Below are 116,788 nucleotides of genomic sequence, written 5' to 3'. Positions count from 1 at the left end.
CTCACACAAATTGTGGAGCACACAACATGCTGCCACCACGGGAGGGATGTTGTGCTCGGCCAGGTCCAGACGGGTGAGGAGGCATCGAAAGCGGGCTTTCAGTCGCCCGAAGGCCCCCTCCACCACGATGCAGGCCCTGGTCAGCCTAGCATTGAAGGCCTGGCGGGAGGGATTGAGGTGCCCCGTGTAGTGCTTCATCAGCCACAGCTGCAGTGGGTAGGCGGCATCCCCCACCAGGCACACGGGCATGTCCACGTCCCCGACCCTGATGTGGCGGTCGGGGAAGAAGGTCCCGGCCTGCAGCCGCTGGCACTCGGAGGAGTTGCGGTACACCCGGGCGTCGTGTGCTTTGCCGGACCAGCCCACATTAATGTCCGTGAACTGTCCCCGGTGGTCACACACGGCCTGCAGGATCACGGAGAAGTACCCCTTGCGGTTGACGTACCGGGACGCCTGGTGTTCCGGGGCACGGATGGGGATGTGCGTCCCGTCGATTCCCCCCCCGCAGTTGGGGAAGCCGAGGGCGCCGAAGCCCCGGATGACGGCGTCCGGGTCGGCGAGGCGGACCACCCTGCGGAGCAGCACCCGGTTTATGGCCTTGACCACCTGCGGAGAGAGACACAGCAAAGCGCCAATCAGTGGGGCACCCGGGTGGCTGGGAGCGTTCGTGCCCTGGCAGTGCCCCGCGCCCCACTCCCAGTAGCAACCCCCCTGGCGGCGTGTAGTACGGCCGGGACAGACCGACCCCTCTGGTGCGGAGCGCTTTCGCCTCCTCCCGCCCCCCCTTTGTCCCTGGGGTGGCCCATCCCCTCCTCGCAGCCCCCCTCCCCCCCGGCTCGGTGGCCGACGAGTGCCATACCTGCATGAGCACCGCTCTGACGGTGGATCTCCCCATGCCGAACTGGTTCCCGATGGATCGGTAGCTGTCCGGCGTGGAGAGCTTCCAGAGGGCGATGGCCACCCGCTTCTGGAGGGGGATGGCGGGCCTCATGCAAGTGTCCCTTCTGCGCAGGGCAGGGGCGAGCCACTCGCAGAGCTCCAGGAAGGTGTCCCTCCTCATCCTGAAGTTCTGGGTCCACTGTCGGTCCTCCCAGCACTCCAGGATGATGCGGTCCCACCAGTCGGTGCTGGTGTCCAGACGCCAGACGCGGCGGGTCACGCCGGTGCCGGGGCGCCGACGCGGCTCCTCCACGGCCCCCAGGGCGGCCAGGCGGAGAGGCAGGGGGCTGACGTGCACCAGGTGGTGCCAGGCAGCCTCGAGCCATTGCTAGCAGGCTTGCAGCAGCAAGTCCAGAAAGTGCACCAGAAGGTGCAGGGCGAGCTGTGGCTCCATGTTGCCACCTGCGGCGGCCCCCCCGAAGGGAAACACTAACACAGACGGGCACAGAGACCAACGCTTTGCTGTCCCTCGGCGAGGTTGGCAAGGAAGCAGGAAAAGCTGAGAACCGGCTGTCCGGGGGGGTCCCTTTAAGTTCGAGCCTCAGATAGCCTCAGACAGCAGCCACACAAAGCAACTACTGACCTGATGCCCTGCCAGAACCGGTTTCAGCTGCCCTTAAATGCCCCCCTGCGTCCAATCAGTGTAGACGCGCTAGTTCAAATTAGCAAAACGCTAATTGGAACTAGTTTTTAGTTCTAGATGCACTAGTTCGAATTAGCTTAGTTCGAATTAACTAATTCGAACTAAGTTAGTTCGAATTAGCGCTGTAGTGTAGACATACCCTTAAAGACTAACAGATTTTTTGGGGCATAAGCTTTTGTGGGTAGAACCCATGGACCATGCATCTGACAAATTGATTTTTACACAATGGGATTTCCCATTGTTTTTATAAGAGCAGAGTCTGAAGAAGCCCAGATTCCCAGGGGGTTGAGAGCTGACCTGAACACAAGGCAGGGGGCTTACTCACTGCTAAAAATGAGGTCTTAGGATCTAACCCAAAGCTCACTGAAATCAATGGGAATCTTGTTATCAGTATCAGTGGGCTCAGACCCTTATTACACTGAATGGCTAGAGTTGCCCCAATAGTTTAGGAACATCTGCTGTATAATAGTCTTCTCTCTCTGCTAACAGACCCTCTGTAATTTCCAAGAAACTTTCAAGATTATTTTTCCTGACATGTAGCCAGTTGTGATTCCAGCTGTTCCAGGAAGGGTTATTGCAATCAGTTTCTTCCATCCTACTCTGCGCTAGAACAGGCAGCAGGCTTCCCTGCAATATTATTGTATTTCTGGAATGTTACAAAATAACTCAAAATATAAAACTTTACAAAGTTACAAAATAACCAGGAAAAAAACACTTTTTTCAACCCTGTTCTCCTTTGATAGGATTCCTCGCTTTCCTTCAGACAGTAAACTGGCCTCTTGCCCAGACCATATATCTTGCATGATGGCCTCCTTAAGGGCCAATTCTAAATACAAGCCAAAAGAAATGTTTCACAATGTGACATAAGGGTAACGCTGTGGGCCTGATTCTGACCTCTCAGTGGTTGTGTAGCATTGCAACTCCTCATTTACATTGGTGCAGGAGGAGAAATGGGCCTCATGGCTAAATATATATATATATAATTTTAGACTGCATGTCTGTCTGTCTGTCTGTCTGTCTGAGTCCATTTGTTCAAGTACTCCTCCTAAATGGTAAGAACTGGGGCCATCACATTTGGTATGCAGCTTCCTCTTCTACCTTAAAGCAAGGTCTGGGTCTGGGTGTGCCAGGACACATGGAAGCCCGGGAAAGGGACAGTTTTCCATAACATGCAAAGGGAGGGGCTGCTCTTCACAGGGACATGATATGAGAGCAGCCCTTGGCCACAGAACCGGAAAGTGGAGAATAAAAGGCCCCGGGCTGGGGGGGGGAGAACAGGTCCTTGCCCATCAAGGGGGAGAGAGATAAAGTTCCTGCCAGCTGAGATGGGGGGAACAGGTCCCTGGCATTGGAGGGGTGGCCAGGTGGGTTAGGGGGAGAGAAAAATCTCCTAGTAGCTGGGGAAGAATGTGGGGAGAGAAAAGGCCCATTCCAGATGCCCCCCTCCCAACCCTCACTCTCACAACCCCTGTACCCCTACCCTCCTGTACTGCCCCTCACCCCACATCACCAAAGCCCTGCCCTGACTCCTTCACCTCCACACACACACCACCCCTGGCCCTAAAGGACCCAGGCAACACCAGTTGCTAGTGGTACTTCTAAGTCTGCTAGTAGGTACTGTAATAAAACACATTTTACAAATAAATGAATAAAACCAAAATTGGTTATGCTCACTGCAAATGCTGGTCTATGCCACATTTTAACTAATGCATTTACAGTGTGAAAGTGGTGAACTCTGAAAGCAGCCTCATTACTTCCTTGCCACACCTAGTAAGTCATGTGTCCTAAGGACCTTTATTCTTAGGTAAGGGGTGTTCAATGAGCAGCCTCGAGAGCCCTAAATGTAACCCAGCATTGCCTTCCCCTTGGGACGTATCATTGCTGACCTCCTGTCAGTTTTCACTGATGGGGAAGTCGGACAAGGAGCTGATTCAAAGCCCATCACTGGCCATGGTAAGGCTCCACTGACTTGGTACGGTGGGATTGTTCCTGCCCCCTAGCACAGCTTCCCAGTAGGGAATGTGAAATGTTCCAAAGGGCTTGGGAGAGGCAAAGAGGAGCTGGGATGGTGCTGCAAGGAGAGCCAGGCTGCACCATTCCAAAAGCTGCCAACACTTCCCCACTGCTATGCATGACATGGAGCAGGAGAGAGAACTGGTCAGCACAATTCTGAGCAGCCTTCTACTCAGGGCTCTGTGCCACCCACTGGTCCTTGGCCTAAGACTGAACAGCCAAACTTAGAATTGAAGTTTGATCTGTTCTGATGTAGCAGCCTTGGTTGAGTTGATACAGAAATAATTGGATCATTTTGTTACAAATGGCCCGTATGCTGATGAGATACTACCCCCTACCCACGCACAAACCAGCAACTGACCCTTAGCCTCACAAAGGGCACCTGCCCCTAGCTTAAGGAAAACTTAGGCTTCCCATTGGCTGAGGGAATCCAGCGATGTATGGCCTACATTTTACTGCACATTTTAACAAAGGCACCTGCTAACGCAGTGGTTTTCAAACTATGGGTCTTGAGCCAGTACTAGGTTGTGGAATGTCAGGCACTGGGTCTCACTGCTACAGGGTGACCAGTGGGGATGCTAAGCCAGGTTTCCTGCCTGTCCTGGCATTGCAGACTGTGCTGCACCCCAGAAGCAATCAACAGCAGATCCAGATCCTAGGTAAGGACAGGGACAGAAGAGCGCATAGGGTCCGCACACTGCTTCTACCCTGAGCACCAGTGCCACACTCCCATTGGCTGGGAACCTGCTGCTGGCTGCTTCTGGGTGTAACATGGTCTGCAGTGCCAGGACAGGCAGGAAGCTGCCTTCTCCCCCCTCCCTCCTGCACCGCTGACTAGGAGCCTCTCAAGGTTAGCCCTTCCTATCCCAGCCCTGAGTGAATCCTGACATATTCCCAAACTGAAACTCTCATCCCCAGCCCCACCCCAGAGCCCCCGCTTAGTCAAATTATGTTGGGTCATGGCCATCAACAATTTTCTTCATCTGGGTCATGAGAAAAAAAAGCTTGAAAACCACTGTGCTGAAGTGCTCTTCCTTAGCTGGGCCTCATGACATTGGGCCAGTAAAACCCTTTTGGACCACCCGGTTTCCCACCTCACATAGCCTGAGGTGGCTCTTCTACTCCCAGGTGCTCTTCACAACTGCAGACTTGAGACCTGCACATCCTCACTGTGGCGTGGGGTGGGGGGGTGGAGATTGGTTTCCCTTTCATGCCTGGTCTAAGTGGGCAGTTGGGAGGTGGGTCTGTTTTGATTTGTGAGGCAGGTAAATCTGCCCTCACCTGCTGGGGGAGGGTGGAAATCAGAGGGGGAGATGAGACCACTCAGGCTGACACTGTCCGGGAACCATGGAAACACGGACTAGTGTGTCAGTGAAGTGCCTCTTGTTTCTGTGACCACCAGTATGGCTGCATATTTTAAGTTGAGTGGTATGTGAATGCTCATTATTCTGAGTCTTGTCTGCTTATATAATTTGTCAGATTATTGGACAAAAAAACACCCTTTGCTGATGCACAGGGTATACACATTTTACACATTGCACTAGCCTGACTGCTGAATCCCTGAGGGAAGTACCTCCAGTGGAGGGCAAGCAGAATTTCCATATCCACCCAAAGGTGAAAGTAACCTAAATTTCTTAACGATACTATTGCATTGCAGCCCCGCTCCCGGGGGAGACTCAAGGCAGGGCTGTTGGAGGGCGTGGGGGGCTCAGAGCTGGAGTACGGATGTGAGGGGTGCAGGAGTCAGGGCAGGGACTTGCCCCAGGAGATGCAGGGTAGGGGGTTGGGAGGGTAAGGGGCAGCAGGAGAGGGGTGTGAAAAGGGGCTCAGGGCGAGGGCTGGGTGTGAGTGGAAGAGTGCAGGAGTCAAGGTGGGGGGCTGGGAAGAGGGCTGGGGTGTGAGATGAAGAGTGCAGGGAACAAGGGCTCCCCATTTAGGGAGGGGGCTGAAGACACTCTCCCCAGATTTGCAGTAAGAGGCTACTTGCTCTTGCCCTTTCCACAAGAGCTAGGGGCTACGTCTACATTGGCAGCTTCTTCGCAAGAACTGTTTTGCTCAAGAGTTCTTGCGAAAAAAAAGTCTTCCACAAGAGCGCGTCTACACTGGCATGTGCTTTTGCGCAAGAGCGTCCATGGCAGTGTAGATGCTCTCTTGCGCAATAAAGCTCTGGTTGCCATTTTAACCATAGGGGCTTCTTGCGCAAGAAATTCATGTTGTCTGTCTACACTGGCCTCTTGTGGAAGAGCTCTTGCACAAGAGGGCTTATTCCTCATGGGGAGAGGAATAACTCTTCTGGAAGAAGCCCTGTTTTACAGTGCTAGACTGTACATTTACTTGCACAAGAACGCACGTGCAGTGTAGACAGCAGGTCAGTTTTTGGCAAGAAGGGCTGATCTTGCGCAAGAAGCTGCCAGTGTAGACATAGCCAGGGAGTAAGGCTTGGGTCACTCACTCCTCTGCACCCTGCCCTCATCAGCCAGGAGGGAGAGGAAGTGAGCTTTTCTCTGGCTCCCTGACAGTGACAGGAAGGAGAAAAGTGAGCAATGTCCTCGCACGAATATCAGGGGGAAGCTTCAGTCCCTCTGCCCTCCCTCAATAGCCCCTGGGGGTCTCAGGGAAGCCCTGAACCAGTAAGGGGCATGCCCCTAACCAGTCCCTTTCACCTGCCTGCTGGTTAGCATGGCAGCCTATGGGAGAGCCCCAGGAGCAGGGCTGGGAAGCATGCTTACTCCTTCTGCCGCTGAGTACTCCAGCCAGCTGGATCCTTCTTGCTGGAGCAGCACACCAGGGCACACGGGCTTACTTTCACCTCTGCATCCATCCATGCATCTTCCCAGTTTCTGCCAGCCAGGAACAGCTTTGAGGGGGGGGTGACTATAGGAGCCCCACTGGCTAAGGTATCACTTAACTTGCCATTAATCTTTTCCAGCTGTTGCGCTGCACATTTGGGTCTGGGCTGACTGTGTGTGCTTCCCACCTGACCCTGATGCAGTCAGCTTACACAGCTGTAACCTTCCCACTTTAGACCTTCTGTCACTGGGAATCATTCTCCACAGAACCTGGGTGAATGTAGCTCCCTCAGTCAACAATCTCCATCTGTCTCTTAGCACCAGAGATTCAGCTCTTCCCTACATGTCTCAATAGCTCAGCCATATGCTCTACTGAGCTGAGTGTGTCTAGAATAAGCCACATATCCATTACCAGTTCTATCACGCTTTTCTCAAGCAAAACCCCGTGTAATTCGATTCCTTAATGAAAGCAGGAGAAAGAACATAGGCACTCACATTCTGCATCTGAACACAAAATGGCAGTACCTTACAGCTACCTTTGCTAGAGCATGGAAGTCCCTCTATGTTTAAAAGCGACAAGGAGTCCTGTGGTACCTTATAGACTAACAGGACTCCTCGTCTCTTTTGGAGATTCAGACTAACACAGCTACCCCTCTGATACTTGACTCTATGTTTAAAGGCACAGCTGACAGATAGATTCCTCCTTTCACGTATTGTTCAACTATGTCCCCTTTGTCAGTAAATCCTTCCTCTTCTCCCCCAATTTTCCATGGCTTGAATCTCCGTCTTTTTTTTTTTTTAAAGCAACCCAGCTGGAAGCCCTCTCTTGTGAGGAGAAAGTGTAATTCAAACAGTCCATAAGCACCTGTTTCTTTATCCAGAGGTTTTCCAGCTGCCAACTAAAATGATGCATTGCACTGCATAGGGACTTGAACTGAGTCCAGTGCAGGGTGAGCCTGGGGGAATGTTATGTATATGAGATTACAGAACAGATACCAAGATGACATGGTCGGAAAGACACTAGTCATGGAGCATTGCATTGACTACATCAGCCCACAGAGAATGGCCCAGGATGGAACTGCAGAAGCAATATGGCTTTCACAATGATCAAATAACTGGATTCCTAGACCCAGATGTTCAGAAGACAGAGGAAAAACCAAGATAACCCTTCTGCACCCTAATCTGATTATACTTTCACTGCTCCAAATCATAAGGAGAAACTTGACTAAAGTCAGTGGAGGAATAGCCAGTGTTGTTCCTTTCTTGTTTTTTGTTTGTTTACTTTTGTCAAATTCTCTCTCCTTCCCTATCATTTTTGTGGAAGAAAAAAAAATAGTATAAAAAAAAAAAAAGGAGATCACACAACTTCTTGATGTATACCTTTGCTAGATCTCAGCCTAACTCCCACAGTGATTTCAAAGGAACCTTCTGCTAAAAACTGATGATCTAATGGTAGAATGAACACCTCCTAACTCTAAATTCAGCCCTCGATGTAATCACACCCTGCATAAATTAACCAATGTACACCAATTTGATGCAGAAGAGAAGCTGCATTAAGGGATTAGAACTCACACCGATTTGGTATTTTCTCTAGACAAAATTCGTCCCTCATTGTAAGTCGCTGCATCTCCCATTGAACTTGTTGTGCCAGCTTACAACATGGGGGGAATGTGATTCTTAAGAGTTCTAGTGCATAACAAGTGCTAAGTTAAGACTGTTTCAAGGCCTACTTTGTCTGATGCTTTTGTGTTAGTTACTGTCTGGACTATCCTCTACCTAGTATTGCTAACCCCAAGCATTCAGTGAATCCTCCTCTCTCCAAAAATGCTGAGAGGGGCTTAAAAAGGATGATTTATAAAATAAATTTGGTATTCTTTTTATTGGCCTTTTGGTTTCTCAGCCATAAGTGTGCACTCAGCTCACATTTACAAGCTTTTCTTTGCAAAAATGAAGGCTAGAAACATGCTGTATTTTTAGAATGCAAGTTGAGAATTCCCATAATCACAGGACTGTGGGGCCTAGCACATTTTAAAAACCAAACAAATACTGTGACACTCAGGATAAAAGCTTAGACATTGGCAATGACTTCCACCAGGTCGTTCATCAGCTACATTTTGCATAATCACTTAATACCAAATCAGTGAAAATTACACTGCTTTGCCAGTTATACCCACGTACACATTGTTTGCTAATCAGTTTGTGCCCAATGAGCCTGATTTTCTCCTCATTCAGATGGGTGTAAGACAGGAGAGTCTCAGCTGAAATCAGAAAACTTTCACTAGGGTAAAGCAAGTGTGTAAGACAGGGGTGAGGAACCTTTTTTGGGTGGGTGGCCACTGACGCATAGAAAAATCAGCTGGGGATCGGGGGCTGCGGGGAGATGTGGAGGCTGCAGTGCTAGAGCAGGCTTCCCAATGCTTGGACAGACCCTAAGCTTTGGTGGCCAGATCCAGGCAACCTAGGGGCCACATCTGGCCTCTAAGACTTAAGTTCCTCACTCCTGGGCTGCGTCTAGACTGGCAGGATTTCGCAGAAATACTTTGAACGGAAACGTTTTTCCGTTAAAAGTATTTCCGCAAAAGCGCGTCTAGATTGGCACGGATGCTTTTGCGCAAAAAGTGCTTTTGTGCAAAAGCATCCGTGGCCAGTCTAGACACGATTTTGTGCAATAAAACCCTGATCACCATTTTAGCCATCGGGGCTTTTTTGCGCAAAACATTTCTTCCCTGTCTACACTGGCCCTCTTGCGCAAGTATTCTTGCACAAGAGGGCTTTTTCCCGAGCGGGAGTGTCAAAGTATTTGCACAAAAAGCACTGATTTTGTACATTACAAAGTCAGTGCTCTTGCGCAAATTCAAGCGGCCAGTGTAGACAGCTGGCAAGTTTTTGCACAAAAGTAGCCACTGGTGTAAGGGAAGTCAGGCCCAAAGTTTAGCACCACACCACTTACTGCCACGTGCGCAACAAGCAGCCGCTAACTTCAGGATTCATTTGATTTAATCTCCAGGCACGTGGCACAGCCTAAGTCAAGCTTTTGAGGTTTTGTGAATTGCTAGTTTAATAAAAACAGTGTAAAAAAATCCCTCTGCGAGCCTATGTGATTAGTAATCAGAATGATCAAGCTTCTCAGCATCTCCGAATTGCTGTGGAAGGCACTAGGACTTGCAAAATAACCACTCCACACACTTGGAAGACAGCTGTAGGCTCTTCCTGTTCTGCTGTGTCACTGAACCACTTCATCTCACAGATATGGTTCATTTTGGATTGCAAGTGCTCAGAATAAGCATTCCTTACAGTCACACAGATAAATATAAAGGAGAGTTGCAGTTGTGCTGTTAACCACTTGATTCCCAGTTTAGCTTTACCCAATCACTAGAAAAGCAGAACATTTTAAGCCAGATTCCACTTCACATGGATTTGCAGTTATGCCAGCCTACACTAGCTGAGGCTCTGACCTTAGGGAATAGAAGCTTCAGGCGGTAGCCAAGTTAGTCTGTAGTGTACAGGATAAATTTAAAAAACAACAAATGGTCTAGTAGCACTTTATAGACTAACAAAACATGTAGATGGTATCGTGAGCTTTCGTGGGCACAGCCCACTTCTTCTTCTATCAAAAGAAGTGGGCTGAGCCCACGAAAGTTCGTGATACCATCTACATGTTCTGTTACTCCATAAAGTGCTACCAGACCATTTGTTGTTTTTTAAGTTTATCTTAGGGAATAGATTTTCCTTCTCATCTGTATATTTGTCTGTGGATTTTTATAAGGAACAAAGCCTCGTGATTTACACATCTGTGAGTGAGAGTAAGAAAATCCACTCAGATAATTAGGTCTGAGTCACCAACATTATGCCATTTGTGCGTCCATTTATATCTGACTGCCACATTTTGTACTCACTTTGCACAGGTGAAAATGACTGTGCAAGGTGCAAAGCAGGGGAGAATGAGGATGGATGTACAACCGTGTAAAACTGCTGTGTGAGGAGAACCCTGTGAGATGCTATTTACCGTTGAGACTTTTTTTGTGGTTTTCTTTCCAACATAAATTTTACATCTTAACCATGGTAATAATAAGAGCAATAGTTATCCTTAGGCTGGGATGCTTATTAAATAAGTACCAACTAGAGTTGGAAATGCCGAGAACCACCAGGACTGTGCATACTGTATGGACCAGATCCTTGGCTGGTGGAAATTAATATAGGCTTATTGAAGTCAGCTGGTTTACACCAATTGAGGAGCTGGTCCTATGTGGTTATGAACCAGTTTTTATATCAGAATTTCTTACACCTGGCCTGAGGCTGCCCTTTGTGGACTACGGAAGCCAGAGTATAGTCATGAAACTAATCTAAACTATCCCAGGGGGCAAATTCCACACTTTGTACTTTCAGCATTGGACAACAACCCAGTTTCCCTACTGTTGCTGCACCCAATGGAAACCGAAAGCACCACAGAATGAAACCCAAGCTCTCCTCCGACATGTTCAGGCCTGTATTGCTGTGCTTCTATTCAAAGCCAGGGCCTAGCGTCAGCCGTAGTTATACCACTGTAAGCCTGTTGACTTCTGTAGGGCTGCACCCGTGAAACAGAGAGAAGGACTAGGTTTATATTGCAAGATACCAATGGCCACCTAGCTATCTTAAGATATATCTACACGGCAAAGTTATTTCGGGATACCAGAGGTACCCTGAAATAGCTATCCCGTGTCTTTTGAATGTATCCACTATTTCAAAATATAGCGGACACGCTATTTCACCATCCCTGTCAACCTCATTGTATGAGGAGTAAGGGATGGCTCAAATTAGTGCTGTATTTCGAAATTAAATGATGAAATAAGCTATTTCAAAATAGACTCAAAATAAGCTTTGCAATTTGCGTAGCTGATTTTGAATTTCGAGTGCTGTGTAGACGCACCTTTAATGAGCAAAGCAGATGGTGGCAAATATAGGAGGAGCAGTGTTTTCAGAGGAGCACCAAACACTGCTTCTGTAGCAAGTGCCCCTCATCAGTAAAAGTCAAGTTTATAAGTCCAAGGCCCCACTCGTTATCTGTTGATTAGATCTGGAAATGATAGAAAAAGTTTGATCAGCTTGCGGAAGCAATAAGCAGCGCCTTGGAGAGCCTTCAAGTATCAGAGGGACAGCCATGTTAGTCTGAATCTGCAAAAGCGGTGAGGAGTCCTCACCGATTTGGAGAGCCTTGTAACCTCAGTGCCCTACCTCATTCCCTCATCACCCTTCGTTTTGACAAAGGGTGCTAACGATTCAGAAGACTTTGTGCTAAAGATTCAATAACTACATTTAATTAAAAAACAAACAAACAAAACAAAGCAAGAACTGAAGTAAAGGGCAGCTCTGTCTGGTACCTCATTCCAGCCCAAAATCCCTAACAATGTTAGATGAATCCCTGACCTGAGGGGCTGCTAGAGGGATTTTTGGATTCCTTCCAGAATTTTTTGTCTCCAAACCTATATTGTCTGAATTCAGCTAAAAAGTTGGACCACTCAGGGCAAAAGTTTTTGCAGCATCAAGGACATCCATGTTTCCAGTGTGATGGGATTGCTGATTATCTAGGCTATGTCTACATTACCAGGTTATTTCAAAATAACAATTCCTGAAATAACTATTTCAAAATAAGCTTATTCCTCTTCACAAGGAGGAGTTATTATTTCAAAATAACAAGCCCATTATTTCGAAATCACAGGTTTGGCAGCGTGGATGCTCACCTTGTTATTTCAAAATAAGTGGAGTTATTTCAAAATAATTCCCCAGTGTAGACATGCCCGTAGGGAGCTGCCAGTTGGAAAACATTTGACAAAGCCACTGCTATACTTATGAATATATTTGGGACAGAAAACTTTAAAGCCTGGATTATTCGCTCTTATATTCACAAGCAAAATGGGAGTATGAGCTCCAAATATCAAAGCTGTGTTTGACCTCTGCGTATATGTGAGAGGATAAATAATAACCCTGTAAAGAAGTGAGAGATTGAAGCTCTTTTTCTGAAATGAATACTATGGTCACAGCAAGATACACAGAACATAAAACACTTGGAGGTCTAGTATTATTACAGGTTCAGATGACTCAAGTGTTATGGTTTCCTTCTTGTGTTACCAGACAAAAAAACATTGTTGACCACATAGAGTGCTGCAAGTCTCAGCAGTTTTGGTTCCCAGCTACATGATGGAACAGGCTTTGTGATTACATAGTTTAACAGTTCTGCTTCACAGTGAAGACAGGACAGACCATATCTTCATTGTGTTCTGTCAGGCTGGAGCAGGATTCACAACTTTTGTCTGCCTTTCTAGACTAAACTGTTTCAATATACTGCATCACATGCTTTCCTGGTGAAACTGAACTCAGCACAGGACACTATTTCATAGCATAATTCTCACACAGTGAGAGAATTATATTATTTTAGGCAGAGAGGAAGAGAAGGGATTCAGTTTGTGTCTGCTGAGTTTTCCTTTGTGTGTCAGGCTCAAACAAACCAAAAAGTGTAAAGGGAAATTTAGCTGAAACCACAGAAGGTTGCATGTCTGGCAGTCAGAATCAGGAATCCCTACCAATTACGGGGTGGTTAGAGCAAAACCTGACTCAAGTTCTCCCAAAATGTTCAGAAATCTTATTTTGGAGCTTTGTCTTACCGAATGTGAGGTTTTGTAATGCAGAAGTCACATTGCTCTTGTAACAATAGGGCTTTTCTGTAGCCATGTTGGAAGGCCTGTACCAAAGCCACCTTCTGCAGCCAGACTGAAGAGCAGCAGCCATTAGCTGTAAGGCCTGGAGTCACATACTCACATTCCATTTATTTTGTATTAAAATAGTGTCACACCAAACTGAGAAGGGGACTTTGTCCTGATAGCACCCCCACTGTCACCAGATAAAGAAACAGATCTCAAGATGGGTAAAGAAAACTTAAGTAACACCATTCGGTCTAGCAAGAAACTGCTTATCAGTAGAGAATGTTGTAGAATCCTCATCCTATGATCATTGTCATTACACTTTCCTATTGTTTGACTGTGTGATCTCTGTCTGGTTTGTAACTTTCTGTCTGCTGTATAATTAATTTTGCTATGTGTAAATCAATGAAGGTGGTGGGGTATGATTGGTTAGGTAATTTTATTATGATTGGTTAGTAAAGCAAGACTCAGGTTTCATTATATAAACTGGGGTCCAAGAAGGAGACCAAGAAGAAGAACAGAAGTAACAGAAGCAGAAGAAGAAAAGGCTGGAAGCAGACAAGGAACACCAAGAAGAAGGGGGAAGACCTGGAAAGAAGAACTCACCTCCGAGATACAGCCTAAGACCGGAGAGACTGATATTGCCTGGCCAACCGGGGAAGTCTGCCTGTACCAGGATTGGAGAGCATGACACTGTGTGCTTAGTATGTGTATGCTGCTTGTTTGGGAATTGTCAATAAATAGAGGATAAGGATATTACTGTGTGAGGCTCTCTCAGTGGCTAAAGATCCTGCAAAACCTGCAGGAGGTTGTGCCCTGAGCCCTAGGAATTGGGCAAGGGTGGGTGTGTAAATTAACAGTGTTGCACCTTGAGCCCTAGGAACTGGGTAAAGATGTGTATCCCTACAGTGTGAAAGGGATAGAGAAATTTGTGCGGGTAACACTCTGTTATCACATCATAAACTATGGGCCTACTTCAGGTCTGGGTCCATCAGGAGTAACTCCAGGCAAGTCAATGGCCTTTAACCTGGTGTTAAACCAAGATAAATGAGAGGAGAATCAGGTCTCCACAGATAGCATGGATTCTAACTTCGACAATGAGTAAAAAACAGTCATGGGATGGGGCCTTCTGCAACAAGCTCCTCCCTTTTCAAGGCTCCTCATTCAAGACTGGCATGCTGTGCAGGAGGGGCCAGGCGGGGCTGTCTGAGCCCAAAGCTGCTCTTTAACCCCTCTTTCCTGGTGTGGGGTTTAGACACCTTGTCCCAAGGTACATCTACACTGCAGGGTTTAACTCGAATTATGATACGCAAATTGAGCTACGTTAATTGCATAGCTTATTTCGAAATAGGGAGCATCTACACAGTACTTATTTTGAAACAGAGCACTATTCCCCCGACTTCCATTACTCCTCGTACAATGTGGGTTACAGGAGTCAGAGTAAGAAGTCCTCCAGCTTGACAGTATTGTGACACTATTTCAAAATAACTGCCTGCTGTGTAGACAAGGACTAAGTTATTTTAGAACAGCACTAGTTATTTCAAAATAGTGTTGCAGTGTAGACATACCCCCACTCTGAGATGTTGTCCTTTTCCATATTATCCAATGTGGCTCTTTTTGGCTTACTTTTCTGGAGCTACTATTGCCAGTTCTGTGCATATGACTTGTCATTAACTTTGTGGTTTCTTCTGCTGATTGAATGGCTAGTTCTGAAGCAGCAGAACAGAAAACATGATAGGCCATACACAAACAATGACTAGCGATGATTTATTTGATTTCTCTCCAATATAATGGTGGATTTTTTTTACAAAAAAGCCCCCTACTATTTAGTTGGCTGATGGCATTCTATTCAATATTAAGGCAAGTTACAAGTTCATAACTATGATGTTATGCTTTAGTCAGAAATGATTAGGCTCAATACATGGGTGATGGGGGTGGGAAATTTAATAGCCTGGGTATACAGTTCAGACTAATCAAGCTACTGGTTCCTCTGGGCTGAAATTCTATGAATGTATGAAAAGGCAAATAACATTTGATGCCTGAATATCTCTGCAGTGTCAGGGTTACTCTAAGACAAGTACCTGAGTCCATTTTGCTGTCACATAGGAGCTAAATCTCACAGCCAATCACTTTTCATACAAGTCAAATTTCATGGGAACTATGACCAGGAATAGAATAAACAAATTTAGGGTGAGGAATTAGAATGCTGAGTGACCCTCCCTGTCTGACACCACAATCTCTTTCTCCATCCTGTTTACCCCCAGCCTTTCTTCATGCTTCACATTGTGCCCATTAAATTCTATATGGCCAACAAGACTAAAACATTCTATGAAGCTCTTCATTTCTGTCCTTCAGTTGGCCACAGAGGTCACTGCTGGACAAGGGTAGGGAGAAAGTGATCAGGAATAGTCAAAATGGATTCACCAAGGGTGATGGTCATGTCTGACCAAGCTGACTGCCTTCTATGACAAGGTAACTGGCTCTGTCGATGTGGGGAAGGCGGTGGATGTGATGTACCCTTGACTGTACAAAGCTTTTGATATGGTCTCCCACAGTATTCTTGCCAGCAAGTTAAGGAAGTATGGATTGGATAAATGGACTGTAAGGTGGATAGAAAGCTGGCTAGATTGTTGAGCCCAACGGGTAGTAATCAATGGCTCAATATCTAGTTGGCAGTCATATCAAGCGGAGTGCCCCAAGGGTCAGTTCTAAGGCTGGTTTTGTTCAATAACTTTATTAATTATCTGGATAAGGAGATGGATTGCACCCTCAGCAAGTTTGAGGATGACACTATGCTAGGGGTAGAGTTATCTAGGCCAGAAGGCAAGTGTTGGATTGAAAGTTTTATTCTTTTTTTATATATTTGTATTTTAGGTTTAGTAATGTAGTAATGTAAGGTAATAGATAATCATATTTAATATTATAGCAAGTTAAATCCTTTAGTTAAGTATATATCTCCTATATTTCCTTGTTCTGAAGTGTAGTGAGTAAAAGAAAGAGAGTTTTGATATTGTGTCTGTGTTAATGAGACTAGAGGAATGTTGAAGGCTAAGGCCTTAATTGTTTGATTTACAATGCCTTTTTGCTATGCCCAGTGCAGATATTGATGTTATGCTCTTCCTTGAGAAGTCCTTGTAAAAGATTGTATATGTGTGAAAGAGACATGTATGTGTTGAGATAAAGGTGCAAAAGTTACTGCTCAGAACTAGATGGCTGAAGATGGAGGGGTGAGTGTGGGCGAAAACTAGACAACCGGGCATCAAAAAAGAACCATCTATAACCATCGATGCATACCCCTACTCACAAGACGATTGGACTATTGGCAGATTGACAGCCTTAAAGCAGAACTAGCACCCCTGAAAGACGATTGATTACAGGATAAGCTTTGGAAATGTTTTGGGAACAAGAGATAACACTCTGGTCACAGACTGATACAGTGGAATCCATTGATTTCAACAGAGAAAAGGATTATAAAAGCAGGGTGCTTTGCTAGGGAACTTTGGGTTTGACTTGCCACCAACTCCAGAGGAGCATTGGATCGATCGACCAACAAAGGCCCTTCTCTCCCTCTGTGTTCAATCTCACTGGCCACTAGATTGATACTGAATCTGGGCTGGTAACTATGACGTCATCTGGTGTTTGTGTGTGTGAGTGACTGAAAAGCATATGCAACTGTTGTATTCTCAATAAATGCGGCATACTGCCTTTTCCCCTATAAAAGATCTCATGTGCTTTGTTTAAGCATAACATTTTTGGTGGAGAATGCAGGCATTGATCCCGCTACCTCTGATAGGGTCCAAAGTGACCTAGACAAATTGGAGGATTGGGCCAAAAGAAATCTGATGAGGTTCAACAAGGACAAGTGCAGAGTCCTGCATTTGGGATGGAAGAATCTCAAGCATTGCTGCAGGCTGGGGACTGACTGGCTAAGCAGCAGTTCAACAGAAAAAGACCTGGGGATTACAGTGGATGAGAAGCTGGATCTGAGTCAACAGTGTGCCCTTGTAGCCAAGAAGGCTAATGGCATATTAGGGTGTATTAATAGGAGCACTGTCAGCAGATCTAGGTAAGTGATTTCCCTTTATTTGGCATTGGTAAGTCCACATCTGGAGTATTGCGTCTATTTCTGGGACCCTCATTAAAGAAAGGATGTGGACGCATTGGAGAAAGTCCAGCAGATGGCAACAAACATGATTAAGCGGCTGGAGCACATGACTTACTAGGAGAGGCTGAGGGATTTGGATTTGTTTAGTCTACAGAAGAGAAGAGTGAGGGGAGATTTGACAGCAGCCTTCAACTACCTGAAGGGAGGTTCCAAAGAGGATGGAGAGAGGCTATTTTCAGACATGACAGATGGCAGAACAAGGAACAATGATCTCAAGTTGCAGGGGAGGGGATCTAGGTTGGATATTGGGAAAAACTTTCACTAGGAGGGTGGTAAAGCACTGGAATGGGTTACCGAGGGAGGCATCCCTAGTGGTTTTTAAGTCCTGGCTTCACAAAGCCCTGGCTGGGATGATTGAGTTGGGATTGGTCCTACTTTTAGCAGCAGGTTGTACTCAATGACCTCCTGTCGTCTCTTCCAACCCTATGATTCTAAGGCTAGATACTCTGTCCTCTGCTCATTGACTGAATGTGCCTTGTGGTACACCAAGGACTGAAATGGTTTTCACTAGGCCTTAGTTGATGTCTTTGTTAGAGAGGGACAGGGAAAAGCACAATGCAGCCTCCCAGGCACTGCATTACCAGACCCTTCGGGAGCATACAGCAGAGAATAAACATTCATTCAGGGATGGTGTAGACGGAGCGTGGTCCTGCCTTGAGGGCGGGGGGCTGGACTCGATGACCTCTTGAGGTCCCTTCCAGTCCTATTATTCTATGATTCTATGATTCTATGAAATGACAGTGATTAGCCGTGTTTCAAAAACCCCAGCATTGAAATATCTGAATGACAGTTCTTTAGTACTCTCCTTAGCTTCAACCAGACAAATAAATATACTGGGGATCCTATAAATGAAAAACAGTGAGATTGTATGGTGCCTCCCATGCATTCATTCCACATGGATATAATTTCCACATGGATAATTTCTACAATGAGTAAAAAAAAAGTCATGTGATGGGGCTTTCTGCCCCAGGCATCTCCCTTTACAAGGTTCCTCATCCAAGACTGATACATCCATTTCCCAGATCTGTGCAAGAGACTGCATCAACACACAGAGTGATTCTAACATCACCTAGCTTAGGAGTCAGATTCTATACAGATTCATCCTCTACTTCAGCAGGCCAGCCAAGCTCAATAAGACTGACTGTTAGGGCCAACATTAATTTTCAGATGGAGTTTTTATTTCATTAAACCTAATTTTTGTAGAGTAGTTTCTAGTTTATTTTAGCCATTGCCTTCCTTCTCGGTGCATCTTACCAAGACTCATTCAGGCTACAGTGGATGAAATAGAGCTCTCATCTGCACTGCAAAAACATACATGCGTATAGCATGTCTTGGTCAATCAGGTTATGTATCATTTAATCCCTTGAGCAATGTCATCATTCCTTTAAAAAAAAAAGTTACACATTAAAAAGTAGAAGCGGCAAGGAGTCCTGTGGCACCTTATAGACTAACTGAAGTGTAGGAGCATAAGCTTTCGTGGGCAAAGACCCACTTTGTCAGACGCATGACAAAGTGGGTCTTTGCCCACGAAAGCTTATGCTCCTACACTTCAGTTAGTCTATAAGGTGCCACAGGACTCCTCACCACTTTTGCAGATTCAGACTAACACGGCTACCCCTCTGATAATTAAAAAGTAGGTGTGTTTTCCATTTAGAGATCAGAAAAAACAAATTCTAAGTACATTGTCAAGTCAAGAAAAACACAGGGCTGAATTCAGTTCTGAGACCAACTAGTTTCAGAGGAAAATCTGCCCTGCTGCGGAAGGAGAATGTTTTTACCTGCATTTGTGCGTATACGTGGTCACACCTTACACTAAGGGTTACACTTCATAAATAGTACTTTACAGTGTTGTTAAATGATGTTCTCGGCACGTTACAGCCAGGTGTAGTATGTGTTGCAGGTGGTTCTAGACAATCTGTTGGAAGCTATTATACTTCATAGCTGATTAACCAGCCTTTTTGTTTTGTGTGTGTACAAGGTCTAGCACAATGAGGATTTCCTGGATTTCCAAGGGTGCTACCACAAAATAATACAAAATACCGTTTGTGTCTGGCTGCATATATATGTTGGGAGGGGTGGGGCGAGCATATATACCACACACTAGGAAAATGTAGGTCTAGCTCCCTCTATTGCAGTGGTTCTCAAACTCTGGTCCCAGCCACCTTCCAGGTGGTCTGCAGTTTGAGCTCAGCCCCCCCCCCCCACTTGCACCCACCCTTCCTCACTCCCTCCCTGCACAACAAGGAGCCCTCACTGGTGCTCCAGCCTTGCCTCCACACCCGTGAGGTTGGAGCACCAGCGTCCGTTTCCTTCAGGGAGTGGGGGGAAGCCCCAAGCCTCCCCACCAGATCCAACTCATGGGGAAGAAGCAGAGGCAGAATCGGCTCCATGCGCTGCTGCTCCCCCTCCTCTGGCTGGGGAAACAGCAGCGCATGGACACACTGCCTGGAGGCTTTCCCCCACTGCTCCCATTGGCTGGAATTGCAACCAATGGGAACAGTGGGAGACCATGGCTGGGACACAATGCCTGGGCGAGGCATGGGGCATGAAAGCAAGTAATTGCCCTTCACCCCCTCATGGCCAGACCTGCCCCCCCACTCTGCTCCTGTACCGCCCCCACCAAGATCCCGCACCCCCTGGCCACTCCTGCCTCCTCCCCCCCCACCCAGGCCAGACACCCCAGCCTGCGTTTTCCTTCTGCCCCCTGGTCAGAAACCTTTCCCCCCCAGCCCACTCCTGTCCCCTTCCCCCTGGCCAGAAACCCCATCTTCAGCTTGATCCTGCATCTTCCACATTGATCAGATACCTTCCCCCTGTCCCCCAGCCTTCTCCTGCACCCTACCTCCCATCCAGATCCTGCACTTCCATCCCTGTCTCACTCACAGGCAGTCCTGTCCTGCACACTCAACCCCTCATTTTTGATCCACCCCAAAGCCTAGGGGGCTCCACAAAATCCACTAACCTCAGAACAGTAAATCTAGCACATGGGAAGCCCTGAACCTCAGTCCTCCGTGTTTCTCCCCCTTGCCTGGTGGGACTGGGCTGCCAGAGGAGTGAGGTGTCTTAGTTAAGGGCCATATCAGTGAGGGGTGGGGGTTTTGGAAAGGGTTTTTTTGCTTCTCACTTTGGCTACGTCTACACTACAGAGTTTTTCTGGGCTACTGGAGGTATGCCAGAAAAACTCTATCACATCCAGGGAACGTGTCTGCTCGTACAAAAAAATTTTCAGAAGAGCAGATGTGCTCTTTTGGAAGCCCTGTAAACCTTGTTTCATGAGGAAGAAGGGCTCTTCCGAAAGAGGAGGTTTTTCCGAAATTTGGCCCAGTGTAGATGGGCCAAATTTCAGAAAAGCCTCTTCCAAAAAAAGAATTGGAAAAAGGTACGCAAATTGCAGAGCACAATTTGTGTACCTTTTTCTGAAAAAGAAGTGTAGTGTAGACTTAGCCTTTGTGTGGTCCCCAACTGAATTTTCTGTGGGTCAGTGGCCCCCAGCCCAAAAAAGTTTCCATAAATAAAGAAAACATTGAAGCCTTTTGTGTTGGACATGAATTAATATTTTACTTTATTTAAACTAACATGAGAAAGTTAAATAATTTTCTTACTGGTTAAATTAAACTGTTTTCCCTACGTGCAGCACTAACAAAATGGCTTGGACATAATTAAGTAATTAACGGTGAGTTTCCATTAGCGATTGGTGGTCCACGGAAAGGTTTGCATTGAGTCAGGTGGGCCATGAGCCAAAAAGTTTGAGAACCACTGCTCTATTGGCTAGATGTTTTGAGTGTGCTTCAGGACTTGGTCTTGCAGATCAAGGGATCGAGGCTCATGCTTTTAATGCTGTGGGTCCCAGCCCTACTGTCAGCCCAGATGCAAGTTACACATGCATGTAGAGTGCATACTAAATACCAGTTTGCTGAAACACCATATTTTACATTTTTACAAGTGTCCTAGAGCACCAGTGTGCACAGTTAGGGTTAATTTTTAAAACTTTTGTTTCTTTATCCTTTTGTACTGTGTCCTGATATTGAACTTGATTCAAACAAATGACAGTCCTGCCTTAAAAACAGGTCACAACTCAGTTAAAATCATGTCTATCTTTCTTCGGGACCAAATTTTGATTTGCTAACAGATTAGAGTAGGTCACAGTAGCGCACAATGCATATTACGGAATACTAACATTTAACAGAGTGCATTGAGCTCAGGAGCTGATTAAAACCTCAATGAAACAACAGCAATCCCACTTTTGAAAGGACTCTTAAACCCTCTGTAAGCCATATTTAATTAAAAGAAAATGAAATACACAGAAGCCGAGGCATGAGTCGTGCATTTCTGCATCCCACTCTGTAAATGAATCATTTCCCTGTTTTCCTTTCTGAAACAAAAAGCCTTGCAGTTCATAAAGATTCATCAACTGTAGGGCCAGAACAGACCATTATAATTATCTAGTGTGATCTCTTGCAGAACACAGGAAATGCCCATTATAATCCAGGGCAATTCTGGCATAACTATACAGATAATTTAATATCTTGACAAGATGAGGACATTCCAGAACAGAGAGCTGAGCCCAAAACAAGACAAAATGGCCCAGCGTGCCTAGGAGACAAACACAATCCAAACTATTAAGTTCACAGCATATGTTGTCTAGCTCTACATCCCTAAAATAGGCAGACACATGCATTACCTAGTGAGAGAGAATGAGCTAAGTTTCTCAGCTGGTACAAATCAACATAGCTCCATTGATTTCAAGGATTTAGCCTAGTAATATGAGACTGTCAATAGGTACAAATAGGGCCACATCCCTTACATAATATGTACTCAGGGCCTGATTGTCCTCTCCTATCAGTTTTACTCTGATGTCACTCCACAGACTTTAACAGAGTTATTCCTGATTTACTTAATGTGAGATCGGAGTCAGTCCCTGATTCCTTACTAAGGGAAAACTCATGACAGATGCTGTGCCCTGGGCAACTCCCATTGGGCACCATCCTGCAAAATGCCAAGTAGCCTCAAATTCCACTGACGTCGGGCATCATTGAAGCCAGCCTGAGCCCAGGATGAAGCCTGGTGACTTCTGTGCAAGTTGCAGGAGCAGAGCATCTCTCAAGAGCTGACTTCAACAGGAGTTTTGCCTGAGTGAGGAATTCAGAATTTGGCCACAGTGAAATACCTGATGACATGTGGGGCTACACGGGCTTTAATCAGCCTGAGTTTAGGGAGGCCACATTAATCAGGAGTTGCCAAGCCAAGAATGACTTATGCATGGAACTCCAAACAAATGCTAAACTCAGATTTTTATCTCCTCAGCAACTATATTCTTTATGCCACTGTATAGAAAAAAAAAGACACTAAGTTTTTGAATATTTTGTTGGTTCTGTTATTGAATTTTGTCCTACATGTACAGTTGAGCTGGCAACACACAAATCCACAAACACAAGGGACTTCATGGTTGTCATAATACACAGCAAGGGCACCAAGATCTTCTTGGCAAGAGTGGGACTAAAACTCAGATCTTCCAGTATCAAAAGCATAGCCCCTCATCCCCTGGAGCTAATGGAACGTCTACATTTCCTATAGCAATAAAAGGCCTATGGCATAGCTGAGACACTGATTCCAGTCAGCAGAGCATAGCTTATATATACTCCCATGCAGAAAAATCTTTAGTTAATGTACAGTCACTGGACTGCATATCCCATTACCGCAAATCATTAAAAAACAAAGAAAGACACACTTCTCATTCTTCACCCCACCTACAATCCACCCATTTCTCCTCCTCATTCTTACCTACCTGCTTTCCAATAGCCACAGATTTCCAACCCAATAGGCAGCTTTAACTGTGACCATGTTTATTACCCACGGGCCTGATTCTCAGAAGTATGAGCACTCACAGCTCTAGTTGAAGTCAATGGAACCTACAGGGTCATCTGCAACTCTGAAAACAAAGCCCTGTGTGTTCCAATGACTCACATGTGGTTACTGTGGCTTCCATTGCTGGGCGGTGGAAGGGGAGGCAGAAAGAGAAGGAGGGAGGGAGCATGTAAACGAAGTAAGGTGTTTGGCTGCTTATGGTGGCTTGAGATACACAGCCTGTAATTTTTAGCAAACCTTTTGTGAGGGGATGATTTGTGTTAACTATTGTTCTAAACGTGGTGGGTGTTGATTGAAATCACAGGAAATCTGCAAGGGGCATGCTATTCATGGCTGGCATTAAGGCTGTCCTAGTGCTTGTTGCTCTCCCAGAGTCCATGTCCATACCTTGATGACCTGCCCTACCAGCTCACCAGAGCCCCAATCCAAAACCTACTGGATGCAGGACCGTGTGTAGTCTGCACTAGTGGAGTAGGAACCAAGAAACCTAGGTTTGATTACCAGCTCTGCCATAAACCTAATACATGACTGTGGGCAAACCTCTTTAACTCTCTGTGCTGTTGCTGTTTCTCCATCTGTCCTGTGTAAATGTTAAGCTCTTCAGGCAAAGACTACTCAGTTGTGGCCACTCAGCACGCTGCAATTCAAACAACATCTGTCAAGTGGGAAAGAAACTCACAACATTTGAGCATGAACATAACTGATAGATGTGAGCAGTTGTGTTAACTTGTCTTGGTGAGAACTACTCTGTTAATTCTGTTATTCTGAATTATTCTGTTCATGGGCCAAATCCTCAGCCAGTATAAATCAGGAAAATACCATGAAACTCAATGGAACAATGCTGATTCATATCAGTTGAGAATCTGGGCCTTTAACTTTTAAATAAAGTTTAAAAATTAGTGTGTGTGTGTGTGTGTGTGTGTGTGTGTGTGTGTGTGTGTGTATGTGTGAGTGAGAGCGAGAGAGAGAGAGCAGTAGTGTTTCAAAGAAATTTGAAGGGAAAAGGTGGTATTTCAAAAAGAGATATCAAAAAGAAGATTAAGTGCTTCTTCTGCAAAGTTAGTAAATACCTCGGTAAACAAATTTAATAGAAAACCAACTTCTGCTATGAAGTGCTACTGTGCCAAAAGTAGACACTAGACAATCATGAAAATGTGGAACAGAAGGATTTTAGTCCTGCTTTAACTGTAAATCTCAGTGCAACCTTAATTATGGCATCACAATGTAAATCATACATAGAACCACAGGCCTGTTTATTACAGTTTCCTTCCCAAAAAGGCCCTAATTTTGTCGTTTGTACAGGGCAATACTAAGCACATAAACATGAATGAAATGGGTGAATGAAAAAGTTACAAAATACATTTAAAATACATATGGTTAGAAAATAAGTCACCCAGACAAAGACAATTGCGGGGAACGCTGATTCAATGCGCAGCTCCTAAAATTTGACCCACCTTTAAAGCTCATTCCAAGGTCCATCTGATTCTTTTTCAAAATCCAAAACCCAGTGGATGTAAACACCACTCATCAGCAACATGGCTGTGGACCTGTCTTACCAAACCAGTGCCCAGCTCTGGACTCAGGCCAAGTGTGCAGCTGCAATGCAGATTCCATTCTTCCGAAGTGCTGGGTTAGAATGTGCAGCTAATAAATGGACACTCCTGCTTTTCTCTGAGTTCTGGAAATTGAAGAACTCTTATATATTTCCCTCAACTGCATACCCACAAGGACAGAACAGAACAGCACTGCAGGGCATAGGAGCCCATTATAAGTACACCTTGCATCACATTGACATGCACTCTGGACCTGCCAGTGTTGCTTGTATCCCTTTGAAATGACAGCTAAAGTGGTTAGGACTAGCAGACTTTCCAGTGGATTAATGCAGAGTTTTTCACTAAGGAAACTATGGTTCAGCATTATAAGCATTTTGACAGTTCCTACCAGTAACCAGCAGACAAATGAGCCTGAACAGCCAGTATAATAAACCAATATATAGCCCTGATGGAGTGAAAGGGAGAATAAAATTTGCTCTTTAAAGTGGGCCAGAAACTCTGTAGCTAATATCAAATGCAGCTTCTGCTCCCCTGGAAAACAAGTCACTTGACCTTTTGGGGAGATATGTCACTGACTACACAAAAGCAATCTCATTATGGATTTTGTAAATAATTAAAAAGACAGATCTTTTGACCTTTCTGCCCTACCCCCCTGGGCAGCCCACATGACACTATAACAGGGATCAGCAGAATCTGTGGTACAGTGTTAGAGAAGGACCCATTGTAAGTACAAGGGGCAAAATGTATCCCTGGTGCAAGCCCACTGAAATCAGTAGGAAGGAAAATGGCTCCATTGCGCCTTTTATCCATGGAGGAAGGAGAACGGGGAAAATGCGGTGCGGGCGATGTGAGAAAACACCTGTGTTCTTTCGTTGGTTTTCAAAGGCACACACCGAACATCCCCACAGCTGGTATCCACAGGAGTTTACAACAGAACAATGTTCTGAGAGGTTATAGTTGTACAATAGTGGCTTTTTAAAAAAAAAAAAATAAAACAATGGGGCAGATCCAAAGCTCACTGAAGTCAGCAGAAAGATGCCCAATTACTTCAGTGGACCAAGTGTAACATGCCAGTTTAAAGACTGCGTGTGACTATTGTGCTGATTTAGCAGTGTCATTACTGTAAGAACATAAGAATGGCCATAATGGGTCAGACCAAAGGTCCATCTAGACCAGTATTCTGTCTGCCAACAGTGTCCAATGCCAGATGTCCTGGAGGGGGAGTGAACAGAATAGGGAATCATCACGTGATCCCTCTCATCCATTCCCAGCTTCTGTCAAACAGAACCCCATCTGGAAAGCAGCAAAGCAAGCCTATGTGCTCTGCGTATGAATCAAGGTGCAGTCAAGCCATTGCATCAAGCAAAGCCTACTTTGTCTCATGTAATGGGGGTGAAATACCTGCAGCCAACAGCAGCTCTTAAGAATTTATTCCACATTTTGACTGAGCAGAGGGGAAAATAAGACTCCAGTTTGCAATGGGACATTGTTTGTACAAGAATAAGTCAATTAAAAGTAATTGATGACTCTTCTGATGGACTGGATATTTGCACTGTGAGCTTGCCACATGTTAAAGCTGTGGTACTCTCCCCTCTCCACCACGTACATACGGCCACGATAGTTGGGTTCCTCGTACAGCACCCATCTAAAAGAAAGAGCGAATGGATTACTTTGGGAAAGCAATGATACAGTACAGTAGTAAAAACCATCTTTAGTACCTTTGTCAAATGTCACCCTGGAAGTTAAGGAGCACTGCTTTGCTAAGCGCACAAGACTTTTACCTCTGGGTCAAATCCCAGACACTGTATTTGTCCAGTTTCAATCTGGACACAGAATGGAAACTTCTCTCCTCGATGGACTTCGCCTCCTTGATACTGCTGGCTCCTTCTTTTCTACTTCCAGGCTCTCTTTTGACTATTCCACAGCTATCCTTGACCACTCCACCATACGATTTGTTATTTGTGTAACAACAGCATCTAGAGGTCCCAACTGAGATCAGAATCCCTCCTGCGAAGTGCTGTAAGCACACACTACAAGATGCGGTTCTTTCAAAAACGGGGTGCTTTTTTGAAAGATCCTGTAAACCTCAAAAAATGAAAAAGCACCGTTTTCGAAAGAACCACGTCTAGACTGCAGTTTCAATTTCGAAATAGCGCTTTTTCAAAAGCGTGCCATGATGTGATTATGCAAATGAAGCACGGGATATTTAAATATTTGCACTTTCAAAGTGCTTCATTTACATCCCTCTGCCAACAGACGGATGTAGTCTAGATGTAGCCACACTTTGCCCGGGGGCCTGCCAAGGCTGTGGGCACCCTGACTCTAGCAATTTATGTCAGTATAATTAAGTTACTCCAGGATGTGGAAAATGCACCCCCCCCCGAGCGACGCAGTCACACTAACTTAACCTCCCAGTGCAGATGGTGCTGTAGACTGGAGGGCTTCTCCTGTCAACATTGCTGCCTTCTCTTGAGGAGGCGGAGTGCCTATGGTGTGGGAAGAGCTTCCCCATGGGCGTAGCTAGGGTCTTCACTGAAGTGCTATAGCAGTGCAGCTGCCTTCGAAGTGTGGGCAAACCCTAAGGAGCTGGACTCACATGCATTCTTTGTCACCCATCCAGCCATTCAGGGGTCAGTGACTCATAATCAGCTATCTGTGTTGTTGACTGAAAAGAACAACCTTTGGTCACAGTCCAGATTGCCAGCTACGTGCATGATCAACTACACAACTTTCACCCTCTTGTCCCAGGATCGCCCCGATGAAATTCTTTCTAGTCCCCCGATAAGAAAGGTGTCTCAAATGCAGTGTGGGGAGGCTGGGACTCATCTGTTTTGGTGGCTCCAGCATGCCACGTGCCAATGCATGACTGACACAATGTGACAGGCCATGCTACCGAATCACCCTCACACTGCTGTGACCTCGTCTCCTGAGACTCCACACCTGGCAAGATAGCCCCCTGCATTACTCACTGGGGGCAATACTCCTGCTCATTTGCTGGCTTGGGGGAAGCTTCAGGGTGCAGAATTTCTGTTAAAGATTGTTGCTTGGCCCTTAATAAGCTCTCCCCCAGCTGTGCCGCCGTGTTCAGGATCAGAAGCCAGGAATAGGCTCTCTGAATATTGGATACAAATGATTTTATTGGTTCTTAAATACTAGGCATAAAAATATGAATGTAGCATATAACTGAGAGTGGGATTCTTTGGGGATTGTCCCATTCCACCCCTTATCTCAGCCTTGAAGGCCCCAAGTCAAGACAAGTTGTCCCCCCAGTAGAGGCGGGTTCTAGACAAAGTTCTAGTCCCTGTATCAGGTCAGTCTCTCCTTCCAGCTGCAAAGAGCTCTGGACACAGCTCTGGGCCATGATGCTAGGCAAGCCTGCCCTTCCAGCCAAGAAGAGCTCTGTACCCAACTCTCCGATCCTACCAGCATCACCCTGAGGGTGCAAGATGCAGAGAACAACATGAGGGCTGACGTTAACCATCTTGCATGAACATGCTGTTTCCAGAGCATCTTCCAGCCAAGTTCAGATAAGAAAGTTGACAGATTTTACTGTGTGTGCAACAGCAGCTCACAGCAGATTCTGCCTCTCCACTGCCCTTCTGCATATAGCTGACAGCCCCCAAACTCAATCCTGTACAGCACTACTCCGTGAACAGGCTGGACTTTTGTTATAATATGGTATATACTATAATATATAGCAATTTTCTTCCCGAGCTCTCAAAGTTCTTTATAATGGAGGGTTAGTCACATTATCCCCATTTTACAGATGGTGAAAATGAGGTACATATGTGAAGTGGCCCCACAGCAGTCAAAGGTAGAGCCAGGAAGAGAATGCAGATCTCCTGAACTCCTAATCTAGTGCCCTATCCACTAGGCAAAGCTGTCTCCAATAACAGGCTACTGGGGGGATGTAGAGCTCTATGCACCCCAGAGACCTTTTGATGATGCATCCTACTTGTGGCTTTTGGAAGATTCCTTTACTAATTTCCCAAGCACAATGTCCACTGAGTACAGCAATCTTCACTTCCTGTCCTCAATTCTTATCCGGAGTTGCTGAATAGCTATCACATTCGGTCACAGAGGTGGCATGGCCCAGCCTCCCCCACCCTCTATCAAACCCTCCCATTCTTCATGCCTTGATGCCGCAGGACCACTGCCCCTTATACCTCCTGCTCCCTATCCCATCACTGCCCCCTGGGATTCCCCACCTCCTATCCAACCCCTCCTGCCCCCCGCCTCCTGTTCAATGTCCCTGCTTCCCCACCCCCTGACCATCCCTTTGGGACCCCGTGTGCCCTATTCAACTCTCCCTGCTCCTCTACCCTTGACTGCCCCCTGGGAATCCTCCCCTGCTCCCTGCCCAATGACTGCACCATCTAGAGCACTGGGGCTGGTGGCATTTCAACTGTGTCATCCAGCTGGAATTCCACCCATGTCATGCTTCCCAGAGCATCAGAGCTGGCAGCCAGCACTGTGACCGTGACGCCCAGGCACTGGGAGAGCTGAGGCAGTGGGGGAGAGAGGGCAGAAGGGAAGGGGATGGAGACTAGCCGTCCCTGCTTGCCACGGTACCCAGGAGTTGGGTTGTCTCTGAGTTGGACTGAAGGGTCCAATGGACCAGATGTGGCCTGCGGGCCATACTTTGCCTCCCCCTCTGGTGTACAGAGTGATTCCTATTGTATGTGTAAATGAGTACACTGGACATAATTTCAATGACAAGTCTATCCATCTAATGGTAGCGTTTGGTGTGAGCACAGCATCTATCTGTTGTACCTTTGGTCCATTATAAGGTCTTCTAGGTACAACTTCAATATAAATAGCTAATAGTAAGGCATAATTGCATATGAAATCTGCTGACAAGATTTTGCTTTCATAGCTATTTCTAAGATAGTACTGTCTAGCAGAAAATGTTAGTTTTGGGGTGAAATCCGGCCATTAGAGGTGAATACTTTTTGGAGCCTGCTAACCTGGTATTTTGCTTTCAATAGGTGTGTTGTGTTCTATGTGCACTATGTTGCACACCGTTTCTCTTTCAGTATCACAAATGGCATAATCTGATGTGACATGTGTCTTGTTACTTTGTGAGGTCCAGTGATTGCGAGAGATTGTTTGTTTGGCAAGAACAGCATTCAAGAGCTGGAGGCTTTTGTTAAAAAAATAGGAATGTTGTCCAAAAGGAATTTGTGAAAACTGCGATCACAGTCTTGCAATTAATAATCAAGAATAATTGAGAAGATTTTGTTTAAATTCATATAACCATCACATATCATTATATCATAGACATTACTAAAACTGTAGTGGTGACTATGCTGAAGTATTTGAATTGGTTTTTTTTAATTGTGATACTTCCTGTACTGAGACTAGAAAGCATTTCAAATATCACAGTGAAGTCAAATAAAGGGATCAAATAAATGTGGGGTTTTTTCAACAACAGAGATCACTGTGTGCTGTGTTAATCAAATAGATTTGCATTGAGACTCAGTTTATTCAAACAGTGCTCAAACCGTCTGGTTAAGAAGCTACAGGGCTTTGTTTTGATTACAGTTTCAGTCTTTAGTATTCTTTTAACCTAACCTAGTGTTGTCAACTGTTCGGTCTTTGACTGGAATGTCCAGTTGAAAAGGGACCCTGGCAGCCCTGGTCAGCACAGCTGACTAAAAGTCCGGTTGGCCACAGAAGGACAGGCAGGGCCATGCCCAGTAGCTCTGTGCAGTTCCCTGGAAGCAGTGAAAGATTCCTCTGGCTCCTAGGTGGAGGTGCAGCTGGGGGACAGCTTTGAGCACTGCCCCGCCCACTGGTACCACCCTCTAGCACTGGTTGTGCAGCTCCCATTGGCCGGGAATGGTGTGGTGGATGCCAATGGGAGCTATGGAGCTAGCGCTCAGGGTGGTACCTGCGGGGGAGGGCAGCATGCAGAGCCGCCCCTCAGCCTGGTGCCAGAGGGACATGAAGCCACTTCCTGGGAGTTTTGCAGACTTCCTCCATCCCCAGTAGAGCTGGGACCACCTGAGGTTTGTGCCCTGCCTGGAGCTCATACATGGGCCCCCTCCAACACTCCAACCTCCTAGCCCCAGTCCCGAGCTCTGTCTTGCACTCCGAAACCTCAGCCCTCACCCAGAGCCTCTTCTTAGACCTCCAACCCTTCACCTCTAGTCCCTCCCCAGAGCCCACACTCCCAGCTGGAGCCTTCACCCCTTTCTGAGCCCCAAATCCCTGCCACAGTCCAGATTCCCCTTCTGAACCTCTCATTTCTAGCCCCAGCCAAGAGCCCACACCCCTAGCAGAGAACCCCTTCTGTACCACAACCCCTCTGCCAACAGAGGGACGGAGTGTGAACAGCCCCTGGTGATTTTTGTTTTGTCAACTTTTGGGTGTCGCCATAAGTTTCATCAACAAAACTTGGTGGAGTAGCTGTGGCCTAAGGGTTTGACAAGTCCTAGATAAAGTTCCATTTTCCCAACTTCCAATCCATACTGTAGAGATAGGCTGTGTCTAGACTGGCCAGTTTTTCCGGAAAATCAGCCGCTTTTCCAGAAAAACTTGCCAGCTGTCTACACTGGCCACTTGAATTTCCGCAAAAGCACTGACTTCCTACTGTAATAAATCAGTGCTTCCTGCGGAAATACTATGCTGCTCCCGTTTGGGCAAAAGTCCTTTTGCGCAAAAGGGCCAGTGTAGACAGCTCGGATTTGTTTTCCGCAAAAAAGCCCCGATCGTGAAAATGGCGATAGGGGCTTTTTTGCAGAAAAGAGCGTCTAGATTGGCACGGATGCTTTTCCGCAAAAAGTGCTTTTGCGGAAAAGCGTCTGTGCCAATCTAGATGCTCTTTTCCGAAAATGCTTTTAATGGATTTTCTGTTAAAAGCATTTGCAGAAAATCATGCCAGTCTAGACGTAGCTATACTGTGTAAGTGACAGATCCTATTACCCCTGGAAGCAGTGCTTTGTAGGATGACACACAGTCTTTCTACCTACTGATTTTACATTGTCACTCATCACCACAGGATCCAAGCACTTTCCACATAAAATCAATAGCAGTGACCACAACTTGGTGGACTTTGGCGTTGTTCGCACTTTTTCAGGGTAAAATCTGTGCTTGGACAGGGTTTTTGATATTTTGTAAGTTGTTGCTAATAATGGTATCACCTGATAACAGTGACCATTTACCCACATCCACAGCAGGTCTCGGGGCCAGGTATGTGGAGGGGCTGGCTCTGCACCCCTTGGAAGTGGTAGAGCAGGGATATCCATCCCTCAGCGCTGCCAGGACCACAGGGCATGCCCCTACCTCCCCAGTTCTCAGAGCCACGCAAAGTGGCGGAACAGTGCTCTGGCAGCAATTCAAAGGGGCTGGTGCTCCGGCCGTTTCCATTGCTGCAGTAGCAACAGAGGTGGCCAGGAGCTCCTATGAATCACCTGGTCCTAGGGTAACTGCCCCCTTTGCCCCTCCCTGTGGGCAGGCCTGTGCACACCACCATTCAGTGTGCCTCAGTTTAATTAAACAGACTCCTCTTTGGCACACAGCATTGGAATTTTACAGTATTGGAGTGTTGTGGAATTTCACCTGCTAATCTGCTTTGAAAAAAAGAAAACCAACCACCCAGTGTGCCCAGCAGTGATGGATTGAGCACACGGGCCGACAGGACCCATGCTTAGGGCCTTGCCAATTTGGGGGCCCTACAGGAGCACCGGAATTCTGGCCCTTTCAGCCTGCTCCTCATTTTCCTCCAACACCCTGTCCCTGGACAGGAGGGAAGGTGGAGTTTGTGGTAGTGTGAGCGAGCCAATTCCCCTGCACATGCAGAGCTGCCTGAACCACCCACATGGCACAGAGCTCCCGAGGGCACCTCTTTCCCCCATGTGAAGTGGAGTTGGCCTGAGGGCTTCCCACGCCACCATGTGTCAGGGCTGGCCCTAACTCCTCTCCCCTCTTCCCCATGGATCTGACCTGAGTCCCTTGCCCAAGCCCTCAGGGCAGGGCTGGCCCGAGCTCTGCCACTTGCCTCTGTTCCCCTGAACCCCTTTTTGCCAAAACTGGGCATTCGTCCTGTTGGTTCTGGTCACCAGTCTGTAAGAGCAAAAGGACAAAGGCCCTGGTTTGCCAAAACCAATCAGAACATCTGAGGCCAAAATGGGATGTACGGTCACCATGTGCCGGGATCCCCATACTGCTGTGGTTGTGCCCCCCTTCCCAATCTGGTCTGCGCCTCCCAGGAGTTGAGGCCAGGACCAGGGCAGATGTGGGGGCCGGGAGTGTTGCTGAAGCTGGGAGCAGGGTCAGAGCTGCAAGAGCCGAGCCATAGCTAGGGCTGGGGGCAGGGCAGCTGCGTCCCCAGACAGTCCTTTCTACCCCCTCTAGGGAGCCATGTCCCACACTTTGAGGACCACTGCCCTAGGCTGTGGTAAGAGCCACCTAGGGAGCCCAGGCAACTGTGGGGAGCTCTAGATCCTCCACCTGCCTTGGGCAGGGGCCAGGCTACCCTAGAGCAGCCCCCAGCACATCGCTACACCCAGAGCAGGTGGAGGGTCCAGGGCTCCCCATAGTGACCCAGGCTCCCTTGGCTTCCCTCCAGCTAACCAGGGAGAGGGGTCTTTGGGGAAAGGAGAGGAGCAGGGGGCAGAGCCCCAGGGCAGGAGGGTAAATTGGGGGGGGGGGATATATGTTCTTCATTCCCAGGGCCCAATAAATCTCAATCTGCCTCTGATTTTTAGCTGTGGGTAATTCAGTAATCCAAGTAGTCCCTTTCAACCCAAATCACATGAGGGTCACGAGGCACCTTTGCTCCAAATGCTTTCAATAAGAGCGTCCCCTTTTTTTCACCGATCACCCTCAGAGAAGATGCTCTCTTGGCATGGAGGGATCATGTATAATCACAGACGCAGCTGTGCCTTGCACAAGTCAAACACTTCCTGGCACTGAGAGAATTCTGCAGCTTTCTGCTTCTCCTCCTCCTTCCCCCCTGCACACACACTTCCAACGAAATGTGTTTGTTTGTAAAAGGAAATGTGCTACAATGAAAACAGAAAAGTAACCGCTGATGTAACAAAAACAACAAATGTGTTCCTGATAAAAGGAGATCATTTTTTTTCCCAGAAAACGTTAATTCCCCTGAAACAGTGACAGAAGGCAAACTCTTCACAACCCTCGCTCTGCAAAAGGTTTCAAGGGTGTCTGAAAATAGAGGGGAGACAGATACAGGGCTGATCATACTTGACACTGCTGCAATGAAGGACCCCAAAGCGACAGTGACTGTAGTACAGAGAAGTCTGATTATCATCCCCATTTTAAACACAGGGAAAATGAAGTTCAGAGAGATTATGGACAAAACTGTCCAACTGTAGTGACAGAGGTAGGAAACCTATATTCACCCGGGAGTGAACTGAGCACGGATTTTGTCAAAATGCTAGTGAAGTTGATGAGAGTTGTGGCAGCTGAGTGCCTCTGAAAATCGGGCTTCATTAGGTACCAAACTTTCAGCGCTCCACTTTGAAAACATTCACCTGGGTGACTGGTCTGAGATCAAGCTCAGAACCCAGTTTTCATGATTTCAGCCCTGTGCCACAAGATCACCCTTCCTCTGACGAGGCAGGGCAGCAATCGCAGGTACCCACGGTTTGGGTCTGTAGAGGCCATTCACCTTGCCCCACAAAGAGAGTCTTGACTCTTGGATAGTCAGCACTGAATAAGTAGCTCTGCACTGTACCAACACCGCCCTATGAGCAGTGGCCTCAACCAAAAGTAGGGCCACAAAATGTCAGAAGGGAAGATCAATCTAAGCTCCCTCCTCTGGTCTAGCTATCAGAAAGGGGTGAGAGGCTGGCATTGAGCTCCTCCCTCTCCCTCTAGTCCCAGTGCTAGACAGGGAGACAGGGATGCTCAAGAGATGATCAATTTAGGTGGAGAGTTCCTAGGAGCTGCCTGCTTTGCTTGTTCTTATGTCCTGCTCCAAGTCCATGCCTCTGTCTAAATGGTGGTAAGAACTCGTGATTTACAGTCCTCCAGGCTGGCCAGTTCGGGTGTGTGGAAACAGAGCCTTGACCTGTTCCCTCTTCTGGTCTGTCTGCTCTTGGGCTGGAATCAGACTGAGTGGACTCCCCCAGTTTTCCCCCATATTCACCCCAGTGAAAATGTTTCCCTACATTCTGGTATCTCATTGCTAGAGATGGACCCAACCTGATACGCTGGATCTGAGCACGTGCGCACCTGCACCCGCCCCTCTTCACAATTTGTGCCATCAACATTTAAATTCCGATTCAAATGCTGTAGCTGTGGCCCCTCTCTAGGTACCATAAGGCATGCTGGGAGTCCCACAGGATTTCTAGCAGAGAGTGGGCAAGCTGGAACCATATTCATAAGGAACCTCCTCCCCTGACTACCTAAAATTAGACACTGACATGGTGTCTAGAAGGCTAAACCCACCCGCCCAGCAAGCCACCATGTCCCATTCAAACTTGGCGATGCATTGATTGGTTCCATCACTTTTTGGTACCAGTCACAAGGGAAAGGAACAACTCACTTCCCAGGACCCTGTATTCTTCTAGCAGCAGGAGCAGAGCAGAAAGTCATTTCATGGGCTGACTCCTCTTGGGCAGAAGAGAAGTTTCTATTTGCTCCTCTGCTCCTTAGCAAGGTGCTCACCTGTCTGGGCAGAGTGCTATTTCCACGCAGCTTTGGTAAAGGCAGGGCCTTTGCCTCCTTCACTCATTGGCTACGTCTAGACTGGCATGATTTTCCGCAAATGCTTTTAACGGAAAAGCTTTTCTGTTAAAAGCATTTGCAGAAAAGAGCATCTAGATTGGCACGGATGCTTTTGTGCAAAAGCGTCCGTGGCCAATCTAGACGCGCTTTTGTGCAAAAAAGCCCCGATCGCCATTTTCGCGATCGGGGCTTTTTTGCGCAAAACAAATCCGAGCTGTCTACACTGGCCCTTTTGCGCAAAAGGAGCAGCATAGTATTTCCACAAGAAGCACTGATTTCTTACATGAGATCGTCAGTGTTCTTGCGGAAATTCAAGCGGCCAGTGTAGACAGCTGGCAAGTTTTTCCACAAAAGCAGTTGCTTTTGCGGAAAAACTTGCCAGTCTAGACACAGCCATTGGGTTTCATGCCAATCCATGATATTTTGGTTCTGTTTAGTGAGAGTTGTGTTCTGAAGGGTGTCAGACTAACACACCTGGGGGATGGACATCCTCTCCCTCGCCACAGAACAGGTACAGAGCAAAGCAGCTCTTCCCCCGCAATGCCCCACTGGCCTGGCTCTACCCTGATTTGGAGGACCACCTCTAAGAGGAAGAGGGTGGTCTAGTCTCCTTTCCAGCTCACTTCTTGGCCTTTTTCTTGAGGCTGGCCCAAAGGACTCCAGTTGGAGCCAGCTATGGCTTTGACTTTGTGAGGCAGACACCTGACTACCAGGTACTGGACTGAGGCCGCCCAACAACCAGCACATGTAAACATTGCTAACCTGGGCAGGATTCAAACCAGCAACCTCAGGGTCAAAAGGCTCCATATCCCAGTAGCAAGCCCCTAAAGTGACTAATCCTCCCAGTCTGGGTGTGCTTATTCAACATGCTCAGCTCTCTTGCGAAGTCATATAATAGCAAGCCAGACAACCATTTATTGCTCTCAATCCACTACATTTTAATCGGTGGTTCCCACTGTCTGTCAAAGAAAAAAAAATGTTTTCAAGATAAGGACTTGGATGACTCTTAAACCCTACCAGAAAGAACATCACTTCTTATCTGAAGCATTAGAAGCCTCTTGTTGATGTCAAGATTAGCATAAAAAATAATGGGTTTAGCAGGTGTCTTTAGGCCTCATCCACTTCCCATTGACAACAATAAAAGTTGGACCAGGTGCACAGTATATATAATCCCCCTCCCTTTTCACAGGACACTTCCAAGGGCTCTGTTTCCTTTGATCTTACACACAGTTCAGTACAAGGCTGGCTTATGGAGAGCCAGCTTCATTGTGTTTCAAGACAGAATGATCTAGCAGTTGCTTCCTTTTATGGCCTTGGGTTACTTACGCTCCATCTCCGTACACTTTGATGGCATTGACACAGTTCTTGTTCCAGCCCTGCCCTTGTAGGAAAGAGCAATCTTCAGTGAACTCCATGCAGTGACCACTAAAATGGCTCCCATCAAATATTTCTATTCTGTAATGCGCTCCATGCTGGGAACAAAGGGATTTGTGTAAACTCAAAAGAAAATGCATCACATTGTTTCCCCTTATTGTAAAAGACAAACAAAGCAAGAAGAATACCTCATTATGGAAACATGAGGAGAAGGGACAATAACACTGCATGCCCATAAACACATGTCCACAATAAATACAAATATCCACCCAAACAAACAGTTCTCTCACAAAGAGTTCTTTCACAAAAATGCACACACAAACTCCTCCCCAAAATATACCTCTACAATACTGACATATCTGCATAACCTGCATTCACATACAAACTTATTGCTCACATTGTCCTTACTACATATACCTCTAAGTCTCTTCTCCACCTAACAAATACTTAAACACTGTTCACAAAGACACATACCACACAACAATACTATAAACACAACCATTTCCAGCTCCATACACTTAAAAAAACCCAAAATTGCCACACAGACACAAAACATTAGACATTTGCATGAGCAAAAGTAGTGCAAAAAATTAAATAAGAAATCCAAAACATACAGTGGTATTAGATTATTTCCCCAGCTTGTACTTTTCTTCAGTTCCGAACATATCTGTGGTTATTTACACAAGATGTTGTTCCTTTCTTTAAAAATAAAATATAAACCTTCCCAGAGCCCTAGCTATACAAGCCTTCAGGGGTGAGTTGAGGTAAATGCCTGTGGGGGAATTTTGCTGTCGTTTCCATTGGTATGTGTGATGGAGTTAGTCTAAAGGATTTTATAAGCAGAATTCAGAGAATACCTAATATATTTTTCATATAAATTGCATTATTCATGAAAAAGCTACATTGTAGTGCCAAAAATCCCATAGCATTCTCCAGCAGTGGAATCTTAGATACCATTCCTGACCAAACATATTTCAGTGTAACCATTGCCTGAATTGTTGAAATATTTTAAAACTCACTCGTATAAGAGCAATGGAGCACAGGCTTGAGGGAAAGAAAAGCAGTCATGGCCCACAGAGGTTCAGTCATGGATTTGGAAACAAGGTTCTGTGTGGCACCCTTGACACAAGCTCATATTCATAGAATCATAGAATAATAGGACTGGAAGGGACCTCAAGAGGTCATCGAGTCCAGCCCCCCGCCCTCAAGGCAGGACCAAGCTCCACCTACACCATCCCTGACAGATGTCTATCTAACCTGTTCTTAAATATCTCCAGAGAGGAAGATTCCACCACCTCCCTTGGCAATTTATTCCAATATTTGACCACCCTGACAGTTAGGAATTTTTTCCTAATGTCCAATCTAAACCTCCCTTGCTGCACTTTAAGCCCATTACTCCTTGTCCTGTCCTCAGAAACCAAGAGGAACAAATTTTCTCCTTCCTCCTTGTGACACCCTTTTAGATATTTGAAAACCGCTATCATGTCCCCCCTTAATCTTCTTTTTTCCAAACTAAACAAGCCCAGTTCATGAAGCCTGGCTTCATAGGTCATGTTCTCTAGACCTTTAATCATTCTTGTCGCTCTTCTCTGTACCCTTTCCAATTTCTCCACATCTTTCTTGAAATGTGGCGCCCAGAACTGGACACAGTACTCCAGCTGAGGCCTAACTAGTGCAGAGTAGAGCGGCAGAATGACTTCACGAGTTTTGCTTACAACACACCTGTTGATACAACCTAGAATCATATTTGCTTTTTTGGCAACAGCATCACACTGTTGACTCATATTCAACTTGTGGTCCACTATGACCCCTAGATCCCTTTCCGCCATGCTCCTTCCTAGACAGTCGCTTCCCAACTTGTATGTATGGAACTGATTGTTCCTTCCTAAGTGGAGCACTTTGCATTTCTTTTTATTAAACCTCATCCTGTTTACCTCTGACCATTTCTCTAACTTGCTAAGGTCATTTTGAATTATGTCCCTATCCTCCAAAGAAGTCGCAACCCCACCCAGTTTGGTATCATCCGCAAACTTAATAAGCGTACTGTCTATCCCAATATCTACATCATTGATGAAGATATTGAACAGTACGGGTCCCAAAACAGACCCTTGCGGAACTCCACTTGTTATCCCTTTCCAGCAGGATTTAGAACCGTTAACAACAACTCTCTGAGTTAACAACAACTCTCTGATATTCCCCCTCTCTGATTTTGTATTAAACATTGGGAACCTCCCCCTGCACAATACACTGATAACGGCCACGAGGGGCACTGCACGGGGCATGCCTTAGGAATCTTGTTGAAATGTGAATATAAAGACAATCTTTTCCCTTACTGAATGAAAAGCCAGGTTCCAACAACAGAGTCCACTACCCCACACATCTACTTTTACCTCCCCTCAGGCCAGGCTAACAGAATTATACATCTCATCCTGGCTGATGTGAGGTCACTCACCCAGCAAAGTTAGTAAATGAGTGACTGATTTCAGGGTATGCCAACTAAGAATTAAAAAGCTATAATCACTAATGAGAGGTGTCAGGGGTGAATCAGTGGTACACCAAGCATAGGGCTACAACCAATCTTTGACCTGTACCACACACAGCCTTGAATGGGGTGACACCAGACACCAGTCATTCTTATCGTGTGGTGTTTCAGTGCCTCCTGGCCCCAACCCACACATCCTTGGCAGTCTTCTAACAGACCCTCACACCACATACAGCACCATGGGACAGACAGAAGTATTGGCCTGATACGTCTCCCACTGATATCTTCTCATGGTAGTTTAAATGCAAGAGAAGGTCCTCTTTGGCAGCTTGGCTCATTGGCTGACAAATCCTTATGAGCTAATGAGACACCGGACATTTAATGAATAACAAGGCCCTCCAGAGGACTTAGTCCAAAGAGGCTCCTGTTGATGTACAACCTCATTTTAGTTTGCTGGATACTGATCAATCATCTTTCAGGACTTCCAGAATGAGCTGCTTGCATAGGAATAATGTCCGGATTCCTAAATTTGAGAGGATGGTCTACTCTAAATAAAGTCTAGGAAAGCATGTGCATATTCTGGGTAGTTTTAATCCATTATTTTATGCACACACACACACACTGGATTTAGTGGCTATATTAACCTGTAAGTGACCATACCCAGTAAGTAATTTTCTTTAACCATTCTCCTATCAGAAGCAGGCGAAGTCAAGATCAAATGAAAATATCAGATCAGGTTCAGTCCTCCCCACTCCAAATCCTCTCAAACTTTCTCCTCTGTTTTTGTTTATTTACTTTTTTTGGTGATCTGAGCCATATTTAATATTAGTTAGGGGAGCTCAGACTTTGAAACACAGAAGATAATATGGGTGACTTTTCCAGGAGGCTGAGGGCTGTCCTGCAGCAGCATTCTCCTCTCTGATTTGCCCAGCAGATTGTGACTCCAAAGGCCTGTCTTCTCCATATACACAGATTGCTAGTGGGTGTCAGTAGGAGCTTCGCACACACAGGGAGAGCAGAATATCAGAGTGGACCCTTGCTTTGTACACAGAACCTTGCTATTCATTTGCATGTAAATATAATATTTCATAATATCTGACATTGCATATAAATGCATGTGATGCTGTAGGAGCATGGCCCTCACATATAAAAACCACAGCAAGCTTGTACCCCCATTAAAACTGCTGAGTTGGGAGACAGAATACAGATTTCCCCCTTGTCCTGAAAACATGGGAAATTATGAACAGAATGCATAGGCCATAGAGTATCTTAACAAAGTGTCTAGTTTCCCCAGCATGCTGTTTACTATCTAACTGTATATTGTTTCTATAAAGCTCGTTTTCTTGGATGCCAACTAACATGGAAGATAAAAGCACAAATTCATCCTTCTCAACCACAGGTTCCGGCTACAAAAATAAACTTTTTAGAACCAACTCAAAAGTTGGCACTAACCATTCCGACAGGCTTGCAGGAGCCCAGGTGATCATTATGACCATTCCAACGGTAGAAGTTAGGGTATTCCCCATGCTCCAGAATGTATTGCTGTCCTCGGAAGTCAGGGTGCTCAAAACAGATCCAAGCTCCACTGTGTACACAGATAGAGTTCACTCGGTTCATGAAACCTCTGTCCTGGAAGTTATCACAGTTCCCATAGACCTCCAGCTTCCTGCCTGTGAAGTATTTGCCCTCATAGAATGTGATCTGAAATGAGGAGGGAGAGGATGTTGTATTATGGTGCATGCCAACACAGACTGCCTGCATGAAGCATGCATTGTTATTCTGAGCAGATGGGATTCTCCGGCCGACATAGTGGTTCTACGTCCAAGCACAGGAAAACTAAATTGTCACTAGAACGCTTGTTTTAATGGGTATTGTAACACTGCTCAAGTTTACAACACAGCATGTGGCTTTTATGCCAGCTCTCTCTTGTTCTTTTGTAAATATACATTTTAGAACAGGAAGCACAACTATCAAAATATACCACATTCTAGTTGCTCTTTCCCCCTCCTTAACAACTTTGCTTCCATTTCTCCACTTTCATTGTTAACAGTATCATCACATGTTCTCTTTCTGCCTCATCCTAACCTAGGAAAATTCCTACTCTCTCAGCCTAGCAAGAACTCTGTCTCTTTGGTCTGAACTGAGGACCAAACAGTTGGTTTTTTACTTACTTTTCCCGAACACTGAGACATTTTCTGCTGGATGCAAGCCAAAGCCTAAGCAGAAGCCAAACCAAAAATGTGATCAACAGAAATGTTGGATACCCCACTATATACCAGTGAGGAGAGACGAGGCTGGTATCGCGAGACCTGCTTAACAATACGGCAGGAATAGGAGGCTTTAAAAATTCATGCTTAGTAGGCAGAACTTCCACTATCAGGCCCTGCTGAGTCCAGAGTTTTGATTTAGTGCATATAATTTAACAAAAGATGTGTTTGGCAGGGATTTGACCGATTAGTGTTGCACATTTAAAGTTCCTTTTCGAGGACTTTGTTTTTAGAACCAGCAATAAGGAAATCAGAAAAAGGTGGCTACTCTGAAGCAGGGATTCTTTTATTTGCATTTTTTTTTATCTTCTTTTTAAATGGGCCATTGTTTTTCAGTTAATTCCCATCTGTGGGGGCTGGAAAGCCAAAAGTGAGCGTCCTTGGCAGGTTCCTTAACAATAATGATTTTTATTTCATTCATCAAAGGAACTGCTTCTCATCCATCCTCAAAACCTTTTTAGACAGCCCGAAAGACAAACACCTCACCCTCTCTGGTGCACAGAGTCTATGCTTAAAAACTCACAAAATTATTCATTATTTGTCTTTTTTTGTTAATGTTCTGGTAGCTCAACCCTGATGCACCTAAACACCAAGATATACATAAATAATTTGGGATTCAAATGCTTCCCAAGAATTTTAAGCAAAGGCATGAACAGATTTCACAAATACCAGTAAATATGGCTCCCTTGGCATAAAGCTTCACGTTTTATAATCACAAGTTTCTTAAAGGTGATGAGCAACCAGAAAAAAAAAGATTTATTATTACTTATATTACAACAGTGGCTCAATCACCATCAGGCCTCATTGTACAAACACAGTAAAATAGTCTCTTACCCGAAGAGTGTGCAGCAGGAGCAGGCAATAATTTTTGATGGGGGCCACTCCAAGGTTTTGGCAAGTGATCAAGGGCCATACTTTTCTATGGAGAAGATGTGGCATCTGGGAAGGAGGTTGGGTGCAGAAGGGAGTTTGGGGGAGGGAACTGGGGTGCAGGAGATGGTATGGGGTGTGGGAGGGAGTTTGGGTGAAGAAGGGGGATTGTGAGCTAGGCAGGTAATTGGGAGAGCAGGAGTGGGTATGGGTGCAGGAGAGGATTCCAGCCTAGGGGAGGGATATAGGAGGAGGTGCAGAGGATTTGGGTGATGAGCTGGGGCAGGAGACAGTGGTGACCTGGGGCAGGGAGTTGGGGTGTAGGAGGAGACTGGGGTGCCAGAGGCAGGCTCTGGCCAGGAGGTGCTTACCTAAGTAGCTCTTAGTCAGCAGCCCGGCAGGACCCTAAGGCAGGCTCTCAGTGGCTCTCTGCACTGTGTGCTGAGGATGGGGGAGGCAATGTGTGCATGTAAAATACTGCGGTGGCACATCTGCACCACTGTAGCTGCTCCACTGTGGCACTCCAGCTAAGGCGCTACCTATACCAATGGGAGATTTTCTCCCACTGGCACAGGTACTTAACCTTCTCAAGAGGCACTTTGGTGGGTAAGGATTCTGGATTTTTCATATGCTCGAGCAAAATAGTTATACCAACCTAAATTAAACCTTACTCGGCTAGGTTTAATGCATTTGGAAGCCTGTTGTTTCAATGCAGATGGAATATATGGGCTGGCCTAAAGGTGTTATCATAACCCAGTCACTGTTCAACAATAAACAATGATACACAAGATCCAGGGCTTGGTATACAGAGACTGCAGCCTGCTTAGCACATTAAAATCCTTTACATTTTTTCTTAAAGCCACAGAAAAGAAGGAAGAGTAGTTAAAGTATTTGACATGTAAAATATTAAGTAAGGTTTTTTTTAACAACATCCTTTGTCCCTGCACCCTTTAGCTGTAGACTGTTTTTAGAAGAAATCTCTCTCTCTCTCTCTCTCACACACACACACACACACACACACACACACACACACACACACACACACACACACACATTTTTTTCACAATCTCTTAGCTGATCTTAAAGATGCGAGTAACTGCCTTTTTTGGGGAAAAGTAAAGTTAGCTGAAATGGGCTGGGGTGTCTGCTGATGTTATGGAAGACCTGTATCAGATGGAAAAAACCTTTCTCTGACAGCCTCTCAGATGGTATTAAAGGAGGGAGCTGTCATTCAAGGTGGTGTCTGGAATGCAGCTTGAGCCCCCGGAGGTGGCAATGTCATCTAGGTCATTCTCATTCTGGTCAAGATGCTTCTCGGGGTCAGGATGGTGAAGGCCCAGGGTCCCAGGAAACAGTGGATGAGGCTCATTCCAGTAACTTTTGTCTGTTCTTTCCATCTGTTTTTCTTTCAGGTTTTTTGTACTTTCCTCACAAAAATCTCTCTCGTAAGGACTTTAAAAAAAGGACTGATGGGAGGAATAGCTCATCCCTTCGTTATTTTGTTTACCAATTAGGCTAATAGTCAAGGAACCAATTTTGGCTCATTAACTTTGTCATCAGCTCTCTCTCTTGTTTTTAACAAGCATAATATTAACTCAGTCCATGAATCATGTGAATTTGGACTTTTTGTTTAGACTACGTCAGTTACTCTGTGTCTCTGCTCTTTTCATGCTTTTCCCTATTAATATTTGTTGTTATAGGTTATTACATAGGCACTGATTTCTCAACCTCCCCCATTCATCCTGTGCCCTGCCCCCACTCTACCCTTTTACACCCCCTCCCCCAGGGTGCCCCATATTTAACTGGTGCCTCCCCATAGTGGGGGCATGATGTAAATGGCAGTCCAACCCCAGGGCCATCATGCGCTCCTCTCCCCATGTGACCTGCAGGAAGTGCTTTGTCCTCCTGCTCATAGACTCATAGACTTTAAGGTCAAAAGGGACCATTATGATCATCTAGTCTGACCCCCTGCACAATGCAGGCCACAGAATCTCACCCACCCCCTCCTAGAATAATCCTCTCACCTATATCTCAGATATTGAAGCCTTCAAATAGTTTGAAGACCCCAAGATGCAGAGAATCCTCCAGCTGTGATCTGTACCCCATGCTACAGAGGAAGGAGAAAAACCTCCAGGGCCTCTGCCAATCTACCCTGGAGGAAAATTCCTTCCCGACCCCAAATATGGAGATCAGCCGAACCCTGAGCATGTGGGTAAGACTCACCACCTGTGCTCCCGAGCGCCAAGCCCCAGGACCCTCAAAGGTACAGCCACAGGGTCATGCCTGAATGGTGAGTCAAACCAACACATTCACCACCCCTCTCGGGGGATTCGTCGTCCGCGGCGATTCCCCCGTCCTGGGCTTTTGTCTACGATGGTTAAATGCTGTGGCAGCGGCAGTTGTCCCTCGGTCCTAGCTGAGTCTTCATCCCTAATATCAGGCATCAGGGACCCTGGCGCCCCAGGTCTGGGGCTGCTGATGCCGGGAGGTCATCCACCGGGGTTGTTGCCCCCAGTTCGTTCTCCCACAACCCTTCCCCGGGGTTACCCTCCTAGGCTTCCTTCCCCCGCTTCTCCGGACCAGTCAGGGTAGAGGTCTTTCTCTCCACTGCCCCCTGGCTCTGCTCTCCTTTTCCTCCACGCCTCCCCCTCTTCGGCTGCCCCAGCGCCACATTTAAACTCCCCGCCAGGCCTCTGGAGCATGCAGAGCAGTGTCAGGGTGCGTCGCGTGGTACAGCCGCTGATATCAGCACCCTGGGCGCGGCGGCGGCACCGAAGCGAGGGGACAGGCTCATGCCGTCACAATGACCTATGAAGAAAGACTGAAAATTTGGGTTTGCTTAGTTTGGAAAGGAGAAGACTGAGAGGGGGCATGATAGCACTTTTCAGGTATCTAAAAGGGTGTCACAAGGAGGAGGGAGAAAAATTGTCCCCTTGGCCTCTGAGAATAGGACAAGAAGCAATGGGCTTAAACTGCAGCAAGAGAAGTTTAGGTTGGACATTCGGAAAAACTTCCTAACTGTCAGGGCTTTTGTTTGGGCTTTGTTTCTTTCTTTAACTATCATTTTGCATTCCTTGTTCCTCCACGTAAGTGAATTTTTGATTTTGGGGTACTTCAGTGTATTACAGTCATTGCTACTATTAATCCCTTTGTTAAATTATCATTGAAATTCTCTGTATCATCATACATTGATTATTCACAAATTCAGTCAATTTGCTTGTAAATAGCTCCATTTTTCCATTACCTTCAACCTTACCTTACTTACCACTGAAAAAAAATATGCATAGGGAAATGACCTCTCCCAGTTCTGTTTTAGCTGTATTTACTTGCAATATCTACAGTTATAATTCCCAGGTCTAAGCAGGAAATCTAGTTGCATGCCATCATTTAAAAGAACTAGATTGTTTTCATCAGTGAACTTCTGTAAGCGAGAGCCATTGTATCCGTTGTCTTACTTCCCCACAATTTATTACACCATTAAGATAACAGCATATAGTATAGGGGCTTTCATTATTCTTCACTGTTTCTTGTAACTCCAAACTTTCTAATTTCTCCATGCCTCACAAATATTAGAAATCCTTAAAGAAATATCTTCTGCACTGGGATTTCTATAGCATTTTATCCTATACTTACTTACCTCTTCCTTCTCTACAGTTATGCAGTTTAGTCTTTCTCTTCTGAAAGTACAAATGTCTTTTCCTTTTCCTACTTTTTAATTTCACCTAAAGGCAATATACCCTGGAATTTTAAATATAAACTTTTCAACAACCATGTGTCCTGGATACACGTGACGTCTGGTTTACTTTCATTTCCAGGCTATGTTCTTGTAGTTAATTAGACTTAATTTTTTCCCAGTTTGTGATTTACAATCTATCACTTCTAATATAACTGGAAAAAAACTTTCCTTTTTCATTCTTTGTGCCTCACTGCCTAGTCCTTCCGCAATGTTTATCATATTCCTTACACAATGAAGTTTGGTCTGCAATGCCCCTTTTCTGTGCAGGCTCTTCCTGCTCTACACGATGCTTTGACAGTTTCCTTACAGCTTCTGAAGAAGGTAAGTTAACCATTTTTGTCTTTTGTTTCTCCTTAGCTTGCCTTGCCACAACGCACCCTCCATAGAGCTGACTGTTAGTATCACCTCAGGCACCAACATCTGCTCTGGCCAGGGGATGCTCAACCCCCCCTCCCCCCACATTGCATCCTGCCCCCACTATCTCCTCCCCAAACTTCCACCTTGCCCTGCCTCTTCTTCACCACAACCTGCTCCCACTCCGTCCCTTCCCCCAACCTGTTGTAATTGGCCCACCTCTTCCCCGCCTCTTAACTCCCCTTCCTTCAAGCACACCCCATCCTAGCATCTTCCCTCCCTCCCGGAGGTGCTAGGGCAGGCATGTCCAAAGTCCGGCCCGGGGGCCAATTGCGGCCCGTGTTCCGGTTTAATACGGCCCCCCAGGTAATTTGGCAATATCTATCTTTTATGGCCCCCAACGAATCCATATGTATTGAGATGAATACATTGTAAAATCTCAGTTAATGTCAGTTGGTCTAAATCAGTTATAAATATATTTGGACACAACATGTATACTTGGTGTTATGTTCCTGTTCATATTTTTTGAACTTAAAAGTTGACAGACAACCTTTATTACCAATAATATGTAATGTACTTTACAATGTTCCTGACATATATTTCAGCTTCCTGGATTTTTTTTTCATCTGGCCTTCAGATATGAAAGGCAGAGTGATTTAACACCTGTTTAGATTTGTCATCCATGTGACGAAATGAAAAGTATGCCATTTGCAATAAACTTTGCATAAAATAGTTAATTTGCATTTAATTTTAATGGTTCAAAGAATGTCAGGCAAAATGGTCGGCCCTCATGCATGTTCACTTCATCAAATCTGGCCCTCTTTGAAAAAAGTTTGGACACCCCTGTGCTAGGGGAAAGTAGCAGAGGGGGGGAGCTGCAGGCAGATGCTGATCTACTCTCTGTTCAGACCGTTTGTCTTCATTCTAAGTTCCGTTAATTAAACGTAGTACATGGCTGTGGTTCATGTTACAGAAATTCCCCTGCCTGGGGCAGTACGCTCCCACAGGCACAGATTGCTGACGAGCGCACGAGAAGAGATGGCTGGGTGGTAGTTGTGCTAGTGGCGAGCTGAGAGCCCTCATGCTTCCATGAGGCCAGCTCCTGTCACTGTACAGCTCCAGCCGTGCTGTTAATCCTCGCACAATACAGCCATGGCCAGCTCCACAGATAACATCAAAATGAGCCCATGGATACCCAGGCAGCCCTCCCTCGCCCACTCTGCATTCCTGCACAATGCAATTCTATAGGCAACTTCCAGTAAGTCTGCATAACCCCATACAGCCACCTCCCCCACCCCCGCCCCACTTTCACAGGGCAAGAGCAGTAACACTGCTGACCATGAGAAAAGCCAAGAGGGTCTTTGTTTTTTTTAAACTTTCTAGAACAGAGGTTTTTAAGTGACTGTACAGTGAGAAGCGAATAGCGTTAGGGAGCGTGGGCAGCTGCGGCATTCCCCAGATACAATGTGGACTGCCAAACAGTGTCCTCTTCACTCCAGAGCAGTGGTGGGCAACATGCGGCCCCTCGGGGTTCTAGGTGTGACCCCAGGGACATTTTGTTTGCTGCTGCCCAGGCGCCAGGTTGCCAGATTCTCCTGGTTTTCTTCCACTTCGTTTTTTTCCTACCAGTATTACTAAAGCGACATGCACGTAAAGCACTGCAGTGAGGTGTGCTGTTTACACACAACATTGACTGTAGGGTATATTGTCCACACTACAACACATTCACACTACAACACACTCTACTGCAGTGTGTATTGTTCACACTACAATATACTCACACTACAATACACTCACACTACAGATTTCTCGTGCATCACCCACAGTGGGGACCGGTCAGTGCTCATAGAGCATCTGTGACATGTATTGTATGAGACTCTCACACTGAAATGAATAAACAAGCTGCTTCCCTTGCTAAGCACTTGGTTTTGGGGGCACAGATCTCAAAGCAGGGAAGACTACAAAACAATAATTAGCCATAATGCAGCCTTTTGAGGAGGAGCTCATGGAAGGGCTCACCCAGACCAATTCCCCAGAGTCCTGTGTAACGCCACTGTGCCACAGAACAATGGACGGCGAGGTCCTGGAGACAGCTTAGTGCTTGTCAGAGGAAAGTCTCTTGATTTTGGATTTTTGCGTTCAGATAAAAAGGCAAAGCCCTTTCTTTTCTGACATGGCTCAGGAGACCGAGATGTGCATCCTGGATATGATGCTCCAGGGATGACCTAAATAACTCGATGAGGAATTATGTATTCATTTCATAGGGATGCTTTCCTGTTCTTGGAAGGCACCTCCCAAGTTAGGCACTACTGCAGATAAAAAATAAGTGAGCAGCAGCAAGGAGCTAACCTCATGCTTCTGGGCAGGCCAAACTCACGTTGGCTTCAAGCGGAGTTTTAAAAGCAGACAACAGAAGTTGCCTCCATCTTTCATTTAGTCCCCTGCCCTGATGGCAGAACCAACCACCCCGTAGATAGGGGTGGTGAACCTTTTTTGGGTCAGGAGCCGCTGACCCACAAAAAAATCAGTCAGGAGCCAAGGGGAGGTAGCAGGGAGGCTGTAGTGCCAGTGTGAGCTTCCCAATATTGGGGGAGGTCCCAAACTGGGGAGGACCAGATCCAGGCAAGTCGGGGGCCATATCCTGCCCCAGGAGTGTACTGGCAATCAAAATAGGCCCAGGAAATGGGTTGAGAATGGCCCGCCCCATGACGTCACCCCTGCGTGTCCCTCAAGCCCCGCCCTCTGCGTCATGTCTGGCACGCGGTGCATGCGGCAGGTCGGGCTCTGTGTGCCGCATACAGCACAGATGTGAAGCCACTCGGAGTGAGGGGCAATGGTGTGTGGACACGACGGCCCCCCAGGAAATTCCCAGGATCCCATTGGGCCAGTCCACCCCCCGTTCAGCCCCCAGAGCTTAGGATCCCCAACCCTGAACTAGATCATCCCTGATAGATATCTGTCCAACCTGGTTTTAAATATCTCCATTGTTGGAGATTCCACAACCTCCCTGGGCAACTTATTCCAGCGTTTAACCACCGACAGGAAGTTTTTCCTAAGGTCCAACCTAACCCTCCCTTGCTGCAATTTAAGCCCATTGCTTCTTGTCCTATCCTCAGAGGCCAAGGAGAATAATTTCTCTCCCTCCTCCCTTTCAACATTCTTTTAGGTATTTGAAAGCTGCTATCATTTCCCTTCTCAGTCTTCTCTTTTCCAAACTAAACAAATCCAGTTCTTCCACTCTTTCCTCATAGGTCATGTTCTCTAGACCGTTAATCATTCTTGTTGCTCTTCTCTGGACCTTCTCCAGTTTCTCCACCTCTTTCTTGAAATGTGGTGCCCAGAACTGGACAGAGTAGTGCAGAAGAATTACTTCTCCTGTCTTGCTCCCAACTCTCCTGTCTTGTAAACAGCAGACTTTCCCTAAAATAACATCTCAGGTCATTAGAAATCAAATAATTATACAACCTCATTTCACACTGGATTATTTTGTAGGGTAGGCAAGCAGAGGCTTTATAGCCAGAAGGGAGCTTTCAAATTATTCTAGAGGAGCGATACAGGGGGCAGACTTGAAGACAAGCAAATAAAATCTGGGCTTTCCAAAGGTAGGTATGTAGTAGGCTTCTATGCTATGCCCTGGCTAAGGCAAATTCTAATACTCCTTACAAGACCAGACCTGGACACCTCAAGGCATCATGAGCCAATGGAAGGGATAAAGTGAATTACAGGGAGAGTTATTTAAAAGGATAGTTCTTCATAGTTTTGTCCTGCCCCATCTGCATCCTTTTTGCAGATGAGACTCTGGTGCCCCTCGAAGTGCTGGTTTCAACACGAATGCTGGAGGGATTCTGTTCCTTGTTTGCAAAGGGAAGGGCTGTGCTTGTGCAGAAGCAGCAAAATCACCAGGTAAAAAGTACAGGCTGTCCCTCCCTTAACTGGGACTCTCTGGTCCAATAACATCTGTCATCCAGCAGCACCACGGATGTTCCTGGAGCACACAGCCCAGGTATAAGGAGATTGGTCACAGGGCAGGAGTGGCAGGGAGGGTGAGGAGACTCATCCAGGAGCCAGAGGGCAGGACACTGAGGGGTGGGCAGTACAGCAGGGAGCTCTGGCCCCTACAGCCAGGCAGTAGCAGGGGGTCCAGCAGCAGCACACTGTCCCCGGTGGCAGCTAGGGCGCTCTATCCCTGGCTGCAGAGCTCTGATCCCAGAGGCAGCCACAGGCAGGCAGCAGCGGGGCTAGGCTAGAGTCCTAGCCTGGAGTAGCAAGACAGCATGGGCTATATCGGGAGGGACCCTCCCCTGATCCAGCATAACCCCTTGTTTGGGACTGGACAGGTCCTGAGGGTGCCTGACGATGGAGGGCCAACCTGTAGTGAAATTAACAAGCTGAAATTACTGAATTAAATAGAGAAAGACCAAACAACCCGGTTGAAAGAGCAGCTCCTTAGTCAAAGAGCTAACAGATTAAGTTTGAAAAAACAACAAATAGTCTAGTAGCACTTTATTTTGGTCCTAGACATCCAACACTCAGGTCATCTGAAGAAGCAGGCTGTACCCACGAAACTCATGATACCATCTACATGTTTTGTAAAGTGCTGCCAGACTATTGGTTGTTTTTTCAGTTTACCTGTACAAACTAACTTGGCTACCCCCTGAAGATTAAGTTTGGTAAAGCTCTGAACTGTTTTAGGCCATGAAGCAGAATCTGCATTTCTAACATTGCTATTTATATAACAATCTGTTATAAATTAAGAGCATCCCCCTATCAAGGGTATTACAGGGCCCAGCTATGCTGTGAAGTACCATTTTTCCCCTCTCTTCAATTGGTCAGCTTTACATAGATCCAAGTCGTGTGCTGAAGCAGAGCTAAGGAGAAAACAGGAAATGATGCCTACATCCTGTCTCTAGAGAGCACTACAGGCAGAGGCTGCTGCTGCACCAGTCTACGCGACAGCATGGAGGGAAGGACTGTATGAAAAATGGACACAATTTGTAACTGATGCCCTGCTTTGGAGTTTGTTCTAGAGCCTCAGGGCAGGATGACAGTTGCTGAAATCCTTTGTTTTCATTTTGATGTTAACAGGAAGGACAGTCTCAGGATACCGGGACACCTGAGGAGAGGCAGGGCTAGAAGCCAAGCACGCCTGAATTTCACTTCCACGTCTAACAGACACGCCGTGGCCCTGGGCAGTTCATTAAACCTGTTTGTGTAGAGTTCCTCCATCATCTGTGAAATGAGGAGAGTGCTCATGGCGGGGAGAGGGGGTGGATGGGGGGGAGCAGTCAGCATTTGTGAAATACTTTGAAGTAGGGGAGTGAATGGTAACCGGTTACCTGGTAAGCATTACGAGGTGGTGCACGTGCTGAGGGCTGCCCCAGCCCTGCTGGGCCCCCGCACAGGACTGCAGGCTCCCAGCCACCAAGTCCCAGTGTGAGGGCCAGAAGCAGGAGCCCCATGGGCTAGGGTCCACTCCAGCCAGCCTGGAACACTCCGCTGCCCAGGATCCCACTTAATTAACCAGTTAGGCTAATCCAACATTTAACTGGTTAACTCCTTAATCAGAATTTTACATCCCTACGTTGCATTTGAACACTAGGATTATAAAAATACTCTGATGGCCGGGGCAACTGGTGCCTGCAAGGAGAAGAGGTGCAGGGAGGGTCACCTGGAGCTTCAGGGAGGGGACACGTGGTGCATCCCATTTAGCAATTAAAATTTTGACAGAGGCATAAGGGTGGTAACCTTCCCAAGCGCTACCACGATGATGATATCAATAGTAACACCTGTAGCTTGGCTTGCTCCTCTTCCCTAACTACAGGATATGCACCACATATCAGGCTACAACCTGCCAGCCACACATACAATAAACCAGAATCTCCACTGGAGACATGATCAGGGAGTGCAAGTTTCTGAGCCATCCTCAAGCTACACAGGACCATACCAAGTAGCCTTAGTAAAACCCCAATGGTGCAAACTATTCAGTCACTCCGCAAAATGCAGGCGTATAAGATTTTATTGTTTATCTGAAAATGGATACTTGGCATTTCTGCATCACAGAAGCAGGCTTGAATTAAAAAAATATATATATGCTGCTTGTAATATTTCTCCGAGCTGACACTTGGCAATCTACCTATCTACTGTGTGGAGAAAATGAGGACTACTCTAGGAAAACAAAGCCAACCTCAACAATAGCAGCCTTGTGGCTTTCGCATCTAAATGCTAGTCACTCGTTAGGGGCCAGATGTTTGGATGTGGGAGTTTCATTTAGAGAAAGAATGATTTGAAGAAAGCCCAAAGCCAACAACTGCCCCTCCCCCCTGTCTTAGAACTTGCTGTGCTATCCAGCAGACTTTAGCTCAGGGCTACTCAACTTTGGAAGGCCTGGGAGGCCACAATGATATTTACAGCACATGCCGAGTGCCGCAGCTTAAGCGTGATTGCATAAATATACAAATATATGCAAATAGTTTTCACACTGATGGTCATGAATACAGAGCACTTCCCACACTGTCCCGGCACCTCCTCCCTGGGGGCTAGAAACACCAACCCTCTGTGCCTACCTGTACTAGCCAGTCTGTCTGCTTGCATCTTTCAATCTTCACCCCGCCTGAGAGATGCCTTGCTGTTATGGAGCGTGTTCCCAGTGGAGACCATGTTCAAAGGATCCCACACGCAGGCCACATAAACCCAAACTGCACCACATGCGGCCAGCGTGTTGAGTAGTCCTGCTTCAGCCCATGCTGCTGTCCCCTCTAAACAGGAGCTGCTAGTGGAGCAGTCTAGCTACTGCAGACATTGAGAAGCAGTAAGCTCACTTCTGCAGCTCCTTGCTTGCCCAGAAAATAAGAGATTGGAATCCCCCAGCTCCCAACCTACCAAGCCTGAAAGGAACAAGATTGTTATTGCCGGAGGCATCTCAAAACTATTGGCTTTGCGGTGTCATAACTAGGCATCTTCTACTTTGTAAGTCAGGGCTGCTCTAGCTTTGCAGGGCTTAGTGATGAGTAAGACAAGCTGGCATAGGCCACTCGCGGTGGCAGCCAGGAGGTGCCCTGCCCCCCTGTGCCCTTGCCAAAATTTTGATTGCTGCATGGGGAGATGCATCACTTATCTCCCTAATGCTGTGCAGTTGCAGATCTGCCCACTAAGCTGGGGTGGAAAAGCAGCTCAGCTTCCCAGAGCAAATGGGGGACAGCAGGTGGGGAAAAATGTACTGCCATATCCTTGGATCAGCCATAGGACTGGCACTCCTATGCTGCAAACACCTCATGCTATCAGGACTGGATTAACTCTTCTAGAGGCTCAGGGCTTTTAGATTGTGGGGCCTTATAGGCTCCAAAATGGGGCCAAAACTCAGTTGTTTGTGGGAGGCAACTGTGGGTTGAGGCATAATGGGTGAAGAAGTGGGTGAGGGCTCTGGGACTGAAGCATTTGGGGAACAGGAAGGGGAATCCAGGCTGGGGCCAAGGGATCTAGTGTATGAGGGGACTCATGGCAGAGGTTTGGGTGAGCATGCAGGGTCTGGGAGGGATTTAAGGTGCAGGAGGGGCTCACGGCTGGGGTAGGGGGTTGAGATGGGGAGCTGCTCCATGTAAATTCTCCCATTTGCTGCTGCTGGTGGTAGTAGTAGTAATAGGTAGCTCTGTGCTCACCTGCAGTTGCCACCTCCCCCACCCCAGTCCTGGCCAATGGGAGTTGTGAGGGCTGAGCATCCAAGCAAGGGCAGTGCAGGGATGGAGCTTCCCTTGGCACTCCTAGCAACGTGGCTCCAGCCAAGAGGGGTTGGGTTGTTAGAATATGGTGCCAGGAAGGGCTGTCCTGGAACACTGCCCTGCATGCAATCACAGGTATAAGCCCAGTCTCATTAACAATTGAAGATTGTTAAAGCCTTAGAAGTTTCCATCCTATTTTTAGCCTCACCTTGAAACAGGTCTGACAGTGAAGGAAGTGCATTACAGTTGTCCATTATTCTAAAGATAGGCTGAATTAGAGAAACAAGCCCATGAGACGTCTCCTCAGCTAGGCAGGCTTATCCAGCATGTCTAGCCCAAACGTATTTAAAACTTTGTATCTTCTTTACAGATTTGAAAGTTCTGGTTATGATTTCTGATATGACTATAGTTAAAAGTTTAACTTTCCACAGTTCAGGTCAGTGATTCTGAACCTTTACAAGAATGGAAACATTTAACTTAATTGCTTCCAGCTGCTCTGCAATTTTACTCTCTGAAAAACAGGACAGACATGAAACCATTCTTCATCCATGTCAACCGTGGTCTCAGAATGAAAAATGCATTTGGAAATGCACATGTAATTGCTTGCAAAAGAAACAGTTTGAATTTATAAACCAGAATTGCTTTGTTATTTTATTCTATTTTCAAAATGATGTCCCTAGTCACAAGCCTGCATAAACAGTTTATAACAGAAGTGTCAAAAAACCCTTCATTATGGCTATACATTTGAATGACCTCTATCAGATGAGTCATGTTAAGGAAAGAAGAGTGGTGCTGGAAAATCTATTATTGCATTTGCATCCTTAGCACTTTCTCCATCAAGTTAACACATGACAAAGTGCCTCATCCTTATCAGCTGGCATGCACAGGTTCATCTGAGGTTGTAGTCAGGCACATAGGATTTCTGCTAAAGGGGATGCTTCAGCTCACTGTAGCAGTTTCTGAAAAAGCTGAACTAGACATTGGCTTCAACATTCATCTTTACTAGTCCTGGGGGGCTGGAGGCTGGTCAGTTTGTAGGAAAACTGATTTCAAGTTACATTAACTGAGGTTTTAAAATAAGATAAAAACAGCAACACAATACGGTTTGCAGCTATTTTATTTACAAGTATACATTTAACACAAAGAAACACTGATATCCAAGCCTAGTTAAGAGTAGTGTAACAATATGCATCATTTGATGATTATTCTAACCAACAAACTACACTGAAAAATTAATGCCAGTAAAATTCTTGGTCATAATATTAAGAAATACAATATAAACTGAAAATATGATTGCTTAAAATTTGAAAATGGAAGTGAAGCCATTTACACAAGCGTCAGAGTTTAACATAATCTGAAGGGAAAGGCTCCAACTGTGAATCTTTCAGGTTAACAGAAGAAAAAAGAAGCATATAGTTTATCCTTAAAGATAACAGGCAGTTTGCTTCTTCAGGTAGAATGTATTCCCAGGTTTTGCAGTGGAATTACATTAGTGAGCATGAAGACTTCCCTTGTGAAGATGCCCCATCAATCTTTTCTGCCTCCAAAATTATCCTCCTAAAAACGTCAACAGCAGTCTACAAGAGAGAGAGATTACTATTTTAATAAATACATAAATAAATAATAATAGAAAACAACTGCACATAGTTTTTGGCTCCTTGAATAAACTGCATGCTGACAATGTCAACTAAAGCCTCACCAGAATTGTGCTGCATTTGTTTAAATAGGAAATGTAGGTGAATTAAAATATTTACCACAAACCATTTTTTGGAAAATGGCATAACCCGCCCAATATAAATGATTACATAGAGAATGCAGCATTTAAAAAAAAAAATATTCTTCAGAGAACAAGTTTTAACTGAAGTATCAAAAGCAAACTAATTACAGTAAACTTCCGATAATCCGGCACCTTTAGCACCCAGGGGTGCCGGATTATCAGATATGCTAGACTATCAGAAGGGGGGGGACTATGAGGGGTCTGTAGTGGGGTGGGAGAGGATGTCACCCCAGGCCCCTCATAGCCCCCCCTTACGATAGTCCGACTCTGCCCCAGGCGTCCCTGATTCAGCCACTGCTGGTCAGTTTCAGCAGCAGCTGAATCGGGGATGCCTGCAATAGAGCAGCTGGGGTGCTGCCGGGTTGTTCCCGCAGCGCCGAGGGGCGGCGCTACGGCACCAACCCAGCAGCACTCCAGCTGCTCTTGGGGACGCCTGGGACAGAGCAGCTGGGGTACTGCCCGGTTGGCCCCGTAGCGCCGCCCTTCGGAGCTGTGGGACCAACCCGACAGCACCCCAGCTGCTCTGCTCCAGGGGTCCCCGATTCAGCTGCTGCTGAAACAGATCAGCGGCTGATTCCAGGAAGCCACGGGCAGAGCAGCTCTGCCCCGGGGTTCCTGGAATCAGCCGCTGATCTCTTTCAGCAGCAGCTGAATCGGGGACCCCTGGAGCAGAGCAGCTGGGGTGCTGCCGGGTTGGTCCCGCAGCCCCGAGGGGCAGCGCTACGAGACCAACCCGGCAGCACCCCAGCTGCTCTGCTCCCGGTTCCCCTATTCAGCTGCTGGTCAGTTTCAGCAGCAGCTGAATGGGGAAAGCCTGTCCAGCTGCCCCAGCACTTCCGGGTTCCTGATGGTGCCGGACCATCAGGAGCCCCGGAGCATTGGATGCTGGACTAATGGAGTTTTACTGTAGTACAATTCTGCTTTGTTTTGTAGCCATTGTGAATAGTAAGTGTTCATTGACAGTATGAAGGCTTACATAATCTGCCTTTTCAAAGATAATATACAAGTATAAATAGATTCACATACACCAAGCAGTACCAGTAACATTCAGACTGAAGAGACATTAACTCTGTAAAGTATCAAGTAATTTAACAAAAAATGGACAGTTCCAACTTTAAAAACCCCAATTAGTACAGGTTGAACCTCTTTAGTCCATTCCTCTTGGGACCTGAACAGTGCCAAGCTAGAGAATTAGCTGAACCACAGGAAGTCAACATTGTCTAGCAGCATTGCCACTGCTTATTTGGCTCTAAGATGGCATTTAGGGGTAAATGAGAAGTAAATATAAAAACACTGAGCCAGATAGGTGGCTATAAACAAACTTTATGGGACTGCAGAAACTTGGTCACACCCAGCTAACTAAGATAATGCTGACCACAGACATTGCTGGACCAGAGAGTGCTGGAATAAAGAGGTTCAACCTGTAGGATGACTAGTATTAAGTGTTTTGGGTCCTTTGGTCATGCATAGTGAGTGTTCCTATGTTCCACTACACACATTTACATTTTATTGAAGCAGCTACCATCAGAGAGGAAATGTCCTGTTCAATTCTACCTAGATGGATACCTGCCACCGGAAAAAGCTCTAGAGATAACAAGAAAGTTGAAATCCAAGGGGAAGCATTTCAAACCAAACTGGTATCTGATTTTAACCAATAGCCTTTTGAGGAGATCTAATGCGACCAGATAAACTGTATATACTGTGACAGGATCAGGACTTGTATTAAACACAGGAAACCTCAAAAGTGAGCATTAACATTTATGTTGGTTGCATGATAGCATATGTTACAAGCTTGCCATACACATAGCTTAACAGAGGAGCATTAACGTCCATTTTCTGAACTGTAGTCATCTTTCTGGTCATTGATTCCACTTAGAACTCCTTGTTGGACCCTCATTTGGCTATATTGTACCTAAGCTTGTTCAGTCATCAGATAACTTCAGTCTTCTTAATGCTATTCTCTCAGATCATAGTTAAGAATCCCCTGGATAGTCTCTCCCTTAGCTGTTTTCCTTGTATCCTCTATGCTTTGGGCATACCTTCCAGCTGTAGGGAGAACCCACATTATTATTCTTAACCTAGTAACTTAATGGACAGAATGTGTACGTGCAAGAGCACAAAGGAATGGCACCTTTACTAGAATCAAAACTAAGTACAAGTCTAAGATCTCATCTGTAAATTACAGCCTGCTAGGAAGCTGAACTGAATCAGACACCCTCCTTCAATGTAAACATATGTTGGCTGCAAGATATGGGGCCTAATTACATAAGAATGGCCGTACTGGGTTAGACCAAAGGTCCATCTAGCCCAGTAGCCTGTCTGCCGACAGTGGCCAGCACCAGGTGCCCCAGAGAGGGTGGACTGAAGACAATGATCAAGCGATTTGTCTCCTGCCATCCCTCTCCAGCCTCTGACAAACAGAGGCCGAGGACACCATTTTATTCCCTAGCTAATAGCCTTTTATGGACCTAACCTCCATGAAATTATCTAGCTTCTCTTTAAACTCTATTATAGTCCTAGCCTTCACAGCCTCCTCTGGCAAGGAGTTCCAGAGGTTGACTACACGCTGTGTGAAGAAGAACTTCCTTTTATTAGTTTTAAACCTGCTCCCCATTAATTTCATTTGGTGTCCTCTAGTTCTTCTATTTAGGGAACTAATAAATAACTTTTCTTTATCGGCCCTCTCCACACCACTCATGATTTTATATACTTCTATCATATCCCCCCTCAGTCCCCTCTTTTCTAAACTGAAAAATCCCAGTTGCTTTAACCTCTCCTCATACGGGACCCGTTCCAAACCCCTAATCATTTTAGTTGCCTTTTTCTGAACCCTTTCCAAGGCCAAAGTATCTTTTGAGGTGAGGAGACCACATCTGTACACAGTATTCAAGATGTGGGCGTACCATAGTTTTATACAGGGGCAGTAAGATATTCTGGGTCTTATTTTCTATCCCTTTCATAATAATTCCTAGCATCCTATTTGCCTTTTTGACCGCCGCTGTACGCTGTGTGGAAGTTTTCAGAGAACTGTCCACGATAACTCCAAGATCTCTTTCCTGATTTGTTGTAGCCAAATTAGCCCCCATCATACTGTACGTATAGTTGGGGTTATTTCTTCCGATGTGCGTTACTTTACACTTATCCACATTAAATTTTATTTGCAAAATGGTTGCCCAATCACTCAGTTTGGTGAGAACTTCTTGAAGTCCCTCACAGTCTGCTTCTGTCTTGACTATCCTAAACAGTTTTGTATCATCTGCAAACTTTACTACCTCACTGCTTACCCCTTTCTCCAGATCATTTATGAATAAGTTGAAAAGGACTGATCCTAGGACTGACTCTTGGGGTACACCACTAGTTACCCCTCTCCAATCTGAAAATTTACCATTTATTCCTACCCTTTGTTTCCTGTCTTTTAACCAGTTCTCAATCCAAGAAAGGACCTTCCCTCTTATCCCATGGCCATGTAATTTACACAAGAGCCTTTGGTGAGGGACCTTGTCAAAGGCTTTCTGAAAATCCAAGTATACTGTATCTACTGGATCCCCCTTGTCCGCATGTTTGTTAACCCCTTCAAAGAACTCTAATAGATTAGTAAAACAGGATTTCCCTTTACAGAAACCATGTTGACTTTTGTCCAACAAATTATGTTCTTCTACATGCTTCACAATTTTATTCTTTACTATTGTTTCAACTATTTTGCCCGGTACTGAAGTTAGACTTACCGGTCTGTAATTGCCAGGATCACCTCTACAGCCCTTTTTAAATACTGGCGTTCTTTTAAATGAGGTTTAGGTCAGGACACATTCAGTTTGAAGGATTATTGAACACTAGCCCACACTGAGAAATACCCCTTTACAAAAGTACATATGCTAAGATGGAACATTCCTTGCAGCTCCTAGTGGGAATTCATTTCGCATAATCAGGAATGCAGATTCTGGCTATGTCTAGACTGCAGGTTTCTTTAGAAAGAAGCTTTTCTGGCAGAGATCTTCTGGAAAAAAAAACTTATTCCAAAAGAGCATCCACACTGTCAAAGCGCATCGAAAAAGCAATCTGGTTTTTAAGATAGTGTCCACGCTGAATGGACGCTCTCTCACATTTAAGCTGTGACGACCGGGGCTCGCCAGCTGTGCGGTTCAGCACACTGCACATGCGCAGGCCACACTGCACAGCTGTGCCGGCTTGTAATCAACTTGCCATGGGTGAGTAGATTACACTCATTGTTGAGCCCTGGTGATGACTATGGACAGAGTGGCCACGCACCTGTACGTTTTCCTCTTCTTTCAAAAGAACTCCCTCTTCCCAGGGCGCACACGCCTTTTCCAAAAGAGCTCTTTGGAAAAAGGCTTCTATCTTTCATAGAAAGAGGTGTTTACCCAATGTCAGAAAACCCCCTCTGTTCTTTCGATTTTCTTTCGAAAGAACGCGATTGCAGTGTGGACGTAAGTTAAGTGTTTTTGGGAAAATGGCGGTAATATAGACATAGTTCTGTGGATTACTGTGTATTTACAGCAGAATCCAGTTTAATAAATAGTCTTTTCTACATTACTATCCTAAAGCCAACAGTGATCCAGACAGAAGTCCTCATCTTCATGTTGGGTTTCTGATAAGAGGTTACCAAGTTAGACAGACAGACACTGGTATTCTGACTAAGGGAATCATAGAATACTACAACTGGAAGAGACTTTGAGAGGTCATTGAGTCCAGTCATCTGTCCTCACAGCAGGATCAACCACCATCTAGATTATCCTTGACAGAGGTCTATCAAACCTGATCTTAAATATCTCCAGTGATGGAGATTCCACAACCTCCCCAGGCAACTTATTCCAGTCTTTAACCACCCTGACCATTAGGAAGTTTTTCTTAATGCCCAATCTAAGCCTCCTTTGCTGCAGTTTAAGCCCATTGGTTATTGTCATATCAGAGGCCAAGGAGAACAATTTTTCACCCTCCTCCTTGTGACACCCTTTTAGGAAGTTTGGTCAAAAGCTAGTGTCTGTCACGTTACTGGGTTTTAAAGTGCGCAGGTAGATCACTGTTGTACCCCCGGGTAGTGTTTGCCCCAAATTCTGTACAAAGTAGGCCATATGAGGTGTCAAATGGAAGCTTATGCTCTACTGATTCTATGCATGCTACTCATATTTGCATGATTTTGTATGCGAGGTTATGAATATGGGCTCTGTTCTTGTATTTTAAATGTTCTCTGTCTGGGAAGGAGCAATGGACTGCTTATTGTGAGGAAGGATTGTTCAGTGAATAGCTGTGCTAATTAGCACTGCTCCATGGACAATGGCTCTCGGAGTGGCCAATATATACCTGAGGAATGTGTCTGGATGCCTGCAGACTAGCCAGTGCATAATGGCTACTTGCAAGTGAAACAGAGATAGGTCACTTGATCATGTGACCAGCTCCAGTTTGGGAGACACCAGGAATATAAAAATCCCATGAGGCCATCTCCATCTTGTCTTCAATTTTGCTCCTGATTCCAGACACATCGTTGCTAGGGACAGAGATCAGGGAAGGATTGCCGACCCGTCCTAATACAGGATGTACACCAGAGACTTTTAAGCTAGCAGTTTGTAACACCTCTGCTATAGTCTGCATGAAGACCTTGATGTATGTAATGTATTCTCCTTAATCTTACTTTCAACCTTCCCTCTCATTAATAAACCTTTAGATTCTAAAGGATTGGCCCAGCGTGCTCTTGTGGGTAAGGTCTAAAGTGTAATTGGCCTGGGACTGTGGCTGGTTCTTTGGGACCGTGAGGAGCTGTTCGGAGTTGGTTAGAGATTAGGTTTTATAACCTCTCACCTGTGTGTAAGGTCAAGTGCTGATTGTGGCACAGGGAAAGCGGGGATGTCTGAGGGGCTTTGCTCGAGAGGCTTCCTACTAGCCAGATTGGAAGCTGAAGAGCTCTTTGCGACTGGTTCGTGGCCTATTTGGGAAAGGTCTCCAGTCAAGTAACCCTGGTTTTGAGCAATTCGCCCTGAGCTGACACCCTCAGCTGTGCCCAGCACCAGCCTGGTCCATCACACTCCCTATGTATCAATTTTCATTTAGCTAAATGTCATTGCTTATATATTTAAGAGATATAATTTGTTTAAAAACAACACACACTCAGTGCATGTTGTCTTCTGGCAGTTATTCCTCCAGTAAGGTACAATTTTAAATTGGCTCACAGCTAAATAAATTCCACGACCCTCACAATCTTAAAGTAATTATAGTAAGAGCCTAGCAGGCTAAACTCTATGTATAGTCTCTCAGTATTTAATGCCATGTGCCGTGTATGGTCTCAGGAAACATTAAAATACTATTCATCAATAGTACATAGTTTTCCATGCAATCTAAAGGCAAACTGACATAAGTGGCTCATTAGTCAAATTACACAAATATACTTCCTGTGCAAATTAGATTTTTGCAGAGTCCTGGACAGAATCACAGATATCAACTACTTCCTGCTAATAATTTTTCCTCTGGTGACAACTCAAAGGAAAAATCTAGTATGACCAATAGTACACTTAACTTATGTAAACAGCTGAAATTTTATTTTGGCTTTAGCAGATGAGTATTCTACACATTCCTGACTGGAAACAAGATTTTTTTTTTTTTTTTTTTAAAGAGCCTTTAGTCTGTCAAGTGAGAAGAGAGACTGTCATGTGAGAATATTATTTCTCAGAGACTCTTCATCCAGTCACTCACCAAGACATAGGTGGCCAGTTAATACAATTTCACAAAAAAACTAGAATATTTAAACAGTTTTCGTTAGGTACATACATTCTTTATGGAGCTGCAAAGAAAGATCAAGAATGCATTTTCAGGCTGGTAAATCAGCAAAACAAGGTCATGAGACGACCAAGACTCAGGGCCACTGTTGCGTGAATACAGTCTTCATTGGAAAATAGTTTCTTATCTTGCAGTGGTGTTTAATGCAACTGGCCAGATGTACAACAAAAAACTTTTGTGAGGGTCTGAATCGGGGGTGGGCAATGATTTGTGAAGGGGGGCTGCTTCGCAAATTTGTGAAGTTACCTTGGTTCGCCCCAGAAGGGGTGGGGCCAGAACACTTTCCATGCTCTCCTACCCATAGACCCTGATTGGCCTGGGGGTGGAGGGAGAGTGTGAAGTCTTTGCCCCCCCCCACTCCCTGGAGAACCACTAGCTGTTTTGAATAGCTCGCAGTTCCCTCTACGTGAAGCATGCCCCTAGCAGCAGGAGGAGACTTTGCACGCTCCTGTCCCCAAGTCTTGATTGGGCTGGGGGTGGGAGAGCAGCAAGGCAGCCAGATCAACCAGCTTGGCGGGCTGGATCTGACCTGCGGAGGGTCTCTTGCCCACCCCGGTCTAGATAAGCTGTACTGCCAAGACCACATTCTGGCTAGCATAAGCTGTGTCTATACTGTACTGGTTAAGTGCTCTTTGTGCGCAGATTGACTATTCTTGCAAAGTGTGCCTACTTACAAATTTGGCCTTTGATAGTCTGATGTCAGTGGCTAACAGAATTACTGAACTCAAACATTTGACCATGTCTGTTTAAAAAGAACTTGAGTACTCTAATTTTCCAAATTAAGGGAAGCACATGCAAATGCTAATAGTTAGCATTAAATTCATACTTTGAGTATAATCAAATCTGCATAAAAGGTATTGCTACCTAGCGTTACATAAAGCACTAGAGGCTTTCAGTCTGGTTGCTCTTCCTCTGTTACAAATACACTTGATCAAGCAATTATATGGCCTATTTATAGAAATTGAAAAGCTCCATAAAAGCATGGCTATTTGAACTCATGTTCTGCCTTCAGGTTTGTGGAAAATGTTTTGACTTGGTCCACAGTTTGGATGCTTATGAGCAGGCAGTTGGCATACTACTATTTTTCATATAAATTTTAGTGGACGCTTTTCTAAGCATTTATAATCTATCAATTTAAGTTTTCACTGTTGGGTGAAATTATGGGAAGGCATGTCAAATAATTGCCTTTAAATAAAGTGACAGTAAATACTGTTAGTCAAAGTTAGGGTTTTATAATCATGAAAACCAACTGTCACCACATGCCAAAATAGACCAAGTAAATATCCTTAAATTAAACTGACAAGTTCCCAAGCAGGTTTTTTTTTTTTTTTTTTTTAATCTTTGCATTTGTATGTTTTGATTATTAGTGAAAGGTTTGGGTGGGTACGTATGTGTGGGGAAAGAGATGATTACTGAAATTGGCCAATCTCAATCGAAAACTTATGACCACTAACAAGCTACCACAAAAGAGAGCTCACTAAACACTTCTTTCATGATTCCAGTAAACCAGGGGTAGGGAACCTTTTTTGGGTCAGGGGCTGCTGACCCACTGATTTTTCTGGGGCCACACACAAGTAAGAAGCAAAGACAAAAACACAAAACAAAACAACCCCACACACATGACTGAGGAGAAAGACAGACACCCTACATTCCCCTCCCATACTAGAGAGGGAGGGAGGGAGGGGGAGAGCAGGGAGAAAGGTTAGTAGATGGTGGGGCGATGGCGAGCAGATGATGGGGTGGTAGGCACGCGCGCTAGAGCACCAGTGTGGGCTTCCCAATGCTGGGTGGGGGAAGCCCTGAACCTTGGGGGTCAGATCCAGGCAAGCCAGGGCCACATCCCATCCCCAGGTCTGAGATTTCCCCACCCTTGCATTAAACACACCGATTTGCCTTTTCCTGGCACAGTAAGATCAGGAGATGCACTCAGTGTGCAGGTCTGACCTTTGTGCTACATAATATTCTCAAGTTGTACTGGATGCCACATAGCATGGAGCATGATCTAGATGAGCTGTTTTCAAACTGTGGGTCAGGACCCTAGAGTGGGTCATGACCCTGTTTAATGGGGTCACCGGGGATGATGTTAGACTTGCTGGGGTATGAGGCTGAAACACGCACCCCAGGGCTTAAGCCCTATATTGAGGGGCATAAGTTACAAGACCCCCACATCTGGCTTAAGCCCTTGGGCTATGGCTTTGGCTTTGGCCCCCCATCACCAGTAATGGTGGGGCTCAGGCTTTGGTTTTGGGCCCCCCAGAGTGGCAGGGCTGGGACTGGTGAAGGTTTCAGTTCCCCGTTCTGGAGTGATGTAGTAATGAGTTAGAAGGGAGTCACGGTGCAATGAAGTTTGAGAACTGCTGATCTAGATAGATTAATTTGTGTTTTTGCCTTATAAACTTCTAATGTATTTTGGTAGAAGGGCATTTTACACCTTCCAGAAGAGGAGGAAAAGGAAGGAAAAGAATGTGACATGAAACAAAAAGCTAAGAAAATGTAGCTGGACTTCAGACACAAAGTAAGGTATTTCAAGCTTGGTTCCATGGGCACATTTCTTCGGGCTCTTCTGCAATCACCACCCTAGATTCATGTAACTACAACTGGAGATCTACTTCAGAGTTATGACTGTAGCTCCAAGTAAGTGCAGCGGTCATTTGGAAGTGGGCTCAAGAAGCCACCTCAGAAACCAGTACCTATAGGCAGTCCTAGATGCTGCCTGTACAGGTACAGCAGGGAATTACAGCTTCAGATGCTTTTTCTACCCACTGCCATACCGTACTGGAATCTTAAGTAGACCAGCTGAGATGGACAAAATCTGCAGTTTAATTCTCTGAATAGTGAGTTCTAAAATGTCAAACCTGTCATGGCTGGAGTAATTATCTGGATGGTAATTGCAGCTCCTGGAAATGGCTGGTAGGTCCCTGCAGCCTATGAGAATGGCAGAACAGGGGATCTCCACATGCTGTCCTTGCCTGCAGACACCACTCCTGCAGTTCCCATTGATCAATAATAGGGAACCATGGCCAGTAGAAGCTGTGGGCTCAGTGCCTGTAGATGGGGGACAGCACATGGTGCCATTGGAGCCACTGCTGTACATGCCAACTGCTTTCAGGAGTGGTACAGGGCCAGGGCAGGAGTAAGCCTGCCTTAACCCCACTGCTCCACCACCTGGAAGCCATCTCAAATGGTGCACAGCCAGAGCCTGCATCCTGAACCCCTGTCCCAGCCCTGAACCTCCTCCTCCACCCAACCTCCTGCCCAATACTGCACCCAAATTCCTCCTAGAACTTGTACCCTGAACCCCCACTCCTGGACCCCAATCCTCCACCCTGGGCTAAGCCCAGAGCCCCTCCCACACGCTGAACCCCTTGGCACAAGACCAGAGTCTGCACCCTAAACCTCTACCTCAGCCTGGTGAAAGTGAATGAGGATGGGGGAGGCAGGGAGATGTAGTGAGCAGGATGAGGCCTCGGAGAAGGGGTGGAGCAGCGGCAGGGCCTCAAGAAGGGGCAGGAAGGAAGTGCAGCAAGTGTATTTGGGTTTAAAGTAGATCTTACATTGCACTTAAAGGGATCCTGTGGTTAAAAAGATTGGAGACCACTGCTGTAGCATTTGTGAGCACAAGGATTTTGACAGGACATGATGGAGGATGCTAGCCAGTGACGGGACAGATGTCAAAAACCAGTATACTGTATGGCAACAGGTGGTAAGAAGCAGACCTCAATTAATGGTGACAATGGCCAGGGTCTCTCTCCTGAGGAGAGAGAGGCATCTATCTGCTGGCCTTACATGAAGTCCCAGGAGGTGAGCTACTTGCCTGAAGCCCTCATCAGGGACATTACAGAAAGGTGGGGTAGAGGTATGGGTGAGCCTCATTATGACTCATCCACGTGGGCATTAAATAATACTACATATCACCTAGAGAAGATCAGAAGCGACTATGGGGGTGTGAGAGCAAGGGTGATGGAGTAGGGAGTGCAGGTTGTGATCTTGATCCAACCCTCAACCAGGAGGATGGACCAGATAGGGACAAGCACATCCAGCAGATAAATGTCTGGCTGCACAAGATGTCGTCGATGGGAGAGCTTTGGCTTCCTCAACAATGGAGTGTTTGAAAAGGAGGGCTGTTAGGAAGAGATGGGGTCAGTCTGATCAAGAAGTGCATGAAGATAGTGAGGACCTGAAACTAGGTTCAAAGGAGGCAGGTGACAAACTCATATGTAATAATAAAAACACCATCAAAAAAGGTCTCGATTTTGGGGTAGAGGAGCAGACACAGAAAATTACAATAGGGTCATAGGTGTAACAAGAAAATCAGTGAGACATCTAAATTAAGCAGATTTCCCATGTCCAAATGCAAGGAGTATGAGAAATGAACTGGAAGAATTAGTACATAATTTAGCTTATGACAACTGGCATCAGACTTGGTGAGATAAGCCTGGACTATTGGTATACGGGGTAATGCTAGTTCAGGCAGGAGGAAAAAAGGGAGGTGCTGTTGCATTAACTACCAAGAATATGTACCTTGTTTCTGAGTCCAGAAGGAGGACACACACAGAGGCATTTCTGGTAAAAAAAAAAAAAAGGGGGGGGGGGGGAGAATATAGGGATGACAGTGCAGTATGGGTCTAATGAAACTTCCACATTAGCAAGGGGAGGTGGATGAAGATTTCTGGAACAAGCAACATAAATATCCAAAAAACATGGCCGCCGCGCTGTGCCGACGATCAGCTGATCCAGCACAGGTGGCAGTCTAGATGTGGATCTGTTGGCTGGGGAAGCCTTTGCTGACCGATCCCTTATGCCTCGTGAAACGAGATTTACAGGATCGGTCGGCAAAACTTCCTCAGCTGACACGTCCGCGTCTAGACTACCACGCTGTGCCGGATCAGCTGATCGTCAGCACAGCGTGGCGACCATGTTTATTTTAATGAAGCAGGGATTATTTAAATCCCCACGTCATTGACTATGTCGGGTAGCCTAATCTACATGCCTCTGTCGGCAGAGGCATGTAGTCTAGACATACCCATAGTGAGGTTAGGGCAATGTGGGCCACATAAAAAAATTACAAAGAAGGTGCACAAGTGGCTGAAAGGACACTCTCAGAGTAGTAATCAGTGACTTTTTATCCAACTGAGAGGGCATATCTAGTGGAGGTCACTACAGATTTCCAAAAAACAACTTGAATGGGAAGCAGCTTAAAGTATGGATGACAATATACTGGAAGAGGTTGCAAGCACTCTGAAGGAGAGTATTTGCATTTAAAGCAAGCGTGACAAGTTAGACAATTGGTCTTAAGAGTAAAGACAAGTGAAAAGTAGTACATTTAGGAAGGAAAAAAAATCAAACGCATGACTACAGAATGGGGGCAGAACTGCTGAAAAAGGATCTAGTGATTACAGTGGATAACAATCAGAATCAAAGCAACAGAGCTGCAAAAAGGCTGCTATATTCTGGAGTGTATTAACAGGAGTGTCATATGCAGCATGAGAGGTAACTGTCCCACCGTACTTGGCACTGGTGAGGCCTCAGCTGGAGTACTGAGTCCAAGTATGGGTGCTACCCTTTAAGATGGATGAGAAATTGGGGAGAGCGCAGGAGAATAAGATTAAAGGTTTAGAAAACATGACCTATGAAGAAAGGTTAAGCACCCAGTCTCCCCCCCCCCGCCCCAAGATAAAAGACTAGGGAGGAAGACAGGAAACCTCATAAGTCCTCAAAGTAAGGGTTGTTATAAAGAGATATTGTGCTGGGAATGCAGCGCCCCTCCCCCTTTTCTCCCTCCTACACCCTGTACAGCAAGCAGGAGGTTTCCAGGGGGCAGCTCCAAAGCAGAGGGTAAGAACAGCATGACAATGGGTGGAGTGGCAACTGAAGTACCAGCACTTGACAGCCTCTTGGCCAAACCCATCAGGATCACCTGTCAGAGGCTCCAATATCTAACAGTAGATCCTGAGCTACTGGTTGGTGACCATTGTGTTACAAAGTTGAGCTACCGCCTCCTGCGGCTCATATCTATTTTCTGAGATTCCAACAACACACCTCTCCCACACGGTGATTCCCCCCCGCCTGACTTATTGGGCTGGGAATGCAGCCTGTATATCCCTGCCATCAACATCAGGGCTTGGATGGAAGCTCTTCAGCCTGTCTGGTACAGGCTAAAGAGCTAGTAGTGATCAACTGTCTCCCATGCCCACAGAGTAGGATAAATGATGGGCTTAGTCTGCAACAAAGAAGATGCAAGTTACTGGTTCTCAATCTTTCTTCTGACGTCCTTCCCTAACATGCCAAAAACTCCATGGCTCACCTGCATCCCAACAGCTGTTTTTCTGTATACAAAAGCCAAGGCTGGCAATAGGGGATAGCAATCAGAGCAGTTCCCTGAGGCCCCATAGCAAAGGGGACATCACAAAGATAAGTTGGTCAGGCTTTGGCTTCATTAACATCAACAAGGATTACCATTAGGTTAGAATCAAATTAAATCTACTAATTTCTTTACCATTTACAAACAATGGTAACATTTACATTGTTTCCAGATTATATTTGGTCAGATTATGGCTATCCATCCATTAACACAACCCACATCAGTATAGGAGACCCTCCATAGTATTTATGATTGAGAGGCAAGGAACCCTTACTCCTAGTTCAAACGGAATGGAAGCAAGCTGGCAGAACCTGGAGAAAAAAAACCTAACGTAAGGGCTGGCTAGTGCCTTACCCACAAAGCTATCCTTTCACCCTTTTAGTGGTATGTTTCTGCTAAGAATACAACAAATAATTCCCTGTTTTTGAAGGTAGTGATAAAGATCAAGCTGTTACGACTTTAATTTAGGGTGAGTTTACACTGAATCTAACTCATTCCACTTTAACACACATTTTACACACACACTTAAGTTACACCTTTAGTCCCATATTTCTCATTTCAGCAGCCTTATTTCATCTACAAGTCTCACACAACTATTTGGACAAGTTGCACACGTGGACTTCAGTGCAAGCATTCATTTCACTTTTGACTGCCAATACACAGCTACATAGTATATTGTAGTTCTTCACAGCAATGGAAAGAAAACAAGGAGAGACATTTGAAGAGCCTTTGATACTAAATCCCACTCTTAAAACTGTAGCAAAACGCAGTGTAGTAAAATGCATAATTGGTTACCTGATTTTCTTTAGCAGAGGATTCCAAGAAAGCTGCATTCCAGGATTCTGCTAAAGCTTTCCCTTCTTCATAGCTGATCACCCTGATCAAATTGAAGACAGTATAAATTACTACAGCAAAGAAAAGAATGTTTGATAACTTCTTCACAAGTTAAAGCATTTTCTGTGCAATTACAATTACTTGCCTACATCACTACACACTATGCAATTTAATATACCTCTTGCAGGAAAATGTGTGTCTTGCAATACTTAACACTTTCCATTTGTACTGTATTTTATAATACATAGTGCTTTGAAGTTATTGTCAACACTTATAGGAAGGAAACATCCATTTTATAGAAGAAACAGGTTAAGTGACTTGTCCCAAATCAAGAGTCAGTATTCGAATTCAGTACAGGTTTGTACCTCCAAAAACCAGCACTCTGGTCTGGCAACATCTGTCGTCCGACAAGACCGTGGATGCTCCTGGACCAGAGAGCCCGGGAGCTTAAGGGCAGGAGGACCATTTAGGCTGGGGCAACAGGGTTGGCAGCCCGGTTGGGGGCAGCACAAGATCGGGGCCAGAGCCTCGCTGAAGCCTCCAGCAGCCCATGGCAGTGCAGTGCTGAGCCAGAATCTCCCAGCAGCATGGGTCAGCACTGGGCTGGAGCCCTGCAGCAGGTCGGAGTTTGGGGCTGAGGTTGGAGCCCTATGGCAACGCAAGACCAGAGTCCTACAGCAATTTCTTGGAGAGCAAGGCCAGAACACTGCAGTAGCCCCCCCCCACAATGTGGGGCTAGAATGGAGCCCCATGGTAGCGTGGGGCTGGAGTCCCCCAGCAAACAGCTAGAGTGGAGAGCTGGGGCCCTGCCTTGCAGTAGCCCCTGGATGCACGGGGCGGGAGCCCCGCGGGAGGAGTAGGAGCCTCTGCTGCCCAGGGAGCCAGCAGCAGCTGGCCAAGTTGCCCAGCCAGGTAAGTGGGGAGAGGGAGGGAGAAGGAGGCAAGGCAGGGTGCCTGCTGGGTCAGCCTGCCAACAATAGGCAATGGGCTTGGAAGCCTATGGCAGGAGACTTACCCTAGTCTGGCAAATTCTCTTGATCAGGACTGGTCAGGTCCCAGTGTTGCCAGGCTAAGGAGATCCAACCTGTAGTTCTTGGGTTACAATCCCATACTCAAGTCCACAGAACCTTATGATTAATTTAGCATAAGCTAACAAACTAATTCTAACTTTTTACCTATGGAAAACTATGTACCTATAATTTAGTTCCCACAAAGTAACTATTTTAATTCAATTTTCATATGATGTTGCAACAGAGAACTTACTATATAATAATTTCTGAAAATTAAGATAGTCACATACCGTTCCATATGCAGGTCTTTTTTGTTTCCAACCAGCATAATGGGTATTCTGTGAAAAAAGTGAACCACTTTTAGAATAGCTGTTATAGTATATTGAACAAAGTACTAGTAATATACCTGCAATGAAATGAGATGAAAGTGTTACTACTTACTGGACTTTTCCCACCATATCCAATAACTTGCCATGGATAACTTTAATCACTTCAAAACTGCAAAATAAAGGGATGAAATCACACATGCACTCTGATGTTTAGCCTTAATACCCAATACACAAGCAATTAATTCCACTTGTAGACTGTGTTTAAGATTTATTCTACCTTTAGCTGAGAAACTCCTGAGATGTTGTAAACGTGTTACTGATCACTATACAAAGACAAATTGGGCTAGAACTCCATAAAACACTAGTCCATCTAACAACATTCTTACATAGGCCAAGATGATCCTGTCTAATAATAAAATAATAATAATAATAATAATAATAATAAAAGGAAACCAAGAAAAGGGCATTGCAAGTGTATGAATCAAGATGAGGAGAATCATGCATTAAGCAGTTAAGGGTCTGATGCATCTGCTTGGATTTTAAGTACACATTAGGCATAATGTGTAATAAGACTTAGCTGCATGGATGTAGGAAGTCTGAAGGTCAAATAAGCTTCAAAAAACAAGCAAGCACTGAGAGGGAAGATGCAATAGAATTACAAAGCATGCATTTGCTTTGATGAAATTCATAGTACTTTCCATTTTAAATTGAAATTGAGTATTGTCCCAAAATTAACACAATCCAAGTGATTTCATTCAGAATTGATGCACTTGAAAATGAAAAAGTCAACCTGTGACTGAGTCAAGACAAGCAAAAACTGAACCGTCAGGTGGCATGAGAACCATTGCTTATTCAGATACTACAGTTATGAATGCACAAAGTCTATACCCGAAGACTTGAGTGACTAAGGCCAGAAGCAATATTGGGAGGTGCCAGCAAACCTGAAACTTAATGATTACAGTATTGGTCATTTGTACCATGCAAAAAAGCAAGTCAAACGAACAGTGAAGTGCAATGGCAACTGTTTTATTACATTTGGAGTAACTGAGCTATTAGAGAGCTTGATAGACAATTTTGACCAATTATAGCAGGATACCACATATAAACCTGGACTGGACACAAATACTGTAATTAAAAAAATTATAGGGTAGGTAAGGTAGGTTTTGAAAGTCAAAACTGTCTCAAAAGCAGTGTGCTCCTGTGTGTGACATTTTATTCAGAGCTCAAATTCCAAGGGTCTGATTCTTCAAGTACAGCATTGCACTAAATACAGGTCTCTCTGATGCTTGAATTTCTACCTGTACAAGTCTGGTCTAACCTGCATGAGGAGAATAGCTTGATATCAAACCAGTCGAGAATCAGGGTACACAAAAGTAACCTACAGCCATCTTTGCCTCTTTCCCCAAGAGCTGAATGCAGGAAGACTATAGGTCAACCTGACTGTAAAATCTGGCCACAGTCAAGTATGCATTCACAAGCCTAAATCAGGACTAAAGCCAGCCTTTAAACATTTGAGGGGGGAGAATGAAAGAGCCAATGAGAAAACAAAATATGGAAGTACACTCACAAGGAAATCTAATAATAGTTATCAACCAAACAATTGCCAATACAACCAAAACAAAGTGCAGGGAGGCGGGAGAAGTGTCACTGGACCAGATAGCATTACACTGCCGTTCCACATCACTGTCTTTTCTACATTATGAACTGATTTCCTACACTAGGAAGTGAGATTTTAAATTTGAGAATCTCAAACTTCAAGACAAGGTAACCGTAGGGCCACAATTTATTCTCTACAGACTGATAATAACGGAGATTCGTTAAGGAGGTATACACACTGGATTATAGTGCATATTATTGCTTGTTAAAAGAAAGGCAACCCAAGAAATCAGGGACTGCCAACAAAAGACATACATGATACTTTAGTAATGGAACCTGCTTTGTGATACTAATTAGGAATTTAATTAAGTAAAACAGCACGAGAAATCTTCAATAACCTTGACTGTGAACAAGTTTAAGGCTAGGTTAAAGAAGTAGGGCATTGTTTGCTTCTTCAGAAGTATTTTTATGACTTCCCATTTGACAAACACTGCACTTGAGTCATTCAATATAGAAGAGAATTTTTTAAAGAAACTGATTTTCCACAAGGATCTGCAACAAAAACAGGGAAAAAACAAGCTGATACATTATAGCAGTACAAAAACAAAAAAGCCAAGCCATAAATAAAAGGCCAGTAAAGTAACTAGTAAAGAACATGTGGGCATAGGCCCATGGCAGTCTGAATACATTCTGTAGTTCTCTGCTAAGCTTACACTAGCATTTGACTCTTCCAGTGTGGCATCCCAACAGTTGGCATGAAGAACAAGCTTCCATTTGACTGCTTGGACTTTGCAGCACTACATAAAAAAAGAGGACTGGAACCGGAATTAAATAGATGATTTAATTTTTTATTACCAATCAGGTACAGACCAAATCAATGGAAGCTTCCAGGTCAAACACACCTCAAATCTAGTCGAAAGATAGTAACTCTAGGAACAAAGACTCAGCCTCTGTTGCTATTCTATCCTGGTCCCCGGATGAAACTACAAATAAGGAACTATATTGCATTAGTACACTGACTCAGATGCAGGCAACTGTGAATTGAGATTGAGACCATCAACTCATTTTACTTCAGACCATGGTATTTGCCAAGCCCAGATCTGAACTAGTGAGCAAGAACTGTGGTTCCCAATTGTCAGTCCACACACTGGTGAAGGACTGTGGCATACTGCCAGGCCACTCCCACTCCCAAGCACAGCAGGACTCTGGAGCAAGGCCCAGTATGCTCAGAAACCCCCAATCTCTTCTCCCTGCACTGGCTTCTCTGCATGCTGCTGCCTTGATGTGGGGGATGCTGCCTGAGCCCAGGTGCAGAGGGCACCCGGGGTAGGGGCTGCAGTGCCGCAGGTTGCTCACTAGGACCCAGCACCGGCGAGCAGGGGCACTGAGAGTCAGGGCTGGGCTTGGCCCCTGCAGCAGGAAGCAACTCATAGCCACTGCTCATGCTGATTGTGGGGCCTGGCTCCAGTCTGGATCCTCAAGTCCCGGTGGGGGTTGCTGCTGGACCCTGAAGTACGGGCTTCAGCCAGAAGGGGGAAATCTCCATCAGGGCCACTTCCACTGCTTCCCAGAAGCCTCTCCCAGGGCAGCACCTCCAGCTTGGCCAAACCTTCCCTGCCCCAGGGAGGGCAGCACTTGGGAGCAGGTAAGAGAGACTCCCTCTCCCCAGGAGCAGTGCCCCAGGCTGCAAGAGGGGGGTTATGCCCCAGGCTGCTCCTAGCAGAGCTGGCTGAGATCCCTACCTGGGGTCCAGGGAAACTGACACCAGCTCACAGCATGTGCAGGGTAGGGGGAGGCTGAAGAGGGGAAGGAGCAGATAAGGGAAGAGTGAGGGGGAACAGGGATGTGAGGCAGGGGCAGGAGGGGGGGATGCAGGAGGCACTGAAGGGAAGTTGGGGGATTCAGGGGAGACTTATGGGGCAGAAGAGACCAGGGGTGCAATGGAGGGAAACTGAGGAGGTGTCACAGGGAGGAAAAGGGGGGGGATGTGGGGAGCGGAAGCTGGAGGGAGACTGTGGGAGCAAGAGCAGGCTAGCTGGGGAAGGGAGAGAGACAAGGAGACACAAAAGCAGTGTTATGCTTAAAAGAAGCACACAGGATCTTTTTCAGAGGGATAAGGCAACACGCCTTGTGGCTGGAGATGTTTATCTTAACTCAACCTTTCCCTGTAGCATAAACCTGAGTGCCATAACCTACGCCAAAACAAGCTGTTGTAGACAACCTAAGTTCAAGGCTAAGATAAGAGAACCAATAAGGTTCTTTGTTCACCAGATGATTTCTGACCTAAGTTCAGTGCTGTAACTATTCTTGGTCATGTTTCAATTTATTAATGCCCCTGTACTCAGACAGCACAATGGGGAACACTAGGAATACTTAAGCTTGATCATCTTTTTACACAAACTCATAACCAATACAGTTTAACATGGATTCTATCTTTACTTGCCCCCAAAGACTGTAGTTTTTCAAGTTGCAGAGATACAGTAAAGATTAAATGCTATTGTGAGAAGACTTGTTATTCCCATTTTACTGATGGGAAATGAGATAGAGATTAAAGAACTGTACAAGGGCATACAGGGAGTCTGTGGCAGAGACAGGGATTGAAGCCACACGAGTGTCAGACCAGCAGCTTGCCCACAAGAACATACACAAGAAGAACTATTACCTTTTTATTGATGTGACTGAATAAACAAGAATGTATCCATTAATGTCTATGGAGTATGTCTGAGGAAATATGGAGTATTCATCCTGTGGAAGGAAAATGGTATTTTTAAAAACAATTATTGCTAGAAGAGTCAGAATCTAGTTACAGTAGATAACTAGCAGTTTTAAACACTGACTATATTGCAAGAACACCCTGTCTGCGGCAGGTGGGGAGCTGCTTCAGCCCCCACCAGTTAACCAGAACCAATAAACATCACCCTTAATGCTTACCATTTAAGCTTTCACATCCCTTGTCCCTATGGTCCGACACTCTAGGTTCACTAATGCTCCCTGTGCCTTTGACTGGAAATTTATCATAGCAGTGTCCGTTTGGGCCCACGCATGGCATGTTAGTCAGCATCATGCCCCAATCTATTATATAGCAATGTGCCCTCAGTTCCTTCACTACCACAAAGTCATAGCAGAGAACTCAAACAGAGGGAAAGGACAGGTAGAGGAGCATCCATAAGGGGATCTTAAAGAACCAGTTACTGCACAGGGTGAAAAGGGTGAATAATCATTTCCCCTTGAAGTAGTGTCCCTATGGGTGTGCCACTGCAGGTGACTACTGGAGCACTGCCCTTTAAGGTGAAGGAGTGAATATACACACACACGAATTGTAGGACTGGAAGGGACCCCAAATGGTTCTCAACCTAGTTAGCTCTAGAGCTGCATGTGTGCCCCGTGTGTTACATGGGTCACTGACACATTACATGCAAACCTCACCTGAATGGCTCTAAGGGCATCACCTTGGCAGCAGCTATATGCTGACTGGGCAGCAAGAAAAACAGGTTGAAAACAGGGATGTTAAAAAGCATTTAACATGGTAACCGTGTAGCCACTAAAAGTCTGTGGTTACACATGCTACATGCGCTGCGGTATAAATCGCAGAGCCCACAGCAAAGCCTCCTGCCTGGGAGCAGACACAGTAGCCCTTGCCCGCCTGGCTCCCGGAGAGGTGGTTTTGCTGCCCTGCTGTAGCAAAGTCACCTCCCTGGAAGCAAGAGGAGTTTAACCGGAACCATTAACCAATAAGCGTTAGCTGGCTGAACTCTAAACCAGTGGTTCTCAAGTAGGGCTGTTAGACTATTCCTGATAGGTGTGTGTCATTGGATACTTTTAAAATCAGGTTAGAAAAATTCCATAGCCTCCCTAGGCAATTTATTCCAGTGCTTAATTACCCTGACAGTCAGGAAAAACTTCCTAGCGCCCAACCTAAACTATCCTCATTGCTATTTCAACCCACTGCTTCTTGTCATAAGACCAGCCATACTGGGTCAGACCAACGGTTCATCTAGCCCAATATCCTGTTTGCCAACAGTGGCCAATACCAGATGCCCCCAGAGGAAGGGAACACAACAGGTAATCCTCACATAATCCCTCTCCTGTCACCCATTTCCAGACAAGCAGAGGCTAGGGACAGCATTCCTACCCATCCTGGCTAATAGCCATTGATGGTCCTAACCTCCATTAATTTAGCTCTTTTATTGAAGCCTATTCAAGTCCTAGCCTTCACCACATCCTCTAGCAAGGAGGTCCACAGACTGACTGTGTACTGAGTAAAGAAAAACTTCCTTTTGCTTGTTTTAAACCTGCTGCCTATTAATTTCATTTGTTGACTCCTAGTTCTTATATTAAAGTAAAGTAAATAACTTTTCCTTATTCACTTTTTCCACACCAGTCATGATTTTATAGATCTCTATCATATCCCCCTTAGTCTTCTTTTTTCCAAGCTGAAAAGTCCAAGTATTTTTAATCTCTCTTCATATGGCACAGAGAATGAAAACTACTGAGGATAGGACAAAGCAAGTCATGAAAAGTCAGTCAAGAACAACTTTTCTCCCTCCTCTTTGTAAAAACTTATGTTCTTGAAAACGTGTCACCGCTCGGCCTTTTCTCCAACTTAAACTCAGTTATTTCAAACTTCCCTCATAGGTCATGTGTTTTAGACCTTTCATCATTTCTCTTGCTCTTCTCTGGACTTGCTTCAATTTGTTCACATCTTTCTGGAAAGGGGGCACCCAAAATTGCACACAATATTCCAGTTGAGGCCTAATCAGCACAAAGTAGAATGAAGACTTACTTCTCGTGTTTTGATTATAACATTCCTGTTAAGCCTGAAATGATGGTTGCTTTTTTTATTTTTTTTGCAAGCATCCCACTGTTGATTCATAGGGGATCATAAGCTAAGTATGATCCCTAGATCTTTCCATAGCATTCCTTCATAAGACCGTCATTTTCCATTTTGTATGTCTTCCCCTTATTGATCTTCATCCTGTTTACTTCAGACCGTTTGTCCAGATAATTTTGAACTTTAATCCCATGTTCCACAGCACTCACAAATCCACTCAGCTTCGTATCTGGAACTTGTATAAGTGTACCTTCTTATAGGGATGTCTGCAGTTAACCAGGACCATTAACCAACAAGGAATAATTTACTGGGTAATGGCCCCTATTAACTATGACCTCTCCCCTCCCCCTAAATGCTCTGTATTTAAAACTCGAACCAGCAGGGAAGCCACCTGCAATCCCATGCTGCTGCATCGGATACAGAGGCAGTAGCGCAGGGTGGCAGGTGGTCCGTGCTGGTGTAACCACCACCAGGCGGATTTGAACCTGGGACCTCTAGAGCTGAATATGGGAGCCTCTACCCTCTGAGCTTAAAGCCAGCTGGTTTCCAGCCCATGCTGTAGAGGTCTCTTGGTGTTAGCTGTTGCTGTGGTCTAAGTACCACTTGCATTGCTCAGTAACCACACTAGTGTTACATACTTCCCCTAGGTGAGGAAGCGGGTCCTGAGCTTCTGAGACAGTTGAGATTCCGGACAAGACCCCACTTGTAACCACCACCAGGCGGATTTGAACTTGGGACCTCTGAAGCAGAGTATAGGAGCCTCTACCCTCTGAGCTAAAAGCTAGCTGGCTCCCAGCCCATGCTGTAGAGGTCTTTTGGTCTTAGCAGTTGCTATGGTGCAGGTACCACTTGCATTGCTCAGTAACCATACTATGTGTGTGGATTACACTGGGAGCCTATTTAAACTACCTGCCACCCTGGACTGCTACCTCTTACAGAGAAGCAGCAGTGCAGGGTGGCGGAGGATCCCCAGAAGTGCACTGGCTGCTGGCCATGCCCCTTGCCCCCGTGGGGGGGAGGAAGCATTTTAGTAACCATGTAACTGCTAAGAATTGTTGCGTCAACACAATTACTAAAATGAATGATTTCTAACATGCCTACCTTCCTCTGCCATTGCCTACATTGATGAAAATATTTATCAGAGCTGATCTTCATGGAACTGCACTTGATATGCTCTGCCAGCTGGACTGTGAAGCACTGTTCTCAGGGAACAGTTTTCCAGCCAGTTATGCACCCACCTGTAGTAGCTCCATCTATGCTGTATTTTCCCCTAGTATGTCTATGAATAGAGATGCCCTAGTAGCAACATTACAGAGCTCAATAATCAGCATATACCCATTAACATCCCTAATTTGACTCATGTTCTTGGAAGAAGTGTCTGCTAAGTGAATCTGCAGTCAGTCAGTCTCAATCCTAGAATAGTGATAGAAATGTAGCCGTGTTAGTCTGGGGTAGCTGAAGCAAAATGCAGGACAATGTAGCACTTTAAAGACTAACAAGATGGTTTATTAGATGATGAGCTTTCGTGGGCCAGACCCACTTCCTCAGATCAAATAGTGGAAGAAAATAGTCACAACCATATATACCAAAGGATACAATTAAAAAAAATGAACACATATGAAAAGGACAAATCACATTTCAGAACAGGAGGGGGATGCGGGGGGGGGGGGGGGGGAGGAAGGAAGGTAAGTGTCTGTGAATTGATATTAGAGGTGGGGAGAGTGGGACGTCTGTGAGCTAATGGTATTAGCTTCCCCAATTATCACCTCTAATACCATTAGCTCACAGACGTCCCACTCTCCCCACCTCTAATATCAATTCACAGACACTTACCTTCCTTCCTCCCCCCCCACCCCCGCATCCCCCTCCTGTTCTGAAATGTGATTTGTCCTTTTCATATGTGTTCATTTTTTTTAATTGTATCCTTTGGTATATATGGTTGTGACTATTTTCTTCCACTATTTGATCTGAGGAAGTGGGTCTGGCCCACGAAAGCTCATCTTCTAATAAACCATCTTGTTAGTCTTTGAAGTGCTACATTGTCCTGCATTTTGCTTCAGTCTCAATCCTAGGTCACTATAATAGTGATCTGGTTGTACGCACTACTTCCACAGCCTGACTGCCTCAACACAGGGGGAGAGAGATCTTGCTCCTCTTGGACAGTCGATATACAACAAATATGAGGATACTGTTTGTCACAATCTTTAAGTGTTTGTCCTGATTAGTGGAAGACCATCATGTCTGACTGCTCTTAAGTTTTAGGCAACTGATGTGTAGCACTGCCTCTTGTAACTTCCGTTTGCCCTGAATCATACAAGTGTACAAACATGCTCCCACCTTAGCAGAGAGGCACCTGTCATTAGGATCATTGGGTGAGAATTGCAAATGGAACTTCTCTGCACACACAGTGATGGTCTTTCCAGTAAAGGGATGGTTTCACAAAAATAGGTATGGAAAGAAGCATATTTTAAACAAACAGGATGGGGAGGGAACGGCCAGCTCCAGCCCACACCAGTGAACCATAACCAGTAAGCCTCACCCATTAAGGTTTACCAGGAATGTTAATGGTTAACTTACTAACAGGGGCTGGTTCTATATAGAGACACTCTTACCACTGGGACCTATTTCATGATGAAGCACCCGTAGCTGGAATTTAACATTCCAAAACTGTCTAATACTTTTCATGCCGCTTTAAACCCTACCACACAGGAATGACAGAACTACGAGTGATAGTGTGGCATCGCCACAATGGGCACTAATAAAAGGCAAAGGGCAGATTCTCCATAATCTTGCCCTCAATTTAAAAATCCTTAAAAATACCAAATCACGAACACCTATACAAACAAGACCATGCGATTATATTAGAATCATGCGCGCGCGCGCGCACGCACGCACACACACACACACACACTTCTTTATGGAAGCTAAAATTTTGTAGAGCTCCTAACATCAAGCCAAATGATGGTGTCATAGGTCATTTATGTTAAAAAACTCCTGCAATATTCCCTACAGCTTCAAAGCAGTGTGTACCACAACCCACCTCTTCTCTGATGTACTAAATTGTTAAATTCCATCTTTAGTTGCATATTTGTTTATGCCCACTAGGCATTAATTTATGAGCACAACAGAAGTATCAATGTCACTGACTATCATAACAGTTTACAAATAAAGTCACGCCCACCTTCATTCAGTCAGTCTAGTGCCTGTGACTGCTGGTTCTTAGAGTCTGCAATAATCTGGTTAGCCCTTATGTATTAAATGAACTCAAATGAGAGTGCTAAGAGGCATGACTAGCACATTACATTATACTATACCTCATGGATGTAACTTGTTTTCATTTTGTTCCACTGTAGCCAAATTCACTTTTCAAGCACCAGTAAGAAACTACACACTGCCAAATGTCAAGAGCCCCTATTAACCCCAAATAATCGGAATACATTTCTACTAATTTCAGGGGACAAAACTACTCAACAGTAACACTTTCAAAGTTGGAAGTTAATTCATTCACTGCTAAATTAGCAAATTAAGCTAGTTTAATGCTGTAAGTAAAATATAAAGGCCTTCAAACCCTCTTTATTCAAGTGTCAGTTGTGGTGTTTTGCTTAACACAGGACAATGCCAACTTCAGTACATACATAGCCTTCATTCTGAAGGATTTGTTCAGATAAAGATCACTTACTTGACCAGCTGTGTCTACTAGCTGAAGATGATATTCTTGCCCATTTACTGTGATCAGTTTTGTAAAAGCTAGAAGAAACAAGAGAAACACACTTTAGAATTAAAACTGAATAGCTTTATAGGTATTAGACCAGAAATTAGTGGAGAAAACTCTAGTGGAACAATCTGAAGTTTTAAAAAGCAGGAGTAAAAGACTAAATTGGGGTGCTGTATACATTTAATATCATGCATACAGTGAACATTAATAATTTTAAAAACCTTCTGAAAATTGGGACTGCACACACTAGCTACAAAATTTCTCCAAGTTATGTTTAAAGCACTTTAACACTGGAGACTTTAATATATATATAAAAATAACTTAAACATGAAAATCCAAAGAGTTACCTGAATGCAAGTCAATGACAACATTAGTTAAAATTTTACACAAAGTGTTAGTTTCAAAACCATTTATTAAATCCAGTTTTCCTGATCTGGATAATCACCATGTAGTATAACACCAAGAACTTAGTGCAATGGCATTAAAAACAGCACTGATTTAAAACATGTAAGTGTACAGGAACACTGAAATTCTGATTTGCGGTTGTCACAGCACTACTTTTTGCTTGCTGCAGTTATCACAGCACATTCAGTTCTTAATCAGGAAGTACATTTTATACTATTAGAGGAAATCAGAACACTTTATCTTACTATATTTCATGAAATACCAATGTACATAAGCAGAGGATTATATGGAAGCCTCAACTCCCCTTCCCACAGGGGTGTATATTAGCTTATATTACACTTAATATAACAATACTATGCTAATGCTCTCCAGTATTATATGACCATATTCCTGCTGAGAACATAAAAAGCTTTGAAACTGGCTCCTTATTTTGACTCAGGTGGTTTGTCTTTGTACTTTCCAAATGTACACTCTAGCTTTAAACATGCTTGATATGCCTCTAAGGTTATTACATTATGGGCTGAAATTGTTTCATGACTTAAGTCCTCTGGTTTTTAAAAGCAGCATAGTTCTCCTGACGCATCAAAGTCACAACAAACAGCACTTTAACATTAACTGTTTCAGTGCTAAGTGGTTTAACAAGAACACTAAGCTGATCCACTCATCACACATTGCCTGACTTGCTGTCCCAGTAGCCAGATATTCTGGGAGTCCTTATCAGCTACCAAAACTTCTAGCTTCCCTTTTGACAACCTCCACAATGCAGTTTCTCCATCTACCAATATGAACTCCTGTAATGCACTGATGCTGATAATTTTGAGTATTAATATCTGTGCTTTCCCTTAAACTAAGCAACAAATACTGCAAAGTCTTTACTACTCTTTATGAGACTTGTAGAAGTTTCTGAACCCACTGCAGAATTGCCAGTCAGGGTACTGGACAGCTGCAGACTCCAAGCACTCAACTGAAGAATTTAAGTCAAATACTTAGCATGAATAGGGCTTTGTGTCATACTAAATAATCCTACTAGGTAACCTCCAAATGCATAGCATAGTTGTGTGTATTGTAGAAACTGGGACATGGGCCATCTGGACAAAGCCTCCACCAACTAAAAAGGAAGCGGTGAGTAGATATGGCCTCTGATAAAGAGCATGTTGGTGCCTTTGGATGCATCTGTTTGAATAATTTACTGGCGTGTCCAAGGTGCCAGTAGTCCAGAGGAAAAGTTGTTGAGCTCTGACTGGAGGTGCCGGTACTGTGTCTGGAGGTGCCAGTACTATGTACCGGGCAGTACCATTACAAAAAAAGTACTGTTTATACCATGCCCATATTACTCACACTCTCTTCTGGAATGAAGAATTCCAAGTTAGAAGATAGTTATGTACCTGTTCTATGACAGGATGGGCAAAAATCAGGTCCAGGTGCCGCATCCAGCCCATGAAGCAGTTCACTCAGGCCTGCCCAGGAGCAGGTGCTCAGCTGCTCCTTCCTCCACCTTGCTCCATCCTGCAACAGAGCTGCTCCCAGGATTTTCCTGTTAGCTGTGCAGAGCGGGAAGGATGGATGGGACAGGGAAGTGCTAAAATCAGGGCATTGCCCTGTCTTCATACACCATCTCTGCACAGCTGGAGTCAGGGACAGAGGGCGACAGTGGAGCTGCTCCAGTCTGAAGTAAGGATGTTAAACATCAGTTAATTTACCAGTCGAGTAGTCAATGGAATTTTCATCGATTAGTCGATAGGAGGAATGTGGAAGTGCCTATGTAATAGAGGCAGCAAGGAGGGAAGGGGGAGACAGCGACTAGTTAAGTCACTAGTTGACTATCCGATAAGCATATTGACTATTCACTTACATCCCTATTTGGATGTATGCCACTGTGGCACCCAAGTTATAAACCTCTCCCTTTTCGCCATGTCTCCCACCCTCCCCTCACCCATCTGCTCCCTTGGTACCTGCTGCTGCCCCCCACCCCTCGCCCTCTGCTGTCCTGTCTCCTGCCCCTCTCAGTACCCTCAGCCCTACTGGGACTTGCCCCACCCTCCCTGACTCCTGCACCCACCCTGCCCTTCCCTGCTGTGCCCACCTCTTCCCATCCCCTTTCCTATCTGCCCTGCCTCTCCACTGCCCTCTGGTGTTTGTTTCCCCTGCCCCATGTCTGCCCTCCTGCTTCACTCCAACAATCCCCCTGGCATATGCACCTTCCCCTACAGGGAGGCACCAGGAGGGTGCCAGGGTTCCTTCACTGCCCCTCCCCTCCCAACACCTGCCCCCCTTGCTCTCTTCCTGGTGCCCACCCCCTCACCACCCTCTGACCCAGTTCTCACGCTCCTCTGTGCCCTCACACATGACTTGCTCCATTCCCTACCTTCCTCGTGCACACCACTCCTCCCCTCTCCTCTTCCTTCTTCTTCCCTCCCATTGCCTCTTCCCTCTTAGAATCATAGAATCATAGAATAATAGGACTGGAAGGGACCTCGAGAGGTCTTCCAGCATCATTCTGCCATCCCCACTGACACTTTCCCATCCCCTTTCCCCCACCCCTCCTGCCTTTCCCCTCATTTTCTCTTGGCCCCCTTGCATTTATCTCTCCTCCACTCTGCCCCTGGGTGCCCTCCCCTTGCTTCTCCTGCCCTGGTCCCCTCCTGCCCCTTCAGCACAAGACCCTTCCTCTCTTAACCCCCACCTTCCCCTTAATTATCCTCCTGCCCCTTCCTTCACCTTCTGCCTTCCTGACACTTGCACACCTCAACCCCCTCTAGCTGGTACCAGGGCTGGAGCCAGGGCTGTGGTGCTATTTTTAGTACACCTGCCCATAAGCAGCTGCATTGCAGCCCGGCTCCATTCCTGGCACACGGGGCAGCTACCCACTACATGGCCCTTCCCTAGGACCAGCTGGGGCTGCAAAGCGGTTGGTACTGGGATACTAAAAATAGCACCACAGCCCTGGTTCCGTTCCAGCACATGGGGCACAGCCACACCCCTGACTGCATCTCCAGCCCTGGGGAAGGGCTGAAGCTAGGGCCAGGGCTGCATGGTGGCTGCCCAGCTGCTCCTGAGGCGAGACAGCAGCCTGCCACACAGCCCCACTCAGGAGCAGCTGGGCAGCCACTGCCCAGCTCTACCGATGAGATGGGCAGGAGGCAAATACCTGGTGCCCGCCCACGCAGGCATACACCTTAGGGGGAACTATGTCTCTCACATGAAGTGTCTCTTCCACATTCACACATTCTCTGTAGCCTCCAGCCCACCCCTTCTGCCTTAGGTCCCGCCCTGTCCCAGAGCCAGCCCACAACCATGTACAAAATTTGTGAGGTGCCCCTCCTCCCCCCTTGCAAAAGTTATTGCTCATCCCTGCTCTGTGGGAATGTATTAGGGTGCCAATGAAAACACTACTACCTCAAAAGTTAATGAGCAAAATCACGTTTCATAAAATTCTTGGTTCAAACTGGAAAACCAAACCCCCTTCAAACAAGAAAGCCACATTAATACAAATATTTCAGAGGTCTTCAGTCTGGAAGGGGATAGCACTATTACTTACCACAAAGCTATGACAAAGCAAATGGCTTGAAAATGTTAAAAGTTCTCCATACATAGAAGTTACACAGTCAAAGGGGTAAAAACTGACAAGCTCTTTCAGGGGTGTCCTAGAAACCCAACATGCATGCTAAAATGAAGCAATTTTCATCATTACTAAAAGTCAACGGTAACAAGACTGAGAAAGGAAATGCAGTAGAGGAATTAATATCAGAAGAAGAATTCACCCAAATTACAGTGCTAAACGCTTCATTGCTAGAAATGGCTGTTATGCAGTGTCTTTGGATAGATTAACCTTCAGTTATGTCTCTCAAAAATAAATCAGATCATTTACAGCATTCATTGTTTAAAGGAAAGCACAAAATTTAATATTCAAAGGTTATATTGACAGAGGGGAAGAGACTGCGTTGTGGAGGATGTCAAGGGGAAAGCCAGAAATTTTCAGAACTGGTAAGGGACTCCCAAGACTTTTGGCCAGTGGGAGGCAGGTCAGGAATTGCAACAAAACAAAACAAAACCAGTTTATGTGCTTAAAGTATTCAGCACTGAAACAGCATATCCATAATGCTGGCTATTCCTTTGCTCGCACACTTTCTTAACAGTACTTGAGATTGCTTGCTTTTGTGATCAAGACTCTAAAACTGACGACATTCAAGCTTAGATGGATTAACTTTACAACAAACTTTCTCTTTATATCTCCTCGATCCTTTGGGTTGGAAAGGAAAAGGACTTTTTGACATTTAGTCTTTCAGCGCCAGACAAATTGGCTGGCATCTCAACATAGATTAGAGCACGACGCAATACAAGCAAGAGAAAACTGACAGCAATGCAATTTATGAGCTGACAAAAATTAGTGTTCATGGGTGTCGTCTTAAGTCTTTTTCATACTGCTTCTGCCTGTGTCACAAGAGTGCCACTGAATCCACATATACAAATGAATGTATAGTTCAGCAGGATTTTCCCTGAGTGGAAATATAAAAGACAATGGCAAACTATCCCCCCAAAGTTATTGGGCTAGTGGCTATTCTTAAAAGAGAAACTGCCTCATAAGTTGAGCTATTATTTCTGCACCACTTTCTTAAATTTCATCTGTTCTTCATTCATGCTCCCGTACCCTTTGTTCCTGCCAAGATACCTCTTACTATGCTCCCCACAAAGGCAGAGCAACAGAGCTATCCTTAGATAGGCACTCAGAGCCATTTGTTGCTAGTCTTTCTGATGGCTAGTGACGTCCCTGGTGACCAACATGAACCACATCTTCTCCCCACAGGTGCAGCGTGCTGTCTCCACCTCATATAATCCTGTATGCACAGCAAGCTGGAAACAAGTTTAGCTCAACTGAAGTTTTTGGGGGGGGGGGGGGGGGAAAAAAAAAAAAAAAAAAAAAACACACCACCAAAGTCTGGTAGCACTTTATAGACTAACAAAACATGTAGATGGTATCATGAGCTTTCGTGGGGGGTTTTTTTGGTAACTTAAGTCGGTCTATTTGTGCCCTATAACCTTCTCCTCAACACTACTGCTTCAACACTAGCCTCAGTAAGGAGCTAAGAATTTACCAACACAAGCAGGGGTGAGCTTGTCTTAGCCCCACTCCACCACCACCCAGGAGCCACCTGATGTAAGCAATGCCCAGCTGGAGCCCACATCCTAAAACCCTATGCGAGTCATGAAGCCCCTCCTATACCTCAAGCCCCTGCTCTAGCCCCGAGCACCCCTGCATGCAAATGCCCTCCCAGAGCCTGCACCTAGAACTTCCTCTAGCACCCCAACTGCCTGCCCCAAGCTCAGCTCAGAGCCTCTCGCACTCCAAATCCTTTAGGCCAAGACCAGAGCCTGAACCCCAACCCTCTGCCCCAGCCTGGTGAAAGTGAGAGAGGATGGGGAGAAAGGGAGAAGGAGCAGGGGGCAAGGGTATTTGGGTCTGAGGTAGCTCTTGAATTGTATTTAAATGCAAAAAATGATCTTGTGCTTAAAAAGGTTGGAGACCACTGACCTACATACTCTCAAAGGCATTTGTCCAACCTGTTTTTAAAAGTCCTCCAGTGATGGGAATTTCACAGCCTCCCTTAGACTATTCCAGAGGTTAGCTAACCTTAACTTATATCTAATCTACCTCTTGCTTGCTGTGAATTAAGCCTGTTAGTTCTTGTTCTACTTTCAATGGACATGGAGAACAGTTACAGGATGAACCTCTGTTGTCCAGAACTCTGGTAAAGCAAAATCCATGGTCCGGAAGGACCATAGATGTATCTGGACTACAGAGCCCCAGCCAGAGGTTGCCAGCAGCCTGGAGCTCAGCTGATCTGGCAGCAGGCAGCCTGCAGGGATAGTGGCCTAGGGGCAGGGAGTCAGCCAGCCAGGAGGTGAGCCCCCAGCTGTCCAGTCAGGGAGCTCCTGTGGTCCAAGCAGGGCTGCACCCTGAGTGAAGCTCTAACAGTGGATCAGGGGCAGGGCACTGGTCAGGCCAGCAGCTAGAAGGGGAACCCCAGCATAGCCTGAGGCCTGACCTCCTCTGGTCCAACAAACTCCCTCCTTTGGCACCACTCAGGTCCCCAGGGTCCTGGACAAGGGAGGTCCAACCTGTAGTCACTTCTCTATATATGAGTAACTAAAATATTTGAAGACAGTAGCTTCTCATTCTCATTTAATTTTAGCCATAAGTCAGTTTTTCCAGGGGCTATCCTCTGGACTCTCTCCAAATTTATATCCATCTCTTTAACATATGGTGCCCAGAACTTGACATTATTCTAGCCAAGGCCTCACTAATACCAAGTAAAACCAGACAATCTACAACATTCCTGTTAATACATCTTACAAATGCATCACGTTGACTCATTCAATTTGTGATCCACAATAATCTCTAGATCTTTTTCCGCAGTACTATTTCTACCCAATTATTCCACACATTTGTAGTTGCATTTTTCATTTTTTTCCCCTTACTATGCCCTTGTCTTTATCAAATGTTATCTTTTTTTAGACCAATTCTTTAAAATGTAAAGATCCTTTTGAATTCTATTGCCATTCTCCAAAGTGCTTCCAACCCATCCCAGTTGGTGTAACCTGCAAAATTTGATATACATACTTGCAACTCCATTACCCAAGTCATTAATTGAAATAAACTAGTGTAACCCCCAAGGAGATTGCTTGGATTCCCAGGGCCTTGTCTGCTGGCAACTCAGGGAGAGGCACTCAGAGTTTGCCTTGGCTCCCCCTCCCTACCAGGGCCAGAGTCTGCCCAGCAACCCATAGGGAGTGAGATGCCCCTCCCAGGGGGAAGGAGAGACCATTGTTGAGGGGAGTCTGGAGCCAGCCAGGAAAAGGGGAGGGCTGGCTGTGTGGGAGCTAGTAAGCCCCAGGCCTGCATGCAAGGTTCCCCCTGAGAACTAGCCTCTAGGGACCTGAAGGCAGGATCCCTCAGCTGGGTTTATGTCTCCACTGTTGATTCCCAGTTGTGGAGTTTGCTGGGAGGTTTCCCCAGCCAGGCTGGGTAGGCTCCAGCTCCCTGGGTCAGAAGAGTCACCGCATGGTCAGCTCAGCTCTAGCAGCAAGTTCAGGGCCGCTGCCTGCTGTGTGGGTCTGAATGCTGGGCTGGGAGGCTATAGTTTTGAATTTTGGTGCAGTTGTGTGGTCTGCATCTTGAGCCCTGCACCCCTTCGCGGTGAGGGGAAATTCTGGGACCGAAGCAGCCTGGTTCCTGCTTGAAGAGGACCCCTGTGAGAAGAGAGCAGCCCTTTGCAGAGACTGAGTCATCTCTCAACCTGAGGCTCATTCATGGAGTGTGTGAGTGCACCAATTTTTAGTTAGTAAGTCAGGGAATTTGTTTGGGGATTTTATTACCTGCAGCATATTAAACTGTGGAGGGATTTACTGCCTTCTCCCATTTGTGAGTCCTTTGGGATGTACTGGACCTAGTCAGCTCCACTGCTAAACCACTGCAGAGAAGGATTGTGTGGTCAACAGTCATCAAGGGCCACAACAAAGTACGCGTACCAACGGGACACTAACCTCACAGTTGCTGGGCACCGGTGACCCTAAAAATAGGGTTTTACCCTGTTCTGTTATTATTGTCTCCTGTTTAATATAATTGTGTTTATTATAGTGTATGTGTTTGTGTTATTTTCTGGGAGTCTCCAACTATCTGGCAAATATGTGGGGATTATCCTGGGCTAGAATTTTCCTCCCAAGCTGCCCTGGTGACCCTGCTAGGAAGGAGTGAGGGGGGTGGAGGCACCGCCAAGTACATCAATTAAAAAGAATAGAACTGAGTGGGTGGCGGGATCCAGAAGAACCCAGACCTATCCATCCAAACCTGAAAGGAGATTGGCTTTAGAAGAAGGTAACCAGGTGGAGAGGGGGCGCTACACTAGTTTTGTACCAGACACAGGACTAGGTACACCCTCCCTGTTGGGAAGCAGACTACAGATAATTATTTTGGATATGGTTTTTAAACCAATTATGCATCCATCTTAAAATAATGAAGTTAAGGAAATGTGGTCTAGATGAAATTATGAGAATGTTGTAGGACTGCCTCACTAAAAATGGAGAGCTATCGCATCTACTGTTTTCCCCCTTATCCACCAGGTCAGCAACCTAATTCTTAGACAGGATTGATTTAGTATCATTTGTTCTTAAATCCATGCTGGCTAGTTCTTAGAATCCTACCCTCGAGTTAAATTTCGATTAATCAGCTAATCAAGTATTCGATGAAATTGCCATTGACTACTCACTTAGGGTACCTGGGATGAGGTTTACCTGGGTGGTCGACAAATACCTTTGATGTCAACACCCGCGCGTCCAGACTATCGCGCTGAGTCGACAAACAGCAGATCAGCTGTTTGCCGGCTCAGCGCAGCAGCCATGTAAATTTAAATGAAGCGGCGATTATTTAAATCGCCGCTTCATTTTACTATGTCTGGGTATGTCTACACTACCCTCCTAGTTCGAACTAGCGGGGTAATGTAGGCATACCGCACTTGCAAATGAAGCCCGGGATTTGAATTTCCCGGGCTTCATTTGCATAAGCGGGGAGCCGCCATTTTTAAAACCCCGCTGGTTCGAACCCCGTGCAGCGCGGCTACACGGGGCTCAAACTAGGTAGTTCGAACTAGGCTTCCTATTCCGAACTACCGGTACACCAGGCGCTGTACGGGGTTCAAACCAGCGGGGTTTTAAAAATGGCGGCTCCCCGCTTATGCAAATGAAGCCCGGGAAATTCAAATCCCGGGCTTCATTTGCAAGTGCGGTATGCCTACATTACCCCGCTAGTTCGAACTAGCAGGGTAGTGTAGACATACCCTCCGGTAGCCTAATCTACATGCCTCTGGCGACAGAGGCATGTAGTCTAGATGTACCCTTAGTCTATAAGGGGGGGGCATTCACTATTCCCACTGTCTCTGCCTTCGAATGTAGTAAGAGCTGCCTACAGCTTTTGCTATATTTCAAAGGCTGAGGCACAGTTGGAAACCCAGACAGGGGAGGCAGTTTGTGTGTAGCAAATGAAGGGAGCTCATGCACACAAGTTTACACCCCATAATTCTTCTCCCCCCCCCCCCCTTGGAATGGTAGTCTTCCTGGCAGTTCCTTCTCCTCTTACCCATCCAAGATGCCAGAAGCTCATGAGTTACTGTTGGAAACATTACACATGTCAAAGTTAGAAATAAAACTGATGAGTTGATTGGAAGGAGATGGGAGGTTTTGAGACAATCTGATATTTACCTGAGCGACTCCAGTCTGGCTTTGGCTCTCTGCAAAGTTGACTGTGCAACACTGATTCAGACAGGTACAGTTATTGTGTACAAACCTTAGAGTCTCATTATTCATTTAACTACCAAAGGGACTAGTTGAAAGCATAAAGGTGCCTTCTTCAGAGTAAAATGAAGAAAACGTCCTTTGCTATCACAACCGTCTATGGATGGCACTGGTAGAAGACAAGAAGTTTTCTGGTCTGTTTAATGGTGAAGATTCTTGCGTGCCTCACCTTAGGAAGAGCCAGCCTGCTTCCCAATCCAGAGGCCACCTGTGAATTCAGTCTACAATAGAGTTCTTCTCTACAAAGTATACGCCAACTGCATGTATATTGTAGAAAAGCCCACTCCAATGCCTAGTATGCTTGGCACCATTGCTACCAGGTTAAGTCAATTCTCAAGGAGGATTGCTCAATCGGAATGCAACCCACTGCCTTTGGTGTTCCTAAACCTGACTGCCAATACCTGGAACTGGATGACAACGGAAGAATCAGTCAATCATTACCATTTCCCATTCATTCCCTCTGAAGCAACTAGCATGGGCCCTGTCAGAACACAGAATACTGGTCAAGGTGGACCATTAGTCTCACTGAGTACGTCTAGACTACAGGCTTTTGTCAACAGAGGCTTTGTCAACAGATACTGTTGACAAAGCTACTGTCGACAAAGAGTGTCTAGACTACATCCAGTTCCGTCAACAAAGCAAGCCTCTTTTTCGACATGAGAGTGTAGACACAAAGGACAGTGTAGATGCAATAATGCCTTCAGTCGACAAAAGGCATTATTCCTCATAGAATGAGGATTACCGCCGTCAACAAAACTGCTGAGTTCTGTTTGTTATGTCGACAGAACTCGGCGGTAGTGTAGATGCAGGTATAGTTTTGTCGACAAAAGTCCACTTTTGTCAACAAAACCCGGTAGTCTAGACACACCCACTATGGCCATTTTTATGTTTTTAATTTGAAAAAAACTTGTGATATTGTTTTTCCATCTTAATCATGTGGTGGGAATTATTCCAAAATAAGTTACTGACAAAGTGCCAATTAGCAGAGGTAATTCTCTAGAAATTCAGGACTTGCCAACTGTTGGGGAATTATTTTGTTAAATTTCCAAGGTGCAGAGAAACTCTCAATGATTAAGCAGATCTGACTGGAAGATATTTATGAGAAAGAATATCTGATCTGTGGCGAGGAGTCCTGTGGCACCTTATAGACTAACTGAAGTGTAGGAGCATAAGCTTTCGTGGGCAAAGACCCACTTCACGAAAGCTTATGCTCCTACACTTCAGTTAGTCTATAAGGTGCCACAGGACTCCTCGCCGCTTTTGCAGATTCAGACTAACACGGCTACCCCTCTGATAAATATCTGATTTGACATCACTGATCTCTGCAGAAGAGTTGAAGCACAGTAAATGAAGCACAACTACTGTAAGAGGGTAGCATTTACCATCACTGGGGTGGGATTCTGCTATTGTTATGGGTTTAAAGAGTCACATCCTATACTAAATGAGAAACTTGCACAGGTATCTTTGGAGAAAGACTCCACTCTCCTTGTGGTATTATGCTAGTGCATGGAGACCTGAAGGCAAATGACTAGAAACTAGTATTTAAACTAAATTTTCTATTATCCAAACAGAAGTGCAGAACAAAACAGCAAAATTAAAAGCAACTGGATCAAGTTGGGGGGGGCTTTTACACAAAGATATACCAATGAAATTACAATTTGTAAGAATAACATCATTAATGACTATAATGTTCCTATCAAAGGACCAACAAGAAGATATATTTTAAATCATATGTTAGAATTTTCTTGCATTGTTAGTCTGAAATCAAACTAGAGATACTACTAGGAATGTCAAAGTGTAGCCAACTACACAATTAACTGATAAGCCTCGGCTTATTGGTTAATCTTGACTACACACATTCCTCACCCCCTTGCAGCAATTGGGAGATGCGGGGAAAGCCAGTGCCCATGAGCAGCTGGCTTTAAGCAGGCTCCCCACGAGCACTAGATACGTCTGGCCCCTCCAAAGCTGCCTCTGATAGAGACAGAAATGCTGAAGTTGAGGGGGCAAGTTGGAGCCGATACACATAGGGAGCCAGCTTTCAAGCATGCTCCCCGTGCCCGCTTGTCCCCTCCCCCACTGAAGGAGGCAGTAAGGGGGGCAAGCAGAAACTGGTGCTGGAGAGAGCCGACTTAAAAGCTCCCTGGTGCCACTTGCCCCGCAGCGCTGCTGCCTCTACCAGAGGCAGCAGCATTGAGGAGGGAGGGGAGTTGGGGAGGCTACCACAAAGCAGCCTCTGTCCACAGCAGCCCAGGCTCACCACTGACAGACTGGTTCGTGGCAGCAGTCTGTCTGTAGGGAGCTTGAACTCCCCTCCCCCTCAGGACAGGGACTGCTGCTGCAGACCAGCCTCTGTCCCCAGGGAGTTCTGATACTACCCGTGGACAGGGGCTGCTGCCACCCCACACTGGCAAGCAGCCAGACTGTGGGGGAAATGGTTTTTAAACTGGATCCTGCCTGCCATCCTGCACTGCTGCTTGTGTATCAGAGGCAGCAATGCAGGGTGGCAGGGGGCTCCCCAGAAGTGGGGTTGGGAGCATACTGGCTGCCGGCCCATCCCTGGCGATTATCGAATACTCGTGTAACCACTAGGAATTCATGTCAATTACACAATATCTAACATCCCTAGATACCATCTTGTTTCTGTCGAAGTTAAGTTATATGCAAAGCAGCTTTCTATCAAACACTGACTCTGTTCAATACACTTAAGACTTTGCGTTAATATAAGAGTCTTCATATGGATAATCATTCCATAAGAAAACCCTTTTTGGTGATTATGAAAAGAGGACAATTTATAGGGAAGCACTTGGAAAACTTTCAGTTACCTAAAGATACTTACTGTTTTCTATGGTTGGATCATAGGAATCAACAAACTGGCCTTCCACAAACTGAATTGTCAACGAAGATTTCCCTATAAAGCAAGCAAAAGAATATTTAAATCCAAAATTAAATGCTACTATACAGAAACATACTCTAATCAGTTAATGAAGCCATTAGAGAGAGTTTGCTACCAGGTATGAAGTGATATAACAATAATCAAAGTTCAATGTTTTATGAAACAGGCATACAACCGTGGCCCCTGGCTACATTGAACCACTGTTACTAAACATACTGATTCAGTAGCCTGTTCTCAGTCAATACTGAAAATTATGTAAGAGCTAGCACAGACAGGTCTGACAAGCGGCTCTGTTTCCTAGCCTAGGCAGGGCACCCACTCTAGTTCATAGTAGTGGAAACCAATTTCTAATCCAAATGGTGCTAGCAGGTAGTAGGATGGCAGTACCCACAACACAAGATTTACATATTTAATTAAAAAGACAAGAGCTATGCAAGAGAAAACAGGAACTTAACACTATCAGAAAAAGGAAGGGAGCAAGATGCTAAATAATGGCAATAATAAAAATCCCTGCAGCATCAGGATTAAAGGATCGAGTTCCTTCCACACAAAGAATTAAGGGCAAAATCAGCCACCTGATATATGCAGGCATTCTATCACCTATTACAGTACTGGGAGTGGTGAACAGTTACATGTAGCACTTTGGAACATTAAAAAATATGGCCATGCCAAATCAGATAATTATATTTTTATTAAAAAGCATTAATCTAACCTCAAGTAGTTTAAGGAATTATACCACTATACAATTATACCAATATAAAATTTTCGTAACTGTTTCTCTGATGAAGGCAGTGAGTTAAGTGCCTCTTAGATTGAAACAAAGTTAAGATGTTAGGATCCAAATTTGTCTTTCAAGTCATACTAGTAAGAAACTTAAAATTCACATTCCATTAACCTCAATTAATTATGAAATGTGTGGACAGGCTATTCTTAATCCAGGGGCCTGTGATCCCAGCCTTTATGGTTTTGCAAAGCTACACTGTTAAACTGATGCAAGAATCTCGGATCAACTCCAAAAACAGTGATAAGTGTGAACCAACCTATTTATCTCAATAATAGGACAAAGACTAAGAGGGATATACTTAAGATCCTGCCCACATTTAACTTGTAAGTCATGGTTAAGATGTAAGAGTTAGTCACAAATAATTCGATTTGTAGCTACCCAGCAACTTCAGTCATAGAAGCCATGTGTGCGCTTATACTTTGAGGGGACAAGCATGCAGAGCACAATGAGTGGTAGTGCCAGCCAAAAGGTAATACTTCAAAAAACTGGGAAGGAGAATTGGCCAACCAATTTCAGAAAGGTAAATAGCGTGCTTGATTATATTACATCAGTGGTCCCCAACCTTTTGAGGTTGTCGCGCCCCCAGGGGGTGGGGCCCCCTCCAAGGGCCGCGCGCCCGGGGCCAGCGCTCCCCCCCCCGCCCCCTCCTGCCGAGTGCCGCGCGCCCGGCGCTACCCCCGCCAAGCGCCTGTGCGCGGGGCCAGGCCAGCCCCGAGCACCTGGCGGGCGCATTGAAATGCCCCCGCGGGCGCCATGGCGCCCGCGGGCACCGTGTTGGGGACCATGGTGTTACATGAAGACAAAATGAGCCAGGTTAGACCTCCAGCAGAGGTCAATCTCTGTTGGCTGCTATAGGAAGCCACAAGACATTGAAAACCAGTACTGAGAGATTTTCTACACTACAGCTTGAACCTCTTTAGTTCAAAGCACTCTGGTCCAGAAACATCTGTCATCCGGAATGATTTTAGTTAGCCGTATGTCAACTTTTAATGGGTGTGACCAACTTTCCCACGGTCCCATAAAGTCTGTTTACAGCCACCAGTCCTAGCTCTCAGTGTTCTGTGGTGTTATTTAGCCCTAATTTACCCCAAATGTCCTCTTAACAGCCCTGTAAGCAGGGGAAGTGTTGATTATGCTGCTAGACAATATTGACCTCCTGTGGTCTAGAAAATTCTCTGGTTCAGAACTGGTCAGGTGCCAAGAGTGCTGGACTAGAGAGGTTCCACCTACAGAGGTTGGAGAAGCATGTGACAATATCCCCAATAAGCCTTGCATTCCCTGTAAGAATTTTACAAATGTTGGATGGCAGCATTCACAATTGATAAGGAATGACATGCAACAAATACTAGAGAGCTGGTTGACGTTCTATGCTGCATCTATTTCCCTCAAATGTTAAAGAGGAGTAACAGTATCACACTAAGGAGCTGACAGAAAACACCACCAAAAAGATTTTTAAAACCCCCACAAACAACAAAAACCCCTTTCAACCTAACAGAATATACACGTCAAGTTAATTTAAAAGCATAAACTTAAGTATTTTTATGGGTCAAGAAAAAGTTCATGGGTCTACTTCTCCTTCAACAGCTATTACTACCTAAAGCTATAAAGAAAATACTGATTCGTACACCATTTAATTAAGAGAACAGACATCAACTCTTACAGGGGAGGAGCACCTTGATCTTAGGTCTTTGCAAAGTATGTGCTTACAAATCTACCAGTAGACAGATGACTTAGTTTGCTCTTTTGACCACGTGAATCCTTTCAAAAGTTGAATTGATCATTTAAGCTGAAACTTAGGCAACTACTGCAGATTGAATTTGTTTTGTCCAGTTAAATCTTTTTAGATGGTAAGGGAACCTGTCTGCCCTCAGGAGGCATTTTGCTAAATGCTCACATTAGTAGAGCCCTACGCAGATAAAGAAATTGGTATCCGCATCTGAATTTGCAAAAATGATCTGCACATATCCATATCTGTGGATGTGGATACTCAGAGATCTACAAATTTGCAAGGTTCCAGATAGAATTTTTTTTTATCTGCATCCATACCTGTAAAAGTGAGCCACAGATATCCATGGATTTGCAGGACTTTACACATTAGCCAGGATTCTCCAACTCTCAGCATTCTGATAAATATTTTCCCTGAGCACTATTTCAAGCAATACAACATGCTGCTTTTCAGAGATTACTGGATACTGCCTGATTTGATAAGGGCTGTTTTAGAAAGAATACCTTTCCCTGACCCCAAGTCTGAATCTAGGGGTCGGCAAAATACAGCCCACAGACTGGATCTGGTCTGCCATATCTTTGGATCTGGCCCACCACGGATCCTGTACTTGGCACCAATGTTTGCCTGTACCTGGCATTCCACTCCCACCCCACAACTTCATGCTCCAGGTGGTTACAACCCAAAGTCCCACACCCCATCCTACACAAGGGCTGTTAGCAACTAGCCTGATACCCATTTAACCAATAAGCTAGTGCAAGCTGGCAGGGGATCTTCCCAGAAGTGCAGCCGGGACTGCACTGGCTGCCAGTCCCATTCCCCAGGAGGAAGCATTTAGTAATCATGTAATCGCTAATTGCTGCAGCTAAAGGATTATCTACTAGGCTTATCGGTTAATCTAGTCGACTACTTGCATCCTCCCCTCTGCCCTGCTGCCTTTGATACAGTTTAAAGGCAGTTCCCTCCAGGCACTGTCACCGCGGTGCCACCTGCCCCCTCCCTGGCATGCTGCTGTCTCTATCAGAGGCAGCAGCGCAGGAGAGGCTGCCACAAAGCAGCCTCTGCCCACCGTGGGCCCAGGCTCACTGTGTGCAGAGGCTGCTGCCCATGGACAGGGGCAGCTTCATGGCAGCCTTCCCCGCTCCAACATCCTTTGTCCAGAAGGAGCTCAGGCCTCATGGACAGGGGCTGCAGCCACCCGTCTGTACGGGGAGTGGTTTTTAAACTGGCTCCCCTCACGAATCGGCTCCCGCCTGGTACCCTGGGAGTAGGGCCATACTGCACTGGCTGCTGCCCCCACTGCCAGGGACGACAGAATAGCTGACTAACCGCTAAGATTTCATGCGGTTAGTCGACTACTGTATTACCTGATAGCTAACATCTCTAGCAGGAACTCAACTGTACTAGCCCTATCCCCTTACTGTACAAGTCTGCTTACAGCAGTAAAGTGCCATAAAAGAAAAAACCTAGTTAATACCCTAACAAATACAAAAAAGTCAAAGTCTGTAGAGTAGAAGTCTCTAGGATGGCAAATAGTATTGAACACAGGACATTAAAATAAGGTCAAGCAAAGGTAGGCCAATCTATAAGAGAAGCCTGTAAGGAAAAAACAAGAAAAAAAAAAGCTGTGTTTTTGCCATGCACTCTGGTACATGTATTGGACTTTGAAGGGATTCCAATGAATGCGGCCCATGATTTTAATAGCTGTTTTAGAAGCACATGTGCCTGAATGTTTTTTGCTCACTCCCAACCTATAATTAAGGCTCTTTTGAATGGTGAGAAGTTCTGTTTAGTAAATGATGAAACTCCAGAGCTTTCCAGACAGCCAGCAATGAATGTCCTTGCAGCTTTCAACAATGACAAAAACCGTCAAATACTATTTGCTGAAATCCTCTGTTCTTCAGTGCAATATAGGGGTCATTTTAATTTGGTTTTAGGAAGTGCTGCAGGTGTACAACCAAATGTAGGAAAGTGTGTCAGGCAAGGTCTACACTTACCCCAAGATTGATACTCCAGATATCGATCTTCCAGGATTTGATTAAGTAAGTACTTGCTAGATCAGGGGTTGGCAACTGGCATGTGAGCAGATTTTCAGTGGCGCACAGTCTGCGGCAGGAGCTCAGTTCCCCCCCGTTCCCCGGAGCCGCACAGCTGTAAGGCTTGGAATACTAGCTCCATCTTCTAGGCACACAGGTAAGGGGGAGGTGAAGGAAGTCCCAACTTGTGTCCGCCCCCAGTGTCCCCAAGAACTGCCCCAGCTCTCCACCCACCTCTACTGGGTGGCCCAGAGATGCCATGCAGAGCAAGGACAGTCCCCCTCCCCTTCATGTGCAAACTGCTGCTCAGCCCTCCCTGGCTCCGCTGGCATATGGGGACCCACAGGTGGGGGGGGGGAGCAGGGGAGACAAGCTGCCCTACCCCCCGGGGCCGGCTGGGACTGTCCCCGAGCAGCCACCACCAAGCAAGATGGATAGGGGAATCTGGGGTGTCAAGGGCGGGGGGGAGGGATGTGATGTGGGTGAGGGTAGGCAAGTCCTCCCCCGTGCCCGAGAGCTGTCCCTGCTCCTTGCAACTCACTCACTCTCTCTAATAGGAGCTGGGATGAGGAGGTAATGAGGGAATTGGGGAGCTTCCCCCTCTCTCAATGAGGGAATTGGGGACGGGGACGTGATGGAGTCAGGCTCAGAGGGTTGAGGTTTTTTGGAGTCTTTTTTTGCTTCTCACGTGTATGGTCCCCAACTGATAGTTCCCTAACACTGCCATAAATAAAGAAAACATTGAAGCCTTTTGTTTTGGATATAAATTCATATTTTACTTTAATTAAAATGAAGTTTGAAAAACTGAGAGAAATTTAAACACTTAATCTGTTTAATAATTTAAATTAAACTAAGGATATTAAATATCGACTAATTGACTAAGAACTAAGAACGGTTATACTGGGTCAGACCAAAAGTACATCTAGCCCAGTATCGTGTCTGCCAACAGTGGCCAATACCAGATGCCCCAGAGGGAGGGATCACAGTGTAAGACTATTTGATTAGTCGATAGGGCAAAAGTGCTAAGTGGAACTGGGGTATCCCCAGGCTGCACGTGGAGTTTCAAAGCAGCACTGCCATGTGCAGCCTAGGGTTGGGGGAGGGGGTCACTGGCTGATCCTGGGCTCTATGTGGCACTGCTGCTTTGAAACACCATGTGCAGCCTTGGGACACCCCAGCTAGCTCCAGGCTGCACGTGGCATTTCAAAGTGGCAGTGCCGGATGGAGCCCAGGGTCTGGCCCTAGACTCCACACAGCGCTGCCGCTTTGAAGCGCCACCTCCTCTCCCCTCCCCCTTGCTGCCTCTTTCTGATGGGGGAAGCTTCTGGGGGAAGTGACTAGTCAACTAGCATGTCAACTATCTGATAAGCATTTGCTTATCAGATACTCGACTAGTCCTTCACATCCCTAAATTAAACCATTCTCCCTAGCTGCAGCACTAGCAAAATGGTGCGGATGTAATTATGTAACCAACAGTGGATTTCCATTAGCAACTGGTGGTCCACGGAAAGGTTTGCATTGAGCCAGGTGGACCACAAACCAAAAAGTTTGAGAACCACCATGCCAGAAGGTGAGTGCTGCCTAGGCTGCAGCTCCAGGGCTGTTTGGCAGTGGGGAATCTGAAGGGAATCCCTCTACCCAAAAAGTCTGGGTCCCTGGCAGGTAGGCAAGAGTGCCATGGACTCGACCCTCCCCTCCTAGGGTCACCCATTTCCATGACTTCTCCCCACACTGTGAGCCACTCTGCCTCCAGCCCAGGTTGGCAATCCAGCATTGCGCCTCCTGCAAGATTGGAGCCAGCAACGTCTTTCTGCGGAAGGCAGGGGAGTCTCAGGGATCCAGGCTGCATCTGGACACACCAGCAATGCTTAATGAAGGACTTAAAAAAATGTATTCAGACTAGAGATGTAAAATCCCATTTAATCACAAGTGGGGGGCTGATTTGTCAGTTTGTAAAACATTTAACTTTTTTCATTGTATCCCTCTGTTACATAATGATCATGCCAATTCGCTTTCAGAATATGATCTGAAGAAATGGGTCTGCCCCACGAAAGCTCATTGCCTCAAACTATCTTGTTAGTCATGCAGCACTTTAAAGACTGATTTTTTTTGTTTGTTTTCCTAACATACCTGTTACACGCTTGGCAATTCCTGGTTACCCCTTTATATCCCTACTTGGCAATTCCTGGTTACCCGTTACCCCTTTACATCCCTACTTGATACATGTTTGACAGCAATGTATTTGTGCAATTTACAAGCTGTAACTGATGTAGATAATGCCTTAAAAGAAGTGGAACTCAAGTGAATGAACAAGGTAATTCCCTCCATATTTTCAAAGCAAACCGAAGGTAACCATATCCACAATGTATCTGATAGAAGAGAGGTCAGCAACTTACGGCTCACTAGGGAGCCATATATGGCGCTTTTGCAGCTCAAGCTGAACTCCTCCCCCCTTGCTCTCTCTAGCAGGGAGTCTACACTGGCACTCCAGCCCCGCTAGATTGGAGCACCAATGCTGTCTTCCTGCAGGAGAAGACGGGAAAGCCCTGAGCCTCCCTGTCTGATCTAACTTGGGGAGGAGGGCACGGAGAAGAAGCCAAAGCCAGAAGTGGCTGCATGCTGCTTCTTCCCTCCCCCTGCTGGGGATGGGGCAGGAGATCAGGAGTACGCAGATGCACTTCCTGGAGGCTTTCAGCAGCAGGGAAAACCTCCAGTGCCTGGAAGCAGCGTGCAGCACGAAAACAAGTGCCTACAACCCCTGCACTCCCAGCCTATTCCTATACCGTCCTCCCCCTTGGCCACACCCCCTGCTCCTAGCCTGCTCCTGCATCATACCTCCCACCCAGACCTCGCACCCTCACCCCCTCTTCCACCCCAACTCCTGCCCAGATCCTGCACCCCCATCCCTGTCCCACACTCTTAACCCCTCATTTTTGGCCCCACCCCAAAGCCTAGGGGAACACACAAAATCCACTAACCTGGAACCCCAGAAGGGTAAATCTGGCCTGAGGCCTTGAACCTCAGTCCTCCTTGTCCCTTCTCCCCCACCATGGGGCTGAAGTACCAGGGGAGACAGGTGTTTCAGTTGGAGGTCACATCAGTGAAGGTTGGGGGTTACGGAAAGGTTTTTTTTGGGCTTCTCACTTGTGTAAGCCCAGACTGATTTTTCTGTAGGTCAGTGGCCCCTGACACAAAAGAGGTCCCCCACCCTTGCCATAAAGACGTTGAAACCTTCTGTGTTGGACATAATATTTTACTTTAATTTAAAAATGAATCCTGGCCAACAAGCCCCCAATTGGTGCCCAGTCCCCATCAGGCTGCAGCTTTTCTTGCACCTCCCCTGACATCCCAACCTCGAGTCCATCATACACCTGAATCCCCTGCCCTGAGCCCCTCATACCCCTAAACACTTGCACCCCCACATCTCTAGCTCCCTGCCATAAGATTGACAGAAGACAGCCTCAATGTGTTCATGAAGCTGGATTTGACCAGTTATGATGTAAACTTCAAATAAATGTATGAAAAGATGTAGCAGCAGAAATCCCTTTAAATAAAGTCTGTGAATACAATGTTTAATTTATGTTATTATTAATCACATCAATATTAAGTTGTATATTTTTAGTCACGCTAATGGGCATTCTTATGGCTCTTTGTTGACCACTTGTTCTGAATTTTGATTTAGTTTGGCTCGGGTTTGAAAAGGTTGACGACCCCCGAGAGAGACTATGGTTCAGAATCTCTATCAACTGCAAACTGTTTGATCTATTTGTCAAGGTTCAGATGTCATGCAATTTTAATGACTAAAAACAATCTGTGCATTTCCCCCTCACCAGGCAGAAGAGTTGAAGCATGATTTTGGCTTGTATATGATGTGTGGAGAACCCTGCGAAGATAGTGTGACCGGATTTGAGCATTGGAGAAATGAAACCTAGTTATTGCCTGTCACCTCCAGTGTGACATTATGTGCAGTTGCAGGGCCAATAACTTCAGTGTCTGTGAAAGGAACACTCAGTCTGTTCAGAAAAGTTCAATGCAAACATTGCATGGGCCTCTCTGAAGGCTGCCTTGGGCAGCTGAACACTTTGTATTGCACCAAGTCAAATTCCAATATAGAGAGCTTTCAAAATCCAGACTCATCTACTACTAACAAATATATACATTCCAACATCTGCAACACTCACTCTGTAGATAAGCCCTTTATGCTTTAATTATTCAGCATATATTCCTACAGGTAGTTAGTATTTAAAATAAATTCTTGCAGGTCATTGTTGAGAACTACAGGAAGTTTAAATATGCTAGTGTTTTAGTATAAGAGTAAAGTAACACCGAATTCAATTATGAAGTGTTAAGTAGCAGCATTGTACAAGCCAGAGAATTGTTTGGCGTCTCTAAAAACACTAGGGATGCAAAAAATAGTTAACCAGCTAAACAATTAAAATTGTAATGGTTAACTGTTGGCAGACCAACGCATGGCCATTATGTTTGAAAACTCATGGAAATTAGACAGACCCCAGATGATTGAAAAAAGGCAAATGTAGTGCCCATCTTTAAAAAAGGGAAGAAGGACAATCCAGGGAACTACAGACCAGTCAGCCTTACCTCAGTCCCTGGAAAAATCATGTAAGGGATCCTCAAGGAATCCATTTTGAAGCACTTAGAAGAGGGGAAGAGATCAGGAATAGTCAACATGGATTCACAAAGGGCATGTCGGGCCTGACCAATCTGATTAGCTTCTATGATGAGGTAACTGGCTCTGTGGATATGGGAAAGTCAGTGGATGTGATATACCTTGAGTTTAGCAAAGCTTTTGATACAGTCTTCCACAATATTCTTGCCAGCAAGATAAGGGAATATGGATTAGATAAATGGACTGTAAGATGGATAGAAAGCTGGCTAGACTCTCGGGCCCAACGGGTAGCGATCAACGGCTCGATGTCAGGTTGGTGGTCGGTTTCTAGCGCAGTGCTCCAAGGACTGGTTCTTAGACCAGTTTTGTTTAACATCTTTATTAATGGCCTGGATGAGGGGATGGATTGCACAGTCAGCAAGTTTGCAGATGAAACTAAGCTGGGGGGAGGGGGGGAAGAGGAGATAGATAAGCTGGAGGGCAGGGATAGGGTCCAGAGTGACCTGGACAGACTAGAGGATTCAGCCAGAAGAAATCTGATGAGGCTCAACAAGGACAAGCGTGGAGTCCTGCACTTGGGACAGAAGAATCCCAAGCATTGTTACAGTCTGGGAACTGATTGATTAAGTAGCAGTTCAGCAGAAAAGGACCTGGAGATTACAGTGGATGAGAAGCTGGATGAGAGTCAACAGTGTGCCCTTGTAGTCAAGAAGGCTAATGGCATATTAGGGTGCATTAGGAGGAGCATTACCAGCAGATCCAGAAAAGTTAATTAATTCCCTTTATTCGGCTCTGGTGAGGCCACATCTGGAATATTGTGTCCAGAATATATGTTCTCCCCCCCCCCCACACACTATAAAAAGGATGTGTATGCATTGAGAGGGTCCAGCAGAGGGTGACCAAAATGATTAGGGGGCTGGAGCGCATGACCTATGAGGAGATACTGAGGGATTTGGGTTTGGTTTAGTCTTCAGAAGAGAAGAGTGAGGGGGGATTTGATAGCAGCCGTCAACTTCCTGAAGGGAGGTTCCAAAGAGGATGGAGAAAGGCTGTTCACAATAGTGACGGACGGCAGAATAAGAAGCAATGGTCTCAAGTTACAGTGGGGGAGGTCTAGGTTGGATATTAGGAAAAATTATTTCACTAGGAGGGTGGTGAAGCACTGGAATGGGTTACCTAGGGAGGTGGTGGAATCTCCATCTCTAGAGGTGGATAAGTCTCGTCTTGACAAAACCCTGGCTGGGTTGATTTAGTTGGGATTGGTTCTGCCTTGGGCAGGTGGCTGGACTTGATAACCTCCTGAGGTCCCTTCCAGCTCTGATCCTGCTCAATCTGTGGGGCAAAGGACCCACCTGCCAGGCCTAGTGGGGGATGCTCCAGGCCAGCCTGCTCACCATTGATGGGGCTGAGGCTGGGGCCACTTCGGAGAGGTTCGACATCCAAACATTATCCAGGAAGCATTCTGGTAAGCCTAATGTTTACCAAGTAACAGGTTAACCTTTCACATCCCTACTGCACACTAGAGATGTAAGCAATTAATTAGTCTAGTAGTCAAGTTACTAGTCAACCACTCACTCTCCCCCACCGCTGCTTGTTTCCTCTGTATCAGAGGCAGCAAGGGGGGGGGAGGAGGGGGAGAGAGGAGAAGGGAGGCAAAGGCGCAGCGGCCGGGGACCTGGTAAGAGCCAGGACTCCTCAGTCCTGGCTCATGTTGGGTCCCACACCCACCCCCACTGCAGCACTGCATTTTAAATGTAATAAGAACCAGGCAGCTCTTACTACATTTAAACAGTCACAGCAGGGCCCCTTATCTACTAATCGTGTAGTCAATACAGTAAATAACCTACAAGGGTAGGTTCTGCTGCAATTAAAGGCTGGATGTCTAGGTGTGCAATAAGAATGTTAAAAAGCAGGTAATTGACTAATCGTGTAATCAATAAAATTTGTATTGACTATACCGCAACTACTCAACATGCGGCCTGCAGCGCGTTTTGGATTTATGTGTGGCACAACATGCAGCCCGGAAGTGGAAGACAAAACGAAAAAGTAGTCAATATAATAGTCTTCTGCTGAAATGCGTTTTAGCAGTTAAATTTCTGGACTGTCATTGTTCATTAAAAGTGATGTCATATGGGTGAAAATCAGGTAAATATTGCATTTTATTATATCAGCAGAACTGATTTAAATGGAGCCTGCGTGTTGTGTAGCCTTGCCTTAATCTTTGTATTCATGGCCGTCAGTGTGAAAGAAGCTATTTGCATGTATATGCAACCACACTTAAGTTGCAGCCCTCCGCATGTGCTGAGAGCATAATTGTGGCCCCTGGGGCTTCCAAACTTGAGTAGCCCTGGACTACACGATTAGTCAATTACCCGATTTTTAACATTCTCACTGCACACCTAAACACCCAACCTTTAATTGCAGCAGAACGTAACCTTGTAGTTTATTTACTGTATTTTAACCATGGAACTTTGAACTTCTATACAAATATATCAATAGCAGGATTCATGTCTTGTTTGAAAAGTCTCCTCCTGTCATTGGTAGAGTGAGCTGGCATGAAGTCAGAAAATTACAAGCATAAACATTTAAGAACTTGACAGAAAAATTATGAAGGCAAGTCAAGAGTTAATCCTAGCACACTGTCCTTAAATAACCCTGCTGTGGCTTGATATTACAGCTGAACATGCTGCCTCTAGTGTCCCAACTACTGTTAACAAGTTCACTGCAGTAAGTTTGACTTCTAAAGACAATCATAAAATGAAGTTTTTAATTAAAACTGGCATCTAAGTCTCATCTCAGTGCCCTGTTGGGAGCAGCCATTTATCATCTTGGTACTCCAAAGCATCCCCACTGTGAAGACCATTCAAAACAGTTCCCAGTCTAAGATTTAAATTCTAATAATGTTTCCAAGTATTAAATATTGCCTAAATCCTGAATATTAGAATTTAATGTTAGATCCTAGGTGGCTCTCATACAATGACTGGTACATTATGAGGTCCCAGTAATTCTGTAGTGAGGTATTTCAACATGACAGCAGGGGAAATAAAAATCACAGTTAATCAGTTAACTGGTTAAACCTTAGGTTTGAGCAATAAGCAGGATCCCAGGCAGGGGGTCCTGCAGCAGGAGCTGGCAGCCCCAAGCATGTGGTGGTGGTGGTGGTGGGGGGGGGACACAGCTTCTGCTCCCAGCCGCCCCCCCACCCCCCCACCACACACACCCACACACAGTTGGGGCTGCCACTCCCAGCCCTCCCTGCAGTTGGGGCTACGGATGGCTGGCTCTCAACCCCCAAGGGGCTGTTGCAACCCTCCATCTGCGACACACTGCGGGGCTGCTTCCAGGTACTGGTTAACCAGTATCCATTCACATCCCTAATCGGCACGGCATCATGATGATATAGTGCTGTCACAGTCCACTCCAGAAGTGGATGTATTATTTCTTTCATTTTTTCTTTATCCTTGACAAGCATGAAGGCTTTCATATGACTATATGAAAAGTGAGAACAGGCACATTACACGCTGAACTAGGGTTTACAGACCACACGTAAAGAATTAGGCTACCGCTATACTGCAATTAAGGTCGATATAACACATGTTGCTCAGGGGTGTAAATAAATCCTCCTCCTTTCCCAAGCTGCAGCACATGCTCCAAATGGAAAATATGCTCAAATGGGGACTGACGGTCAAACAGGGATGGAGGGAAGAAAAGGCTGTCAAAAGGGAGGAAGCCAGTTTGCAGTTTCTGGAGACTGAACAAACCAGAGGGATTTGGATTGGAAGTCTGACCTAGTCAGAGGAGTAGGACTCATCTTTCCCATGTCCTCCCTCAATGAGAGAAAACAGATGAACACTGTGAAGAGCTCAATGGGTCTGTCTAGTTGCAGCCAGTATGAAACAGAATACTCCAGGGTTGTTCCTGGGACTGGCTTTGTTCAACATCCCTATTAATGACTTGGATGAGGGGATGAATTGAACACTGAGCAAGTTTTCAGATGGCACTAAGCTGAGAGAAAGGTAGATAGGTTGGAAGGTAAGGAGAGGTTACAAAGTGACCTAGACATATTGGAGGATTGGGCCAAAAAGTCTGATGAGGTTCAACAAGGACCAAGTGCAGAGTCCTGCGCTTAGGATGGAAAAATCCCAAGCACTGCTGCAAGTGAAGGATGAACTGGTTAAGCAACAGTTGTGCAGAAAGGACCTAGGGATTACAGTTGACTCATATCCAACTCCTTGTCCGTGTACCCTTGTTGCCAAGAAGGCTGACAGTATATTGGCCTGCATTAATAGGAGCACTGCCAGGAGACAGAGGGAAATTATCAGGGCTCGACAAATAATGTAATCTACTCGCCCGTGGCAAGTAGATTACAACCCAGAAGAGCTAGTGCAGAGCGATCTGCGCAGAGTGTAGAACCACGCGGCTGGCAAGCAGGGCTTGCTGCCGCTTGGCGAGCCCTGGAAATTATTATCCCACTATTCGGCATTGGACAGGCCACAGCCATTTCACTAGCAGGGTGGTGAAGCACCTAGGGAAGTGATAGGATCTCTATTCTTAGAGATTTCAGGCCAGGCTTGACAAAGCCCTGGCTGGGACAATTTAGTTGGGGCTGGTCCTGTACTGAGCAGGGGGACTAGATGACCTGCTGAGGTATCTTTCAAACCTAATTTCCTAGGATTCTAGGATAACTCAGGAATATCTGCCCAACTGAACCACTGAGCTCCTAGTCAGTCTCTCCACAGTGAGGGATGACAGGGGCTGTGACCACATCCCAAACCAAAGACAGATAGGAGGCAACCCAGAGAAGCCTGGTCAGGTGCACCAGAAACAAGTGACTGAGACACTTCCCCCCCCCCCCACCACCACCTTGTACTCTGGGCTGGGACGCAGGCCTCTTTCTTCCCCTACCTTTACCCTCTCCCCAATCATCCAGAGAATACCAGTGAACAGCTTAAATGCCTGGCTGCTGACCACCAGGAAAGCTCATCCCAGGAATTTCAAAATGGAAAAGGCTGTTGAGCCTTGGATCGTCCACTATGCCTGCTGGTATCTGAGTGGAACCCTAATACACATGCCAACAACAACTGTCACTTTTAAGACTTTTGTAAACTGTATAGAGCTCAATGCAGGTTTTCAGCATCTTCAAGACACCATTCTATTAACAAATGGTCTATGCTTCACACTGACAAGCAATCGTTACTAGTTCTAGCGGTTTGCTTTTTAGTCTTCTCCAGCCTCTACTCTGGTGGTGGGCAACTTGTGGCCCACCACGGTTCTATGCATCGCCCATGAATCATTTTATTTACTGTTGCTAATGCCCATGGTTGCCAGATTCTGCTGTTTGTCTATCTTTCTTTTCTATTGTATTACTAAAGTGACATGCATGTAAGGCAAGGGCCTTATGAAGTGAGGCGTATGCTGATTGCACACATGACAGAGCCATGCGCTCCCTTTGTATCCAATCAAAAGTGCTGCTACAGTTCAATCCTCACACTGCAAATTCTAGGTAAGCAAGCATAGTTAGCAAAATACCCTATGCTAGGAGACAGTCTATTACAACAGTCTTGCAAACCACTGAGATAAAAGAGGGCCGCTCATGCGGCCCACATTGACCTAGTTCTGAGGAAATCATGAGAGTATCCAGCTAAAGAACAGGCAGGTCACCAAAAGCCCAATTAGAGTGTCTCAGACCTAAAAAACTAACTGAAGTACAAATGACATTTCAGATCTCTTTTGAGGTCTTGTCTGAAGTAGGAAATTGGGTCAATGTAACTATATCACTCAGAAATGTGAAAAATACACATCCAAACAAACCTAACCCGCCCCCCCCCCCCCGACAAACAGAGAATCCTTGACCTTGAAATGTGCCTTTTGGGGAACTGAATTTCCTACATTTACTAGGAGAATCCCTAATGTTGGTATAGGTAAAGTCTTCACTGAAGTGCAGCAGCAGCAAAACCTGCTGTGTTTTGAAGTGTAGACAAGTCCTAAATCTGAACACTGAGGTAAGAGACATAGCTAAAGGAATAAGAATGTATCTAAGACTGCAGTACAACTAGTAATGTAAAGGCAGGAAAAAATGCCCAAAGGTCCATATCACAGCAGAAATATCCAACTCCAATGTATCAATGTAACATCTAGGGAAGCCCCCCCTAGATGAAAAAATTGAACCAATGAAAAAAATTAAGACTATTCAGGAATGGTATGGCCCCAAATTAAGAAACTGACACTATTCAAGTGGGAAGACAAGCTGTGTGTCTCAAACACGGATAAATGGAGCCGATATGCTGTTTTTCAGCTAATTGTTTGCCATCCTCAGGAAACTCAGCAAGGCTTAACAGTTCAAACAACTTCCCATTCTTACTTTATTTCATCTCAGGCAAACTAATTCTCACACTTAATTTTCAAGTACAGTAAAACTCCGATGGTCCGGTATCTGATGGTCCGGCACCATCAGGAACCTGGAAGTGTTCCGGGCAGCCGGACCATTGGAGCTGCTCTGCCCCCAGCTTCTCCGATTGAGCCGATGCTAAAACTGACCAGCGGTTGAATCGCGGAATCCGGAGGCGGAACAGCTGGAGTGCTGCCTGGTTGGTCCCATAGCGCTGCCCCTTGGGGTTGCGGGACCCAACCCAGCAGCACCCCAGCTGTCCCCCATTCAGCCACCGCTGAAATTGACTAGCGGCTGACTCCAGGAAGCAGGAGGCAGAGCAGCTCTGCCTCGGGCTTCCTGGAGTCAGCCCCTGATCAGTTTCAGCAGCGGATGACTTGGGTACACCTGGGACAGAGCAGCTGGGGTGCTGCCGGGTTGGTCCAGTAGCACCGCTCCTCGGCACTGGGGGACCAACCCGGCAGCCCCCCAGCTGCTCTGCCCCAGGCGTCCCCGATTCAGCCGCTGCTGAAACTGACCAGCAGCGGCTGAATCGGGGTCACCTGGGGCAGAGCCAGACTATCCAAGGGGGGGGGCTATGAGGGATCTGGGGTGGTATCCCCTCCACCCCAGATCCCTCATAGCTCCCCCTTCCAATAGTCCGGCAAATCTGATAATCCGTCACCCCCTGGGTCCTAAAGGTGCCAGATTATCAGAAGTTTACTGTATTTTGTGAACATAAATCAGACTGCACAAAACGTAAGTTTTTAAAGTTAGTAATTTAAAAAAAATTAATATGCCACCTTTGTTTCGGAGGCAAATATTCTTTGACTTTATCAGGGTCTATGAAGGTATTGTATACTAAACAATAAACTGTAGTCACTAGGATTAATTATCTAACAGACAAGTTCTTCCTCCTATAAAGAAATTTTATTTTTTTAGGAAAATTGTCACTAACCTGGTTTCTGCTTAAATGCCTGTATCTTGTGAAGTCAGAAGAACCACCTTGCCATTTTCAGAAATTGCAGTGGTTGCAACTGCATTCTTATTTCACTTTAAGAGTAGTTTATGCCACAATCTGGGCTCTCCTTGGCTGTTGAAGTCGAACAGAGATCCCAGAAGTTAGTTTTGGGCAATTGTTTCTTCCCCCATAAGAAGTATATTCACATAGAGCAGAGCTACTCAACATGTGGCCTGTGGTGCAGTTTGAGTTTATGTGGGGCTCAACACACGGCCCGCAGGTGGGACTCGTTGAACATGGCCTCCACTGAGAACATGTTGCACAAGGGAAAGGTGTCTTCCAGGCAGGGTGAGCACTGAAAGACGCATGCGGATGGGCTGGCTGAATAGATGGTACAGGGTGTCGGTGTTTCTAACCCCAGGAAGGAGGTGCTGGGAGCACCGGGGCATTGTGGGAAGTGTTTTGTAATTCATGCTAGTCAGTGTGAAATAAGCTATTTGCATATCTATGCAACCACACTTAAGTTGCAACCCTCAGCATGTACTGCGACTATCATTGTGGCCCCCGGGACTTTCAAAGTTGAGTAGCCCTGACACAGAGTTTTGGGTTGCATTGTGCTCCTCTTGGCTCAGGATTTCGAAAGCCACGAGAGAGTTAGTGAAGAAAATGGAGTGCTCTCTCTTCCGTAAGTAGTATCCTCAACCTTCCTCTTCTGATAGTAATAGTGTGATCAAGGAATTTTCCAAACATCTAAAAAGAGACTGGGGTATGAATTAGAAATGTTAAATTTAGATAATCAGCTAATCGAATAGTCAATGGAATTTCTATTAGCTACTCAATTAGTCGATAAGGGGGCGCTCACTATCCTGCTTTAACTCTGCCTTTGAAATGTACAGGGGCTGCAGGCAGGGCATTTGCCTGGGGAGAGCAGGATGAGGGGTTTGAGTCCCGCCTCCCCTCCACACCCCCTAGGAGCTGCCAGACAGCCAACAGAGGCTGCCCCAGGGATGGAGCTGCAGAGCTAAGGCAGACTTACTCCTGCACCACTCCTGAAAGCAACTGGCATGTACAGCAGCAGCTCCATGTGCTGCCCCTCATCCACAGACACCGACCCCACAGCTTCCACTTGGCCACAGTTCTCCATTATTGATCATTTCCCCTGCTGCACTTCTGTCTCTCCTGCCCCCTCGTCCCCCGCCCCGTGAGGAGGCAGTGCTGGGAGAAAACCAGCTTTTAATGCAGCTCTCCCCAGCACAGGCTCCTGCTCCCCCCCCCCCCCCCCAATGCCTCTGATACAGAGGCAGCAAGGGGAGAGAAGCAACTAGTCGCATATATCCCTAGTATGAATGAGTGCAAGGAAGCTAAAGCTCAATTCTCCTAGTAAGTGTTGGAAAGAGGGTAGTTTGGAAAAAAAGCAACTGGAGTATATGGGAAAGACTATGACTGACCTTGCAGATGAAAGTGTTTGAGAATCTGAACAGACACCTATGTTGCAAGTATGAGTAACTAGTGCACAATTATTGACAGATCATCAGTTTTTGAAAACAAGAAAGATGCACTTATTTGTACTTAGCAATGTCTCTTGGATATAGTCCTCTATGACAACTGATGCTTTGTCATCTCTAGACTAGTTTACTGAAATACAATTCTTGGGACATCTTAAAAATCTATTCAAAATAAAGACTATACAATGGGGAAGGCTGCTTTTTACCTAGAGTGTCAAACATTGCACCATGCTTATTGATCTGAATTGGCTGCTTGTAGTTTTCCAGCAAAGGTTTAACCCAGTGTTTCTCAACCTTTTTTATATAAAAATATAAAATTATAAGTACCCCCAGTACCTACAGTTTTCAGACTTTTTTTTAAAACCGTTGCAACACATTTGTTTAAACAACTTAATTGTAGCCCGACAGATGATGAAATTTTGGGGTGTAAAGAGTACAAAAATAACAAAACACTATAAAACTTAACAAAAATTCAGCCTTCTCCAAATTTCAGTTGTGTTGATGTACCCCCCCCCAGAATCCTCTCAAGTACCCCTAAGGGTCCTCTCGTACCACTGGTTGAGAAACACTGGTTTAACCTATGACTCTGAACAGCCCAGGTTCTGCCTACTCAAGAGACTCTCTCCATGCCATATAGCCAGAGTTAAGCTTGGTGTAGGAACTGAGCTGACGTGTTCTTGATTTGAAAGAACTGTTGGCAGAACAGTCTCTCATTTTGGAATTAGCTCCAACCTTGGTCAAAAATAGCTCTGCAGAACCTCCTGCAAAGTTCAAAGTTAAGGGAGCTTCCAAAAGGGACACCTTGCTTGAGAGTTTTAGGCAGAACATTTTCCTAATTTTTCTTGTATTTCAAGCCTAGATCAGTGTTTCCCAATTTTATTTGGCTATGGAACCCTTTTAAACTCAAAAGGATTTTGCAGAACTCCTAATAACAGTCATATATATGGAGCTGAAAAAGTAGATCACAAATAAGTAAGGATAATAATAAACAAATGCTAAACAAAGTCATGACATAGTATTATTGTTATGTATTGTAGATATGTAGATTAATCTACCAGTCAATTTGCGTATGTCATGGTTAAATTTAAATATAAGCAATCACACGATTATACTGAAGTATTCGCTAAAGCACTGCCTGCGCACTCTCATACAAGCAACTGGTTTGACAGCTGAAGCTTCAACTTTGTCAGACGTGGCGCTAGTATATGCATATTCAGTCACCCAGGTGATCCATGCTCCCTGATAGTGAGTACGGAGATTTACAGTGGCATATAACAGACGATCACACCATTGACTGACTGCTCATGCAGGGCTGAGTAGTGACATCGTCCCCATTCTCTGGCTAAGCTGGCATTACACAAGGACACTTATCGTGGCAAACAAATGAAAATGGTTTTCAATCAAATTCATAAATGCTTAAATATTAATTATTTTTTTAAATCATAAAATGTTATTGTAATGGAATTTTCTCACTAAAGCCTTATTTTCACTTCGCGGAACCCCGGGAACACCATTTGGAAAACACTGGCTTAGATCAATTGCTGCTTTATCTGGCAGAAGTGGTCAATTTGTTTCTCTACCGAACAGAGCTTTAGAATCCATTGTCCATCTCCTAGATGGACAGTTATAAATCTTATTATCACTTTAATAACTTGCAGGTATAGCAGTTAAGAATGAAAGCCAAGTTTCAAAGAACCCTATAGTATTTGTGTAGGTTTATTTAAAAAAAAAAAAAAATTCCACATCTGCAGAAACCAGTGCATGAAAAAAAAATTAAGACTATTCAGGAATGCTAGCCTAAAGGCTTCCCCTCAACTTACAGGGAGGGAACATCACTTGCAGTGTTCTACCCTTGCTGATCCCAGGATATTAGAGAAACAAGGTGGGTGAGGTAATATCTTTTATTGGACCAAGAAAAACAAGCTTGAAAGCTTGTCTTTCTTGGTCCAAAAATAGATATTACCTCACCCACCTTGTCTCTTTAGTATTGAGGAAGAAAGAATTGAGTGAGAATACATTTCTAGAATCAGTCGCTCAAATGGTAGAGGTATCAGGGACTCTAGTTTTATAGGCAATTAAGTCACGTTATTAACTTTTAAGCAGTTACATAATTTTATGTTAAACAGTCTAACCACCTACTTTTTAGCATGTATTCTTTTTATTACTGTGCACGTGACAGTTAAGAAGCACCCACTCTTTTGCAACATACCAGCATGTGTTACTCACCTATTCAACATGATTCAACTTTTGGAGACTTTTCTGTTGAACTGGGTGCTAACTGAGCAGATTCAAAGAATTAATTAGTTAACATTTATATTGCAGATGTTTCTAGAAGCCCCTGTTGTGCACGGATACACTACAATGATTTTATTCTCCTTGGTGTTTCCCCAGCCTCTTCTTCCAAATCATCTAAATAGAGGTCCTCACTGAAGGTTACATTTTTAGCTTTTACTAATCACAGAACTGACATGGTGAGTGACTTAACTATTAATTTTTAAAACTTTTCTTTTTTTGCACAGAAATTGTGTCTATTGAAACCCTAAGATCTACCTCAAGAATAGGGTAGATCATGCAGTTTGGACAAAAAAAGTTGACTGTAACTTAGTTTTAGACTGGTTCTGGGGGAATTCCTCTATTCAGCTTAATTTGCATGCGTCAACAGCAGCAATGCTGCACATGTTCAATGAAGTGATAAGGCCCAGGCCCAGCATTACAATGTCAACACTACCTATAAACCTTCCTAAATTTGGAGTGAGAAAAATCTTTAGAGACCAGCTGCCAAGAAGAAGGGATAGCCATGGAGACTGAAGCTAGGGCTGAGTCAGAAGTGAGAGAAACACACACACAGAAAACTGGACATTTAGCACACCAGCAGGATATTCCACCCAGAAAGGTACAAATCCATTTCAGAGGGAGAATTTAGCAGTAGGAGAGGGGATTATGTTTTGTGCTGATACCTGTGGGAGTATGGAGTTAATAGCAAAGAGAATCACTCCATAGCTTCCCTGAGCAAATGGAATTGCTGACCTCTATGTATGGTACCTAACTGGCATCCCAGCCATTACTGAAGTGATCTGAGGAAGTGGGTCTGGCCCGTGAAAGCTCATCACCTAAACAAACCATCTTGTTAGTCTTTAAAGTGCCTGTTTTTGATTACTGAAGTAGTTCTAGGCATACAATCATTCCATTTAAAACACACACAAAAAGCACACAGGAAAGCATTCATGTAACACTGAACCCTGTTAAAGTGAATGTTTTATATCAGACATTTCAACTTACTGTTAGCAGGAATGTTAGCTGACAGTGGGCCATGAACAACTAGCATCACTCCTTTCAGTAAGATACCAGACACATGACAATACTAATTAACAATACTTTCCACGAGACTACTTGTTGACCAGGAGACCTTTTTAAGAGGACTAGATGGGAGTGTCCCAATGGGTCACTGATCCGCACTCTACCCCTCTCCTTGCCACGGGGCATCTTTGGAGCCGTTTGAATTTCACCTACTCCTGGGCCTGAGTCGCCGCGTGAAACCCGATAGCCCTGAGGACAGACACGGAGCCAGGCAGCGCTCTCACCTCTAGGATCGAGCACGGGGCGAGCAAGGCGGCTCCTTTACCTAACTCAGAGCAGTTCCTGGCGGCACTGCGCACTTCTACTGCGCTCCAGGCTCCCCTGCTCAAGAGAGGCCACCGGAGCCCCGCTCCCGCGGGCGGCCGGGCTTACATATGGCCGGGCGGGGGGGAGCTCAACGCGCGAGGTGCGACACCAGCCCGTAGGACGCTCTGGAGAGTGCTGCGGCAGGACAGGGAAGCCTTCTCCCCGGGCTCGGCCAGGCTCGCTCAGAGCCCGCTCTCCGCCGCCGAGGAGCCTCACCCACGGCTATCACAGCGAGAGGCAGCCACCCCGGCACTCAGCAGTAGCCGCCGCAGCCTGGAGACGGCAAGTTTCCTAGGGCCGCAACCCGGTCCCGGGCGCTCCCTGCCTGAGCTCCCTCTCCGGGAGCCCCAGCCCCGCGCGCCCGGCGCTCACCCACACTCCGGTAGCCCAGGATCGCGATCTTGCGGGACTTGGACGGCGGCATCTTCTCCCCGCCCGGCCCCGACCCTCATCAAGGGCGGCGGCTCCGGCTGAGGCAGCGGCGCGGCGGGGGGGTGGCGGGACCGGACTGGAGACCCCGAGGGCGACAGGAAGAGGAGACGGCGACGAGCGACATGCAGGGACCGGCAGCCGCACCGACCGCACGGGGCTCCCTACGCGCAGCAGCGACGCTGTCCTCACGTGACCCCTACATTACCACCCGCACGTAGCTGAACGTCGTTACGTCACAGACCGAGTCTGAGACCGCGACGTTAAAAACCGGCCGGAAACGCGACCGCGCGGAAAACTCGCTGCGTCATCCTCTGCCTTCGCACCGCCCCCTTAGCCGCGGACCATGGGCCCCCTCTGATTGGGCCTGAACCCTAAAGTGGGTTATAGTTCCCGCCCCGGCATTGGTAGCAAAGGATGAGCGCTGACTAGTCAGCGCTAGCGATTGGCTGTATTTGAAAGGTGAGGCGGGGCTTCGTGATGGGGCAGCTAAATCGTGATTGGTGGAGACGGTAGAGTCGCGCATGCGTTGAACGTTGGGGCTTCATCGAGGTTGATTGGATTAGGCTCAATCGGCCTTGAGCTCTGAGACTGTGGAGGAGGTGGGGCTGCTCAGAGGGAGCGGGCGCGCGGGTGTGGTGGCGGTTGAATATGCTTCTAAACCGTCC

At 45.7% G+C, this 116,788-nt stretch overlaps 2 protein-coding genes across 3 annotated transcripts; both read right to left on the bottom strand.

The window, feature by feature from the left end:
• Positions 1-22,022: 22,022 nt before the first annotated feature.
• Positions 22,023-41,487, bottom strand: CRYGN (crystallin gamma N). Its single transcript, XM_006115163.4, has 4 exons — positions 41,370-41,487; positions 40,651-40,899; positions 36,669-36,814; positions 22,023-26,289 (listed from the first exon to the last, which is right to left on the bottom strand). Exons 1-4 carry the CDS (start codon positions 41,388-41,390, stop codon positions 26,154-26,156), a joined length of 552 nt encoding a protein of 183 aa, XP_006115225.1. The 5' UTR covers positions 41,391-41,487; the 3' UTR covers positions 22,023-26,153.
• Positions 41,488-55,239: 13,752 nt separating this feature from the next.
• RHEB (Ras homolog, mTORC1 binding) lies at positions 55,240-116,355 on the bottom strand. 2 transcript variants are annotated; one of them, XM_025180743.3, is made up of 8 exons: positions 116,064-116,342; positions 93,969-94,040; positions 81,344-81,411; positions 75,496-75,578; positions 71,350-71,406; positions 71,199-71,246; positions 69,860-69,941; positions 55,240-55,717 (listed from the first exon to the last, which is right to left on the bottom strand). In XM_025180743.3, the coding sequence occupies exons 1-8, from the start codon at positions 116,113-116,115 to the stop codon at positions 55,625-55,627; spliced, it is 555 nt and encodes a 184-aa protein (XP_025036528.1). In that variant the 5' UTR covers positions 116,116-116,342; the 3' UTR covers positions 55,240-55,624. The 2 variants fall into 2 exon arrangements, with proteins under 2 accessions (XP_025036528.1, XP_075778936.1); XM_075922821.2 differs by lacking the exon at positions 71,350-71,406 and having other exon boundaries at positions 116,064-116,355.
• Positions 116,356-116,788: the final 433 nt, after the last annotated feature.

The sequence above is a fragment of the Pelodiscus sinensis genome, chromosome 2, assembly GCF_052426305.1.
Source record: "Pelodiscus sinensis isolate ZL-2025 chromosome 2, ASM5242630v1, whole genome shotgun sequence".
Lineage (NCBI taxonomy): Eukaryota > Metazoa > Chordata > Testudines > Trionychidae > Pelodiscus > Pelodiscus sinensis.
This window is presented reverse-complemented; position numbering and strand designations above follow the sequence as displayed.

Coding starts and splice junctions, on each gene's coding strand:
- RHEB (XM_025180743.3), bottom strand. CDS start 116,115: ATGCCGCCGTCCAAGTCCCGCAAGATCGCGATCCTGGGCTACCGGAGT. Junction 71,407..75,495: donor TCAGTCACATCAATAAAAAG/GTAATAGTTCTT, acceptor TTTATTTTGCAG/TTTTGAAGTGATTAAAGTTA. Junction 71,247..71,349: donor GATATGGTGGGAAAAGTCCA/GTAAGTAGTAAC, acceptor CTTTTTTCACAG/AATACCCATTATGCTGGTTG.
- CRYGN (XM_006115163.4), bottom strand. CDS start 41,390: ATGTCTCAGTGTTCGGGAAAA. Junction 40,900..41,369: donor TGTCTCAGTGTTCGGGAAAA/GTAAGTAAAAAA, acceptor TCCTCATTTCAG/ATCACATTCTATGAGGGCAA. Junction 36,815..40,650: donor CCTGCAAGCCTGTCGGAATG/GTTAGTGCCAAC, acceptor CTTTGTTCCCAG/CATGGAGCGCATTACAGAAT.